Raw genomic sequence first — 144,179 nt, 5'->3', positions numbered from 1 at the left:
GAGGCTTTAACCCACTGAGCCACCCAGGTGCCCCAAGAAATGGGATTTTTTAAAACGGGATTCCAACTCTTAAATATCAGACAGAGGGGAGAGAATTTTGGAGCAGTTGTTTCTAGGACTCCTAAAATCACACCATAGGCCAATCCTGATACTAGGAAAAGGCAATTAGAGGAAATGACATGTCACCCTCCAGGGGATCTGGGGAAGGGGGAAAAGGGAAGTTAGGTTTGCAGGTAATTAGGAAGGAGAAGCCTAGCTTCATAAGGAAGCTGCTCAAATAAGCCAAACCCAGCTCAGTAGCAGCTCATCATTATTTTTTCATTGTGACAACTTCCACATGCCCCAGAGGTCAGGATTCCCAATTCCTGAGACAGTGAACCTACAAAGCAAAGGACCTGTGGCAGGGAGAAATCCGACCCTGGTTTGTAAGTGTTATTTTCTCCAACTGGAAGGTGAGGAACCAGTCACTACTGGAGGTCAGCGTTCAGCCAGTATATGAGCTCAGATCTCCTATTTCCTAGGTAAGTAAGCCAAATCCTGTCACCTAGGAAGATATTCTTATGAGAGAGTTGTACTAAAATGAATCTTGGGGAACTTCTGCTCAAAACTTGACTTTTGTTACTTTTGACACAGTAACTATCTATGAAGTATTGCATTCAAACCAGAAAACACTTCAAACCACAAACCAAGGTTACTACGGCTGCTCCCACACTGATTCTAGGATTTCTCAAATCTCATTCCCAGTCACTGAACATCTCTGAAGTGTCTACGACTACGTCCTTGCCATTTAATGTAGTATTGCTTTGGGCAACAAGTTGAAATTTTTTGCCTGTTAAATGACAGTGCTTAGACTTCATGTAAATTCTAAGACTCAGTCTGTGCAGCAATGTTTCAGGCAGACTGTCTATTTAAAGATGGAGAGAAAGAGCCATTATATCTTTTCCAAGGTTTTATCTTCTCTCAAACACATATGGATGCACAGCAAGCAAGCTACAATGCCACACTTCCCTGGTCATTGACTATCCTGCAGTGTACTTCTTAATTAAAACCAGCATCACAAATATGATTGCTTAAGTGCCAAAAACCTGGCCAAAAACCTGGCCAATCAGAGAACTACATGATCATTAAATCCCTTTGAACTACTATTTTGTGTGTGTGTGAGGTGAATATGGTTAAGCATTAAATATTCTTATTGTTTTCCATCCAGTGTATTTTTTTAAATGCTGCTTCTTTTTCAGCATTGTAACTTCCATTTCAATTCTGTCATCAGATTTAACCCTATATTATAGTAGTTTATTATGTTTTTTTGTCTTTTTTAGCTGGAGTTTGTAACAATGCCAGGGATTAAGGAATAATTTGAGTGAACAACACATAAGTGTTGCCTAGTTACACAGGCTGATCCGTACAAAGCCATAAATTGCAAAATTTCATAGCAGCATAAAAACTTTTACTGGCACTTAAGCATATTTTTTTCCCTGATTGAAGCAGAATTCATGCAACAATTACAACCACATGACAAAAGCTGGTAATGATTAGCCTTCAAGAGCTGCTGTTATTTCCTGACAGTTCCAAAGCTGTTTTTGTTTGTTTCAGGAAAGAAAGCATCAAATTCTTTATGGACTAGCCTCACTGACAAGGCAGAATCCAGCCTGTTAATTAGCCAGTGCCAGCATTTTAACTACAGCTCCCAATGAAGAATGGAAGAGTTATATAATAATTCACAATTCTAATTAATTTGCGTCAACCAAAACCAGCTCTAAATATACCAATACACACTTGAGAGGGCAGCCCTCCTCACAATGGTGCAACCATGCCTGAGACTATCATTGAGAAAAGAACTTCATGAAGATGAAAGCTGGAAGCCAGGAAGGTTATTTTCAATTATCCTGACAAATATCTTCACGAACTATCTTAAGATATCTTCAACATTTAGTTATTGAAGTAAAAATGACAAAACAAACTTATTAGAGAGTTCAGGGAAAATTATTATTTTCATAATGAATTCAAGGCAGCCTGTTGAGTAGTATCTCCTTACCAGCCCAAAGAAAATATGGGATTTTTGGAAATAATGATTTACCATATCCTGATACATACTAACATACACATACGCACATACACAATGAATATTTCACTGACTGGATACTGAGTGACTTCTTTTTCTCTGACAAACACGTGTTTCTATGAATAGATTCACCAATGTTAAGGGATTCATACTATAGCTCAAGGAAATTGAGGAATAAATGCTTTGATCCTTTCATAAATTTTCATTCTTCTAAGACTGGCTTTAACAACAATAACAACAAAAAAATCACTTATAGGGATGCCTGGGTGGCTCAACTGGTTAAGCATCTGCCTTGGGCTCAGGTCATGACCCCAAGGTCCTCGGATCAAGTCCCTCATTGGGCTCCTTGCTCAGTGGGGAGTCTGCTTCTCCCTCTGCCTGCTGCTCCCCCTGCTTGTGCATTCACTCATTCTCTCTCTCTGACAAATAAAATCTTAAAAAAAAAAACAAACCTTATAAAACTTTAATACATAATGCAGGCACCAAAGAATGCATCATGTAACACATGGGAAGAGATGTAGGTTCAGGCTCAGTCTTTTCAGCAGCTTTGTGACTGAGCTTCCTGGTATACATCTTGATAAGTCCTCATTTACTTTCACTCAAGCCTTATAACGTCAAACTTCTGGTTTGATTTCTCAGAATCCCCAAGCCCAACACAGCAACAGTGAGATATCTGCAAAGATCCAGATGCCACCAAAAGAGATGGAACAAGATGGCACCAAAAACAAAGGTAGACAATGAAATAAAATAAATATACAATAAAATAAACAATAAAACCAGATAAGGGAATCCAACTAATCCAGAGATTTTAGGTCTAAGAAAGCCCACTCATACACCGCAAACTTGAAATGCAAGGAAATGGTCCCGAAGTACAATAAGCCCAAACTTAGTGACTGTGGGACCTTGAGAAAGTTTTTTTTTTTTTTTTAATATTTTATTTATTTATTCGACAGAGAGAGAGATCACAAGTAGGCAGAGAGGCAGGCAGAGAGAGAGGAGGGGAAGCAGGCTTCCTGCCGAGCAGAGAGCCCGATGCGGGGCTCGATCCCAGGACCCTGGGATCATGACCTGAGCCAAAGGCAGAGGCTTAACCCACTGAGCCACCCAGGCGCCCCGAGAAAGTTGTTTAACCTCTCCAAGTTTCCTCCTCCAAAAATTGGGGGATTGGACTAAATGAGCTCTAAAGTTTCTAACAGCTCTAAGATCCCATTGGTAAATCCTTTCACTGATCTATAAGAAAGTCTCCAAGGCTTCCCAGTCTCTGGTTTTACTATAAGCAACAACAAAGAAATGAGCAGGAAGAGCTGAGAAACTAAAATTATGCATAAGCCACAATGGTCAAGGTGTGATTCGCTTTCCAAACACAACTGCTCATTACAAAAATGAGACTTGTGTAGTTACCTAGTATGCTCAGTGCAGAACGGACACTTACCAAAAATCACCCCCTCACCGTTGCCCCTCTTCTACACACACAAACCTCCAAACAAGTTTTGCTGTTTGCCCTCCTTTATGGAGTGAGTGCGTTAATTATGAGTGTGAATTATGAAGACTAAAAATAACAAATCTGAAAAACTTACTGAGCAAATGGCAGTACATTGTCTGGATTATGTATAGACTGAGTGACAATTTAGTCACTAATTTCTGATTAAATTTTAACATCGATTCACTTATTTTGAAAATAAAGTGACATTCATCAAATAAATCCTAATGATAAGTGAAACATGTTTCCCACACTGTGTTAGAAAGCAAAAGAAACGCCAGATTCTTGAATGATCAGTGAATGAGTTAGATGGATTATGAATTTTATGTTTCATTGAAACTAATAATGCATTCTGAAAGGAGGCTATAGAACATGGATTCAATACGCTACTGAAGCTAAGAGAAGCATAATTAGAATAACAGAACCTCTGAGCATCTTTCTATAATTAGCCCAAGAGAAAACAAATAGATTTTTCAAATTGCTACTCACTTATTGTCGGTCAGAATAAAATAAAGCACACAGATTCCCTGAAATATGCTCTCTAAAATATATTGCTTAAAATTTCCAAAGATTGCTTAAAGGTAAATGTTGTATTATTTTCAATAACTAAGGTAAACATTCTAATCTACATGAGTAACCAGAGCCATCCATAATTTTGTAGTTTACTAAATTAACCAGCATGACTGAAGTGCCGTAGACACTGCATTACACAAATGAAATGTACTTTTATTAAAAGTCTCAGCACCAAATTAATGGGTGGAAAATTTGTGAATCTGCCAAAAAAGACCTCTATTCCTTAACCTTCTAACTTAGAGGAGTAAGGTTTATGTAAACAAAATTGGGTGAGTTTAGGTTCTCTTAACCAACTAAAGGAAAAGTTCTAAATTAATTTTTTGTCTTATCTATGATGTCATTTCATTTCTCAAGGAATGCAATAGTGATGCTTTTTATTATGTTTGAAACAGTTTTTTTTTAAAAGATTTTATTTATTTGACAGACAGAGATCACAAGTAGGCAGAGATAGGAGGAAGCAGGCTCCCTGCTGAGCAGAGAGCCCGATGCGATGCGGGGCTCGATCCCAGGACCCTGGGATCATGTCCTGAGCCAAAGACAGAGGCTTTAACCCACTGAGCCACCCAGGCACCCCTGAAACAGTTTTATTTTAACTATCCTTAGTGTTCTTTTGGGGCTCTTCCCAGTTATATGAATGATGTTGGACACACGAATTGCCTAATGTAAGAGACCTGAAGCTTAGGGGATGCCTGGGTGGCTCAGTCAGTTAAGTGTCTGCCTTTGGGTCAGGTCGTGATCCCAGGGTCCTGGAATCAAGTCCTGTATCCAGCTCCTTGCTGAGCAGGGAGCTTGCTTCTCCCTCTGCCTCTGCCACTCCCCCTGCTTATGCTCTCTCTCTCTCTCTCTCTCTCTGACAAATAAATAAATAAAATCTTTTAAAAGAGAGAAGAGAGATCTAAATATCTGAAGAGGGCCAGGTTGCTTAAATGTATACTTTATTTTTTATATAATTTTTATTATGTTAGTCACCATATAGTGAGTACATCATTGTTTTTCATGTAGTGTTCCATGATTCATTGTTTGCATACATACATTGTTTGCAACACCCAGTGTTCCATGCAATACGTACCTTCCTTAATACCCATCACCAGGCTCACCCATCCCCCCACCCCTCTCCCCTCTAAAACCCTCAGTTTGATTCCCAGAGTCCATAGTCTGTCATGGTTCGTCTCCCCCTCTAATCCGCCCCCCTTCATTTTTCCCTTCCTTCTCCTAATATCTTCCATTCTATTCCTTATGTTCCACAAATAAATGTACACTTTAGATCAGAAAAGCATTCAAATAATGTAGTTCTCTCCAAGGAGCACATTCAAAGTTCTCTACCTTTTAATTAAGGTGCGACAGAGAGTAACATTATTACCCTTTATTTTAGAATTTGTAATAAGAGTACCATTAAAAGGTAACATAATGAGGGGGAGAGGATAAGGTATGAGTTTTGCTTTGTTCTTTCCTTTTACTTAAAATAGTGGCTTCTTAAAATCTCATGGAAGACTGAAAAGTAGTTTTCAGCTCAAGACACAGAAAGTAAAATAGGTCAAAGTCCGCTGCATCTATTTTCAATTATTGAGACATACAGTCCTCAAGCAGCCAGAGTCAGCCAGAATTGTGTGAGACCTAGGGATCATGATGAAAATATCTTATAGTAAAATGTATTCCCCATAGGTTTAAATGCAAAACGAGAACCTAACTTTTTATTACTCGTTAAATGAAATGTGCAGTCTTTTTCCCCTTTTAAGGTCAAGTATGCAGTATTTTGGAAAACAAACCATAAAAACATGATTAGAGAGAACAGAGGAAGTCATTATTTTCTCCAGTCATAAAGATTGCAGCATCATTCTATCAATCTAATGTATCTTTGTAACAGCAATGGCAGCATGTGGCAGTGCTTAAATTGCAAATACAGTATTTAAGAAAAAGCTTGAATTAAAAGAGCACCAAGACAAGCTGGAAAATATCCACATGGATTAGATGATTTTTATAAATTCCATCTTCTTCCCAAAGACCCATTTAACATTGTATATTGCCATATTTTCTACCTACATGGAAATAATGCATTAATCAGGGCCCAAATTATAAAGTAAATCCAAATGTACATAGTTAACGGCTAATGGAGAGAGAGTCCAAGTTGTGGGATATGGTACAGGAAACCGAAATATCTGTGAAATCAGTGTAGAAAATGTTGAATCTGAACTAAGTATACATAACATTTCTCGGTTTAGTTTGGTCTCTTGGAAAGATTTATAACAAAATCTGAAGATAGAAGGATGCACCTCTTTAGTGTTACCATTAGGACAGACTCCATGCAAAAGCTTAGCACAAAGACAAATATTTCAGAGTGTGTGTCTGCTGCAAAGCACAGCTTCACTGTTGAGGAAGTTTCAATCAGTGTCAGTTTTACAACAACAGCTGCTAGCTATCTGTCATATTTAGGGCAGTTATCCTTTTGAGATACTCTGCTAGAGGCAGCTGGATCAACTTGAAACCAATCTGAAAAACATGTTTAGGAAAGTAAAGGAAAATGACCTGTAACTTTATAAACACACCATATCATATATGAGATTCTCACCAATCTAGCTCTATCAAGTCAGGTTATCTAGGAGGAGATGACTTTTTAAGCCACCATTCAGGCTCAGGATTCATGTTTCAGGGCTTAGTGATGGCTTCCATTTACAATCTATCCTCTTTCAAATGATGTGTGGCATTTTGTGCAGGCCCTAGTTCTCAATAAAATAAAGGAACATGAAAGTAAATCCTACCAGCTGCATCATCACCTACAATGCATAACAAGCAAAATCATTCTGACTGAGGAAGAGCATAAAACAATCCAGAGATTCTGCCAAATTTATAGGAGAGGACTTTTTGTTTTCTTGGTTTATTGGTTGGTTGGTTCAGTGGGGCTTTCTTGTGTTTTTGTTTGTTTGTTTGTTTGTTTTGTTTGTTGTTGTTGTTGTTGTTTAATACAGTGTAGCAATGTTGCAACCTCCTCTCATGTACAAACATGAATTAAGGAAGTTGCTTCTGCCCTAGCCAGTTTGTTTCTCATCCCAGTGGTTTGTTAACTGTAATGAACAAGATAAATAGTCTGACTAAGAAATAAAACTGACCTCATGGATAAGCTAAGGAAATGTCAGGCCCCACTTGTTGCTGAAAACTCAGCAGAAACCTACACAGACCCAGAATAATTGGAAGGAGTCCAAAGATACAGGCACCAAACAAACTGAAGACTCTCCTTCAGGCTTCAGTTTATTTTTTCTACATATTCCTACAAATCTTCACAGAAAGACCCAGGATTTGGCTAGTCACTGCTAAGAATGTTGAGCCCATAAAAAATATTGGCATAAAAACATCAAGACTTATTTCTAAAAATGTTTTTTTCCTTACACTCTTAAGCTAGTTGTTCACCAGACTCAAAGTTGGTGGCCACACTGAAAACTTGAACATTTATGCCTTCAGTTTTTCTAAATAAAATGCTCCTTTCCATTTGGCATTTTAGAATTAGTAAGATTAATCTCACCTTCAAGCAAATTAAGAAGATAATAGTCCCAGCTTTTCCTTTGATTCATTCTTGGCTCACAGATGAGAAATTCATTTTTAAGGGGAGATGCAAAAAGGCAGAGAAAACACCAGCTAAGGTGTCCGGGTCCACAAAAATGCAGGTGTGTCCATGTGGAGAAGGAGTCTACCAGTTCACCCCACAAACTGAGCTATGGCTCAGCATCTGCATTTAGCAAAGTCATCAAGAGCTGCAACAGTCACATAGATAAGTCAGTCTTGGTAACAGTACTATGTGCTGTGTCAATCAGTGCTTTCATTTGTGTGAGATCATGCTCCAACATGCAAAATCTTGGTAGGTTCAGTAGACAATACTAGTGTGTTGTGCATTTTGTTGTCCTAAATATTGTTCTCACATGTTCCAAATGTTGCTGGAATCTGATTCCCTTTGATAATTTGATATTGCAGTTAAATGAAATATATGTTCAGGAGCACGGTTCAATGTGCTGGGCAACTGATAAATGCAAGTAAAGCTGGAGGCTTTACGCTTTCTGAGAGGGTCACCTCTTTCTGTCTCTTTATCATTCTTTTTTTTTAAAGATTTTTATTTATTTATTTGACAGACAGAGATCACAGGTAGGCAGAGAGGCAGGCAGAGAGAGGAAGTTCTCTGAGGCTCCCCGCTGAGCAGAGAGCCTGATGCGGGGCTCGATCCCAGGACCCTGGGATCACGACCCGAGCCGAAGGCAGAGGCTTTAACCCACTGAGCCACCCAGGCGCCCCTCTTTATCATTCTTAATGATAAAGAAAAGTTAAACTGCACAACCAGACATGAATTTAACATTCATTCAACAAATATTTTTGAGTACCTAGCATTCCTAAGTTGTTGGATATATAACACTTAAACATTAAAAAAACAAAACAAAACCAGGAAACAACCTCTGCTATCACAGAAATTGCATTCTAGAAGTAAGAAGATAATGAATGGGATAGATAAGTAAAATAAGTAGAATATAAGAAAATAAAATATATACCACATATAAGTGGTAAATACTATGGAAAAAATTAAGTGGGCAAAAAGATAGTGATAGCCAGGGTTAGGGGTGGGGCAGGGATTCTGTTGCAAATAGGGTATTATGAGGGATGACCTCATTGTGATGGTGACCTTGAACAAAGGTAATGAGAAGTCAACCAGGGTAATATCCAGGAGAAGAACATTCCAGACAGAAAGATTGGCAAATGCAAAGTGGGGAGGATGTGCAAATTTTGCAGTGATTATGTGGGTTATTATAATTTTTATTCTAAGTAACATTATAGTAGAATTTTTCTGTATTCCTTCTGAAACAAGGAGAGATACACTTCTACACAAATATGAAAAGTCCTATAACATAAGTACATAAGTATACTTGTCTGTTATCTTCATAGAATATTAAAGGATAGTGGCAAGTCTGGGATGGGTCACCAGACTCCCCGTTTTTTGTTTTTTTTTTAAGATTTTATTTATTTATTTGACAGAGAGAGATCACAAGTAGACGGAGAGGTAGGCAGAGAGAGAGAGAGAGGTAAGCAGGCTCCCTGTTGAGCAGAGAGCCTGACGTGGGACTTGATCCCAGGACCCTGAGATCATGACCCGAGCCGAAGGCAGCGGCTTAACCCACTGAGACACCCAGGCACCCAGACTCCCTGGTTTTTAATTCAGAGAAAGAGAGGTCCAGAGGGATCAAATGGTTTCTCAAGGTCACACCCTTTTCTGCGTGGTAGTCAAGGTCAGAACTCCAGTGCTCTTCACTCTGGAATTTTTTCTTACTTGAATTGAGCATAGTAACACTCTGAATTCATTCAAAATTATGCTGGGAAATCATCAGAGCATTTTAGGGAGAAGAGTTCATGATCTGCTTTACTTTAGTAAAGGCTCACTCTGGCAACTATGTGAAGAATAAACATTAGAGAGGGTGCAGGTACACACAGACAGACCAGTTATGAAGCTGTGGTGGTGTCCTCTACACCTAGAAAAAAATTTGTCAAATCAATGAATGAACATAGATAAATGCTCCACAGGAGAACAAATATTATTTCTTAAAAATTTGTTTCCTAAATATATTTGTTTCCTAAAAAGTGCATGGCACTTTGCACATGCATTTGGAAGAGTTGGAAGTACCAAATGAATAATAAAAATATAGCCCCTGGGGATCTGCATTTCTGAGAAGATGAAGTAGAAGTGCTTTTCCTCATTCCTCCCACTAAGTACATCTAAAACCGTGGACATTATATATAAGATAAAACCAAGAAGACTCTGAAAGATGGAGAGAAGCCAGCAGACTGGACAGGGACTTCAGGAAAGACATGATGCTGAGTTCCTGAGTTTTCATTCTGAAGTTGAATAATATGACAACGCAGAAACATCAATGGGCACAGACAAAAATGAGCCCCAACAAAAACTTGCTGTCTCTAACCAGAGGGCTAGGAAAAGGGCAGCCTAGAAAGACAGGACACTTAGATAATAACTGCTCTACTCCAGATAAATACCACAAAAAAACCCTGTGGCCTCACTCTCACCCACACTAGGCAAAGGCCAAATACAGTGCCTAGACTTCCACCTGCATGAGGCTATAATAGAGGTGTCCCAACAGCACCGCCAGGGTGCCCTTGGTCAAGTAGGGAACTGGGACTTTCATCTCCTCTGGCCAGAAATAATGTCCTCCTATAATGTCAGTAAAGACCACTGGGAAGCTTGGAATTCTACACTCTCCTCTCAGTAGAGACCACACAGTAAGTGAGAACTCCCAGCCCTCCCTACAGTAAGTGAGAACTCCCAGCCCTCCCTGCAGTAAGGTTAGAGTCCCCACCTCAGGTGTCAGAAGAGGCTAAGTGGGAAACCTGAACTTTTAACTCCCTCTTGAAGCAATGAGGTAGCACTGTGCCTTCCCCAGACATAGTAGCATCAGAAAAGTCAGATGAATCAGAAGGCTTAAACAAGATCTGCAGTCTCACAATATAATGTCCGGCGCTCCAGTAAAAGATCACTCATCACACCAAGAACCAGGAAATTTGAAATTGAATGAAAAAGAAAATCAGTAGTTGCCAACACTGAAATGACAAAGATGTTAGAATTATCTGACAATGATTTTAAAGCAACTTGCACAGAAATGTTTTAATGAGCAATTATGAAGACCCTTAAAACAAATTTTTAGAAAATTAAAAGCCTCAACAAAGGAAGAAACTCTCAACAATGAACAGAAGATATAAAGAAGAACCAAATGGAAATTTTAGAAGTAGAAAATAACCAAAATAAAAATCTCAGTGGATCATTTCAACAGCAAAATAGAGGGGACATAGAAAAGAATCAGAGAAATGAAAGAACAGTAGAACTTACCCAGTATGAAAGAATGAGAAAACAAATGGTAAAAACAAACAAACAAACAAACAAACAAACAAACAAAAAAAAAACAAATAAACAGAGCCTCAGGGTCCTGGAAGACTATTACAAAAAATTTCACATTCATTTCATGAGAGCCCCACAAAGGGAGGATAAAGAGGTTAAGGCTGAAAAAAGTTGACACGGAAAGATGGCTTAACACTTCTATATTTTGGCAAGAGTGATAAACTTACAGACACCAGCAAAACTATTCTAAAAGAATGGCTACGGGAGATTCTCTAAACAGAAAGCAAATGATGAAAGGAACAAACGTGGAACCTCATGAAAGAAGAAAAAAACACAGTAAGAAAAAAATATGGTAAATACAATAGTTTCTCCTTAAGTTTTGTAAATTATGCTTGACTGTTGAAATAAAAAGTGTAACAATATCTGATGTGGCCCTTAGTGTATGTAGGGAAAATAATTAAAACAATTATAAATAGAGAGGGTAAAATGACAATAGCAGTAGATTGCAAGCAGTTAGGTATACACAATGCCTAGAGCAACTACTAAAAAAAAGCTAAACAATATGATACACTCAAAAACACTATACATAAATAAAATACAACTCTTAAAAACTTTTCAAATAACCCACAGAAACAGGGAAAACAGAAAAATGAAAAACAGAGAGAACAAACAGAACACAAAAAATAAAACAAATTCCAACCTAACAATAATTACATTAAAAGCTGTATTGGTTTTCTGCTGATGCTGTAACAAATTACCACAAATTTGATGGCTCTAACAACAAAAGTTTATTATGTTACAGTTCTGTAAGTCAGAAGTCTGACAAAGGTCTCCCTGGGCTAAAATTAAAAGCTAGGTATCAGCAAGTCTGCCTTCTTCTAAAAAGTTTGTATAGGATGTATCTCCTTGCCTTTTCTAGCTTTTAGAGAGTATTTGCTTTCCTTGGTTTGTAGCTCCCTCCTCTATCTTCAAGGCCAGCAAAGACAGGTAGAGTCTTTCTCATACTGCATCACTCTAACCTTCTCTTCTGCATTCCTCTCTCACTTGTAAGGACCTATATGTTTACATTGTGCGGACTCTGATAATCCAGGTATCTCCATGTCAATGTCAGCTTATTAACAATATTAATTCTATCCACTATTTTATTTCTCTTTCCTATATAAGGTAATATATTTGTCATGTAAGGTAACAGGTTCTGGAAACTAGGATGTGAACATCTTTGTGGGAACATTTTCTGCCTAATACAAATGTAAATGATCTAAATATATCAATTAAAAGGGAGTAGCCAAGTGTTTTTCAAAATATGACCTAACTATATGCTGTCTGCAAGAAACTTACTTCAAATATAATGATATAGGCAAGTTGAAAATAAAAGGATAGAAAAGATATATCATCCAAACATTAAATCAAAAGAAGACAAGGGTGGCTACGGTAATATCAAATAAAGCAAACTTCAGAGCACAGAAAATTACCGGAGACTGGGTGGTTCAGTCTGTCAAGGGACCAGCTCTTGATTTCAGTTCAGGTTATGTTCTCAGGGTTGTGAAATCCAGGTGCACGTTGGGCTCCATGCACTGAGCATAGAGCCTGCTTAAGATTCTCTCTCTTCCAGGGCACCGGGGTGGTTCAGTCGGTTAGGCATCTGCCTTTGGCTCTGGTCATGATCCCGGGGTCCTGGAATGGAGCCCTGCATCGGGCTCCCTGCTAGAAGGGGAGCCTGCTTCTCCCTCTCCCTCTGCCTACTGCTCCCCCTGCTTGTGCTCTCTCTCTAATACATAAATTTTAAAAAATCTTAAAAGAAAAAAGATTCTCGGGGTATCTGGGTGGCTCAGTGGGTTAAAGTCTCTGCCTTCAGCTCAGATCATGATCCCAGGGTCCTGGGATCGAGCCCCATATTGGGCTCTCTGCTCAGCAGGGAGCCTGCTTTCCCCTCTCTCTCTGCCTGCCTCTCTGCCTACTTGTGATCTCTGTCTGTCAAATAAATAAATAAAATCTTTAAAAAAAAAAAGATTCTCTGCCTCTCTTCTTCCCTTCTTCTCCCTTGAAAGAAAGAAAGAGAGAGAGAAAGAAACAGAAAATTACCAGAGACAGAGAAGGACATTATATAATAAGAAAAAGATCAATCTACCTGGATGATGTAGCAATCCTAAATGTGTATACACCAAACAACAGAGCTGCAAAATATGTAAAGCAAAAACTGATAGGGGTGAAAAGAGGAATAGACAAGTTCGTAATTATAAGTGGAGACTCCATTACCTTTTTCTCAACAACTGACAGAAAAAAATAGGCAGAAAATCAGTAAGGATATAGAACTCAACAACACCAGTAAGGAAAGAATCTGATATTTATAGAACACTCCTCCCAATGACAGTAGAAAGCACACATTATTTTCAGGTACCCATGGAACATACACCAAGATAGATCATATCCTAGGCCAGAAACCTCAACAAATTTTTTAAAAAATTGAAATCAAACATAGTATGTGTTATGAACTGAATTATGTCTTCCTAACCCCCAATGTGACTTTTTCTGGAGACAGGGCCTTTAAAGATGTAATTAGGGGCACCTGGGTGGCACAGTTGGTTAAGCGTCTACCTTTGGCTCAGGTCATGATCCCGGAATCTGGGGATTGAGCTCCACATTAGGCTCCCTGCTCGCTGGGGAGTCTGCTTCTCCTTCTGCCTCTTCCCCCTGCTTGTGCTCTCTTGCTTGCTCGCTCTCAAATAAATAAAATCTTAAAAAAAAATAAAGGGGCAATTAAAGTTAAATGAGGTCATAAGAGTGGGACCCTAATCCAATATGGGACTGGTGCCCTTATAAGAAGAAGAAGAGATGCCAGGGATGTGGTGCACAGAGGAAAGGTCATGTCCTCACATTCTTCTTCTCACTACAGTGAGAAGGTGACCACCTGCAAGCCAAGGACAGATGCCTTGAAACCTGCCAATACCTTGATGTTGCACCTGGAGCCTGCAGAATACTTTTCTGTTGTTTAAGCCACTCAGCCTGTGGTGTTTTCGTATGGCACTGTCAGCAAACTAATATGGTGTTTTCTCTGATAGTAGTGGAATCATACTAGAAATAAGTAACCAGAAAGGTAACGGGAAAGTAAATCTCCAAAAACTTGAAAAATAAGCAAGATACTTCTAAATAAACCATGGGTCAAAGGGGAAGTCTCAAAGGAAGGCAAAAATTTCACTGAACTGAGTAACAGTGCAAATATATCAACATCTATAAGATACAGGCAGTGTCAAAAGGGAAATTTATAGTACTAAATGCACATATGAGTAAAAAGGGAAACTAGCAAATCAATAATCTAAGCTCCCACTTCAAAAATGTAGAAAAAGAATAGTAAATAAACCCAAAGCAAATATAAGGCAGGAAGTAATAAAGGCCAGAAATAAGTAAAAATATAGATCTAGCTTTCTAGGAACATATAGCTTATATCTAAGAGAGATGGTATTTATAAACAACACAAAACACTGGACAGCCAAAGTCTATAAAAGCCAAAAAGGCTCCAGGACACTCCTATTTTTGAAGCTCTGATATATTAAGAAATAAAAAATGCCAAAACAGAATTTTTGGTGTTGTGGTGTATTTTAAGAACTTTGAATTTTGTAATGAATCTTTATAAAAACAAGGAAATGCAATAATTGCATTACACACAAAATAATGACATAAACTATGAACACATGAATTTAGAGTATACTTCAAGGAATCCAATAATGGGACACAAGTTTAACCATATCATAAATGTGTTCTTCATTAAGCCTGTCTTAGTACATGTAACTATACCTTATAGTCATATTAAAAAATAATATCACAAAATTCCATTCAGTAACCTACAGATCATAAAACAAAAGATAAATCACTAATTTTTCTATTCTAATATTTCTGTCGAAGATGTCTCAACCAATAATAAGACTGAAAGTCACACTTTTTCCTTTGCCACTATTTGCAAAACTCTGCACATGGCCAAAAGGTCTGCCATTTGTGTTATTATCATAAATCCATATTCTAAAATTGCATCAGTCTTCTTGAGTATGACAGTTGTGTCTATTAAAATGTTAGTATGCAAACTGAGAAGCTCAACACTCAGTTATGCAATACGCTTGTGCAAAATGCAAGTTTTGCATGTGAAAACAGTATCAAAAATATACTGTGGTTGAACTTAACAGAATTGTCCTGGAGGGAAACTCTAGGCAACTGACCATATAAACCAGGAATTTACTCTACTTCCACAATCTCATCAGGCATTGGTTAACATGGAGGCATGTGGCCCCCATGGAGGTCAATTTTGTCATTGGCTCTATCTATTCCAGAACCACATGGGAACAAATTTAAGTAGGTCAAGGTAAAAAATGTTATCAGATCAAGGCTCTGCTTCTGCAAACCTGCTATCTTGATTCTAAGCTTAAACGGCAAATTTGTCTACTTCAAGCTAGAGTGGATTTCAAGAGTGCCATTTTTCTATGCTGGCAGGCTCAATTGATGGACATAGTCTTCCTGCAGGTACAGTGGGAGGTTCATGTTTGGTTCACTGGGAGGACTCTGGGTGCAGTGCAATGGGCCATTTAAGTCTTTATTCAATTGCTCATGAGTCATGTACTCTTAAAGCAAGTCACTTCATCTCTCTGAGCTTCAATTTAATCATCCATCAAACAGAAATACTGGCTCAGCCTCAGAGTTATTGGAAAGGTAGAGCAAAATAATGTGTGGTAAAGAACTTGGTAGGTATCAAGCTCTCAGTAAATGTTAGTAAAATCAATGAGAGCTGCCTGTTTCAAGCAAGAGTGCCAGAGGGGAGATATGAAAGAGAGCATCTTCTTGTTTCCTCAACTTGAGAAAATGGTAGACTAAAACACCCCTGGGTGGTCTTAAGGAGCTTAAAGATGAATCCTAGGTTACAAACAGCCTCTGTCACTATGAGTTCCTGGTTGATTTACTATCCCCATTGCACTTTTCCAATACCAGGAAAATGGAATTACCCCCTACTAAGTTTCTCACCACTGTAATAAGAAACCAAGAGGTAACTTAACCCTCACAACTGCCATAAGAGGTTAATAATAGTATTTCCATTTAAAAGACTGAAACAGAAAGGCTGGGAAACAGTAAAAATTTGAACATTACTCAGTCTCATGCCAAAAGCTCATGCCCTCTCCTCTATACCACATTGCTTTGTGATGCATTTCAATACCAGCACTGATATTCTTCTGAAAGTGACCTAAGTATCACTAATACCTAATATTTACTAAGTATTTATTATGTGCCAACTACTTTCATATATTAACTTATATAATTCCTACAACAATCTTATGGGATAGATGAAGTTATTTTTATCCTCATAACACAATGTAAAAATTGAGACCCAACAAGTGAACCAGCAGTTTGCCCAAGACTAAATGATGGGTGAGCACTGAGGCTCAGATTCAAATCCAGACACCCAAGCTTCATCCGAGGTGTTTTTTGTTTGTTTGTTAAGATTTATTTATTTGTGAGAGAGTGTGTGCATGAGCAAGCATACAAGCCAGTAGAGAGGCAGAGGGAGAGGGAAAAACAAGTTCCTGGATTAGGAGAGAGCCAGAGGCCTGGCTCAATCCTAAAACGCTGGGATCATGACTTGAGCCAAAGGCAGATGGTTAACTGACTGAAACACCCAGTCACCCCTGTCAGAGGTGTGTCTTAACCATTACTCAAGATGAATATACCAGACAGAATTTTCTACATTTATAACATTTTCCCCAGGGAGATATGGCTAAGAATTATGAACTTGATTGGAGAAACAAAATGATTTGCCCAAGATCACATATCACCAAGACCAGAACTTAAACCAGGGCTTTGTTGATATTAATAATAACAGCTACTTTTTACATGGAGCCTACCAGATGCCAGGCATGGAACTCAATGCTTGATGTCTCAGAATGACCCAATCTAGTGAGTATTATTTTCCTCTTTTCATAGATAAGAAAAATGGGAGTCAATAGTTATGGAAATTACATGAAGTCAGGTAGCCAGTAAACTGGGAATTTGGGATTTGAATCTATCTCTTTTTATCTCCAAAGTCCGTACCCTTTCCACACATCTCAGATTATTCCCTTGAGCCTCACTCAGTCTACTGTTGTCTCCACTTTTTGGTTTTACCCAAAAAGAAAGACTTTGTCCCCAAGATATTATTTCACAGCCAGAGTTTGCTCAGGTGTTTTTAAGATGGAACAAAAATATTCCAAGGAACAAAGACCTTCTCTGAGATTTTTTCTCTTTATCAAACTGAATCTAGTATTATTTCTAATAAATTGGTATATTTTCCCCTCAGAGGAAAATGCCCTCATAGATCTTGAAATTTATGAAATGCTCATGAAGTGCCAAAACTAAATTAGATGCTCTTGAAGTGAAGTAAAATCACCTCATTGGAGTGGAAATTTCATAGGTATTGTGGTTAAGACTAAGGAACTGGAGTTTCCTCAATTGGAAAGATCAAAGAGAAATTTTTGAATATCTGGTAACTTTTTACACTATCACTAAAAAGTAACAGAATATTCCTAGTCGAAATATACATTCACAATCATCTATTCCAATACTCATTTTATTTGTCCGTGCTTGTTATTAAAAAAAAAAGATTTGAAGGAACATATAAAAAAGATAGGTGCACTATAGCATTTAAAGATAAAAAGATAAATAAGAACCATATAAAAGAAGGGAAGAGATCATTCCATCATGAAACCTAAGAAAGATCATAATTGTACTTGGATATCAGTTCCACTTTGGCAGCAAAGACAAAAATAGAAAGTGTCAGTTGCATATAACAATTATATTATGTAATAATTATATTATGTAATTATATTATGTAATAATGTGAACAGCTTATATTTATAAGAAAGACTAAGGTAGTGCCTAGCATAAAGTGGGTTTCTCAGTAAATGTTTACTTCTTCCTGCCTCCCCTTAAAAGAGTCTTTTCTCTTTATTTCACACAAATTGGCAATTAGAAAGAAGTATCCCCTTCTGAAATAATATGGTTTTGAGACTGTTTTCCTTAAAATAAATAAATAAACTCCTATACTATAAGATAAAACTCAAAAGATGAGTGATAAATTCTTCATTGCCTTAAATTGCTCAAAGGACTAAATTTAAGAAAAGAAAGAGGAAAAGAAGGGAAGAGGAGGGAAGGGAGGAGAGAAAAAGAGAAGGGTACAATGTAATCATATAAAACTAGTATCTAATATGTGTGCATGTTTATAAAACTGTAAGTTAATTTCCTCAAGATCTCAAGATTCAGTTGACAATATTTTTTCCCCTAAACACTCAAAACAACTCACCCACAAGCACCCAGTGACTCCAAGAAAGTCACACCCACTCACTTATAAACATTGATGAGGACCAATGATGTATAGGTGATGACCATACTTAACAGCTTTATGCATTTGAGGACTTCAGTATTTAATAAAAAAAAAAACTTTATACATTTTTTAAGTGTTTGTTCACTCACTCAGAAGTTTTAAAGTTTTAATAAGTGCAAAAATGGCTGAAGCATAAGAGAATTTCAGACCACATAGGTGAAATCCTAATGAAATGGAGACAAGATGGAATCATGCAAGGCTTCCCAACTGGCATGCCACTTCCAAGGGTACAGGTATACCAGCGGGGGTCAAGTGATCTGAGATAGTGGCCCCTCAGCCTCAAGGCTACTGAATCAAGTGGTCTTATTTACCCCAGTGTGTAAAATATTATCATTTTCTATGTTTGAAAAAGGATGGGAAAGTACAAAAAGAGACTATGAAACAACAACAGTGAACATTTCTTATGTTGATGAGAAAAATCATGTGAAACAGAAGGGAAAAAAATCATTGGAAAACCAGTCTCAAATGATTATGGAGATGTAGTCAATTCAAAAGAACACAACAATTGGAAATGTGATTTACACTTCTGAGCACTTCCAAGCAAAATAATAGGGTAAAGAGTTAAGCAAATAAATAAATACTCTAATGATGGTAAGTCTAAAACAACTACTTTAATATTAAATTAAAGTCTGTATCTGGGATACACATAGACCCATATTTTGGTTTGGTTCAGTTTGATTATTTTTCTTAAAGCTGTACAAATCAGGGCACCTGGATGGCTCAGTGGGTTAAGCCTCTTCCTATTGCTCAGGTCATGATCTCAGGGTCCTAGGATCGAGTCCCTCATCGGGCTCTCTGCTCAGCAGGGAGCCTGCTTCCCCCTCTCTCTCTGCCTGCCCCTCTGCCTACTTGTGATCTCTGTCTGTCAAATAAATAAATAAATAAAATCTTAAAAAAAAAAAAAAGCTGTACAACCCAAAACTACATTTACTTCAGGGTACTCTAAGATGAAATCATAAACTGGATATACTCAATTTATAATTATATGTACAACCACATTTTAAAATGCATTGTTTTTATAAGTAACTATAAAAATCTGTTTGAATACAACTATGTATGCTATTGAATGAAATGATAATTAGTAGCATTTCTTATTTTAGAAACTATAAAATACAAATTTTAGTCCTTGGAGTACTAAGGAAAACAAAGATTGGCTAAGTTACAGATTTTATTTAAACATAATTTAGATAATCTTATGAAGGTTATTTCTTACAGTAAAATACCTTTGAGAATGTTTACAATGATTTGAAACCAAAGTACTTTCCTCATTTTAAAAACTCTTTATTCAATCCCAGATGTAGGGAAAATCCTATAATTAAACCTCCTAAATATTATTTTTACTAGCTTATTTTTTCATAATTTTAAAAATTTTTTAATAAACATATAATGTATTATTAGCCCCAGGGGTACAGGTCTGTGAATTGCCAGGTTTACACACTTCGCAGCACTCACCATAGCACATACGCTCCCCAATGTCCATAACTCCACCACCCTCTCCCTCCGCCCCTCACCCTGGCCACCCTCAGTTTGTTTTGTGAGATTAAGAGTCTCTTATGGTTTGTCTCCCTCCTGATCCCACATTATTGCATTTATTCTTTTCCTACCCCCCAAAACCCCCACATTGCATCTCCACTTCCTCATATCAGGGAGATCATATGATAGTTATCTTTCTCCGATTGACTTATTTCGTTAAGCATAATAACCTCTAGTTCCATCCGCGTCGTCGCAAATGGCAAGAGTTCATTTCTTTTGATGGCTGCATAGTATTCCATGGTGTGTGTATGTGTGTGTGTATAAATATATATATATATATATGTATATATATATATATATATACCACATCTTCTTTATCCATTCATTTGTTGATGGACATCTAGGTTCTTTCCATAGTTTGGCTATTGTGGACATTGCTGCTATAAGCATTTGGATGCACGTGCCCCTTTGGATCACTACGTTTGTATCTTTAGGGTAAATATCCAGTAGTGCAATTGCTGGGTCATAGGGTACCTCTATTTTCAACTTTTTGAGGAACCTCCATGCTGTTTTCCAGAGTGGTTGTGCCAGCTTGCATTCCCACCAACAGTGTAGGAGGGTTCCCCTTTCTCTGCATCCTCGCCAGCATCTGTCATTTCCTGACTTGTTAATTGTAGCCATTCTGACTGGTATGAGGTGGTATCTCATTGTGGTTTTGATATGTATTTCCCTGATGCTCAGTGATGTAGAGCACTATTTCATGTGTCTGTTGGCCATCTGGATGTCTTCTTTGAAGAAATATCTGTTCCTGTCCTCTGCCCATTTCTTGATTGGATTATTTGTTCTTTGGGTGTTGAGTTTGATAAGCTCTTTATAGATGTTGGATACTAGCTCTTTATCTGATATGTCGTTTGCAAATATCTTCTCCCATTCTGTCAGCTGTCTTCTGGTTTTGTTAACTGTTTCCTTTGCTGTGCGAAAGCTTTTGATCTTGAAGAAGTCCCAATAGTTCATTTTTGCCCTTGCTTCCCTTGCCTTTGGCAATGTTCCTAGGAAGAAGTTGCTGCGGCTGAGGTCGAAGACGTTGCTGCCTGTGTTCTCCTCAAGGATTTTGATGGATTCCTTTCTCACATTGAGGTCCTTCATCCATTTTGAGTCTGTTTTCATGTGTGGTGTAAGGAAATGGTCCATTTTGATTTGTCTGCATGTGGCTGTCCAATTTTCCCAACACCATTTGTTGAAGAGGCTGTCTTTTTTCCATTGGACATTCTTTCCTGCTTGGTCTAAGATTAGTTGACCATAGAGTTGAGGGTCTATTTCTGGGCTCTCTGTTCTGTTCCATTGATCTATGTGTGTGTGTTTTGTGCCAGTACCATGCTGTCTTGATGATGACAGCTTTGTAATAGAGTTTGAAGTCTGGAATTGTGATGCCGCCAACTTTGGCTTTCTTTTTCAATATTCCTCTGGCTATTCGAGGTCTTTTCTGGTTCCATATGAATTTTAGGGTTATTTGTTCCATTTCTTCAAAAAAAAAAATGGATGGGATTTTGATAGGGATTGCATTAAACGTGTAGATTGCTTTAGGTAGCATAGACATTTTCACAATATTTGTTCTTCCAACCCATGAGCATGGAACATCTTTCCATTTCTTTGTGTCTTCCTCAATTTCTCTCATGAGTACTTTGTAGTTTTCTGAGTATAGATTCTTTGCCTCTTTGGTTAGGTTTATTCCTGGGTATCTTATGGTTTTGGGTGCAATTGTAAATGGGATTGACTCCTTAATTTCTCTTTCTTCTGTCTTGTTGGTGTAAAGAAACGCAACTGATTTCTGTGCATTGACTTTATATCCTGACACTTTACTGAATTCCTGTACAAGTTCTAGCACTTTTGGAGTGGAGTCTTTTGGGTTTTCCACACATAGTATCATATCATCTGCAAAGAGTGCTAGTTTGACTTCTTTGCCGATTTGGATGCCTTTAATTTCCTTTTGTTGTCTGATTGCTGAGGCTAGGACTTCTAGTACTATGTTGAATAGCAGTGGTGATAATGGACATCCCTGCTGTGTTCCTGACCTTAGCGGAAAAGCTCTCAGTTTTTCCCCATTGAGAATGATATTTGCGGTGGGTTTTTCATAGATGGTTTTGATGATATTGAGGTATGTGCCTTCTATCCCTACACTTTGAAGAGTTTTGATCAGGAAGGGATGCTGTACTTTGTCAAATGCTTTTTCAGCATCTATGGAGAGTATCATATGGTTCTTGTTCTTTCTTTTATTAATGTGTTGTATCACATTGTTTGATTTGCGGATGTTGAACCAACCTTGCAGCCCTGGAATAAATCCCACTTGGTCGTGGTGAATAATCCTTTTAATGTACTGTTGGATCCTATTGGCTGGTATTTTGGAGAGAATTTTCGCATCTGCGTTCATCAAGGATATTGGCCTGTAATCCTCTTTTTTGATGGGATCCTTGTCTGGTTTTGGGATCAAGGTGATGCTGGCCTCACAAAATGAGTTTGGAAGTTTTCCTTCCATTTCTACTTTTTGGAACAGTTTCAGGAGAACAGGAATTAATTCTTCTTTAAAATGTTTGGTAGAATTCCCCGGGAAGCCGTCTCGCCCTGGGCTTTTGTTTGTTTGGAGATTTTTGATGACTGTTTCAATCTCCCTAATGTTTATGGATCTGTTCAGGTTTTCTATTTCTTCCTGGTTCAGTTGTGGTAGTTTATATGTCTCTAGGAATGCATCCATTTCTTCCAGAGTGTCAAATTTGCTGGCATAGAGTTGCTCATAATATGTGCTTATAATTGTTTGTATTTCTTTGGTGTTGGTTGTGATCTCTCCTCTTTCATTCATGATTTTATTAATTTGGGTCCTTTCTCTTTTCTTTTTGATAAGTCTGGCCAGGGGTTTATCAATCTTATTAATTCTTTCAATGAACCAGCTCCTAGTTTCGTTGATTTGTTCTATTGGTTTTTTTTTTGTTGTTGTTGTTTCTATTCCATTGATTCCTGCTCTGATCTTTATTATATCTCTTCTCCTGCTGGGTTTAGGCTTTCTTTGTTCTTTCTCCAGCTCCTTTAGGAGCACAGTTAAATTGTGTATTTGAGACCTATATTGTTTCTTGAGAAAGGCTTGCATCACTATATATTTTCCTTTCAGGACTGCCTTTGTTGTGTCCCACAAATTTTGAACTGTTGTGCTTTCATTATCATTTCTTTCCATGAATTTTTTCGATTCCTCTTTAATTTCCTGGTTGACCCATTCATTATTTAGTAGGATGCTCTTTAGTGTCCATGTATTTGGGTTTTTTCCAAATTTCCTCTTGGGATTGAGTTCTAGCTTCATAGCATTGTGGTCTGAAAATATGCAGGGAATGATCCCAATCTTTTGATACTGGATCAGACCTGATTTATCACCCAGGATGTGATCTCTTCTGGAGAATGTTCCATGTGCACTAGAGAAGAATGTCTATTCTTTTGCTTTGGTAGGAAGGTTCTGAATATATCTGTGATGTCCATCTGGTCCAGTGTATCATATAAGGCCTTTATTTCCTTGTTGATCTTTTGCTTGGATGATCTGTCCATTTCAGTGAGGGGAGTGTTAAAGTCCCCTACTATTATTGCATTATTATTGATGTGTTTCTTTGATTTTGTTATTAATTGGTTTATGTATTTGGCCGTTCCCATGTTAGGGGCATAGATATTTAAAATTGTTAGATCTTGTTGGACAGACCCTTTGAGTATGATATAATGTCCTTTCTCATCTCTTACTATAGTCTTTGTCTTAAAATCTAATTGATATGATATAAGGATTGCCACCCCAGTTTTCTTTTGATGTTCATTAGCATGGTAAATGGTTTTCCATCCCCTCACTTTAAATTTGGAGGTGTCTTTGGGTCTAAAATGAGTTTCTTGTAGACAGCATATTGATGGGTTTTGTTTTTTTGTCTGTTCTGATATCCTGTGTCTTTTTTTTTTTTTTTAGATTTTATTTATTCATTTGACAGATAGAGATCACAAGTAGGCAGAGAGTCAGTCAGAGAGAGGAGGAAGCAGGCTCCCGGCCGAGCAGAGAGCTGGACGCAGGGCTCGATCCCAGGACTCTGGGATCATGACCCGAGCTGAAGGCAGACGCTTTAACCCACTGAGCCACCCAGGCACCCCTACCCTGTGTCTTTTGATTGGGACATTTAGCCCATTTTATTCAGGGTAGCTATTGAGAGATATGACTTTAGTGCCATCGTATTGCCTGTAAGGTGACTGTTACTGTGTATTGTCTCTGTGCCTTTCCGATCTACTACTTTTAGGCTCTCCATTGCTTAGAGGACCCCTTTCAATATTTCCTGTAGAGCTGGTTTGGTGTTTACAAATTCTTTTAGTTTTTGTTTGTCTGGAAGCTTTTTATCTCTCCTTCTATTTTCAATGATAGGCTAGCTGGATATAGTATTCTTGGCTGCATGTTTTTCTCATTTTGTGCTCTGAATATATCATGCCAGTTCTTTCTGGCCTGCCAGGTCTCTGTGGGTAAGTCTGCTGCCAATCTAATATTTTTACCATTGAATTTTACAGACTTCTTGTCCGGGGCTGCTTTCAGGGTTTTCTTTTTGTCACTAAGATTTGTAAATTTTACTATTAGATGACGGGGTGTGTACCTATTCTTAATGATTTTGAGGTGGGTTTTCTGCACCTCCTGGATTTTGATGCTTGTTCCCTTTGCCATATTAGGGAAATTCTCTACAATAATTCTCTCCAATATACCTTTGGCTCCCCTCTCTCTTTCTTCTTCTTCTGGAATCCCAATTATTCTAATGTTGTTTCGTCTTATGGTATCACTTATCTCTCGAATTCTCCCCTCATGGTCCAGTAGTTGTTTGTCTCTCTTTTGCTCAGCTTCTTTATTCTCTGCCATTTGGTCTTCTATATCACTAATTCTCTCTTCTGCCTCATTTATCCTAGAAGTAAGAGCCTCCATTTTTGACTGTACCTCATTAATAGCTTTTTTGATTTCAACTTGGTTAGATTTTAATTATTTTATTTTTCCAGACAGGGCTTCTCTAATATCTTCCATTCCTTTTTTGAGCCTGGCTAGCACCTTGAGAATCATCATTCTGAACTCTAGATCTAACATATTACCAATGTCCGTATTAATTAGATCCCTGGCCTTTGGTACTGCCTCTTGTTCTTTTTTTTTTTTTTTGTGGTGACTTTTTCCACCTGGTCATTTTATCCAGATAAGAATATATGAAGGAGCAAATAAAATACTAAAAGGATGGCAAAGACCCAAGGAAAATGTGCTTTAACCAAATCAGAAGAGACCCCAAATCGGGGGGGGGGGGGGAGAAAGGGGGTAAAAAGAAGTTCAGAAAAAAAATTAAAAAAATAAAACAAAGAAAAAATATAAAAAAGAAAAAAATATATATTAGACTGGTGACTAGAACAGGGTCACCCACTGAATTTTGGGAGTATTTTGGTCTCTTAGAAGAAACTACCTCCCAAATTTTAAGGAATGAAAAACATATATAAGGGTAAACACAATGAAGGGATGGAATATGACTATAATGAAGAAAGAAAAATTAATTTCTACAAAAGGAGTTGATGGTAAGTTGGTTGGGAGAACAAAGAAAAAGAAGGTGAAGAGAATTTGCTCATGCTGGAGACTAGAACAAAACCCTGTGTTGGATTTAGAGTGTATTTTAATCTATTAGAAGAAGTTGTACCCCAGATTTTTTTAGAAAAAAAAAACCCTCTGTATATACAAAAAATAAAGTTAGATACAATGAAGGATAAAATACGACTATAATAATGAAGGTTCAAAAAGTTTTTTTTTTTTCATTTTTTTTTTATGTAAGGTATTGTTAAGATAAACTAGTTAACAAACGTTAAAATAGGAAAGGGTAAAAGTTAAAAAAAATTTAGCAGAAGAAAAAAATAAAAAAAAATTAACTTTGCAAGACTAAAGAATCATGGAGAGAAAGCCATGAATTCCTTGCTTTGTTTTCTCCTCCTCTGGAATTCTGCTGTTCTTCTTGGTAAGTGAACTTGGTCTTGGCTGGATTTCTTGTTGATCTTCTGGGGGAGGGGCCTGTTGTAGTGATTCTCAATTGTCTTTGCCTGAGGTCGAATTGCACCACCCTTACCAGGGGCCAGGCTAAGTAATCCGCTTGGGTTCGCTTTCAGGAACTTTTGTTCCTTGAATGCTTTCCATAGAGTTCCAAAGGACGGGAATGAAAATGGCGGCCTCCCAATCTCCAGCTGGCCTGGAGGAACTGAGAGCTCGGGGCCCTCGGAGAAAAGTGCTCAATCACTCCTCAGAGAAAAGTGCTCAATCACTCCTGTCTCCCTGGCCTCCGGCCACGCTCTGAGCTCACCCAGCCTGTGAACAAGTGTTTCTGTCTCTGGCACACAGCCCCGCCTGGAGTCTCCGAACCCCGCAGATCTCTGAGCTCTTCCAGGGGGGGTCTCTCCAGATCCTGTAGGGCCCCCACTCACAGAGCAGTGGCATGTGCCACAGATCATGTTTCAAAGTAACCCCAAGTTGAGCGCTAGCTCCTTGGCTCCATCTCTGTACCCGGCCTCCCCACTCTAATACCTGTGAGCTCTGTGACACTCAGACACCCCCAATCCTTTTGTGACCCCACGGGCCCTGAGGCCAAGCTGTCTCCGTGTGGGCTTCACCCCAGCTTAGCCTCTGGAGCGATGTCCCTCAGTGGAGCAGACTTTTTAATTAAAAGTTCTGATGTTGTGCTCTGTTGCTCCGTGGCTTGCCGGGTGCTGGCCCCTCCCCCTGTGGTCTATCTTCCCATCGCTTTGGATTCACTTTGTGGGTCCTACCTTTCAGAAGTGGTTGATTTTCTGTTTCTAGAATTGCTGCTCTTCTTCTCTTCGATCTCCTGTTGGATTTGTAGGTGTTTGGAATGGTGTGACAAGCTATCTAGCTGATCTCCTGCTACCTGATGTCATCTCAGCCTGCTACTTCTCCGCCATCTTGACTCCTCCCCCAATGGAGGACATTTTGAATCAAAGGTATCCTTTAATGCCTGTGAATGTGTGTGTATGCATGTGTGCATGTGCATGTGTGCATGCAGGTGCATGTGTGTGTGTGTGTTATTGGAGCTGTTTCACATTTGTATCATATGGAATGGGGGCATCTGACAGCCTCTGTGGAATAGTGAAATGACCTCTGAACTGGGGGAAGCAGATGGCTCAAATGAGACCATGGAAATGTAAATTTCTCAGACTTCTGCAGAAAGTTTTGAAGATCTTGAACTTTCTCAGGGAGTCTGAGTCAGTCTTACCTGGGATTTCAGTGGACCCAGAGGTCTCCACCAACATCAGAAATCCATCACTACTCCTGTCAAGCACAACATTGGATGGCTCTCATACCACACTACAGGGTACCCTCACATCACCACCTTCATTGGATTGGTGGTGTCATGCTCTTGGTCGTTATAGAAATATCAAAAATAACCATATAAAAATCAGGCCTAATGAAAAAATGATCCATCATATGACTCTTTATCCATAATTCTATATGAGAAATTCTGTTAAGGTGTCCAGTGTCAAGAATACTCTTCCTTGGGAACCTGGTCTTCTGTTGCTTTGATAAAAAGAGCTGAAGGTGTTGTAATGTTTTTATTTTCATCCCACCTGCAAGGAGTTCAGAACCCAATATTCTTTTCAGTCACAACTACTCTGTTAGCCTGCATCATCAGTCATTTTGCTGTTTCCTTTTTGTGGTTGTTATTTCTGATTTCTACAATATTATGCTGTTTTAATGTGCTCTTTATTAGAATCTGCTATAATCCTCTGTGGAAATATTTAAAGTAAAAATAAAATATACGTTTGATTTTGTTCAATAAAAATTTTCGTTAGAATCACATCAGATGCTAGAAATACTATAGAGTGTCCTGGTGGAGCTGCTGGCTGCACTGTCATGCCCACATATTTCACTTCTGCAGTTAGTATCTTCTCCGAGGATTAGATGCTCAGTGGGACCCACACCTTCATTTTGACTCCCATGGGAGTGGACTTGTAACCACTGGCTTTATATTATGTTACCAACTGCCTTTGTTCCCAACATTCATGAGTGAATTTAAAATACACATTTTGCACAAGCCTAATATATTTGTGTACTTAGCCCAAGAAATGACACTGCATTTTTAAAAAAAGATTTATGTATTTATTTTAGAAAGAGAGTGAGCAGGGGGTGCAGATGGAGAGAGAGAATCTCAAACTGATTCCTCATTGAGCAGGGAGCCTGACACAGGGCTCAATCCCATGACCCTGAGATGAAATCAAGAGTCAGACACTCAACTAACTGAGCCACCAAGGTGCCCTGACACTGCACTTTCTATTAGTTTTTCCATGAAATAGATTGTTTGGATGAAGTTTACATGCAGTACAATTTGATAAGGTGAGTGGAAGCACATAAAAGAGGGGGAAGAGGGGGAAAGCAGGTAAATGAGGGGGGGGTGTCATAAAAATTGGAGACCAGATATTTTGTCATTTACCACCATGCATGGCTGCTAATACATGCTGCTTGAATGGTGCTCTCCTCTTCCTTCTTGATCCCAAGGGTTCTCAACTTTGGCCTTAATGACATTTTTGACTAGATAATTCTTTGTGGAACTGTCCTATGCATTATAGGATAATTAGAAGCATCTCTTCTATATGCAGTCAGTAGCACTTTCCTCACTCAAGTTGTGATAATCAGAAATGTTTCCACACATTGCCAAATATGCCCTGGAGCACAAACTCATTCCCAGTTGAGAATCACTGATCTATCTACCTCTATGCCCACTCTCCCATCATGATAGATTTCATCACTACTTTCTGATTCATCTTGGCTGCTGAAACTTCCATCTTGTCATGGTCATTTTCTCAGATTGTCGCTGAATTGCATTGTTTTTTAATGTTTCATATATAACTACAGCTTTCTATTGCCCTGCAGTAGAAGCAAAAGGTGAGGTGGTGAACATGCTTTACCTGATCAGTTGCAACTCTCTTCTTATTTCTCACTGTTTTGACTACCAACCATTTTGAGGTGATTTTCTATGATGCTCCTAGAACTGTCTTCAGGATTCATGGCTGTGATCTTTCATCTTTATCCTCCCATTTTCTGGGCACGGTTGTAATAAATCACACTTTTGTTTTCATTATTCCAGGTATATTCTTCATCTAAATTTATTGCCAAATCTGAACTGTATATCTTAAAAGAAAATCTATCTCAGAATGTAATATAGTTACTCCACAATGTTTTTTTCAAAAGAACATCATTCCGTTAGGTTGTAAGAAGGTAAAATTTGACATGAAAATTATTTTAGGAATTTCCTTCCCCCTTCTATTTAGGAAATGCTATATAAAATCTTGGGTGCAGAAAAGACCAGAGAGCACTGAACTAATTATTGTGATGGTTAGCAGTCATAGCCCGTTTATTTGCTAGACTCCGTATAAGCTCATCCAAAATCAAATTACAATAAGTGTAAAATCCAATGTTATGTCGTATAAGGTCAATTAGTACTTTCCATTAATGAGCTCAACTTTCAAGGACGAAGACTATTGAAATGCTAGCTTGAAACCCAGTTAAATATGAGTTTAAGACAAAGTAAAATATTACTGACACTGATTTAATAAACAGATGTGGGCAATATTTTGGAAGGTACCTACATGACTCATATTTTGTGATGCCTCCTACCCTCTTTTTTTGGAGGGAGGCAACATAGTTTAATAAATAAGAGCACAGATTCTGAAGTCAAAATGCCTGGGTTAGCAGTTGCCAGTAATGTTATCTTGCATTGATTGTACAAAATCTTTAAGCCTCTTTTTGTCTCATTGGATAATAATGGAACTGATAAAACTGATCATTATGAGGATTAAATAATAAAACACATATAAACAGAGAACTCTGTGACTGTCCTATGTAAGAATTTGATAACTGGCAGCTGTAATTTAGATTTTGCTGAAGATTGGACTTTGGTAGATAATTGTTGACAGGAAACCTATTCTTAACTGGCTTAAGAGAAAAAAGGTCTGGAGAGTAATGCTAGTTCTGGCACAGAATTTTAATATCATAAGGACTTGGTTTCTCCCCATTTCTTAGTGTAGCCTTCCATATGTTGGCTTCATATATTGGCTTCATTCTTAGGCTTCCAGTGAGAACTCCAGAAAGTTCTTGCATCTCCCTTTGGAATGACCAAATATTTGCAACTGCTCCTCACATCCACCTACAGTCTGTGTAAGAAAGAAAAAGAATTTTGTCCTGTAGCCCCTTTCAAAATCAGGAGAGTCACCTTCACTGGTTCCATTTAGTTTATGTGCCCATCCCATTGCAGTCAGGGGAGTATGATGGGCAAATTTGGTTAGGTCTTGTCACATTCCATATTGGATGTGTTGGCAGTGGGTGTAGAGCTCTATCAGACTCTGGACTAAATGTGGGAACTGGTGGACACCAAGTGGAAATAGGTGGCTGTTTCTGGAAGAAGGTGGAACAGACTCAAGGAGCAGCCATAAAGGTGATATCATCAGGGAAAAAGGTGCTTTCCTTCCTTCCTTTCTTCCTTCCTCCCTCCCTCCCTTCCCCACTCCTCTCCTCCCCCCATCCCTCTCTTCCTTCTTTTTTCCTTCTTTTCTTTTTTCTCTTCCTTTTTTCTTTTCTTTTTCTTTCCTACGATCTACTTGTTATGTGAATGAATAAAAATCACATTTACGTATTTGTAAAGGCATCAGATTATATGTTTGGAGACTCTCTTCTCTTTCTTGTTGTTGGCGCATGTCTCCAGTGATTAAAATTGAAGTACAGCTTTATAGTCTCTGCCTAATACACTTTGCTTTGTGTCCATTCAATACTACTCAGAAACTTGGCTGTAACAATATCTGCCAGGAGGATGCCAGATCAAAACAGATGCAGATCTGGGGCTTTTCCATCACACAGTGCTGGCTGATTCATAACACCTCTGCTCAGAGATCTGCATGTATGATGTTTTCCTCTCTGCAATGAACTCCATAAGGGCTTCTTGCTATGGGCTAATCCCAGCCTGTGCTCGGCCATTTAGCAGAATTGAAGCTTATTTTGTGAAAATTATCATTTAACAACTGTGTGTGCTGATACGGCATAGCAGAACTTCATCAGGCTTGGCAAGACTTTCCATGAAATACATCCCAATTCACTGGGAGGGTCAGCCAGGATTATTATTTTTCATCTTGTTCAGTTTTTTAAGGAAAGCTTATTAAGACCTGCAAAGAATGAAGAAATGGACTCAGGGGCATATATGGCTCATCACCATTTTGATATTTGAAGCAGTTATGATAGCAAACTGGCTTTTAATAGTTTCAAAATTAAGGGTACCTGGGTGGCTCAGTCAGTGAAGCATCAGACTCTTGATTTCAGGTCAGGTCACGATCTCAGGCTGGTGAGATTGAGCCCTGCATCAGGCTCCAGGCTCAGAAGGGAGTCTGCTTGAGATTCTCTCTCTCTCCCCCTCTGCCCCTTCCTCTACATGTGCTCTCTCACTCTCTCTCCCTCTCTCCTCTAAAATAAATAAATAAATCTTTAAAAAGTTTCAAAATGAACATTTATTCATCAAGTTTACATCTCTTGTGCACATAGATAACTATTTTCCTGTTATACCACTTGAAGGGCAAATCTCAGGTATTTAAACTCTTAGAGGGTTACTATACAAAGCTTATTTGTATATGTGTGACTTAGAATTAAATACTGTTAAAAGCTAAATTGCTCATTTTAACTTATTGTCTTTTGAAAAAAGGCAGTAACCTAATTCTGGCTCTTTATGACTATGAAAATTTATATTTTAGAACTTATTTACCTCATTTGTCAAGTAAGGTAGGTCAGCTTGATGAATGAAGGTCTTGTTCATTGGATTTGGGCAGGGTAGGATGTGATATTTGCAGGTTGAAGAGATTTAGAGAACATGGAGATCACAGAGAGAGAGGGGAATGTATTGGAGCTCTCAGGTGATATGGAGTACTCATTTCCATGTACCACCATTTCATGGTCTAGATAATACTTATTATAATTGTGTGGGCAACACAGGGTGTTTTATCAGTATGCTACCTCAGGGAGAGAGCTCCATTTACAATAATTTTTAACAGTGGGTACTATCAGTAAGTTCCTTTAGTCCCATCCAATTATAAATTCTTTCATATCTCCACACCTCTTCCCTTCTAATGCATTTACTACATTGGATATCCTGGTCTTCACCCTCTCGTAAGGAGACATTTGAAAGAGGGACAGTCAATATGATCCTTTATTAAGTTAGGGACCAAGATATTTTGGAAGCCAGATTGTTATCATCCCTGCTAGATGGCCAGTGAGTGATGTGCTAGCCATTATTAAAAGGAAGATCTTTATTAAAAATTGAAAAAAAATTTTTAATTTTATTTATTTATTAACTGAAGTATAGTTGACACACAATGTGACATTAGTTTCAAGTGTACAACATAGTGATTCAACAAGTCTACATGTTATGCTATGCCTCACCACAGTGTAGTTACCATCTGTTACCATACATACTAATACAGTACCATTGACTATATTCCCTATGCTATACCTTTCATTCCCATGACTTATTCATTCCATAACTGGAAAACTGTATCTCCCATGCCCCTTGCCCCGTTTTTCCCATCCCCTCACCTACTTCCCCTCTGGCAACCATCAGTTTTTTTCTCTGTATTTATGCGTCTGTTTTTCCTTTTTGTTTGTTTGTTGTTTTTTAGATTCCACATACAAGTGAAATTATATAGTGTTTGTCTTTCTTTCTTTAAGTTATTTCCCATAGCATAATACCCTCTAGGTTCATCCATGTTGTTGCAAATAGCAACATTCATTCTTTTATTTAACGGTTGAGTAATATTCCATTCTATATGTATATGTGTGTGTGTGTGTGTTTGTGTGTATGTGTGTGTGTATGTGTATATATATATATATAACATCTTATTTATCCATTCATTTATCAGTAGACACTTGGGTTGCTGCCATATCTTGGCTGTTGTAAATAATGCCGTCATAAACATAAACATATGGGTGCATATATCTTTTCAAATTAATGTTTTTGTTTTCTTTGTTGAATTACTGGATCATATGATACTTTTATTTTTAATTTTTTGAGGATTCTCCCTACTGTTTTCATCAGTGACTGAACCAATTTACATGCCCACCAGTAGTGCATAAGGGCTCCTTTTTTCCCCACATCCTTGTTAACACTTGTTATTTCTTGTCTTTTTGATTCTAGCCATTCTGATAGCATAAGGTGATCTGTCATTGTGGTTTTGATTTGCACTTCCCTAATGATTACTGACATTGAGTATCTTTTCATGTGTCTATTGGCCATCAGAGAGGAAATTCTTATTGGTCAAGTGGGAAGGAATGCATGTAGTTATCACACTATAGGTCATTATATTCTGTTCCTTGATTAAAGACATGGATTCTGAAGTATGACATGGGCATCAGGCACAGGTAAAATCAAGGACTCAAGCATCTCAGGGCTTTTTGCCTTTTAACTTCATTCTCACCAAGGATATAGTTGCTAATAGAATCCAGGCTTACATTTTACAACTTCCAGCATTGGGGAAGGGCCAGCTGTTCTTCAGTATTTGTTTGAAAGATGCTTAGGGGAAAAAAAATCTTTGATTGGTTCACTTCAAGCCTCGACCAATTAACTGTGGTCTGGGGATAGGATTAGGTAGGAAAATGGCTCATTCTGAGGTGGTCCTGTCCTTGGGTGAGGTGGGGAAATTCCTATGATAAGGGCTGAAGGAAAACTGTGTAGATAGTTCCACAGGTGTTCACTATACAAATATATCAGACAATAGTGGATATAGTTATAGATGTCATATTTTAACTGATTCAATCAAATTTTTAAATTTGAAAAATCTGATGCTTTAACCATTAGCTCTGATGTTCTACCTCTTCCATTTTCTTAACCTGTTACATTTATTTTTCAGTCTCATCAAAGCCTCCAGTGTGGTTCTAGAGATCTTTTCTCTCCCATCATGAAGCCTTAAATATATAAAAATCAAAGTTGATCTTGCCCCATACCATTGTCTACTGTTTTTATAACTTGCTTCCCTCCTTAATACTTAGGTTCTATCTTGCTGTGGTTATTCTGGATCCAGTGGATACACATGATCCTGGGGACCTAAACCCCCGTATGTAGCTCATTTGTGAGGGTTGCACCCTGAGCACTGAGACAGTGTATGGTTGCCTCCATGCTTCTGTTCATTTCTCAGTCTCATCTGTTCCTGATTTACTTTCTTCTCTATCCTTGGGAAATCATCTTTCATACAATAGCCAAAATTCCCTGGGACTCATTTTCTTCACTCATTTTACTTTTGTGATTTGTCTGAATCTGTTTTCACTTCTCTGGTTCCCTAGATTGGCATCTTCTGTTGGGGGAAAAAAAAAAGGCCCAGTATATAGAGTTATAAAACTGAGAATCGGTGGTATCAGATCTCTGTGAGCCTTTCCATGGCTTGCCAATCAGGCTGCTTCTTACTTGGCTCTCTTTCATACTGCCCACAGCAGCTGATTGAAATGTTTACCACTGGAATGCATATTGGGATGATTTGGCACCTATATTCTTATGGCAAATACTCCTTTCACCATAAATTTTAAAAATAATCCAAAAAATACGGAGTTCCCCTAACCTCTGATGATGTCCATGAAGAGTAAATTATGGCATCTCATCTTAACATTTTGGTAAGTAGAGTCTACAATATTAAGTTGGTCTTACTGAAAAAGCAATATTAATCATTGAAGTTACCAATGTCCATTTCACAAAATGGGATTGGGAAAAAAAATCACAATAATATGATTTGATTAAATTAAAATGAAAACAAGGCTTGGAACATGTTATTCATGCCATCTAATAAATACAGATGAGATGGAGAGTATCTAAATACAATTATCTGCCAGAAAGCTTAACAACTGTAACTTACCAAATGGTTTGGCAAGTTCGAAGTACTTGTAATCATTTAGATTAAGATGGCTATTGAATAAAAAAAATGAACAGGTTATACATTTGACTTGGAGGGAATTCAGATAGGATAAGTTTGCACTATAATTTGGGATAAGAATTTTTTTTTAGAGGTGATACTTTGTGAAAATAGTAACAGAACTTTGGAGTTAGTGGCTGGTATTATATTAGTGAAATTCAAAACAATGTAAAAGGAAGATAATATGAGACATATGTAACCACAATTATTATCAAATAAATTCTATATCCTTGGGAATGTGAGTGTAATAGGCTGCTTTGTGGAGATTCTGTCCAGCCCACCAACGGCTCTCTGAATGCCGGCTCCATAGCTTCCATTGACTATTTCATACATCACCTCCATCTTTTACCACTGTTTATTGAGTCAGATGATCACATCAGCCTGCTCTGTGTGGACTTCCAAGCCAGTGAGTCCTCTAGGGAGAAAAATGAGGCAACTGCCTAAGGGGAGCCGAAATACTACAGTACTTTCTTTAGGGCATGTGCATCCCAGTTCTTGCATGCTGTACCTGGATTACAGTAAAATTTCCTTTTTGTTTAAATCTAGTAAATATTCCATGCTGCTGGGACTGTGGTGAGATATGTTCATACATAGTTGGTAGTATTATAAATTGTTATAAGTTTTCTGGAAAATATTTGGTAATATGTATTAAGAGTATTAAAAATATTTATATCTGTATGCTCAGTTGTACCACTTCTAGAACTGCATTGAGAAATTTATCAGATTCAGTAGTTGAACATTTATCACAGTGCAATTTATTTTACTGAAAAATAAAAAACTAAATGTTCCAGTTTCAGGATTAGCTAACTCTATCAGAATGTATTTGTATTTTGCAATGTTATTCAATTATTAAAATGTTTTAGAAAAATATTTAATGGTGTAGCAAGCTAACAAGCTATTACATTAAGTGAAAAATCTGTATACAAAGTACTATACATATTCTGGCTCAAATATCATGATTTGTGTATGTATGTGTGTATAATGAATACAAAAAAAGTAGAAGAAAATGTATCCAAATGTTTAAAATGGCAATTTTTAAGCAGGAGAACTAAATAAAACTTATTTTTGTGCTTTCCTATATCGTCGTGTCCTATAATGATCATGTGTATAATTAGAAAAGTCCTATTATTAAATAATTATGTATAAAATAATGTTTTATTTTAGTGTTACAAGAAATGAGTTTTTTTCTTTGTTGCATGAAAAACTTTGAAAAACTCAAAAGGGTGTATTTATTATATGCTGGACTAAAATGGAATAAAATGTATTATTTACCTTTTCAATGGCAAAATATAGAATCTATAAACAATAGCATTAAACTATCTGTTGTATTAAAGGTTAAATGGAAATGTGTTTGTAGTTATATTTGTCATTTTAAAAATAAATCAGTATCCATTATAAGTAATGAAGATTAAATACATTACAATAAAATTATTTTAATGTAAATATGTTTGCCAGATTTTAATCAAGTAACAACAGTTTAGAGATACACAGATAGAACATATATTTTTTATAACTGTAAGGCATACTTTATGATATATAATCTTTTTACCACAAAATATATATACTTCTCAGATATGAAACAAAACTGATATGACTAGGAAGACACTACTACTTGGGTTATATCTCACTTTTTAGTTCTATATACAAATAAACCTATTAGCTGGCATATTTTGGCAGTGTGAATCAATAAGACATTAGTTGAATTTCACAAAAGTTTCTAAAACTTGACAATTACTGCTTAGCAGGTCTATGTACAAAATGTGCAGTAGCAGGTACAAGTGGGTCAGAGTTGCTAATAGGTAAATAGGAACAAAAGCTTTACTGCCCTTTGGAAATTGGGCAGAGCTGTCTTGAGCTCTGATCCCCTGTTGCCCCTCTCAGGGTTTAACATATTCCAAATACCTTTATGTGGAAATCAAAAATAGCAGAAAAAGAGCAGACTGGGGAGATGGCATTTCTGCCAGTAAAATTTTTCCAATCAACACATTCATCCAGTTTCTGACATCATTCTTTGAGTGGCCCTCATCTAGCTAATGCAAAATCTGGCTTTGCTTTGTTTTGCTGCACAGGGAAAGAAAAGCTTTTGTTCAGAGCTTTGGAATGGTTCTTTGAGACCATAAAACCTTTTTCTTCTTAAATTCTGAGAAGTAACTAATGTTCATTTGGTAGTGAAGTGCTGTAGAGGAATGTTTTTCTTGCTCCTTCTTTCACAAGATTACTTCACTGACAGGTTTCAAGTGTGTCACTCAACTTCAACACATGAGGCAGACTTCTTGGTGGATGCATTTCCATGATCTGAGGGGCGGTAGGAGAGTGTGCTCATTTTTGTTGACAGGCTTGAGTGGGATTTGGCCTTTGGGGGGATGTATTTCAGAAGCTGGAGAAAATATTTTTTAAATTTCTTCCCCAGAAAGCCATAAAAGAGAGGGTTCAGGCAGTTGTTAAAATAAGCTATGCAAATTGTGATAGGCATGGCGGTGTCAACAATATCTGCAATTTTACAGTCATGTATGATGCCCAGCTGGATCAATACATCCAGAAAAGTGAATATTTGGTGGGGAACCCAGGAAAAGAAAAAGAAAAGCACAATTGCCATAATTATCTTGAAAATATCATCATTTCTTGGCTTGTTCTTCTGAATCTCATAAGCCCTCTTTAGCGTCTTCCAAATAAGAGTGTAACTTGTAAGAATGATCAGAAAAGGAAACAAGAAACCCAGTATATTCTTGGTTAGGCCCAGTCCAATGGGGAGGGTTGAATTTTGGGATTCATAATGGAAAGCACAAACTGTGATATTGGTATTCTCGATGAAAAATACGTTTCGGTGGATTATAGTTGGCAAACTGGCCAAGCCAGCCAGCAGCCAGATAATGATGCAGGTGACTTTGGCCATAAGCATTGTGCGCCGAAGGCGGGACTTCATTGGGTGAACAATAGCTAGGTAACGATCAATGCTTAGACATGTAAGTAGAAACACACTGGCATAGAGGTTGAAACTGACACTGGCTGAAGCAATCTTACATAGGTAATTGCCAAAGGGCCAGCGGTATTCCATAGCAGTGTAGACAGCCCACAATGGCAAGGTCAGTAAAAAGCATAAATCAGCCAGTGCTAAATTCAGAAGAAAAACACTGGCCACAGTCTTCAGTTTCATGTAAAAGTAAATGACAATCACTACCAGGCTGTTTCCAAATATTCCAACCACAAAGATGATACTGTATAAAGTAGGGATCATGACAAATATGTAATTGTGCCTTCCAGCTTTGGGACAGTCATCTTGTATTCTTTTAACACCATCTTCAGTGGAAGAGTTGAGAATCATTTTGATCTCTTGGGTTATTAATTAGTCTTAGACACTAGGCCAGATGCACCTAAAGAAAATAAAAATGAAGAGGTAAAAAAAAAAATGAATTTTCAGTTATAAACATATAGTTTTATTTTTCAATCATAATTACTGTGACTCAACTTTAGTCTTAGGAAAAAATAGATCATATTTTTTGGAGAAAAACTGAACCAAGAAAGTCTAATTTATACATTGAATCAGTTTTTAGAATTGCTTTTCTAGAAAGTGATAAATACCCTCCAGATAAATACCCTCCAGACAAAAATGCAGAGGACACTCCTGTGTGAATAAACTTATCTAGGTCCTTTGCATTTTTTTCTAGAAGTAAATCCTAGCTTCCAAATTAATTAAAAACCTAATCTAAATCTCAGAAAATAACACTAAATTAAGTTAGTTATTGAGGAAGATGAGTTTTTCCAGGGGTAGATTAGCCAGAGACTAATTAATTTGTCTTTAACCTTAGAAATGTGACACATTTGTATCTTATTCATCAAACCATTTCTTTCATTTCACAATCTTTACTTAAATATAAACCTTATTAGCATCCTCCCTGAAGTTGTCAGAATAGCTGCCTCTAGGTTATGGAGGAAATTGGTCATTGTGGGAACTGATTTAGGAAGGGATAATGGGGAGGGCTCAAAACTTTGTGGAAAAGTATTCTTGTCATGGTTTCCCAGGCCACTTCGGGCAATACCCACTTTATTCTTTAACTTCAAACTCAGTCTAGCACAAGACACTGAATCTCCTAACTTATGTGCTTGCCAGCCATTTCTGGAGTGAACTCTGAGGTTAACCATCTGTATAACAAGAATATCAAGTGAGCAGAATAGGCCAGGATTATCAATAAAACATGTCTTTCATGGGGGCTTAAGATAGTAGCAGTTCTTTAGGATTTTCAGAAGACTCAGATGCTCAGGAATGAGCTCCATAAAGACATCTGCAAATATTTGCTTCAATAATTTACATAATAAGTAATCAAACTATTCATTTATGTGATTTAGAAAATCAACATATTCTGCCCTAGCAGAGTCCATCAGAAAACTCATGGGAGGAAGGCTGAGGATGCCATGAATGTAGTAACATCACACCATGTGGCACGGGCACACTCTGAGGTAAAAGCTCAGCATCTGGCACAGGTGAGGCTCGCTGGGTGGGGAAAGGGTGCTGAGTAAAGATCCTCTTGCTGCACCAGGAGCAGGTCCCTGGAAGAGCATGGCTGTGCTTTCCTGCTGTAGCAAAGTATCCTGGACAAAATAAGATACTACTAATCTTCCCAGGATAGCTGTGCTTGGCATCCAGGAGAGCTGGACAAATATAAACTCCTAGCTAGTGTTCATCTTGGTGTAAAGTCGTGCTGTGAGAGGCATGAGACTCAAGTAGCCAGATTTTAAGAGAGAACACTAGGAAGAAAGAGTTTCTTAAGTGGCCTCTTTGCCTCTCCCAAGAGGCAGTTATTCTTATCCAAGGTTTTGGCTTCATGTCCTCATTATCTCCTCCTTTTATACTCAGTCTTACATAATTGAAAATTTTTTTCTTCTCTTTTCATTCATGGGAGCATTAGTATCCACAAACAAGCAAATATCCTCTGTGGAGCCCTTCTGACTTGTCTGGGCAATTGGATGTTTCATTTTCTAAGCCACTTTGGCACTTGGGATGCAGGAATTGGCACTATATTATAATTGTCTGTTGACCTGTCTTCTCCACTGGTAAGTCAGCTTCTTGATGGTAGGGCCTGTTTCAAATAATCTTGTTTATTGATGGAGGCCCCAGTCTATTCCAGGGGACAGATGATAAGTGTTCAACAAATAATGCAGCCAGAGGACACAAGAATGAGTAAATAGCATATACCTTAAAAGCTATGAGTATAGCATATTGAGACTGGTCTAATGAAGTAATTTACATTTTGTTCCTGAAATGATCTTATAGAAGATACTTAATGTTAACCTGGGTCTCACTTTGGATAAAAAATCAAAACCAAAAGCAAAACCAAACCGAACAGACCAAAAAAAAAAAAAAAATCCTCAGTACTTTTAGAAATATGTGGTTTCTAAAACAGAAGATGATGAAAAGAAGGGATAAATATAATGGAAACTAGGGCTAGTCTCTCAGGGAGATATGACCTATTTCTTCCTCACCCAGAAGGATTTCCCTACATTTTGCTGATTTTTCAGTTTATCTTATTAAAGTTACTGAAATTATGCCAGTTTAGAAGTATGCATTCCTTTAGGTAAACAACTATTCTCTATTAAAAATTAAATGCTTCATAAAAGATTTATGGGCTAGCAGTCATTTACGCCTTAATGTGTATTAATTTACTTATTTGTTCTTTTAACATCTGGTTAAGATCAGTTGGATTTTGCTTAGGAAAAAAGTGAAAATGTCAAGGTTAAAGAATCTCAAAGATTAAAAAGTAGCCTGGGTGAACTCCATAACTGAAAACTAGGACAGAGGTAAATATTTGTTTCAGCTTGGCCATAAGGGCACTAACAGGTAGGAAGGAATAAACTTAATATTTTAGAATCCCTTGGGTGCCATGAGCTTGGGTGCTTGAAAGTAGGGAGGAAATTTTCCTCTTTCTCTTCTTTCTCTCTTGATCCTAACTCTAAGAGTACATGTCTCAGGCTGGTTCCATTAATACTGTGTCTGGAATGAGTAGAATTTTGTTGATTAGTCTGGAACTATAAACATCATTTATTAAAGAATTTCTATGGGAAAAAGTTTGCATTTTGGAGTTTTGGACTCCAATTCCTTCACAACCTGAGGTTGGTTTCTTTTTCAGTTCCCACTGATCCATATTGATTAATGTTTAATATATAGAAGCCTGCTCTGAACAACTAGGGAAACATACCTGGATATTGTAGTAAGAAATTTATTATTAATTAATTAATTAATTAATTTTTAGAGATTTTATTTATTTGTCAGAGAGAGAGAGAGTGCACAAGCAGAGGGAGGAACAGGCAGAAGGAGAGGCAGGCTCCCCACTGAGCAAGGAGCCCAACGCAGGACGCTATCCCAGAACCCTGGGATCATGACCTGAGCCAAAGGCAGATGTTTAACTGAATCTTCAGGCGTTCCAGACATTTATCATTTAAATGTGCATATCACTTGAGAAACTCCAGACATCACATTGAGTATACTAATTAGAAGAACATTTTACATAAATATTTATGTAAGTAATGACCAAGACTTCCTTTCTGGTAAGGAACCAAATTTTCTCGTATTTGAGGGGATCAGAAAGAGGAGAGGAATTTTAGATGATAGAAACAGTGGGAGCAAGCACAGGGAAGCACAAATGCAAATCGTGTGTTCCGTGGGCAGTCATCCACTTCTCATATATTCACTGAACACCTACTATGTGTTGGAGTGAGGGATGCAAAGAGGAGAAGTTCATATTCTCTTTTTTAGGCATTTGAGTCTACCAGTGGGGGCAGCCAAGAGCTTTAAAGACAGAATTATCCCCAGTTCTGAATACTGTACCATAACAGGGTCATATGGAATAGTCTATATTTATTATTGACCCAGCTTGGTGTGGTGGGAGACTGGGGGAGTGATCAGGGGCACTTCCCAGAGAAGATAGCATTTGGACTTTGGAGGATGTATGGGAAACAGAGGGGTAAGAACTTAAAAGGTGACAGTGCGTCAGCCGAGGTAGAGAAGAGACTGTCATCACTTGAACTTCTCCCTCCTTATGAATGTCTGCAGCATCATCCATGGGAAACTGCTGTTGTAAGTTTACAGATACCACACAACCCCTGAACAGTGGTGTAGGGTCTGAATGTGCGCTGGATGTGAGGGTGACATGGGCCGTAGTGATGTGCAAGGAATATCGTTCTCAGTCAGCATTGTTGCCACTGATAGACTTTCCTAGAGAAACTGGATTCTCAGGAAAGAGGGAAAATGGAACTCTTGTGATTAGTAGGCACCTGTGATTGATGATAAATGAGTGGGAAAGAGTAGGGTCTTTTCTCTTTGAAGCTGAAAGGATGCCTTTTTTTTTTTTATAAAAGTATTTATTTATTTATTTATTTATTTATTTATTTATTTATTTATTTATTTGACAGACAGAGATCACAAGTAGGCAGAGAGGCAAGCAAGAGAGAGAAAGGGAAGCAGGCTCCCTGCTGAGCAGAGAGCCCGATGTGGGGCTCAATCCCAGGACCCTGGGATCATGACCTGAGCCGAAGGCAGAGGTTTTAACCCACTGAGCCACCCAGGCACCCCTAAGGATGCTGTTTTGATGAGGAGCCAAAAGAAAGGGATGTGATCTATTAGGAACAGCAAACTTAAAAGTCCCAAAAAGCAGCTATTTTTCATTGTACTACTTCTCCCAGTAGAGTTTTAGGCAGGTAGGATGTACTGATAAAAAAAAACATAGGAGGATCCATCTCTCCCTATTTCTTGGTTTCACCACATCTTTTACACAGGCTCTGTGCCTTATATGAATTCCATAGCACCATTTCTTCTTAGGGGGGAAAGAGATGGGATTTGGAGTCAAAACACTTATAATGGGGTGTGCCTGCATGGCTCAGTGGGTTAAGCCTATGACTTTGGCTCAGGTCATGATCTTAGGGTCCTGGGATCGAGTCCCACATTGGGCTTTCTGCTCAGCAGGGAACCTTCTTCCCCCTCTCTCTCTGCCTGCCTCTCTGCCTAATTGTGATCTCTCTCTCTGTCAAATCAATAAATAAAATCTTAAAAAAAAACCACTTATAATGGAATCTTCCTCTGCCACTTAGAAATCTGTATGGCTCTGGGTAAATCACCCTATTTCTCTGAACATAAGCCTCAGTTCCCTTATTTATTATTATATTTTATTTTAATATATTTATTATATTATTCCCATTGAAGGAATGGGAACAGTGATTCTTAGTGTACATGATTGTTACAGGAATTAAATGAGATAACCCAAAAGCACTGGGCATATCTTTCAAACAGAATGCATTTAATAAATGTGTTTTTTTTTTTTAATTTTTACTATTATTTTTTGAATGCAAGGCAAACATTGACCTAGCCATGGCTCAAAAAAAAAAAAAAAAAAAAAAGGTCCTTTTTTTAAAAAACGTTTATCATTGGTAAATTTTTTCTGTTGCCATAAAAGGCTAAAGATACCAGGATGTTCTTTCAAAGTATGAGTAAAAAAAAATCATCTTAAACAGCTGAATACACTGGCCATGAGTCAGGTGGGAACTTTCGGTCTGCTGTAAACACAAGGTTGGCTCATAGTGGCCACCCAACATTTATCCACTGCTTGCTTTCATTGTAGATACCTTGTGTTCCTTGACAGCTTCCTTTATTCTTAAAAACAAGCCTAAGAAGGAAGGTTTTCTTTTCTTTCTTTCCTCTTCCCTTCCTACCTACTACCTACCTTCTCTCCCTCCCTTCATCTTTCAGTCTTCCTCTGTTTCTTTCTAAGAATATTTCCCCAAGACTTATGATTAGAATATTAATACCTTCTTAAGCTTTTAGGCAAGCCAAAACCAATCTAATTAAATTGTTCATTACAAGCTCCTTTTTAAATGAGTTTTCAATCTAAGGAAAAAAAAATACTGCATAGTTTCCTATGATAATAGAGAACTAAAAGACAAAGTAATTATATTTTAGAATAATCTTCTATCAAAGTATCTTTCTCAAATATCTAGAAGAGTAGAGTAGTGTTTGTAAGTCATTTGCTTGGAGTGCTGGGCAGCTCAATAAACCATCCTGTTCAAAAGTCATTCTCTTTATTGCTCTTATTTTATAATTCAGACTTTAGAAAACAACTGTTTCTGCTCCTATGTGTTTTTTTCTCTCAGTAATGAATGAGGCATTCTACGGGAACAACTGTTAGTCAGTATCCATTTGTGAATTCATTGAATCATAGAAGTTGGCAGTAAAATTTTTAGGGTTTCTACTTGTTTCTTTTTCAAATCCATTTGTTCTTACTTCTTAACCTTCTGTTCTTATTTTATGGGGTCTATTTGTACGCTTATCTCTATAAACATTTTGAACATCTGTATGTTAAGAGCCCCTATCCAATTGCTTTCCTATTTGTAGTTCATAGCTTTTCTCATGTAGATTCTATTTGATTCATCTACCGACCCTCTGCTTGGCATTTACCTACATCTTAAATTTTGTAATCTTTGTGAGTTAATCTGTAGTAGTATTAACTTCTTTAGGAGGCTTGGTGTCTGGATGATGATAGCCTGTGAAATTTTTGCTTGGGTATACAATAGTCACTTGATCTGGATAAGTTTTTAATACTAGTTCTCAGCCTAGTTCCAATGCCATACTTTTTCTTCAGATAATGCAGATTAGGCTTCCTGCCCATTCTCCAATTTTTAGCTGGTCTGCAGAAGTTATCTCGTCTTTGGTCATAATAGGCAGTAATTTTGCAGTTTCTGGCTTTAACCAGGAAAGCCGGTTTCACTTGCCTTTAGTGCCTGCGTCTAATGGTCTTGACTTCCATCCTGGTAAACTGATTAAAACCTTCTCTTGATTGTGAAACTGGTATTGGTTCTTCTCTGGCCCATGTGGTCTCAATTATTTTTTTCTTTTTTCTTTTTAAAGATTTTATTTTAAAGATTTAAAGATTTTATTTATTTATTTGAAAGCAAGAGCGAGAGTTAGTGAGAGAAAGAGAGAACATGAGCTGGGAGGAGGGGCAGAGAGAGGGAGAAGCAGGCTCTCCACTGAGCAGGAAGCCCTACTATGTGGGGCTTGATCTAAGGACCCTGTGATCATGACCTGAGCTAAATAACGGCAGACGCTTAACCGAATGAGCCACCCAGGTGCCACATGTGGTCTCAATTCTTACTCAGAGCTGTGATCTGATATTTTATGTGTTTCAAGAAAGAAGGGTAATGTCCATGATTGCTTAGTTCATTTTCTTTATCTTGACTGGAAGTTGCCCTCCATTATTTGGAGATAATGGCTAAGTTGCTTGGACCCAATAAACTTTGGATTATAGTCTTGCCCTTATTCATATTCACCCCTGCCACCCTCATGCCTTTTAATGAAGCATCTAAGCCCTTCTGGTGGTACCCTCCTCCATCATGGTAATCCTGACAGCTATGAAGAAGGAAGCATGGCAGAGAGCTTGGCACCATGGGGCAAATGACCAGAAATGCTTTTAAATCAGATGCACGAGAGAATGACTGGCATTCCTAGACTAAACTCTCTATGTTAAATACTTTTCTGGGAGATGATTTTGTTTACCTCTTCAATTCCTAGGTGAATATTTCTCTTAGAACACACAATATATTTTGTTGCAATTATTTATGCATACTAAATAAGTGCTCAAGACTCAGTGTCCTTAAACTTAATGAATGGCTGTATGATACGTCTGGCCCTCTTTCCAAGTCAACATCATTCACTGTGGCTTGCTCTCACAAGAAATGAAAATAGAACTGCCTTCTTATTTCTGCACATAACCAATGGTAACAAACTGTGGTGATGGTGGTTAAATGTTCTGCCATCCTCAACTAGCCCTCCCCTCTGCTTTCCAAAATAACCCAAGAATAGAAAGAACTCAGCTTTATGAAAGGAAATTCAGAAGTTCCTTCCAAGTTAGGGTATATACTTCAAGGAAAGTAAAATGGGAATCCTAAATTTTTGCTTATTAGAATTATTCAGTACTTCAATATCAATAATGTAACACTAAATTACAATTCAATTTCTCTCCACTTCAGATGCTATTTATCATAAATTACAGTTCAAATATTTCACTTGTGATGAATATCTCAAGCCCCCAAACAACTCCCTTTATTCCTATGATATTTCTTCCTACTCTTTTTCTGTACTAAATTCTTGGATATCTTTTGTTGTATTTTTAATTTTTTTAATCTCAAAAAGAAAAGAGAAACAGGTAGGGATGAGATATATGTCATTAAGTCTAATCATATGCTAGACCTGTTGGTGTTAGTAGAAAATATTCTTATGTTAAAAATAGAGGGTCATGGAAGGCTTTAGTGAGCCTAGAAAGAGTTGAAAGAGCACAGACTAAGAGGAAAGGAAAATAAATCCAGCTTGTATATAAATAAACTCCAGTTCTCATATACTCCCAAATTCCTCAACTTAGGGACTCATAGAATTTCCCGAAGGGAATCATAACCACATTTCAAAGGATCAGCATCTCAGCCATTCATCAAAAGGGAGGAAACATCATTTTTAATAATAGGACTCTTGGAGACTGTTCACAAGCTTTTCTTTTTCAATAAATGAAAAAGGCAGTTCCTATGTGGGCATCTTCATCAACAGCTGTTTTACCCAACTTGTGAGCAAAATCCCAAATTTTATATGTTAAATCACTTCGTATTTCCTTCTCTGAGACTTTAAATCAGCAGCAGAAACTGCCTATTTTATTTCACATTCCACTTTAAAGGGTATGAGGAAAGTTAGTGGGAAAGAAAGGAAGCATTAATTAATTTGTACTCTTAAGAAATTATGATATTATTATAGAATTTATATGTATTATGAGTTTTGTGTTAGAATTTACTGGCCAGGGGCACCTGGGTGGCTCAGTTGGTAAAGCCTCTGCCTTTGGCTCAGGTCATGATCTCAGGGTCCTGGGATCGAGCCCCACATCGGGCTCTCTGCTCAGTGGGGGGCCAGCTTCCCCCTCTGTCCCTGCTCCCCTTCTCTCTCTCCAGTAAATAAAATCTTAAAAAAAAAAAAAAGAATTTACTGGCCACATGGCAATTCATTTCAGATTAAAAATTTTAACATTAGAGAAATCACAAAATCATACATAATCATACAAGCTAGAAGGATTAAATATTACCCATATTGTATATGTTTTCCTCAAATTGCCGAATGTTCTGATTGCAGTAGAAATACTTTTTGAATGATATTCTACAAATTGGTCCTACACAATGTATAAGGAGACTAGGATTCAAATTTTGGCTTTCTCATTCACTAAGTGACCTCGAACTAGTCACTTAGCTCCTCTAGACCTCTGCATTCTCAGGGAACTGGTAAATGGTTAAAGAAATTTCCTGAAACACTGAAATTTTATAACCTTTCTTTGGAACAGGTATATATCTTTTGAAGACAAAGGCAATGATGGCTTAACAGGTAGAAATGACCTATTGATAAATCATTAAATCTGCCAACATCTATCTATCAATAAGGATGTTATTAATGCCACAATGATTTAATAAGATTTGATAGTTAAATACAAGAAGCCTTTTTCTTAAAAACAAAATGAATTTTACCTTTTACTGAAGATAAACTCTGTGTAAGAATATTACATTACAGTGACATTGGTTTTTCTCCCCATTTTTTAGATTATCTAATCAAAGAAATATTTTCTCAGCACAGCATTTGGATAGCTGGTTATGACCCTAGGTTATTGAGGTCAAAGGTATAGATTTCAGCCTTAATCTAGACTAGCTTGATTGGTTTCTAGACCATGAACCTCTCAGGCATCACCTGTGTAATTCATTGGCAATTCCAGGTGAAAGGATTGTTTCATGGCTGCAAATCAAAATTACAAGCATGCCCTACAGTTAGGGAGTCAGGATTATAACATCCTATGTAAAAAGTGGCACAGTGTGTTATTGTTAAAATAACTCATACAAAACGAACCTACTTTCAGATTTCTTTGTGGGGAAAAAACAACTTTTTAAAGCTTAGCAAATAGTTAATGGGATTCAGTTGCCCAGATAAAAAAACAGAGGTCAAGGCAGAGTATTATAAAAGAACCTCACAGTAATATATTATTTAGAATAATATTTTGAAGTATTACATTGGTCAGTGTTTTGAAGGATAAATGGACTTTTGTCCTATGAAAGTGAATTCTGTAAAGGTAATGTTTGATTTTTTCAGAGTTACATTTTTTAAAAAAGATTTTATTTATTTATTTGACAGAGCTCACAAGTAGGCAGAGAGGCAAGCAGAGAGTGAGGAGGAAGCAGGCTCCCCACGGAGCAGAGAGCCTTATGTGGGGTTCCATCCCAGGACCCTGGGATCATGACCCAAGCCGAAAGGCAGAGGCTTAATCCACTGAGACACCCACTGAGCCACTTGGTGCCCCGAGTTACATTTTTTTTTAAAGCACAGTTTTGTATGCTACTTTTTTTTTTTTTTTAAACATCCAAATGCTGTAAAAACTGAGAGACAGCAGAATAGTCTCTTAGAGAAAGCACTGGACAAGAGTTCTGTCAGAGTCTGCTCTGTCACTAACCACTGACAAAATCATACACAGGTAATTTAACCTCTTTGTTATCCTTTAGCTATTACAACATATTTAGAATGGAAATACCCTTGTTCTCACTTCTGTTTCATAGATTGTTAAAGGTAAACAGTGAAGTCTCAGGAAGACATAAAAGCACTTTGAAAATATAAATTTTACAATATGATTTCTGTAATGGAAGGATAAGTGAAACTTAATGAAGGAAAGCTCAGAACTTCAAAAACTAATGGAATTTTTTTCATTCAGAAATTCAACAGAAATGCTTTTCATTATTTTAATCTAATGCATTTATTTCAAGAATTATAATGAGGCATTTGATTAATGCTGAAAGAAAGGTCAAATGGTAGATACTGTATGTCTTCTACATTTAATAATTATGGCAGCAAATGTCTTGTGTATAAAGTGGAGCCCTGAGACTAAATCTGACCAACTGATTTATTTTCTTTGGATCCTGAAGCACTTACAGCTTTTGGGATTTGTTATTTTCTGTGGTTTACTAATCCCATTGCTATTTTCCAATTCTTTCAGTCAGTGCTATTCAAAAGAAATTTTATGGGAACCACATATGTAATTAAAAGTTTCCTAGTAGCCACACTAAACAAGTAAAAAGAATCAGGTGAAATTAATTTTGATAATACATTATCTAATCCAATGTTTCCAAAATATTATCCTTTAAACATGTAATCAATATAAAAATGAAAATATTTTACCTTTGTTTTGGTACCAGTTCTTAAAAATTAGGAATATAGTTTTATGTTTCCAGCACATCTCAGTTGAAAGTAGCTGAACACTCCAAGAGTTCAGTCATCACTTGGGGCTGACTCCCAAATTGGACAACACAGCATTAGATGCTTCTCTCACCTACAGAGCCCTTCTAGCAATGGTTCTGAAAATGTGGTCCCAGGAACAGCAGCATCAGTCTCACCTGGGAATTCCTTAGGAGTGCAAATCTCAAGCCGCACTCCAGACCTACTGAATCAGAAACTCTGTGGGTGGGGTCCAGCAGGCTATGTTTTAATGAGCCCTCCAGGTAGTTCTGATGCACAGTAATGTTTTAAAATCATTGCCCTACTCTCGTCTTAATTTGCAACTCTGGCTTGTATGCTGCTAATCATGATTAATAGGCAAAACCAAATCCAACAAATGACAAAAGTGCCCTCAGCTGAAATGCTTTCATTTGGCTCTTCTGAGGCATCAAAACCCAAACTAAGTATGACAGACTCATAAAATAGAGCTTGAGAATTATTCATTAGACTGTGTATTTTTCCAGACATTCAGGACTAGTGTAGTTAAGGAGTGCCCAAAAGGATATTATCTAATAAAATACTCCCTGCACTCATTCATAAATGTCTGGAATTTCTTTAAGTGGAATCGGGTTGGGAATACCCACTTCCATACCTCCAAGATCTATTTGAGGGAGGAGATACACCGACTCAGGTGAAAGCCAGACTAACACAGTGGAAGAGCAAGGTGATGGGAACCGAAAGATCCAAATCATTACATGAATTTACCTCTTATGAGCTATGGAGTCTTTAGCTTTTCTCTTAACCTGTGACTCATTTTCTTCATATAAAAAATGATAATTGATAATGAAGAGGTAAAAAAATACCTGTCCTGTCAGGCTCACAACATTGCTGGGAACCTTGTGAGATTATGTATGTGGTGATGTCATAAGATCTTGTGGATTTGAGACTTTTGTTAGTGTTATTAAATTACGCTATGGTATAAACGACTAATTTCCTCCTTATAAGCAAATCTGGAGAAGGGGAACTGCGAAACTGCACTGGGCACTGCAAGTGGAAGAAGCTAGTGTACCAGAAAGAGGTAAAGAGGCTCAGAGAGGGAGGCTGAGGGCACTGCTGACAAGCTACTTGGACTGGATGGTTCTGCCAGCTCCAGTCATTCTCTTGAATACCTATATAATTTTTAAGTATAAATTACAATTACTTCTGATTGTAATAAGAAGTTTAGACCATTCTATCTGCTGTTACTTACCATTCCATTCGTTTCTATGTGGGACTACTTGTATTTTCTAACCAAACCGCCTATGATAAGTGGCACAAACGCTGGGCCAATGAAAGGTAACAATACTTTGCCAGCTGAAAAATACAATGAGATACTGGTGACGGCTGCTTTCTGCGAAAACTTCATTAGCAATAAATGGGTTACCAGATGTCACACGTCAGATTTGAAATTAAAATAAATTCCTAGTATTTGTGTGCAGTCTGAGTGGTAGGGCAAAAAATGAACTCTTTCCCAGAGAGCATAAGATATTATACCATTTTTGCTTTCGATTGTATGTTTCTCCTCTAACTGTAAACTAAAATGTATCCCTTGGTTTGTAAAGTGGAAATATAACATTTCTGCATAGAAGGGCTATGTAGTGAAGTGGCACATTACTCATGCAGCGGCAACTCTTTAAGGACAAGGAGACTATTTTTGAACATTCTCTGCCACACCAAGATCACCATCTCCTTTTTGTTTTGAACTTAGCCATAGCAACTCTCTCCTTTTCTGGCCTTTGCTTTCAGCAAACAACTTATGCTTTTATGACCAACAACAAAACTGTTCAAATCAAAAACTGCCAACGTCAACTCCACTCTTCCTGAACCTGCTATAACAACAGTGCTTCCCTCTCTTCACAACAGTAAAATTCTTCTCATTCTTCCAGCTAGCTAAGTTGACTCTGTTCTTGTCCTCAGAGTTATTAGCCTCCAATCTGAAATCAGTTGTGGTTAGGGAGGGAACCCCACAGTCAGAAATAGGACAGTGAAACTGGACTTGAGCCAGCAGAAATTTCAAATGCTAAGCCAGTGTGATAGAAATATCTAACATCCTCGAGTTTTTATAAACAAATATTTTTGGCTAAAGAAGGTCCATGTTCCTTTGCAATTTCAAAATTTCCACAGTTACTTGGTTCCCGCTGAAGACCATGGATGTTTGATACTATTTTTTTCTCCGTAGTTTATTTTGGGTCTATCTTCTGTAGATAGATGAAGCTTATAAAACAAATTAGAGGGTGAATATGAATTATCATTCTTAAGCCTCCTCTTGGAGAAATATTTACAGTACTCCTCCCTTATTTGTTGGGATACATTCCAAGACCCCCAGTCATGAAGAGTAGAACTCTATATATAGAGTTTTTTCTCTCTGCATGAGTGCCTGTGATAATATTTAATTTATAAATTAGGCATAGAGATTAAGAACAATAATAATAAATCAGAACAATTATAACAATATAGTGTAATAAAAGTTATGTGAATGTGGTCTCTCTCTCAAAATACCTTGCATTGTACTGACTCTTCTTATAATGATGTGAGATGCTCAAATATTGACGTGACCAGATAAAGTAAGGTGAATGACATAGGTTGTGACCTAGCATTAGGCTACTATTGGCCTTCTGACAGTATGTCAGGAGGAGGATCATCTGCTTCCAGACGGTAGGTAAGTGAAACTGTGGAAAGCAAAACCACACATAAAGGTGGGGGAGGGGGGACTACTGTATTTTCTTTATACAGAGAAATCCCCCAAAGTACTTACAAGTTTATTTATGGAATATTAACTACTCATCAGATGCTGGGGAAGCAAGACCTACTGCCCTTTGAACTTCACATAAAGGAAGATAGAGCATCATTGAAGCGATTAGCTGTATCAGTGGGGAAAATGTCAATTTAAATTTTTCAGTTAATAACTTCAGCACAAAGTGACACTCAGTGTTCAAATAAACTTATTTATTGTACAGTTATTTTATACTCTGTGATTTTACTGGTATGTGATTCACTAAGAGGACTTATACATGTGGCTTAGTATTAACATTAGTAATATTTATGAGTAATGATTAATTGAATGTTTACTATGTACCAAGCATCATGATAATTGCTTTCCTATATATAAGAGCCCTGTTTTGGACTGAATTGTGTCCTTTTAACATACATAGGTTGAAACATTAATATCCAATGTGACTGTGTTGGAGGTAGGACCTTTTAAGAGGTAATTATTGGTAAATGAGGTCATGAGGTTGGGGCCCTAATCCAATGTGATGGGTATTTTCTTAAGAGGAATGTGCTTACATGAAAGAAAAGCAATGTGAGAAGTCTGTGAGAAGTCTATGAGAAAGTGGCCATCTGCAAGTGAAGGACAGAGTCTCACCAGAAACCAACCCTGCTGGCACCTTGATCTTGAACTCCTATCCTGGAGATCCATGAGAAAGTAAATTTCTGTAGTTGAAGCCACCCAGGCTGTGGTGTTTTGTTAAGGTAGTCTTAACAAAACTACAATAAGGCCTGGGAGGATAAGCGGCATTATTCCCATTCTTCAGATGAGGAAACTGAGGCTGAGAGAGCAGGTCCTTACGTTTTTTTTTTTTTTTTTTTAAGATTTTATTTATTTATTTGACAGAGAGAGATCACAAGTAGGCAGAGAGGCAGGCAGAGAGAGAGGAGGAAGCAGGCTCCCTGCTGAGCAGAGAGCCCAATGCGGGGCTTGATCCCAGGACCCTGGGATCATGAACTGAGCCGAAGGCAGAGCCACCCAGGCACCCCATATTTTAGAGATTCTAAAATTTCAAGGTGTTTTTGGGCTAAGGTCATCATTTCATAGTCTAGTTCAGTGCTTCTCAATGAGGGGTAATTTTGCCTTCCAGGGACATTTGGCAATGTCTGGAGACATTTTTGGTTCTTAGAACAGGGGGATGGGGGAGAGGCAGTGTTACTTGCATCTAGTGGGTAGGGACCAGGGATACTACTAATCATCTTACAAGGCACAGGACAGGACCCCACAATAAAGAGTTATCTAGCCCAAGATATCAATTGTGCAGCTCTTGAGAAACCTTATTCTAGTCCCCCCTCCTTTTTTTCAATTCTTGGTATCTATAGTTCCTGGTTTGTTTGTTTTTTTTTAATGGAATAAGTTAGCTGTATACTATAGTTTATTAGTAGCTTTTATTTCAAGTATTATATTCATATTATCCCAGGGAAACTATAGATCAAAAGGTAAAATCCTGCTGACTGACCTTCAAATATCTGACGCCATGTTGAGTACTTAGTAGGAGCTCTGAAATTATGAGTTGACTAAATATTTGTTGTGCCAGATCATTCCAGAAATTACCCTCTCTAAGCATTTTCCAGAACTCCAGGATCCTGCATAAGTACACCAGAAGAGAGATTTGGGCTTAGAATCATTATAAGAGCTTTAAGGGATTTGATGGCTATTGTAGCGGCCCCAAAGTTACCTCTGGAAGGAGGAAGCCACTATGTCTGGAAGTCAAACCCTGCCCTCTGGTGGCATCACTGCCATAGACACCGCTGGGAATTTGACAGGGCCAGAGTCAGTCTGCTGTGTTAGGGTCTGAACTGACTTTGCAGTATTTAAATGTAAATTCAACTTTATATTCACATGAGGGCTTCCCCCTATCCCCCGTGGAATAACACATTAAAGGTAGTCTGTCATCAAGGTTCTCGTTAGAATAAAATCAAGTACACAAAAGTGAGAGAGAGGTTGAACATACCATTAGTTACAAACCATAACTCTCTGCAAGTCTGGCAACCCAGGAGTTTCAGTTACTTAGTTTGAGTCTCTCATACTTGCTTCTTCTACCCAACTTCTTTTCTGATCCATAAAGGCACTGAGTAATTGTTTTTGTTGCCAAGGAAGAACATTTCTAGAAAAAAGGATTTCTAAAGGAGCAACACTAATAGAGAGCCATGACCAGAATATTAATTATTGGTTCATGTGGTCCTGTCGCTACAAATTCCTTATGAACTAGTTCTAGTACCATTGTGTTTGAAATAGCAGCTAAATCTGAGGAAACTATATTACCCCTTTTTCCATTAAGAAAAAAATGGCACTATTTTCTATTCTCTCACTAGGAAAACACCACTCTACTTCTTATCACAGAGTGCAGCCTTTTCTGTATACTGATGCCAAACTGGTAACATTTTAGTGAGGCATTTGAAGTTGTGATATGCAACTCCATGGGAGACAAACAAGGTCATTTAGAAGGTCTTTTCATTGAGAACATCAGAGCTTTCAAAAGATGCAGGCAGCCTTTCCTGGATAATTGGGGTAAAACAGAAATAAGAAAAAAAAAAAACCATAAAGTACAAAAATAAGCAATCAAATGGAAACACTCAGAATTAAGAGTGAAAAGATGTAGTGAATGTTGATGTCAAATCTTAATACTATATAAAACCAAAAGTAGTGAGTAAGAGATCAACATAATTTAAGAAATTGAAGAGTAGAAATCAGTTGATTGAAGTTAGCAGGGGTTTAAAAAAAAAAGATTTAGTATAAACCCTAGTCTAGAACTGGGGGTGGGGGGTTTAGGGGCTTTCTCTTTGTCTCTCTAGAAATTGAAACCTTAGGCAAAGCATTAAACATTCATTGGACTTTGACCTGACAAATGGGACTGAGACTACAAATCCTCTATCTTGCCAGTGGAAGACTGTTGTAAGATTACATGTTTAACATAATTTCCTTAAAAGACAGTATATTATACCCATTCAGTGTGAATAGACTAGGTACAATAAAAACAGGTTTAACCCATGACTGAAGTGGAAAGCTAATGTATATATTAAGAGGTATATGTTCAGCACTTAGAATTTTAAAAGGAAACATTAACTTTAGTAGAGTCTGTTGGCTGTCAGGCATCATAAGAAATAACCCATAAGCTTTGCAGTCACAGAAGTCAGTTAAGATAAAGGCTCCACCTTTGACTTAATCATGTAATTGGTTAAATTATTCACCTTCTTTGATACTTAGTCATAAAGCAATGTAAAGGATCCAGGAAGGATCCATTTTTTTAAAAAGAAGTGAAAGTATGAACATATAAAGGGCAGATGGTTTTAAGATTACTTTAAGTTGGAGGGGGAAAATATCAAACTATAGACCTTTGGTTGGTGAATCATACCTCAACTAATTAAATGGCAACAATTTCCTTCAAAATGCAGAATTCAGAGAAAAGATTTTCTTTGCCAACAACTCCCCTAGTATTCATATAAGTCTCTTCCTTGAATTATCAGACTTAACATGTGGTAATTGTTGTTCTTTAATATGATTTCATGAGATTCACTTTCTAATAATTATATAACACTATTGTTTCTGGTAATAACATTTTTGGTATTATTTTATTACTATATAAAGTAATGGGAAAACAAAATAAGCTAAGTATTTTTGTACTCAGAATACAGGAGGCAGATTTGTGAAGTTCATTAGAATTTTGTGAGACTAACAGTGTACTAATAGTTTTGGATATCTTGATATGAAGAACTTCTAATTCAAAGAAAGTGTTCAGAAATCAGTATTTCAGTAGGCATAGTTGCATACATGTCAATGGCCAGTTTACAACCATTCTCTAGATAAATTGCATGGTTTATGGTATGCCAACAAATTAAGATGTTCTCTTTACATAAAAAGTTGAACGACTTTTGAATGGTCTTTCAATTTAGGTTTGGAGAGCAGTTTTATCTCAGTGTGGATCAGGAAGTCACAGAAATTTCTGCTGTAGAAGGAAATTTATAGATCATATTTACTGCTTTTCTTCAGAGGAATATATATATATATATATATATATATATATATATATAGTATATTTTCACAGGGACAAAGGGCATATATATATTAAAGATGCATCTAGTATCTTAATTTATATTAGAAATATATATACATATATATACACTTAAAACATATATATATACCCTTTGTCCCTGTGAAAATACACAATTATTATATTCTGTATGGTGTTTTGGTTATCAGGTTATCCAAGCAAAGTCTATTTTCACCTGTAATGTAGTTGAACTATTATTATCTACAGTCTTTTGCTTTTATTGAAACAACTTAAGTCAGAAATTCATAACATTTTATTGCTAGATTAGTCTCTAGAAATTACATGCACCAAAGTTCACATATTCAAATACTTACAGGGGCTGGGAATAACAGTTGAGTGAAGTAGTCCTAGTAGTGAATGGAGGACCCTTCCTCTTTCTCAGAGGAGGTGGGGGTTGGGGAGTCTTACTTCTCAGCTATAGCCGGTTGTGCCAATTGTGATGTAGGGAGGCACAGGCTGATTTTTTTTTTTTAAAGATAAGCTGGAAATTTAAAATTTTATTTGAAATTTATTCAATTAATACAAATAATAATAGTAATAATAATAATAATAGTAATAATAATAGCAACACTGTGTAGAAAAGAACTCTTCTGCAGATCAAGTTTGGTCTGAGGGCTGCCAATTTATAACCTAGGATCCAGGTCAATGGCCTAATTTTACAACTAAGAAAGCAGACCCTAAGCCCCAGAAAGATGCTGCAGACCCCTGTATTTCAGTGTTTTTTATATTACACTAAATACTTGAAGTACACCTCTTTTAGAAATTCCCCTTCCATTTCCATATTCAACAACAATCAGACTGAGGAGTTGGAGGTAGTGGATGTGATGGGCTGAGGTTATTGTTCATCCCTGCTCTCATCCAGCCCATCTTCCCCATCTGGGTGTGTAGGAGGGGAGACTAGCTCAGATGATGAGAACTCTCCCAGAAGGGCAGCCTAGATGTCACTCCTTCCTTCACTGTTCCTAATAGCAACTTATTTTTCCCTTTTCATTGTTCCGTATTGCTAAAGATACTATTAGTCTTTTAGAGCTGTTGCTGCACTTAACCAAAGTCTCCAAATGGGTGAATACAGTATAGAATCTGTGACATTTGGGTAATATTTCATGTTATTTTAACATTTATTCAAAAAAGATCATCTAGTACCAAAAGGAAGATCAATAATGAAAGGTACTGATGTTATTTCATAGAGCCACACAGCCCTAATGGCCCTGGTTATATAACTGGTAATGAGGTTAAACTTTAAAATATTTTTAATAAGTGCCCAAAATATTTATTTTTGAAATAAATAATTTATTATTATATTATTTATTCATTGTCGAGTAAAGTGTTCTAAAGTGAACTGTGATGCTCCAAGCAAGAAATTATTTACTCATTTGACTTTTTGATACCAATATATTTTCTAGTTAATTCACTGCAGGTTTAAGAACAAACACAGAAGTACATAGGGAGAATGTATCTGGTATTGATTAGGTGGATACATTGAGGGAACTATACAAGATTAATACTGAATATGGAGTATTTCTGATGAATGGTAACACTTGGCTAGCAGATACATTTCTTTGGCCTCTAGCCCTAATAAAGTTTCCTGGACAAGTTGATTCTTCAGTTTCATTAGACAAAATATTTCTCGTAAGCATATTTTGCATTCTGCAAAGGACAACATGTACATTTTGATTAATTGCCTGGTTAGCTGGAAGAACACAGTTCATGGTTTTACACATAGTACCTTAGATGGAAAGAGTGGGGAGCTGTAAAAGTATTAACTTCTATTTTAATTTTATTTTGTGTAAAAGATCAAATTTCATGCTTTATGCTTTTCCAAGCTCTAGAGTTTTTAAAGTAAGACAGTAAAGAAAGATAGAAAATGTTGGTCTGATAATGTAAACTTCCTTATAACTCAGGAGATGCTATGTTGAGGACCACTAGCAGCTACTCTACTGAGAAGTCTTTATACTAGAATGAAGGAGTGGCAGTCCATGGAGGGTAGTAGAATCTGCTCATTGGGCAGAGATGGGATGGGGAGGGGTCAAAGTGAGATGGGATAGGGATGAGGGCTCCATGACTTCAGGAATGCTGTTGTCTTTAGCTGGTAACCACCTGCTAAAGGCAACATTTGCCTGGGAGTTGTAGTAATAAGCAAGTATTAAGCATTAGGCTGCTGGGATCAAACTCAGAATCCAGAAAAGAATATTGTGGGTTCAGTAGAAGGAACATCTTAGTATCTAAAGTCTTGATGTATGTTTTCATCTGAGATACTGTAGTTTTCATCTCCAGAAATCCAGTTTCAGTCTTTTTTATATCTTACATATCTTGAATGTTCAAACTTTCCTCTAGCTTCTTGAACATATGGAACACACTTACAATAATCACTTAATATCCTTGTAGATTAATTCTCTCATCTGTATCATAACTGAATCTGTTTCCATTGATTGTTTTTTTTCTCTTTATAGATGGTACTTTCCTTCCTCTTTGCATGCCTGATAATTTTTGAATGGATGGTAAATGCTATGAATTTTGCCTTGTTATTTATTGGATGTTTTTGTATTCTTACAAATTATTCTGCAGCTTTGTTCTGGAAAGCAGTTAAGTTACTTGCAAACGGTTTGATCCCTTCACATCTGGCTTTTATGCTTTCTTAGGTGGGACCAGAGGAGCATTTAGTCTAGGGCTGATTTTTTTTTTTTTTTTTCTTACTCTGGAGGCAAAAAAATCCTTCTGAGTATACCACCGGATGCCCCATGAATTACAGGGGTTTTTACCCTGTCTGGTGGGAAGAGAAACCATTTTTTGGCTTTGGATACACTCTAATCCTTTTGGATGATTACTCATACACATGCGCTGAAACACAAGGGGGATACTTTGCAGATTACTGGGCCCTTCCTTTGTAAAACTCCGTGGTACACTGCCCTGTGACTCTAGCTCCTTGCCTCTCTGGATTCCTAGCTCCATCTCAACTAGGAGACCTAGCTACATCTCTTCAACTCAGGGAGACATCTCTTCAACTCAGGGAGCTCCTTCTGGATTCTTCTTCTTTATGCCTTGGCCGGAAACTATCCCCAGGCAGTGAGCTGGGACAACCACAGGGTTCACTTCATTTGTTTTCCATCCCTTAGAAATTACTGCTCTTCATTGCCTGGTATATACTGTCTTGAAAGCCATTGTTCCTCATATATTGTTTCATATATATAAAAAATCATATTTTTACCTGTGTGTGTGTGTGTGTATGTATTATATAGTTACTGTCTTAGGTGAGAAGGTAAGTAAATCCCTGTTAGTCTGTCTTGGCTGGATACAGAAGTCTCTGGGTTTGATTTTGACCCTACGTCTTGCATGTTATTTGATTTTGGAAGAATTACTCAGCCTTTTCCTCTTCTTTTCTATTTATGAAATGGAGATAATAATACAGTGATTAATTGATGGTATCACATAGAGGAGAACATATCATAGTCTATGAGATTAGGCAAAGGAGTATCCATACACTGAAAGTGAATTTTTTTTTTTTAACGATTTATTTATTTGACAGATCACCAGGCAGAGAGAGAGAGAGAAATGGGGAAGCAGGCTCCCTGCTGAGCAGAGAGCCCAATGCGGGGCTCGATCCCAGAACCTTGGGATCATGACCTGAGCCGAAGGCAGAGGCTTAACCCACTGAGCCACCCAGGCGCCCCCTGAAAGTGAACTTTAAACAAAACATGATACCTGAGTGGGATGAACTTTCTCCCTAGCAGAAATCACCTGAACATTTTTCTTTTGCCCAAACAGGGACACTTGCCTTAATTGTTGCCCTCACTCCAAATAATGACCCTGCCCTTTACCTGTGGGTCTGCTAGTAAAGGGTCTATAAGCCAAGAGGCAACTTGTCTCCTCCAAGAACCCATGGGGCAAAAAAACAGGTTTATCCGAAACATTCTGCCAAAGCTATACCACCACACAATTATAGTACCATTAACAGAATCTGTGTAATTTGTGGTTAAAAACTGATTTTTTCCTTATTTCACCTTAATTTAATCACTTTTACCAAACTCCTATGAAGTAAACTGCATTATATATTGAGAACATCTGCACACATTTATAAATATTGGAACTCATTCAGCTTATAATCAGTACATTGACATTTGAAAAGAAAGTGATGTTTTTTAAAGAAAAGATCTTTTTTCTGACATATTAAAATTCCAACTTAGTAATGTGAGAAAATAATAAAATTGTATGGCTTTTTTTATTGCATGTTTATTTAGGCCAAACCAGTATGAGGCAGCTAGATTAATTACTTTTTTACTGTTAAGTACTGTACATAGTTAATTATTTCATCTAAGTTGTGTCTGAGCCAAACCTGTGAATTACTGTTCATGCAGGGCAATGATGATAATTTATGTACTCCCTCCATGCTACAGCTTGTTAATATATTATTTTTGATTTGAAACTAGATGTTAAAAGTTTGCAAGAGGCTTTTAAAGACTACTCAGTGACATAAGTTCTAAAATTATGGATTTCAAAATTAAGGTTGACAATATGCTATAATAGGAAATTATTTAGATGATGGAATTATAATACATTTTGTCTGAAAAATATATTTTTCCATATTCTACTCTGATCTGTTGACTCTTACAGTTTCAGTTTTTGCTTTTTATTCCTCCTGATTTTATGGTGTGGAGGTTACTTTGGGACCTTAGATAGTTTTTCAACACGCACAAAACCTGATCTCGCCCACTGTCCCAGTATGGCTGATCAGATATTTAACTGTGGCTACAAATGCCTGACGGCCGCAAGTGCTTAGAGAGGTGCTCATAATCACCATGAACTCACCAGGCGAAACAGATGACACTGAATCTATTTTTAAAGTTTAAGATCATCTTCACTAAACTTGAGTAACAAGTTCCCAGTGATACATACATATAGTCAAGTGAAAGAGAACTTAAAATGTTTTATAAATTCAAAAATCAAATTTTAAGAGATGCCATTAAAAAATAAAGAAATCAGTAAAAACGAAAGTGTAATTAAAAAAGAAGAGATGTTACAGAGTTTCCTTGCTACTACCAGCCGGCCCTGGATAAGCCACATTAACAACACTGGGAAGCTTACTAGTAAAGCAGTCTCAGGCACCATTCTCACCTACTGAGCCAGAATCTGCATTTCAACAAGATTCTTCAGGTAATCTGTGCATTCATTCAAGTTTAGAAACCTAGTCTAGAGGGACATTTAGTAATCACTTAAGCTTGTGCATGGACCCAACAGTTTGCCCTTTCTGCAGACTGGAGAGGGCCCCAGTCACTAAGCCCACTCTGGTGGCGTGGGGCTGTCGTTGGAGGGACTGGGGAACAGGACAGGTAAGCTTCGGTTGTGTGAGGGTCTGTTGCATTTTCTTGTGGAGCGCTTTCATGAGGAATTTAGAAGAGTCCCAACGAGGCAGAACTGTGTACCAAGGAGAGGAAATCTGTTTCACATAACACAAGTATCTGTCCGGTCCATTCATATAATAGATGAACTGGATGTTAATCTTTTGGCTGAAAATCAATACAGATCCAGATTTCTTGCCGGAACTTTGGTGGGAAGGTCCTTGCTTATTTTAGGAGAATCGAGGAGCACAGTGAAGATGGCAGGTGCTTCACATTTCCTTGAAGCACATGCTTACCTTTTTTGTGTGTGAAATATGTGCATTTTGCAATGTGAGTGATTTTAACTAGTAACTATTCTTTCTTCTTCTTCTCCCCCTCCTCCTCCCCCCTTCTCCCTCCTCCTCCCCCCTTCTCCCTCCTCCTCCCCCGCACCTTCTTCCTTTTAAAAAATTCTCCTCCTTAAAATGCCTGCACTTGCCTCACAATTTCTTTTCCTTGCGGAGGCTTTCAAGCTGTTCAACCACTAGAGGTCTGTATTACCTATTTTAAAAATCATACCCAACTAGCTGAAACTTTCAGCACTCCATTTCAAAATCTATTTCTGTTTTTTAAGATTTAAGATCTTTTTAAGACATAACACCCGGGAATAAAAAATCACCACGCTTTAGGAAATGAAGCAGAAGAACCTGTTTCCCCTGCTATTTCCACTATACAGCTGAGCACAGCTTCATACTCAAGCTCAAAACTCAATGGCCAGTCACAGATCACAGGAACAAAATTTATTTTCTGCAAAATAGTTATTTCCTTGATTTATTTTAAGATATCTGTGTTTTTCAACTTTAGATTTTAAAGCATTTATTTTTCTCTTTTGACTGAAGTTATTCTCAGTTTTAAGATACCGATTTTACAACTTTTGTGAGGGTTTTAAGGTAAGATTTTTCTTTTATTGGTCATCCAAGATTAGATTAAAAATTAATGTTCTTTCACGCTTACTTTATAAGGCTCTGCTGTAATTTTATAAACCAACGAATGAGCCCAGGTTTGCATGATTAAAGCTGTAATTGAGGTGATGATTGTTAGTGGCGCCTACACCTTGGGTCCCTCAAGTTTTCACTGTGTTCCATGTTTGCACAGAGATTTTTTTATTAGGAGTAGCACATTTGGACCTGCCCTCTGCCAGTAGCACTGCAGGCTCTGAACCTTCCAGAAATCTAAAAATGAGGTGTCCTGTTTACAGGATACCCGATGGATAATGGTAAAACCTTTCTACAGCCTTACAGAGCAAGGCCCCCTGAAACACAGCACGCTCATATATTCACATATTTAAAAGGAATGGTGGAAAATATTAGAGACATAAAAGCCATAATTTACTGTGTATTGCACCAGGGGTTTGGGATTCTGATGCTAGATTTTCATAGATTGTAATTATGCCTGCATTTGGAGTAAGTGGCTACATTTGTTGCCAGGCAAGGTGTAACGCTAAGAGGCTCCCTTCTTTTAAAAGGCATCATTGCATAATGTTTCTGGCCTGTACTGCTTCCAGAAGCATAAGCGAGTCTAGTGTGACTTCTCTCTCAGTCTGTCACTTTATTAAAACATAACAATTTGCAAGTGTTATTTAGCAGATCAGCTGGGTTCATTTCAAAGGCTAATATTTAACCGAGAGGGAAATAACCCATCCCTATCCTTTTAAAAAGTGTTTTCTCAGGCAAATTGCCTAGTGTCTTCCGTAGATCTCAAAGCAAGGATTCAATGATAATTTTAGTAATGTCTTACACTGCTTGCCTATATAATCCAAATGATCAGTTCTAGAGAAGAAGGAAACTAATTCACAGTGCACTAATTTGTACAACATACCGCATTATTTAAAGTAGCTACTTTTTTTCTTCATTTCCTATTGCATTTTTGTGTCTGCTTGGTGGCATATGAATTAACAGTTTTCTCACTGAAATGTGACAAAAATATTTGCTTTACCCTATCTTCAACATTCCTTTCAGAGCTCTGGATTCTCCTACTATACAAAATGATGCTAGCTTAAACTTGCACCCTATATCCGTATAAGCAAATATTAACAAGGTGTTCACTTATATACATATAGGGTAAAAAATGCTGATGGTGTAGCAGTTAATTAAAAGCAACAGCAGGAAGTTATCAGGCTCTGGAGAACTTGATGGGTTACATCTGGAAAAGAAATGATCAGAACCAGGGTGTTGGAGTCAGTCCCAAATTCCAGTTCTGGTCCTGACATTGGTTAGCAAAGTGGACCCCTTAGGCACAGTGTCCACGAAAAAAAATGAAACCAATAAGCGAACTTTGCCTATAGGGTTTGTTTGTTTGCTTGTTTTTTGGTGGATTAAGTAAGAAAATGCAGATGAAGCGACAGACTCAGTGCCTGATCCAGTAAGTGTCCAGTTAATGGGCATTATTTTTTCTGCTGCTATGTGTCTACATTTATAAAATAACAATATAATACAATCGTAACATCATAGTACCTCCTAAGTGTTGTGGGAAGTTAAGATTATGTGTATCAAACAGTACCTGGCATGGTTGCTTCCCAACCTGGTCTCCCAAAGTTTTCACCCTTAAAACTAAACTCCAAGTTGGGAGAATTTCAAGGATAATTCATTCCTGGATTTGAGGGGTTTTTTTTGTTTTGTTTTGTTTTGTTTTGTTTTTAGCTTTTTGAGTGAGAAGATTTGCCATTTAGATGCTTTACACCTCACTTATTTTTTCTGATCTGGATGATGACTGAAATTTTTAAGTCTACCAGATTAAGAAGATAAAATAATGCATTGAAATAGTAGGTAAGTAGGGACAAATTATTTTCAGGGAAGTTAAAAAAACTGAAATTAAGAATCTGTTGAACCTCCAAGAATGGAAAGAAAAATGTGATCATGCTTAAAATACTATTTTCATATCTTTCATTACTTCAGCCCTAGCAACTGAGCAAAGTTTGTATTCCCTAAAGTGAGGTATAGTAAGTATCTCCTTTCAGGAGAGAAATCGGTGGGAGAGGGATTGGGAAGGAAGCTGTGACTAACTAGCTTTTTATTAGGGACAGAATACTGATTAAATTGCAGGCATTATTTTAACTCAACTTGTCTTCTCAATACTATTAGGATTTAGAATTAGAACTGCTGTATTTTGCAATGAGCACTGAAGAGAACAAAGACCAGCTACTGACATACAACTAAAAAGGTTTTTCTCAGAGAAGGACTAGACTTGGCAGTTTGGCCTTTATGCAGCAATTTCCAAGGACACGCTGGAGTTACAAAAGAGGTACATGCTTTCTGAAATCAGAGGCACTCACCTGGACAGAAGTCCACATCAGTTCAAACTGACTTTCATGTTTTTATGTGAGAAAAGGAAAACCTCTCATTTAAAGTTATGTGTTGTGTACTCAAAATGTTCTAGTTCCTTGGCAGGCTGATTTTATGGGATGTCATTGATATGTGGGGTACTAGGAAATAAATTCCTATATAATTATCAATAAAAAACCGTTTGTACTATTAACTAGCCTTAGGACCTGGAAGTATACCAGAAAAAGTTCTTTTGGGGTCATATTACAGTTTAGAGAGCCAGCCACACACTGGCAGTTAAGGACTGAACCCCTACGTCTTTCTGTCAACTCAGTACAACCCCATTCCCAGGAATCTCCTTATATCACCACCACTTTGGAAATCAAATCACCATTTCCACTTCTGAGTACATACCCTAAAACTCTCCACATGTGCAAAAGAAATGTACAAAAACATTTACGGTAGAATTGTTAACCAGCCACTGAGTATTGCTTTTCTAGAATAAAGGAAGTTGCTTTTTTTTTTTTTTTTTTTTTTTTTTTTTTTTTTTCATGATCACTTCTCATTTATTACTCTTGGGGAAGTCTTTAATGGAGGCCTGTAGGGCAGCTGGCCCATTTGGGGGAAGCATGACATCACAGATGCTTGTCTCTTCCTTGGCCCATCTGCTAGAAATAGTAACTAAGTCTTTTGCCTGTGCTGGTAGGAGAGGAGCTGTAGAAAATCAAATTAGCAGGAGAGAAACCATTAGTCTTCATTTTCTTGTTTCCAACCTGCAAATACAGATTGTTAAATACACTTGTTCCCTAATCCTCATTAGGAAATCTTGTAGAATAGCAGGACAGGAAAAAAGCATGGGGATTATGAGAAAACACCACCACTAAAATATAATGCAAAGTCAGGGCTATTCCTTCTCATTCAGACTATCCTACATTTGTAGCGTTGGTTGAATTTGAAAATTTTTATTAAGTAATTTTCTTCCTTATTATATGTGGACGAATGCCACATTTACAATCCCAAATGTATCTTTTTATTTAGAATTTTCTTTTGATTGGACTTGGAGATAAAATAATTGAAATAGGATAACTAATATATAAAATCATTTTACATTTGTTAGTATCCCTGGGATTTGTTAAGTTCACCAGTGTTAAGTTCACTGGTATGTTTGTCTAAGATGGCAAAAATTTCACTAAGAATAATTTAAAGGCCAGGTTATATACCCCCAAGTCTTTATTACTTGAGTTTTACTTTCAGGCCTAGAGACCAGGGATTACAGGTCAGTGATAGGCAAAGAGTTTTTGAAGTATACCAAAGGCCCCAAACAAATCAGTTGGTGTCCAGGAGGAACGGACATCAAATGCACATTTTTAAATATTTAGAGTTCAAGTTATAGCCACAGAACCAACTCTTGGGGATTGAACCACAGACCTGACTTCTTTTAAAAATCTAATATTTTGGAAACATTTCAGTACATTTCAAAGCATTTTAGGTCTTTAAATCATTTAGGTTTAAAGTTCCATTTGTTTCTTCTCCTAGCATCCATTCTTAAAGTCTCCAGTTTCTACCTGTTAGTCTTGCTATCCTTCAATAACTTGATTTCTCTTTCGTTATATGTTCTTCTTTTGTGGTTTCTAAGGATATTGGACTATTTGTTGTGTCTTGAATTTGCTGGCATAGTACTGCCTAGGGCCTTTGCTTTTGCTTTATGCTTTGCTTTTGCCTAGAGGAATCTTTCCCCAGATGTCCACAGAGTTCCGTCCTTCTTACAAAGGAGGCTTTCCTTCCTTCCCCTCTCATTTCTATCTCCATTCTCCATGTCATGCAACATATTGCATTTTTTACTTGATTGTTTTTCTGTCTACATGCACTAGAATATAAGTTCTCTGAGGCCAGGGGTTTTTGTCTGCTGCTCACACTTTGTCCTCGGGACTGAGAATAGTGCCTGACATGTAGGTATCTGACAGAAATACTCAGTGAATCACAGCAGAATTCGTTGCAAACCACAACTCTAAATAGGAATAGCTTGTTTTTAACATCATTCTCATTCAGAAGGATTCTTCCTGTCATGCATTTTATTTGATATTTTTGTTTTAGAGTCTGAGGAAGAAATTTTAGGATTAACCAATACCCATTCAGTAACCAACTTCTAGATCACAATAGTTTTAAACTGAAATGTCATCAGGATTTGAGCAGTTAAATAAATGTGTGAAGCACCCTATTTAAGATATTAGGTAACAATGGGGTCTGTGATAAACAGGAGAGTTTATATATACTGCCCTACTTACAGGCATTTGGATTTGAAAAATAAATTTAAAAGATAACACTGTCTGAAGAAAATGTGTCTAACCGTGGTTTCAAAGGTCCACTTCAGCTATCAGTATGTGGCTGAGAGGACCATGAAGACATTTTCCAAGTCACATTGTTTCTTCTACTTCTTTTTAACTATATACACAGGTCTGGGTATGTGCCCGAATCTACATCAGGACAGGAATACTCAACTGATCAAATCTAATTACATTTGCTTCCCAACTAAATTGTATATCACCTTCCCCTCTTGTGAGAGATATAGCCCCTCTTGGGTCCTCAGCATCTGATTATTGCAAACCTAATTGATTTGCGACATTTCATTAATAAAGTTAACTAAAACTAATTATACATATTGAATAAAAGTTTCCTGTGAATTGAATTATTCTATTTAGCTTAAGGGTTCTTAATTGTTAAAATGAATTGCTGAGGAGGATTGCAGAATTACTTTCTCTTGGGATATACACACACACACACACACACACACACTCAACCAATATGAGTTGATGGATAGTGACACCACAGAAACTAAAAACAGAAACAAAAGTGATTAAATGTGAAATTTAAAGATGTCAAACATCTTCCAAAGAAGATAAAAATCATAAAATAGGTTACCTAGATCTCTTCATTTTAAGATGTTGAATTAGGTCTGTTAAATTTGTCATATTATCTTAAGGAAGCTAAAATAAAAGTTTTAATTAATTGACATTTATTGTTTTATTCATAATATGATTTTTCTTTCACTTAATTGGTTTAATTGGTTTATTTCTCACTCTTTAATTCAGGTAGTAAGTTCTGTATAACTCATCCATCTAATTAAGTCTAAATTCTAGCAGAAATCCAAGAGGAGCTTACTACTACTTCAGTTGTCCCATCAAGTTCATGTGTTGTGGGCAACAGTTCTCACAAATAGGGCCATTCCCTATTTGTTCAACTGTGTATAGATATGTTCTATGTAAAATGGAGATAAGCATTCATTAATGGTTTGGAGTTGAACAAAATATAGCCAACCTATTAGTATTATATATATCACATGAGAAGCTGTTGTCCTTAGTGAGTCAAATTTGCATTGCTTTCACACTGCCAAAGCAGTTTGAACTTTCTGCTTTACACTGTTAAGACAATTGTTTTATCCTCCTGCTCTGTACACTGACCATACTAGAGGGACCAGAAGCAGTGAAATGCTCATTTTGTTCTTCCTCTTTAACATGGGAGTATCACTGAGAAGCCAAGGTTCAGGGTCTAGCCTTTACCCACTGCCTCGTTTAATCTACAGCAGCTCTATTTGCTTTGTATGGTGACCTATGCTGTGTATAGATGTATTCGGCCTTGCCTGGGTGAGAGGAGGAGGAGGAAGGCTGTTCCTGACTGGATTTTGGACTTGCAGTATGACATTGTTCCTGTTGTCCCAGGGCTCCCTAGAATTTAAGTTCTGGAAAGGTGCCCAAGACCTAGTCCCAGATAACCACCTTTCATCAGATCTGTGCTGTGTTACTACATTTCTAAAATATCTTACACCTTTCTGGAATTTAAAAAATGATTCCTCAATGTCTAAATCTTCTTAAAAGTCTTAAAAGGAATGACTAGTTGAAGGGGAAGGATGACAGTATTTTTGGTACTAGTCAAAAGTTCTCTCTGCCAGCAAAACAAAGCCTCCACATTTTGGTGCTAATTCTCTGAACTCTTTTAATTATTAAAAATCTTAGGGGCACGTGGGTGGCTCAGTGGGTTAAAGACTCTGCTTTCGGCTCAGGTCATGATATCGGGGTCCTGGGATCAAGCCCTGCATTGGGCTCTCTGCTCCGCGGAGAGCCTGCTTCCTCCTCTTTCTCCCTGCCTGCCTCTCTTGCCTACTTGTGACCTCTGTCAAATAAATAAATAAAATCTTAAAAAAAAAAAAATCTTAACAGTAACCTAAATTTGAGTCTCTTATATGGTCAGTTATGTGCTAAGCATATCTAGCTCTATTTTTCAAGCCTAGGAACAGTGTTTCCATAGATATACTATGGATAATAGGTTCTTTGGAGTAAACCTGTTACTCTATAAAGAAATCTATATTTTTCTTTATTGTAAGAACCACCCCTCAAATGACTAACCTTTACTTTGCCTTTTTTTTCCCCCATTGGTAAGACTCAAGGATTCATACTTGATAATTCCAAACTAGACACTAACTTCTATTATATATGCATTTATTGAAAAATAATACTAATAATGTATAAAGGGAATACAGGCGAGATATTTACATGCTTTCCTTTTAGTTATATAGCTATTTCAAATCCTTGATGCTTTGATGACTCAAAGACAAATTCATTTTTAATTTTTTGCCTTGTGTAACACACAACCATTAGTCTAGGAACCAAATGTAATTGAATTACTAGGTATAAGTGACTGGAAAGTAATTGAGACTGACATTTTAATAATGGGATCAATACTAGTGGAAAAATGGTGACATGGTGACCAAGAACTTTAAGAATATACTATAACAGGTGGTGATTACATTAATTAAAAATTGAAAACAAACTACTGTTCTCTGTGATACGAATAATTTGGAAACAAAAATAGAGACTCCTAATATCTTGTGCATTTCTAGAAAAAGAGAAAAAAATAAGTCATCTAATACTTATTTTGCATGGCTCTCCAATTTCTGAAAAAACGCTAAGTCATCTGTAGTTACCTCAGTATAATTGAGACATATCTATCATTGCAGTAAAAAAAACCTCACAGAATATAAAGAACAAAAAAAAAAATGTGGGTCTTTAGAAATGATCCTACTTCTTTTCTAGTTTTGTTTACTTGGAGATGTCAATGATGGAGGTAAAAAAAAAACCAACAGCTATATATTATTAGTTCAATAAAATTGCGTGTACCTTTTCTCATGATTTTTAAGAAAACAAGAGCCTCTAACCTTAGGAGAGTAAATAAGATACTTAACACCATGTATTTTAATATGCAAGTAAATAGGAAAAAGAGAAAATTACTATGAGAATTATATATTAGATACCCTACAGCTGAGAAAATTAGAATTTAAAAAATACTTTAAAATTTCCCAGTAAGTTTAAAAGACCATAAAAATTTCTTACGAAGTAACAATGGAAATCCACTGCAATTATTAGTAAGTTGTTTATAGCAATAAACAAATTTTCTATGATACAAATGTTGTATCTAGAATTTGTATCTAGAATTTGTATCTAGAATTTTCTATGATACAAATGTTGTAAATCTGTCCTGTCCAACAGTATAGCCACTAATTATATGTGTCTTTTCTTGAAATGTGGCTAACACAACTGAGGAACTGAATTTTTAATTTCATTTAATCATAATTGATTTATATTTACATTTGAATAGCCATACATGACACATGACTACCATACTGGACAGTGCAAGTCTACAGATTTTAAGCCACTGAAGTCTTTATTTATTCTTTTAAATGTCCTGTTTTCCTTATTTTTCCTAAGTAGATTTCAACTTAAATTCTTTTGGTCCTATAAAACAAGCTCTGAAATGCTGTTTACACATTACTGGTTTAAATCAATAAGAGGTCAGAGTTCTTTAGTTGTAAGTTGGTAAAACAGGCACTGCAATGTTCAGAAACTCTAAACACACTTTTTGTATTTCAGTAGAGTGCCTATGGATTGGGTGGGGGCCTTGGAGATTATTTTACAAGAAACCAAAGGCAAAGTTGCTAGTCAGTGGCAGAATTAGTATAACATTAGTACTTTAACAAACAAAAAATAACTTCTTTGAAGTAAGCACATTTTGCCTATTCATCTGTAAATTAATGGTTTAAAAAAGTTGAAGATTTTATAGTTTTTTTTTTTCACTGTTTTGTTGTTTGTAAGGAAAACAACATACTATTTTGAAAGTTTTGCTACAAATATGTGACTGTTAGAAACTGAGGGCTTCCAGAACAAGAGAAGGGAGGCTGTTCATAGGATCATTTCCATCAGGAACTCCCCTGGATTACTGTCTTGCTTTTTCTGTTATAAGGCTGATGGAGTATTATGGACAAACAGTTCTTCTGTTCAGAACTCTTAGGATATAAAATAAAGCTTCCTATTTAGGAGATATATTTCAACATACTTTTTCTAGAGCTGGATTTTTGCTGAAAACATGTATAGCCCAGCTTTCTAAGCTTAACTATACCTCAAAACAATACAAAACAAAACAAACAAACAAACAAAAAACAACCAAACAACCCCCCAACCTAAAGATTTCCAGTGACAGAACTCTGTAGAATGTTTCTATTTTTGTCTCCAAGATTAAAGCAATCCTAAATAGTTTCCTAATACCACCATGGAGTGCCTTCTAGCAACTGTTTCCCATTTGCCAATGAAGCAAATAAAAGAGAAATAAAAAGAAAAAGAAAATCACCTCTAACATTTGTCTGCCCACCCAGCACCTGTCCTATCTGTCTTCTGCTTTGATAAAATGTAATCACAATATATTGAGAAGAGGACAAGCTACTCTCTTTATTCTCTCTGGGGGGACTATGGAGTGTCTCCCCTGTTAATTTAGGAGGTTGAGGGCTTGTTCCTTGAGCTGTTTTTGTGAGGAGAAAAAAATCTTTTGATCTGGAAAATACAGGAGTCTTTTTATGAAAAATAATCAGGTAGAGCAATATGACAGGAAGTGGATGGATGGGGCAGTCTCTGATTATCCACGCTGCCCTCTCAAGGTTCTGAGTGTAATGCCCAGCTGCATGTCTCCATGGGATTCATGCCTACTAGGGGGCTAGACTATATGGGTATTAAAGGGTACTTTGCCTCCAATTCCACATTGCCCTTTTTGCCTATATCTTACTGGAGTAGGGGAAACCTTTATAAGAATGAGACTCAGAGACATCTGGATTTTCTGAAGGTGAGCAGGTCAAGTTTTAAGGTTTATGGTCCTTGGACATATGGTCTTTGGACATGTGCTTCTGGAAGTGAGTGCTTCATAGAGCCCAAACCCCCAATTAGGGGAGGCTGAGGAGAGAACACCATCAATTCCTTCCTCATTCTCTGAAAGCCCTGCAGAGTATGAAGAACAATCCACCAATGGCCACAAGGAGATCCTTGCCAAGGGGTTGCAAATCTCTCACATGGTTTACATTAACAGATGAATATCATCGTAATTCTAACATTGTTTACATTTAAAATTATATAAATATATATGTTCTAAAGCTACATATAAGGGATGAAATAAGACTGGAATTTCATTCTTTTCTGCTTCCTCTGTTTCTGTCATTAGACAATGGTGTGTGTGGCTTCTTGTGCTACCTCCACCATTGACACATTAGAGAAAAACCACTGACAGATGCAGCGCTATAGGTATAAGATATTTTACCTGGATGCAGAACTTCTGGGATGGCTTCTACGTCTTAGTCAGATGAAAGCTCAGCCATTTTAGACCAATTTATCTATCATATATTCAACCTGAAAAGAGAAAAGAGTAATGAGATTCACTGAATATGGTCAGATTTTCATTTTTTAGTTGATAGAGTAAATATTAACACTACATCTTAAATGTGTTTTTGAAGGGAATGAAACTGGTCCATATCAAGGATATGTTTGTCCTTATGTAGAGTTAGGCTGCACAAAGTGGCAGTCTGTCATGTGGAATTTCATCTTCTTCCTGGTTACAGTCAACATGTTCCCCCATACCCTTGTAGATACACATTAGAGGAGAAAAACAATGTTTTTGGGTAAAATAAAATCTTATTCTAAGACACTTCTGGAGACATAACTAGTAATATAAGAAATATCATAATAGATTAGATACTTATGAATCTACAGTTAAACTTTGATAAATGATTCTTTTTAATATAAACCTATATAAGTGTGATTGCACCAGAACTGAAAATAAATCTTTTTAAGAGATCTGGGTTTTTTTATATATCTGTTTTTATTTTTCATTGTAGTGACACATCTTGTGGTATAAATATCAAGTTATAAAAGTATAAAAATAAAAGTTCGTGTCTCCTAGCTCTTGTCTCATGTCTCAGATACACTTCCTAGAGGTACTTATTACTAACAGATTCAAATGTATCTTTTTTTTTTTTTAAAGATTTTATTTATTTATTTGACAGACAGAGATTACAAGTAGGCGGAGAAGCAGGCAGAGAATGAGGAGGAAGCAGGCTCCCTGCCAAGCAGCGGGGCTCGATCCCAGGACCCTGGGATCATGACCTGAGCCGAAAGCAGAGGCTTTATTAACCCACTGGGCCATCCAGGCTCCCCATCTTTTTAGGACTTTTAAAAAAGCATACATATGCATACAAATGTGTATATCCACATTTTTTTGTCATTTTACACATCATACTATTCTGCTCTTTGGCTTTTTGTTAAATTTAATATGGCTAGAACTATCTATACTGTATATATACATCTGCCTCATTTATTTTGATGACTATACAATATTTCATTCATTGCACTGACACATGATGATTTATTCAACCAGCCCCCTGTTAATGGGCCTTACGGTCTTCTTTTTTTCAGTTTCCCTTTTTGGCTGCTTAAGAACATGCCTGAATGATCCTGTTTATACATATGCATTTTTTAAACTATGTATCATTAGAAAAGTTTAAAATGATTGTTGAAGCAAATGATATAATTCATGTTTTTGAGAGATAGTTAAAAATTCCTCTATAAAGGTTATATGATGCTAAAAATCTGGCTTTTATCAAATCTCAAATTTTTTTCTCAGGGTGATAAATGTAAAGTATATATTTGTCTTTATTTGCATTTCTTTAGTTATGAATGAGGTTGAGCTTTTTGTTTTCTTATTTTTTGTAGTTATTCTTCTACTAGTTTGCCCAGTAATGCCTTTGCTCATTTTTCAATTGGGTTGTTCACTGTTTCTCATTTTAAAGAGCTTATGCTGGGGTGCCTGGGTTGCTCAGTGGGTTAAAGCCTTCAGGTCATGATCCCAGGGTCCTGGGATAGAGCACTGCATCGGGGCTCTCTGCTCAGCAGGGAGTCTGCTTCCCTTCCTCTGTCTCTGCCTGCCTCTCTGCCTACTTGTGATCTCTGTCAAATAAATAAATAAAATCTCTAAAAAAAAAATAAAGAGCTTATGCTGTGTTGGGAAAACTAGCATTTAACATGTAATGTGTGGCAAATAGCTTTCCCAAGTTCCTGTTTATCTTTTGACTTTGTTTATTGTCCTTTTTACCCATGATGATTTAAATTTTTTTATGTAGCTAATTTAACCAATATTTTCCGTTATGGATTTGGGGGATTTTTTTTTTTAAGATTTTATTTATTTATTTGACAGACAGAGACCATAAGTAGGCAGAGAGGCAGGCAGAGAGAGAGGAGGAAGCAGGCTCCCTGCTGAGCAGAGCCCCCGATGCGGGGCTTGATCATGACCCGAGCCGAAGGCAGTGGCTTTAACCCACTGAGCCACCCAGGAGCCCTGGGGGCATTTTTAAGTAAGAAATTTTTTTAAAGCTGAAGAGTTATTCAAGAAGACAATAGGTATATTACAGATTACTTTTTAAACCACAATATATACCAACTTTACTATAACATTCTTATTTGGAATGATTTTGGCATTACAAGAATCTCTTTTTATCCCTGAATTTCAGTGGTTTTTGTTGTTATAGCAATAAGATATTTCTCATAAGATTATTTCTCTTAAAAAAATACCACCTTGTTATGAACCTTGTGAACTTCTGTAAGGCCTAGTGTATCTTAGGGGAAAAAAATCAGAAAGGGTCGGATTTGCCAGTATCATTTTCTACAGAGTTAGTAGCAGTTGTCTAAAGATCTGAAATCTATACCAAAAAAAAAAAAAAAAAAAAAAAAAGGAAAGAAAAAAGTCACTTTTGATCTTAGCCTTGATCTTAATAACTCTCCAAAGCTTTTAAGATCTGTTATATATTTTTCCTAGTCTTATCTGGTCTACAAAGATGCAGACATTTAAAAAGTATATCAGTGAATTTAACCACACATCAGTGCTAATATAACTATTTTCATTAGAACACTAAAGACCCAAGTAAGGCCATAATGTCAACTTGACAAGAATCTATCAAACACACACACGCACAAGCTGAATCACACTCATGATTTATGTTTTGCTTTATTCACTTATGATTATCTTTCCTTGCCATTAAATATTATTAAATATGTAAAAATTACTATATAATGTCTCATCATATAGCTTAACCTAATAGGAACTTAAAAAAGAATAGATTTGTGTTTCTTTTAAAAATTTATTCTATTAACCTAGTTGATTAGATGCCAGAACACATTCAAGAAATCATTACGTAGGAATCACATCAGATACTTTTCCATTCCTGATAAAGTGGCAGCATTTAACTGTGTGAAGGTTAAGGGCTGGGATCCATCAGGGTACAATGTGTTTTATGTGAAGTGACATCATTTGCACAGAAAATTACTAAAGCTGGGCTCATGGAACATTCTTGTTCTAGTGGTGTATTACACAGATTTAGAAGCATGTAAAATGCATTTGAATTGGATTAGTGAGAAGAGTTTGGGTCAAAAGGTGAAGAAAAATGTATGTGATAATGAAAGTATAAATATATGAATTTTGTAGAAGAGATCCCATGTTTTTCAATTTATTTAGAAGAAAACCTGGTATAGATTCTGTGCAATGGCAGTCACAAATATTTGGGCTTGTTGAGACCAGCAGGGTCATAAGAGAATCACTGGTACTTTATCATTTATTAGCTCTAAGACATTCTGCTGCTGTGTGCAGTATGTCTCCTAGGCGCTACCACCCTGCTAGGCCCCTACAACTTGGCGTTATGGCAGCCCTGAGTTGACTGCATCCTAAGCCATATGTTACAAATTAGATACTGTAGTGTTAGTGCTGCCTAAACTTCCAGATCTAAGCAGCTGGTGAAGTTCCATCTCCCAATGATGTCCCTTTGTCACTGGGAAAATTGTAGATACTCAGTCCTGTTGACACACCTCTCCTCTCAAACATGAACACAGGGAACCCAGACTCCCTTATGTCTTTTGACCAATGCCAGTGAGCCCCCATCAGAACAACAGGCTTTTGGCCAGATCCAGCTGACATCTCTCAGAGAATGCACTAGGAGAAATTGTTCAGAGACTCAATCATTTAGAGAGTCACTGGCTTAAAAGAAGTCACCATTTGCTTGCAGACTGACTGGTTAGTAACTACATTCAACTAGTTTTATGAGCCATGCTTGTAGATAATTGTTTATATTAAAGCTAAAAGAGTGATATAAAATTTCAGTTGGAAGGCTGAATAGTTTGTGTAGGTAGGGAATCACTTGTTCAAGAGAAAAGTTTTTTTTATAGCATCAGAACACCAAAAGGTAAAAAGAATAAATTTTAGGTAAGTTATGAAAAAACATAGAGATAGCAAACCCTAACTTTTAAATAATGAGCTGTCATAGCTTTAGTATTTATTTTCCAACTAAAGAAGGAATTTCTAGAATTCTTCATTATTGCACTTAAAGGTAAGATGACAGACAAATATTACAAATAAAATCTTGTTTTTTTTCTATGAAACAGAACTTGATTTCAAATTATAATGTTAAATAAATTCTCAAATAATTAGTTGGCCTTAAAAAGGAGACAGCCAAATGTAGAGTAGACAATGTGGGGTGGCAGCTGAAAGCACAGGAATCAAAATTCTTGTGTTTCAGTCTTTACCAGTTACCACATTTGGGTGAGTTACTTATCTTGTTATTACTCAGTATCCCAATCTATAAAATGAGAATAAAGCAGTGCCTATTTCATAGGGATGTTGTGAGAATTAAATAAAAACAGTATTAAAGGCTGAACGTATTTGGTATATTATCTGTGCTCAATAAATGTGAGCTTTATGTAAAAATGTTAGTTTATCAAAAAACCAATGAAATAACCTCTAGGTGATCATTCTGTTTTTTTTAAAGATTTTATTTATTTATGAGGGAGAGACCATGAGAGCGTGCACAAGCATGAGAGGGGTGGGGCAGAGGGAGGAGGAGACACCCCCTTAAGCAGGAAGCCTGATGGCGCTGGATCCTAGAACCCTGGGAAATGACCTGAGCCCAAGGCAGACCCTTTACTGACTGAACCATCCTAGGTGATCATTCTAAACAAGGCCGAGGTGCTGTACACTTGGACTCCTCTAGCTTCATTGTGTGTTTGAACCACCTGGGAATTTTGTTAAAATGCAGATTCTTATTCAGTAGGTCTAGGTAGAGTCTGAAAGTCTGCATTTCTAACAAGCTCCCAAGTGATGTTCATGATGCTGATCTTTGCCTTGACACTTGAGGTAATTGTGGATTATTGCTCCTAATATATAGTACAGTGGTTCTCAGTAGGGGCAATGGGATTAAGGAAACTTTGGACAATATATACAGATTTAAAAAGTGATTATAATATGCTTGCCCTACCCTTTCTCTAAAGCCTGAAGAGCCACTGATTTGCCATTTCAACATTTCAACTTTTATTCTGTTTCTCCTTTTCTTACTCTTTCCTCTACTTTCCCCTTGCCTTTACAGCTTTAGACTAAAAAAATAGTATTAATAGTTAGTTCCCCAATTAGTAAGAGTAAAGCATCTATTTCAAAGTCATTTTATTGTGTGTAATAGGGTACTATACTCAAATGAGCTTTGAAGAGTGGTTTCTAGCATATCTCTTCTAAAATATAGGGACCTGGGCACCTGGATGGCTCAGTGAAGCCTCTGCCTTCAGCTTGGGTCATGATCCTAGGGTCCTGGGATCAAGTCCCTCATCGGGCTCTCTGCTCAGTAGGGAGCCTGCTTCCCTCTCTCTGCCTGCTGCTCTGCCTACTTGTGATCTGTCTCTCTGTCAAATAAATAAATAAAATCTTTGAAAAAAAATATAGGGACCTGAAAAATGTATTTAACATTTTCCATGGCTTTAGCTAAAAACAAATAACAAGCAAGAAGAAAGTGAATTGTGAAGCATTTAGTAAAAGAATACAAAGAAGCATTGGATGTGGTGCATATATTATCAAAGGAGGTATACTCCCCTAAGGAAGGGAAAGTTGTGGAAGTGGCTGGAATCAAACAATGTGACCACATTAGATGTTCCACCTGGTCTGAAAAGGAGGACAGAAGGAGGCTTGTTTTAAAAATGGCTTCCCACCCCAGTGTCGCTGAGATGCCTGGAGAGTCTCATATCCAAATATGTACTTAGCTTGACCAACATCTCTCTAGGGCAAAGACCATTTTTATACTTCAGTGTTCTTAAGGAGCTAATATTACTCAGATCTATAGTATTTCCTCTGTAAGTATTTTCTACTATTATTGATACATTTAATACATATAATTATTCATTTTCCAAGGCGGATAGAAGAACTTTGATTAATATTAATAGGTAAATATCTAAAGACATCATAGAGAACAAATTAGCAATCATAAACTCTTTTTAATAGTACACAATCATATATGTGTTCTCCAGTATTCTCACTCTGAAGTTAACCATTCAAAGTTAATCTAAATCTAAATAAGTTTTAACGTCATTTGGTGAAGAATAAAACAGCTTATTTGTGTATAAAGTGAACAAGAAATCATATAAAACTTGACCCAATCTGAATGATTATTAATTCTATGATTTTAAATTCTAAGGACATTTAGACTTAAGACTTGGAATATGAAGGCATAGTGCGGTTAAGAAAAACAAAGCATACCCATTTCTTCACCCATTTTCTAAACTATTAAATGTTAGAAAAGTAATTAAATGTGAGACTAGTAACACAATTTAAAATATTCTTAGATATAGGGAGGAAACTGTAGTAATCACTGGCAAATTCTAGACATTTATTTCTACTTCAGACATTTGGATGATGCACCTATTTAGGAACCAGATAAATAAAACAAAAACTTCTAAATTGAGCTGTAAGAATAATGTAAAATACAGCAGTCATACAATATTTATAGCATATAGTGAATCTTATGTTAGTAAAATACTTGAAAGATGGTTTTAACACTCAAGGGAATTGTTTTCCCTTATGACCGTTTGCTACAGAGGATCAAAAATCAGCAGAACTTTCAATGTTAATATGACGAATAATAACAAGAGTCATTGTCATTTCTATGATCTATATATATATATACTTTATGTTCTATTTCCAGTTATCAAATTTGTCATTAAAATGAACACTGACTAATAAAACATTTGGCAAATATATATATAGCTCATGTATAGCTCCTTAGTTGTTGTTGGTTTGTTTGTGTGTTTTTGGCTGTGATTTATTTTGGATGTGTTTTAGAGCTTTAATAGGGTAATGGTAATCATTTGTCAAATCAGTTGAAAATGATCTTAAACCCCTATGGACACTCCTCGATTTAAGATAGCTTATATATTAAGCCATCAAAAAATTGAATTCTGGTAGCTAAAGTTCATATAATGAATAAAATAGAAAAATGTAAAATGATAGCTAAATTTAGGCTGGAAATGGAACAAAACTTCTTTTGCTTATGTAAACTTTGATATACTATTTTAATAAGTAATTACATGACAGGGAACACAAACCATGTAATCCAGTGACCATGTAATCCAGTTTTGAAAGGGAAGGCTTAGAACTATTTTGAAGAAAAATAATAGCACTTTTCAGTGGTGATGAGTTTAAAATGGGAGAAGAGCTTTCCTAACCTGGCCTTGACTGCTTTGTCATAGTTTGCTGGTCTGGCTCTGTATTTGTTATTTGCCACAGTGTGTCTTTAACACAGCTTAATTAATCTTTACAACACTTGGATTTACTTCAAACATCTAAATAAAATTCTAATTTGCTCGCTTACTTGGGAGACTCTCTGGCATAGGCCAGTCATGACTGAGCAGACAAAGCATTAGGTAAACTAATGAGTGTGGGGCTAAAGGCCGGAAGCCTGCATCAGGCAGCCAAACCATGCAAGTATTATGGGACTAGGTCTCTATAACAAATCTGAAAACAAAATACAGTATATCTGTTATTTGCTTGAAAAGGATGTGGTGGCACAGATAAAACTGTAGAAAATACACATAATACATTTAAGCTGTTAGTTTTAGACTTCTCTCAGCTAAGTATTTTACCAGGGCTTCGGTTAAGTAGCAGATTAAATTTTCTTTCACTCTTTTCCCTCCTGCATAGGGCAAATAATTAGTGATAGTAACAACAACAGTAATAAGCAGCAGCAACAAACAAAAAAATGTATGCACACACACACACACACACACACACACACAATTCTTACCTGGAACTAGGGGGAAAAAAAACACAATGTAAGAAACCTGAATAATCCTCAGATTGTTTGGTTTTTGAACACTGAACCAGGATTAGAGAGTGACAGGAAAGATTTAGGCTTGAAACTCTTGGGATACGGAGCACTGCCGAAGCAACATTATATATGAGAGACATTTTATACATCTTAAGATAAGTCTTCCTTTGGTATCAGCGGAAACAGTGGAAGAAAACAAGCTTTCTTCTGACTTGGATGATGGAGAATTTGATTCAGTTTAAGGTCACAGAAGGAGGCTTCATGATGGGCACAAAGAACAATGAAATCAAGGGAAAAAAGGGGGGGAGAGACAGAGGAGATGACAAACTTGACAGTAATAACTGTGAAACTTTAACAAATGCTGAGACCTGGCAACTGGGGGTACACCCCCTGAGCCATAAACCAGGTTATGGGAACTGGCAGCCATCATCTGGGGGGGAGTAAGGATGGACTTTTGGAGCCAGCACTGGAAACTTAATGATTTTCCAGAATAGATAATTTACCAGGACAGTTATTTAGAGGGTTTTGAGGGTCCCAAAATATGGATTAAATGGGTAGTTATTTTAGACTATTATTTTTTAAACAAATAACTAGGAAACAAAAGGAATTTTATTACTGTTGGGAAACTTAAGGGCAGGGACCTGAGGTTCAGAGTTGTGAAATAACTCTCCTGATAGTACACAGCCACTTAAGTGGGTCTCCCCATTCCCAGCTCCTGGCACTTCCCTGCCCCTGCACTGTCTGCTTGTGAAGGTGGTAGAATCCACCACAGCCTAAATAGAGATTATCTGTGTGGAGCCTTTAGAGCTAGGGAAGCACTACAGAGATAGGGAAGCAGGCAGTTTCTTAGAGAGGACTTAGCAAAAGCTTACAACTTATGCTAAAGGAAATAAATGCCTCGGGATCCTGGGCACTCAGATGCTGTCTACCAAGAGAGTCATGTTGGGGACTAAATACCTTTAGGAGAAACAAGTCGCTCAACAAAGTTTTAAAAGAACAGTAGCATCCCAGATTTCTTGCGTCCCTCACTGTTAACTTTCTTTTCTCTCAATGACACTAGAAATAAATGTAGTTAAGTCCCAAATTTGATCCCAGGAGAAAATGAACACCCAAACGTTTACTGAGAGGAGAGGGCTTTGAAGGCCAGTAGTGGAATTCTGATACACCACCAAAAAATAAAGAAAAGGTAAAGAAGCCCCAGTGGGGTTCAATAGCGGGGTCTCTACTAGCTGCCCAAAGACAATGGGACAGGAGACACTTTGAGAAAGACTTGCTGAGGTCTTGGGGAGAAGTAGCAGCCTGGCGGTATAGAAAGACTGGGCTGGACAGTTAAGAGGATTGAAGAATGGAGTGCGAGGTAGGTGATGTGGAGGAAGGGAGCCAAAAAGATTTTCTCTTAAAATCCTGCCTCAGTTACAAACGTGTACTGGCCAGGGCTGTGAGATTGGGGTGTGAGGCTTCCCCTGCTTCTCCCCCTTGCCAGTCTAATGAATCAAAGGACACCTGGGAACATCTGAAGGTGGGAGACTTTGCTCCAGATGGGGGCGATGCCCAGTACCAAGGACCCACCAGTACAGTTTGCAGGGAGGGGTGAGGGGGAAATGAGCTGTGCTGGGGTGTTGCCTGGGAAGCAGAAAGGGAGGCTGGGGACACTCCAAACTTCACCTTAGTAATAGCACAACTTTTAAATGGACGCCCCGCGGAGTCATACCGACTTCTCTCTCAAGCTACGGTGAAAAGACAAGAGTTGGCTAAAAGCCAGTAAGCCAGAAGAAAGTTTACTTGGTTGCATCCCAGTTCTGCAGATTTCTTGCTTGGACTCAAAAGAGTCTGGTCAAATCAGAATGAAATTTTGGGGGCACGCAGCGAACAGTCTCAAATTGTCCCCTGTAACCCTGGCGCCCCTCACCTGATTTGGGGGAGGGCTGCCCGTTCCTGGTGGGCGCCTGCCGGAACTAAGCTCGCTCTCTCCTTCGTCCCCGGGAGCCTAACAACACAGCACCCGCAGTTAGGACACCTTGACATAAAACTGAGCAGGCCCGCCCCGCAGCCCCCACACCCGGCGTGGGACTTGGTGTCGACTCACCCGCGCCTAGGGCACTGAGCCCACGTCGGACCGCAAGCTGGCAGCGCTGTTGCGGGGCTTCCGCCCGCCGCTTCCGCGTCCCGGCGGTGCGCCCTCACTCCTGGGGTTCGCTTGGACTGCTCCCCATCAATCACCGCCCTAGCATGGCAGAGCTGCTAGCCCTTGCCTGTCACCACTGCCTGAGGCTCTGGTTGACAGGCGCTGGAATCATCCTCGATGAGGCAGTTCTGAATTTATAGCGAGGGGCGTTGCTGCTCTGGAGGTTCCTGGGACGAGGCACTGTTTTGCATTCTCTCCTCCTCCGCCCCGCCTCTGGAGACCCTCTTGGCCCAACCTCCTCCCCCTCCAGATGCTGACGGAAGCGGGAGGATGCCAGGATCTCACCCCAGGGTCACCTCTCAGATCTGTGCGCACGTGGCTGGAACTCTGCATTGGGGAGGGTCGCGAAATGGGAGAGAGCTGGGGGTACAGGAGAAACAGTTCAGGTCCGAGATAAATGTTTCCCAACTTTTTTTTTTTTTTTTTTTTTTTTTTAAAGCTTGGAAAACTTTTTAAGGAGGAATTAGCGAACTTCTCTTTCCTATAACTCAAATTTTGACAATACTCTGGTGGATCATAGATACCATATATTAATTTCAGGTTTACAGAGTGGAAGGGTGTACATTTATGTCCTCCTATTGGACATGCTGTCAGAGTGCATGTTTAAAAGTATAAAAACAGAAAAAGTAAGAGAATAAAATATGACCAAATATTTAAGGAAGAATTACTATAATTTCCTCACAAGCTATAACAAAAAACAAAAGAAGATCGCTTCCCAATTCATGCAGTGAGGCCAGTATTGCCTTGATACTAAAACCAGATAAGACATGACAAGAAAAGACAACTCAGATAAATATTTCTTATGAATGTAGGTAAAATATTAACAAATTGAATCCAGTAACATATAAATACGATGATACACCATGATCAAGGGAGATTTATCCCAGGAATGCAAGATTAGTTTACTGAAAATCAATTGATGTAAAACGTCATATCAATAGAATAAAGGACAAAAACCACAGGATCACCTTAACAAATCAGAAAAGCTTTGACAAAACTCAACACCCTTTCATGATAAAAATACTCAACAAACTAGGACCAGAAAGGAACTTAATATGTAAAGTCCATCTGTGAAAAACTACATCACACTTAATGGCGAAAGACTGAATGTTTTTGTATCTAAAATCAAGAATAAGACAATAATGTTGACTCTCCTCACCTCTATTCAACATTGTACTATAAGTTCTAGAAAAAGATAAAAAAAAAGTCATCTAGATTAGAAAGGAAGTAAAAGTATTTTTTAAGTTTTTTTTTTAAAGATTTTATTTATTTGTTTGACAGAGACAGAGAGAGAAAGACCACAAGTAGGCAGAGAGGCAGGCAGAGAGAGAGTGGGGGAAGCAGGCTCCCTGCCGAACAGAGAGCCTGATGTGGGGCTCGATCCCAGGACTCTGAGATCATGACCTGAGCTGAAGGCAGAAGCTTAACCCACTGAGCCACCCAGGCGCCCCAAGTAAAAGTATTTTTATGTGCAAATGACATGATCTTGAATTTAGGAAATCCTAAGGAATCAATTAAAATACTATTGGAGCTAATAAGTTCAGCAAGGAACAGTCCAAAAATGAAATGAGCAAAAAAATTACATTTACTGTAGATCAAAAAAAATAAAATACTTAGGAATAAATTTAACTAAAAAGGTGTAAAACTTGTATTCTGAAAACCATAAAACATTGAAAGAAATTGAATTAGACCTAAACAAATGGCATTCTATGTTCATGGATTGGAAGACTTAATATTGTTAAAATGGCAATAATCTCCACAGAACATACAGATTAAACACAATCTTAATCAAAATCCCAACAAGTTGTTTTTAAGGAAATTAATAAGATGATCCTGAATTCATATGGAAGTGCAAGAGACCCAGGATATCCAGAACAATCCTGAAGAAGAAGAACAAAGTTGGAGGACTCATATTCCTGATTTCAAAATTTACTATGAAGCTGTCATAACTGAAACAGGATTTTACTGGCATAAAGATTGATATACAGATCAATGGAATGGAATTGAGTCCAGAAATTCTAGTATATTATGGTCAGTTGATTTTTGATAAAGGGACTAATACAATTCAGTGGGGAATAAGTAGTCTTTTCGATTAATGTGACAACCAAATGCCAGAGTCTGAGTGAAATTGGAAATGTTCCTGTAATTATTATGTGAGGTTCAGGAGAGTCTTATATTTTTAAATTGATTTAGTGCTATACGTCATTAACCATAATCCTGCATGTACTGAATTCCACCTTAGTTTTAGAAATGGTGATAGTTTTGAGGACTGGAAGTTCTTTAGAGAGCCAGCTGTTTTGAGTGAAACTGATTTGAAAGGGCGGGCTTTGCTCTTAGGGATATTTTATCACCAGAAACAAGCAGATGAGAAGGGAAAGTTCCCAAGAAATTAATGGCATCATTATTATTGTGATGAATCAGCTGAGTAATAGTATAGTTTATACACTTGGCTTTTCTGGATATAGTAACACATAAAGGTGAGCCTTAGAGTTATGACTAGAGACATGGATTGGAAACCCAGTTTCAAATATATATACACATGCATATGCATTTCACTGAAATGTATAAAGTGGTTGTTTGAAGGTCATAAGTATGTACTCTAGAGCATTCCTATGATTTAGAATATACAACTCGTTCTCATATTTATAGCAGTTTAGTATTTGGCATTTATCTGAGGAAAAAGTGTTATAAACCTTCATATATATTCACAATGTATATGGAGGTCTGATGTAGTGACTGCAGAAATTCTAAGAGAATAGAGCCATGCTTTTCAGATGAATACTATAACAGACATTAACCTAATCTGCTACTGCATGTAGTTTGGTTATATTGTTTCAGAGAGAACATTGGATAAAATACCACATCATATGCTTTAATCCTATGTATAGTACTTCCAAATGAATTCATTATATAGCTACTGGCAATCGTAAATTGGAACTTATGCAAATGAATACTTACATTACTCAGAATGGAAAAAATCAACATTTTCTGTATTTCTCTTCTAAAAATTTTCCCAAAGAATATATTAAGCCTCATCAAGTTTAAAGTTACAGAAAGAACTTCATTTTGATTCCAATTTCTCTTTCTCCAGCTTTTAAAATTTTTACCTCTATTCCTAGATTCTCTCAGATGTGCCTTTCGCCTCTCTTCAGGTTTTTAAATTTCTATCTTTTGCCCATATTGATCTATGTCTAGATTACCTTCCAGTGTTTGCCATTTGAAAATTTGGTTATCTTCAAAGACTCAGATCACGTGCCAGTTTTTAATTTTCCCACTCATATCTGCCAGAAGTTACCACTTTTTCCTTTGAACTTTATGTGACTGTTTTTGAATATATAAAGTAGCATGAGTTTATTGAAAAGATTTTTAGTGACCTGGAGTCCATTTTCCATTTTCTCATGAGCCATCAGTGAAGGTTGGCCAAACAAGTGGATATCTAGATCTTTTCCTAAAATAAAGTTTTCCAGTATTCTCTTTATAAGTTATGTGAACTTGAGCAAGTTATTTAGCTTTTTATCATTGAGTTTAGTCATTAGTAAGATGTGAGTACTAATAATAGCTAATTCATTGTGAATGAGAATTAAATGAAGTAATACATGTAAAGCAAATAGAACCATGACTGTTCTATAGTTAGTACTTAAACAAATGTTGGCTTTTTAAAAAAAAAGTTAACCCCATTAATTCTAAGCATGTATGTTGTCTAATTATTCAAATATAGTCACTGTTCTAAGAAATCCTTTTGATAAGGTAGGAGTCTGTCTTACTCAATGTACTTTACCAAAATTGATATTCCTGCTTTAAATAGTTTTACAGGAATATAGAGAAAGAGATGACTATGACAACAAAAAAGCATTGGTGAATATTCTTGACTGGGGCATGTAGATTGATAGCCTTGTTGAGTATAATTGAGTTTACAGTGCTATGTATTATAATGAGGATCAGTGTCTCAGGAAAATTTATTTAAATTGTCCAGGTAGTATATTTTCAGAAACTGATACGTAGTGTGAGTAAACAACTGTCTTACCCCTTCTATTTTCTACCTTTTACAAATGTAACCTCTTAAACAGAGTTATAAACTTGATATATCATTAACTAGACAGTCTTTCTACTATTTCTTACTACCTTCGTTTATAAAGATAGAGAATGAACATTTGCAAGGTTCTGTAACTCACCAGAGCATAAGCATGGTCCAATAAATGTTATCCAGTAAGCTGGCAAATGTGAAATATAATTTGTAGAGGCTTGGACACATCTAAAAGAGTAAAACATGTTATTCTAAGTTATATTTGGCTTTAACTATGATTAAACATTTAAAATTATTTAAATGTTGATGAGGAATGAGGAAAAACTAATAGGAATAAAGCTACTCTTAACTTTAGAGATGAAGTCAGATATAATAAATGAGATGGATCAATTTAGTATTGAACAAATTTTACTTTCTAAAAAAAGCAAGGTTAGTATACTCACCAATAAAAATGTTGATAGATGATAAGAATGAAAAAATACTATACAAATAAAATTCCCAACCAGACAGTTGTAATATGTGAGTGTTTTTAAATGTATGAACATCATTATTTTTTTAAAGATTTATTTATTTGAGAAAGGGGAAGAGAGAGAGAGAATGAGTTGGGGAAAGGACAGAGGGAGAGAGAGAATCTCAGGCAGATTTCTTGATGAGGGCAGAGCCCAACACATGGCTGGATCTCAGAACCCTGAGAATATGATCTGGGCTGAAACTAAGAGTCAGATGCTTAACTGACTGAGCTACTTTGGTGCCCCATGAACATTTTTATTAATAATCATTGAATAGATATATCATACTCTGGATAGAGGAAGTGACATACGTAAGAGTTGTTTAAATTTATTAAATATTTAATTTAAAAGAGGGAAGTTTTATATCATTGCTAAAAAGTTGGAGGTGCTAAAAAATGAAGTATTCGGGAAGAACAAGGTAGGTATTTAGGGTGGCAAGCAGGATATATTTTAACCCATATAAAGAATTCGGCAGACTTTCAGATTAAAATTTCTTGCAAAATGAGTTATGTTTGTAAAATTGCATTTGAATTTAACTGGTTGCAGAACGATAAGGAGATTAGGCTATCCCAATTTTAGTTGAATTCCCATTGTCATTGGAATAGTACAATCCGAATATTTTCCACCACATTTCTTGTTTTGGTTCGGCTTTAGTTGGTCCCTTATTGACTATCAGATTGTTCATTCACACAATCATGCTGGCTGTCCTTTTCTCACTACAGAGGTCATGATACCAGGCTACCCACTTGGCTGATGCTTCTTTGGCATCCGGCCATCTTGAGAACACCCATGCTGGCCCAGGATAGAGTCCTGCCCTGCTGATTGAGCTGCAGGATTCCTGGTCCAAGCAGCAGGCTCCTCCCTAATCAGTGAAAAGCATGTCTTTGACAGGGGAGATGTTTATAGCTGATCTGAGCTCCACTGGGTTAGAGACCATTCCTAATGAATGAAGCTTCTTCTGGCCCATTTAGAATCTTTCACTTCACCATGCAGCCCCAAAGTACTTCCCTACACGTAAGCAAATTATCTTAAAACAAAGAAAAACTTGATGCACTCACCTGCTGCCATTGCTAACAGCTGTCATCTAGTAAGGATTTCATCTACACTAGTTTCAGGCATTCACAAAGACAGCCTATATCAACAGTCCTCATTTGGATGACTTGAAAACCACTTATTTTTTTAAATTATTTTTATTAACATATAATATATTATTTGCACCAGGGGTACAGGTCTGTGAATCATAAGGCTTACACATATCACAGCACTCACCATAGCACATATCCTCCCCAATGTCCATAAACCAACCACCCTATCCCTACTCTCCCCAAGCCCCAGCAACCCCAGTTTGTTTTGTGAGATTAAGAGTCTCTTATGGTTTGTCTCCCTCCCGATCCCATCTTGTTTCATTTTTCCCTTCCCTACTTATTAGCAAAGTTTGAGCAATTGTTGGTTGGGAGATGGAGTAAGAATATTGAAGTAATAACATCAGCATTCATATATGCCACTTTGAATCCAGTGGTGGAAGTGTGGTTGGGTTGAAGGTTTCTTTTGACTAGTAAGTTTTTAAATGAAGTCCTGTCTTTTCTAGTATATCAGCCAAACATTAATTTCATATTTATCCTTATAGGATTATTTTAAGACTTTTTCAATGGCTGTTGTATAATTTTAAATAGACGTTCAGGTTCCTTTGGCTGACTCTGCTTATACCCACACTTTCTGTCTGGTTAATATTCCACGATCTTTCTACATGAACTCATGCTGCTAGTTGTTCATTAAATTGTTCTTGTCTAAGTACTTCTTGATCAATTCTATTATTATTTATTCTTATTCTTTCCTAGTATTGATGTTAACTGCTTGGTAATTTCCTGGATCTCCCCTTTGGCACATCTTAAAGATTAGAATAGTTATTATTATAATTATTTTCTTGAATCTTTCTGCAGCCCATCCATCATTCTCTATTTTCTGCATTGTTTATGACTTGAAGATCTACAGGATGTAAATATATTATTCATATAAAACAAATATCTTACTGTGAGGATAATATCCTCAAATATTTCTTAGCAAAGAGATTTATATTTTACTAAAATATACTTTGAACATACTAACATAAGAAATAAAATTACTGGATAAAAATTAAGCATTAGCAGCTGAAATATACTTTTATTGGCAAATCATTTGGCCTTTCCTGAATGAACAAAATGTAAAAGTAAACATTTTTAAATTAATTACTTAAAAATGCAAATAAAATGCTATTTTATTTATCCATGAACAATATATGTTGTCTCTTTAAATATTTTCTTACTTTTGATTTTTTTCAAATAGTGCTTATTCTTATAGTATAGACATAAACCAATTTTGGGCCTTTAATCACAGAAGAGATACTACTAATTAATCAAAGCACCTATAATAACTACCAGATTAGGCATGAGGGCATCAATAAGACACAGCCTCTGAATATAAGATGCTCACAGTTCAGGGAGGTAAAATGAGCAGGGCTGTATAACACTATGTTTAAACCTTAGAGACATGTTCAGAGAATGCAAAGAAGGCCAGAATTAACTCTGATAGCCAAGCTGGAGAAAGTTACCATAGGGTAATCTAGACAGAGTCACTACATGTGCAGATGACACTATTACAGTGTATCTTTTCCAATATGGGTAGAAGGGAAATGGTTCTTTGTTTAATCTTGATCTCTTCTGCTGGATTGGAATCCAGCAAGCAAAGATCATGGTGACCTTATTCACTCTGTACCCATAGTCTGTCATAGCAGTTGTTGCGTAATACATGCTTAATAAGTAGTTGTTGAAGGGATGAATGAATGAGGTGAGGGTAAGATTTTGAAAGGCCAGGTTCAAGTATTTGACTTATCCTTTGGGTAATGAGAGTCATGGGGATCATGGAGCAGGGAGTCCTATGATCTCATTTGTTATGTAAGAAGGTAAAAAGTAATTCTGGTGGAAATGTAAAGGATATATCCAAATGGGACCAGATTGTGGGCCCATTGAGTGAGGAATTCCAGGAGATGAATTAAAAATATCAGAAGAAAATGAAGAGGACTTAAACTAAAGTGCTGGCTCTATGGATGGTGGGACAAGCTTCTGAATTGCAGTGGAAAGGATTCATTGACTAGATATGAAGGGTGAGAGAGAAATACAAAGGAAAAGATGAGATTTCTGGGTTGGGAGGGTGGGTGAATAGCAGTGCTATTAACTGAATTCAGGAAGACCAAAAGGGAACATATTTTAGAGAAAGGATGATTTTAATATTGGATGTGCTCAGCTTGATTTCTTGAAGAGCATCTAAGTAAAGCAGGGTCTGGACTGGGATATGTAGTTTTGGGACTCATGAGTGTAGAAATGATGCTTGAGGTTATGGGAGAAAGTGAGGTTTACAAAAGAGAGTGAAAAGAAAAAAGGAAAAAAAATGAAGATGAAATCTTGGGAAACACACATCTAAGTGATAGAGGGAGAAGAGTCAGCAGACAAGAGAGCTAACATTGTTTTGAACACAAACTGTGAGACAGATGCTATCTTAGTTACTTTGCATATGTTGTCTAGTTTAATCTTCACAACAGCTCTGGGAGATCTTATCAAAGAAGTAGGAGCTTTTCCAGGCATCCTGAAAACTTGGCTGGAGTGAATTTTAAGTAGGCATTGGCAACCTTTCTCTGCAAAGGGCCAGATAGTAAATATTTCAGGCTTTTGAGACAGCCTTACAACTTCACCTATGAGGTGAGAAAATAGCCATAGGTAAGCAAATAGTTGTGTCTGTGTTCCAATAAAACTTTATTTATGGACACTGACATTCAAATTTCATATATTTTTCATACGTCAAAATATCATTTTTTTTTAAACCATTTTAAAATGTGAAAACTATTCTAGGTTCATGGGCTCTATAAAAGCAGGGAGTAGGCTGCAGTTTGCTAAACCTTGGTTAAAAGAGGGTGTTAAGTGTCAGATGCAAGCATGTGAGCCCAAAAAATCATTGAATATTGCAAACACAGTGTAGTTGATGACCCAGCAAAAGTGGTCTCAGTGGAATGGAGGGGCAAAACCCCATTGTAACAGGTTGGGAATAACTAGGTCGACAGAATAAGCATAGACTTTCTTAACAAGTTTGTCAGGGAAGGAAAAGACAGAATTAAGGTGATAACCTTAAGGGAAAGCTGATGTCTGGAGAGTATTTTTATGGTGTTTTTTCATTTTAGGATTTGGTTTCCAGGGAAACTCATTTAAAAGAAAAAATAAAAAGAAAAGAAAAAAATGAGGAAGCATAAAAACATAATTAATGCAGAGAAATGTCAGGTCATGAGAAAAATATGTTGGGAAAAGAAGTTTCGTATTAGTAAAAATACAATAGAAGTTGGGACTGCATCAAAATTAAAAGCTTCTGCACAGCAAAAGAAAGAATCAACAAAATTAAAAGGCAACCTACTGAATGGGAGAAGATATTTGCAAATGACTATACAATGAAGGGTTAGTATCCAAAATATATAAAAAAGGGATAAAACTCAATACCCCAAAAAGCAAATATTCCAATTAAAAATGGGCAGAAGACATGAACAGATATTTCTCCTAAGAAGACATCCAGATGGCCAACAGACACATGAAAAGATACTTATCATCGTTTATCATCAGGGAAATACAAATCAAAAATACAATGGCATATTACCTGGCAGAATGGCTAAAATAAAAAACACAAGAAATAGTATTGATTAGGATGTGGAGAAAAAAGAACCTTCTTGCCCTGTTGGTAGAAATGCAAACTGGTACAGTCACTGTGGAAAATTGTTTGGAGTTTCTTCAAAAAGTTCAAAATAGAACGACCCTATGATCCAGTAATCACACTACTGGGTATTTACCCCCAAAATACAAAAACACTAATTCAGAGGGATACATGCACCATGTTTATTACAACATTATTTATAGTAGCCAAATTATGAAAGAAGCCCAAAAGTCCACTGATAGATGAATGGATAAGAAAGATGTGGTGTATATATATAATGGAATATAATCTAGCCATAAAAAGGAGTGAAATCTTGCCATTTACAATGGCAAGGATGGAGCTAGAGACCATAATGCTAAGCCATATAAGTCAGAGAAAGACATATGTCATTTGGTTTTGCTCATATGCAGAATTTAAGAAATAAAATGAGCAAAGGAAAAAAGAGAGAGAGAGAGAGGGAGGGAGAGAGAAACCCAGAAATAGATTCTTATCTATAGAGAACAAACTGGTGGTTACCAGAGGGGAGGTGGGGGGAATGGGAGAAACAAGTGATGGGGATTAAGGAAGTGTGTATGGAAGTGCTGAGTCACTATACTGTATACCTGAAGCTAATAGTATACTGTATGTTAGCTATACTGGAATTAAAATAAGAAACTTAATAAAAAATATGGGGTGCCTGGGTGGCTCAGTAGGTTAGGCCTCTCCCTACAGCTCAGGTCATGATCTCAAGGTCCTGGGATGGAGCCCTGTATTGGGCTCTCTGCTCAGCAGGGAGCCTGCTTCCCTCCTCACTCTGCCTGCCTCTCTGCCTACTTGTGATCTCTCTCTCTGTCAAATAAATAAATAAGATCTTAAAAAAAACTTAATAAAAAATATGAAAAAGTTAAAGAAAATTGGCAGAAAATGTTTATACTCAAGGCCCCTAAATTGTTACTTCAGTATTTCTTATTATATCTGATAAATGCTTGCATATGAAAGGAAAATAATGTCAAGGTGAAATGGAACTTGGAATTTCAAGGAATAGAAATCAAATATGTCATATTAAGGCTAGATTATTCTTTGAACAAATTATTTCACAGCTCTAATTAGGACTCTATTTTCGTTGCATTTAATTTCAGAAGGCCTTTTTCCTCCTGCCCTAGAGTTGCTTTCTCTCTATTTCTCTTCCCTGAGGACATCACTACTCTCATCAGTAAACTTGACCCTTACTGTGATTAATCCCAGTCCAAACTCACCAGAATAAAATTTTATGTATTTTTTTACACACTGGCATTATTTTAATTATTATTTATGATTTCTCCATACTATAATTTTTCCCTTCTGAGATCAAACAATGCAGTTATATTTTTCTATGCTATATCTCTTTCTAAATACAGATGCTTGGCCCATGTGTTCTGGGACAAATAGTCTTCATCAATAGAGATAAACCTATGATGTCTTTCCCAAAGACATTGCAGAAACAAAATGTTTTGGATTTTTCCTTCTAATTTATTATATCTGGTGAGTACTATAATTAAGGATTAGGAACCAGAGGAAATTATTTCAAAGCATAAAATTTCCTGGAAAGGAATTATGTGTCTAATTATCAAGAAACCTCTTCATTGTAAAACTCAAAATGTTCAAGTAAAAGGAACTCAGGTAATAATTTAAAAAACATTTTTTGTTGTGAAATGTGACACACATATGGAAGAATACATAAAATAAACATATATCTAGTGAATAATTATAAAGCCAAAATCCATGTAAGGACCATCTGTTATGACATTGAGTTTTGTTCTCTCAAAATTCATATGTTGAACCCCTAATCCCAGTATGCAGTATTTGGTCATAGAGCCAATGATAAAAGTTAAGTGAGGTCATAAGGGTGGGGGACTATTGTCCTTACAAGAAGGCAGGAAGATGGGGCGCCTGGGTGGCTCGGTGGGTTGAGCCGCTGCCTTCGGCTCAGGTCATGATCTCGGGGTCCTGGGATCGAGTCCCGCATCGGGCTCTCTGCTCAGCGGGGAGCCTGCTTCCCTCTCTCTCTCTCTCTCTGCCTGCCTCTCCATCTACTTGTGATCTCTCTCTGTCAAATAAATAAATAAAATCTTTAAAAAAAAAAAAAAAAAGAAGGCAGGAAGACAACAAGAGAGCTCTGTCCCCCTCCATTAGTATACAGAGGAAAGGCCATATGAAGAGAGTGAGAAGGCAGCCCTGCAAAAGCCAGGGAGAGAGGACTTAATCCTGACAGCACCTTGATCTTGGACTTCCAGCCTCCAGAATTATGAGAAAATAAATGCTTATTATTTAACCCACCCAATCTGTGATATTTTGTTAAGGCATCTCTAGATAACTAATATACTGTGTGAATAAAAAATAAAACATTGCCACAATGTCAGAAGCCCCCAGTGTGTCTCTTTCCTATCACATTTCCCGTAGAGGTCACCAGAATGCTGATCTGTATGGTAATCATTTCCTTATTTTTCTTTATACTTTTTCTAGATATGAATGTATCTTTAAATAATATAGATGTTAAATTTCATATAGATAGAACTATATTGTTAATGTATTTGTCTCCATCTTTCTACTTTTGCTCTACATCAGGTTGGTCCCAATTTTCCATGTTGCTATGTATAGTGTTAGTATGTTCATTTTTATTATGATAGAGTATTTAGATGTATGAATATACCTACCACATGAATTCTTTTGTGGATAGCTATTTGGGTTGACATTTTGGTGAATATGAGTATTGTTGGAATGAACATCCCTGTAGATGGTTCCACTTATATATATATTTCTCAAGGGTACGTACCTGAAATGGAGTAACTGGCTCACAGGGTCCGTTAAGATAATATTTTCAGGGACAAATTATTTTAGAAATGTTACTTTATACTTCCATTCTTCACTCCAGAAGACAGGATCATATCTTTTTTCAGAGAAACAGCCCAGGTGGTAGGAACATTGGTTTTAGATTTGCCATTTTGTGATAGCTTTGTAATGATCACTCTCTTAGGGAATACATTTGAATGCTTTTTCTCTTCACACTGTTGTCACTTGGTGAACTCCAAAAAGGACCATGTTAATGTTTTCAATTCATACTTTAAATCTAAACAGCACTTTGTTGGGTTTCCTGGGAGGCTCAATAGGTTGAACTTCTGACTCTTGGTTTTGGCTCAGGTTACAATCTCCGGGTCATGAGATAGAGCCCCCAGTCGGGCTCTGCACACAGCACAGAGCCTGCTTGTCCCTTTCCCTTCCCCTTTGCACCCCATCCCCTACCATACTTGAACCATCTCTCTCTCTCAAATAAAATCTTACAACAACAACAACAACAACAACAAAACACCACACAAAAGAGACTTAGCTATTCTGGTGTGATGATTAATTAATTTGTACCCCTATGCCACACAAATCCATTGTGTATCTTCTATCCTGCTCTTTTCCTGGGGAGATTGACTACTACTGAAGACATCATCTGGTTTTCTTGCTGGCTGACCTTGGTTAAATTGTTCAATGGGAGATTGGGTTTGGCTTCTGGTTCTGGCCTCTTGTTGGATTTGGTTAAGAGGAGCACAGGCAAGAGGTCTGGGGGGTGGGAGGTTGGAATATTTCTTCTGAGCTCCCTTCTTGCTTTGGTATGGAGTCTCTGACAGTAGTGTCACTCCTCCAAGTGTCTAGTTCATTCTGGAAAGCTCATTCTCTATGGCTACAGTTTTCACTTGGTTCCAGGAGCACCATTTCCTCTCTTCATCCCTTTAGTCCTAGGGGTTGTAATGGTTTCCCACTATTGCTTGTCTCTACTTTATTTATTTCCTCATCCCTATCCACACTTCTATAAGGATTTTGGAAGTCTTCAATGATCCTTCTAGGGTAAATTCTGTTTCTTACTGGGACTCTACCTGATAGCTGGACTTAAAATTTCTGTTAAATAGAAATTGTGTTTCTTCAAATACAATGTCTATTCAAATTTCCTGAATAGTTGTCACATTTTATTTTAGGTTTAAGTAGAAAGTGTTGCTAAAAGTGAAAACTTGCATCCCAATACAAAAAGAGGTATCAACGACTGATTAGTGTAGTTAAGTACTAGGTGATATGCATAAAAGTAAATTTAAATATGACATAAATGAATTAATCTAGAGTCATAAATCGGAGCCCCTATGCTTTGTCTGCAAGTTGGTGACTAGTCAAATTTTTCATGGTTTTCCAAATCTCTTAATACTGCAGGGTTTATTATTTGCCCCGCTTTTATAAGTGTGCTTAAGAGACCCTTCTTTAAGATCAACTAAATCACTCCCCTGCATTTTATCTAGCTTCCTTTTTTCCTGGTCTTTGCAGAGAGTACATCAATCATACTCATAGAAAGAACCAGAATTTTCAGCATTTCACTGGTCTTAGATTCTACCTCAGTTTTCCAGTATTTAAATTTGGAAGAGAAAAATATGCACAGCCTTTCCAGAATTCCTTCTGTATTGAGCTCAGAATATCATAGCTTAGCTTTCACGGACATTGTTGGTGTTGATAACTCTAAACTTGATACGAATTCAGAAATCTACATTGAGGAAACACATATGTTTGCTAATCTATTTTATTGTAGGTATTTTGATTTTATCAAATTTTAAGTAAATGATTAAGGAAGTTAATTTTTAAACACCAGTTATAGTTTAATTTGAATATAATATGAAAAATTATCTTTCTCTAGTACTATTTGTATTACATAGAATATACAAACATGAAATACTTAAACACAAACACCCAAAGGCTTTAGCCCTATAGTGGAAGAAAAACCAAAAATAAGGGTCAACATACTCAGTTGACCCCAGGCATGCTGTTTTACTTTTGGATAGATATAGGTAGTGAAGGTTTTATTTGTTGAAATATTTTAGCTGACTCCCTTTGAATACTTGAGCTGAAATAATGGAAGAAATCTTGTTCTTGGTATGTTATTGCCAAGGAAAAGGATGGTATAATACTGCCCATGATATTCCTGTTGCTCAGAGTAGTGACTGGCACATATTAGATGCTCAGTAAAGACAATATGTTGCTGTTGAGAAGGCCAAATGTCATCCATTCATTGCAAAGATCCATTCTGATCCTTCCTACCTGCCAAATACTTATTAAGATACAAGCCTCATTTGCTATTTTAACAGTTCTGTTGCATATAGCTTTAGTGTTTTGCATACAGTATGAAACAGATTGTAAAGATGAACTCATATGGAATATGCTGTGATTGAGGCTGGTTCCCAACCACTAAGATGTTGTTTGTATTGTTAATAGCCTCTGAAATCAGTATGAGACTAATGTACAGTTAATAATTTTACAACTATCCTCTCCTAACACAAAACATAAGACTTTTAAATAAAGAGAACAAGTTTAAATATAATTTGCATCAACACATTTGTACCTAGGGAAATGAAACAAAAATGTAATGGGTTTTAACACATACTGTAGTACAAGTAGATGCTCAGCATTACTTTGACATTGCGGTATCTTTACAGTTTTCAAAATTAATTATTTTTCCTTTTATATTAACTTTTAATTGCTTAAAGTTCATAAACAAGTGAAATTTCTGAGGATTTAGAATGAATCTATTGTTTTATATGTGTGTGTGTACACACACACACACACACACATATAATTTTTTAACGCTACATTAATTACTGACTCTGGCTTCTGATCCTTGACCATATTTTAATTAAATGTGTTCAGTACTCTAAAATATACAAGATGAAGCCAGTTATTGTCATAGAAAAAATCAGTGCTAAGGTAAGATGCCAAATCGAAAGTAGAGCACAATTAACATTGGCAATAGAAGGAACAGGTTTAGTAGCACCCAATCAACATTTCCAGCTGAATTGATTAAAGTTCTTGGGGTGATCTTGAACTGTGTAACAAAGAATATGCATATGAAAACATTTAGTATAGTAGTTAAAAAATAGAAAGAGCTCAGTGCATTCTTTAAAACTTCCCTGTTGAATACATTTGTACAGATTTTGCTGTTTACTTGCCACAGACTTAGTAAAGCACAGGGAAAGTGTCTTGTAAAGACCTACTGATTTTTCATAGTTCTTAGAGCTGTAGAGAGCTGTAAAGAACTTGGAGGGTCCTTTCGTTGTGTGGGTGAGGAAACTGAAGCCTACAGCAGTTAAGTGACCATCCGGTTTCACTTGTTACTGATGAAACCACGACTGGAAGTCGACTCTTCTAACTTCCCCTTTCCAGTGTTCTATTATTTAGCACATGTCAAATGATGATGTAAATTGGTAAAAAGTTATAATTGATCAGAAAAAATACTGTTCTTATAAGTTTTAATTCCCAGACTGATCCTTTTATTCATCATTAGAGCATGAATGTTTTTCATACATGCAAAAAATGTAACAAATAAATTCTGGATATTTAAAAGGAAACAATGTGATTTGACAAGAAAACAAGAATTTTTACTATCACCATGTATTTTATAGGTTGATAATTTTAAACTCTTTTATAGGAAGCAGAGTATAGAAAAAGGAATACAGATTGGAAGAAAACTGGATTTCTTGTCCTGGATTTATCACATCTCAGCTGTTAGACTTTGGAAAGATTATTTAACTTTTCTGAGCCTCAGCAACTTCAGTTTGAAAATGGATATATTTACCTCTTGGTTTTGGAAAGAAGATTATGTGATAGCATTTTGTAAACTGCAAAACATCACATAGTGCAAGGTGTTACTACATGGTAGGACCTGGTAATTGAGAATGACTCTTGAGCTACACCATCTGTTTTGTAGTAATGTTTTTGCCCCTTATTGGCCAGTAACTTCCCTAGGCCCAGCTTCATCTGTAAAATGGATACAATAATTACACTTATCTCAGATTTGTGATTAAATTAGTTAATTTACATGAAACTAACACAGTAAGACAATATTTTATTTTTAACATAATTTTATGTTTCAGCTTTATGTGTAGTAGCCAAAACAACTTGAAACAACCCAAATGTCTTTCACCAGGTACATAAATAAATTGTGGTATATCCATATGGTAGAATACTGCTCTGCTCTGCAAAAAAGGGGAAGAAACTACTGATGGTAGTAGTGACTTGATTGGTGATTGAAGATGATTGAAAATGGTAATGATTAATATGGATATTTAGATAAATCTTTTGGAGCACCTGGGTGGCTCTGGGTGTGGAACCTGCTTAAGATTCTCTCTTTTTCTCCCCTTCTCTAAAAAACAAACAAACAGGGGTGCCTGGGTGGCTCAGTGGGTTAAGCCTCTGCCTTCTGCTTAGGTCATGGTCTTAAGGTCCTGGGATCAAGGCCTGCATTAGGCTCTCTGCTCAGCAGGGAGCCTGCTTTCCTCACTCTCTGCCTGCCTCTCTGCCTGCTTGTGATCTCTCTCTGTCTCTGTCAAATAAATAAAATTTTTTAAAAAACAAACAAACAAATAAAAAACAAACAAAAACCTCTTTTTTCCCAGTTTATTGAGAAATAATTGACATGTAACTCTATAAACTTAAGTTGTATAGCATGAAGTTTGATTTATACATATTTTACTAATGACAATAGGTTTAATTAACTTCTTAACATCTCATATATAGTAAAAACAAAAAATTAATTCTCCTTGTGATGAGAGCTCTTCAGATCCCCTCTTCTAACAATTTTCCTATTTTCCATATAGCAGTGTTAACTATAGTCATCATGTACTTTATCTTATAACTGGAAGTTTGTATGTTTAACCACCTTTCTCCAATTCTCCCTCCTCCCACCCAATGCCACTATATTTTCAAGACTATTGGTAATGACCTCAAAATGTTTTTATATTATAAAATTAATATTTTTAATTGACTAATAATCTATCATAAGTGTAGTTATTAATAAAGGAAAATATTAAATATTCTAAAATGGCTTATCTATTAAAATATATTGGTAGAAATTAAGTAAAGAGGAATTTCCTTGAATAAATTCATATGGAGTCACTTGAGGATGAACATGGATATTTAAAAATAAGACAAATAGCTATCCTTACTTAGAATTCTTCTCATTTCTTGGCTTAAGTGACTGTTATAGCCATATTTGTCTTAATGATAATTTCTCATTTTATTCTTGGCTCTTCACTATGTCCAAGAATTATAGAGCAAAAAATATTTGACAGATTTTGGCCCGAGTCCAATTTGAGAGAGCAATTAAACGTGTGAAGATTAGTGAAGTAGTTTGTACTTTGCATCTGAAAAAGAAGGAACTGAGAATCAATAAGCAACAGGTAAATAAGATTTAGACCAGTAAGATTTTTGCAGGGTAGATCCCTTTCCTAGAACCTTCAGAGAGAGATAGTACAACTCTGACACCTTGATTTTAAACTTCTAGTCTTCAGAAGAGTGAGAGAATATATTTCTATTTTTTTAAGCCACCTAATTGGTCTTTTTTTAAAGATTTTTTTTTTATTTTATTGATTTGACAGAGAGAGATCACAAGTAGACAGAGAGGCAGGCAGAGAGAGAGAGAGGGAAGCAGGCTCCCTGCTGAGCAGAGAGCCCGATGCGGTACTCGATCCCAGGACCCTGAGATCATGACCTGAGCCGAAGGCAGCGGCTTAACCCACTGAGCCACCCAGGCGCCCCACACCTAATTGGTCTTAATTTGCTATGGCAGCCCTAGGAAATTAATACAGGGACTTCAGCTTATTCTTCTTTCTTAAAAAAATTCTTTTCCCTTTTAAAACTTTTTAAAATGTTGGAACCGGTATGCAACAATTTCTTCATAATGCCTAGGAGTTAGCTAAGCAGAGTGGTCATTCTCCTCCAACTGGAATACAGGACCCATGGATATTTGTGTGCATGTGTGTGAGTGTGTGTGTAGTGATAGGAAGGGAGAGACTAATTAAAGGAGACAACAAGATGTAGCAGTAATTATTTCATAGTTAACACACATTTTTGCTAAGTCATGCTATTATCTTGCTTTTGCTATATTTAAATTCAGGAACAATCATATATACTTGGTAAACATCTAAAGTTCAATGAGTAAATGATTGTAGAAGTTCTTCACAGAAACAAGTATGAATCATGGAGAATAGCTCTCATTTTTTAATTACTTAATTCATTCACTTTTTATAAGTTCTGCTTGAAATTAATTAATATTTTACTCACGCCATGTGCTGTGTATCTGTAAATTAGAGAAGTAGCATTTTCTTAGAGATAAGATGTCACTGTAAACAAGTTATCAGTAAAACTAAGCACCTACAATGCTAGTAATTCACTTAATTTGTTCATAAAATACGTAAGGTCTTTAATTTTAGGTGTGAAGTGTCAGAGACTTGAGAGGTGGGCAATTCTCCACGATATGTATCATTTCTTGTCCTGTAGTAATAAAACTCTGCCTTGGTCAGATAAAATAAATGGCAGAAATTGTAGGCATAAAGTCGTTTATCAAATTTTTCCCTTGTTGCTTCCTTAGGATTCTCTCCTCCACTATCATTACTCTAGTCATGTAGATCGTATGTCACTTCTTTAAAGGCAGAGTTACTAGAAACAGCCCCAAATTATATTTTGCTTTATCCATCCATCCATCCATCCATCCATCCATCCATCCATCCATCCATCCACTCATCCATCCAGCCTGCTTTCTTATTAGTTAACTGCCAATATCTATTATGTATATGCTATATGCAGGTACTATACTAGGGGCTTCACTACTTTTATCTCATTTACTCTTTATAAAAACTTAGTACCCACCCATTTTACAGGTGAGGACAGCTGAGGCTCAGAGTGGTCAAGTAATTTGTCTAAGGTCCTAGTCTATAAGCACTTGAGCTGGGATCAAATTCGGGTATGTCAGACTGTAGACACCATACATAAAGAAGGATATCAGTAGTAGTTTTATTGGATCAACTTGTCTCAAATGTTTTTCAGCATTGAGGGGGATGGGGAAAAGGTCATTTACATTATGCCTTTATATTAATTAGAAAAATGTACTTCTTCCTTCAAGCCAGAGCATACAGGTCAGAGACTAGAGCATGTACATTCATTTCTAGTCCTATTTACTTCCTTACTAGGTGCTTTTTTTCAGGGGGTAACCTGTGCAACCATTTGTGATGGCCCTGATTGGAAGCACTTACCATGGAGGATTGACAGGGTTGCATATAGGGAGACACAGCAGAAGACTTCCCTTGCAATGGACTCCTACCTAATCCTTGTACTCTCACCTGCAACTCCTCTGCTTCTCTTACAGACAGAGATAAAAAGTATAATATTATAAATGTTTAGTTAAAAATTGGCCAATTTTCCCCATGAAGCAAACAAGGGACCTGGTTATTCAGAATTCTTGGCTAGGCTCGCAGTCAGGCTGCAAACCATCTTACTTATCTATATTTTCAGCATGTATTCTGCTCTGCATGGCATTTTCAAGTACATAATACTTTATTCCAAACAGTTAAGAAAATTTTAAGAAATGCTAAATAGGAAAAATCACCTAAAAGTTAAAATATAGTAAGACATAGGAAATTAAAAAAAAATAACATGTAAGATAAGTATACAGTGTATCCCAAGTTAAACATTGGAATAAAACAGTAAAAATAAAGTTGATTTTTTTTTTCCACATGGGGGCTAGAGGGAGATCATGTTCAAGGGAGTTAGAATATTGGCACGTGATTGTTGAGGAACTGAAATATTGAGGCTCACCTTGAGAGGAAAATAATGAAGTGAGGAGGGGTTTGTTGCTTGGAATGAAGTGGAAACATGGTGGGACCAGAGGGATCAGAAAGTTAAAGGAATAGGAGGAGTAACTATAGCGGGTAGCTGGCAGGAGTGAAGATTGTGGTGCCAAAGCAGGATGCTTTAATTTAGTCGTCAGAAGTACCTGTTTAGAGTCCAGGGAGGCTGTGAGTGAACTGGATATGCAGGCCCTTAGCAATGAAAAGACCAAGGAGAGAGGTTAAGGTGTTGGGTAATTCATGTGGTTGTTAATTTTCCCCAGAATGACATCAGATCTTGAGGTGGAAAAATTAATGAGATAGGTGCTAATGTCTTCAAAGAGTGATGGTGAGGTGGAGGGTATTGCCAGAGAGGGAAAGCATCAAAGAGGCAGATATTTGCTACACACATTGGAAAGAAAAAGGGAGGTATGGGGGTGGCACTGGGAAGTAAGGTGACACTGTCCCTTCTCGTGAAGCCACAGGAAATGTGGTGTCTGATGAGAAAAGCCAGTTTTCAGGAGAGGTGGGAGATGAAATGTTCAGTCAAGAAACTGGGGATGTGGGATACTCTGTTTATGATTCTATGGATGTTCCAGAGAACACAGCGGGGAGATCTGAGGGGAAGAATCTGTGGGTGTGGGATCCCAGAATATGGTAGGGATTAGTGAGGGAAAGATGTGAGACATGAAGGTTTTTACTGTTCCTAATTTTCCCACCAAGTGTTCCCAGCTGTCTCTAGTGTCTGAAGAGAGGAGAGAAGGATCATGTCTCTCCGAAGGGGTCAGCTCCTGCTGAAGTGAACCGATTCTCCTGGGAACTCTTGATACCAATAATCAAGCTGGTCCTGGGACCTTTGCTGCTCTTATATCCAGTAATTAAAGTGGTTCGAGTTTTGCACTAAGGATTTGTTCTTCTTACTGGAAGGTGTTCTGGGGGATAAAGAAAGTGCATGCGAACAAAGTAGGTAATTCCAGTCTCCTTGACTTGTAAGAATGAATTTCAACTATGTGTAGTATTTCAAAAGGAGAGTTAACTTTTCAGGTTAATCCTGGACTAGAGATAAACCCCATGAATGGAAAATGGCACATGGACATTAAAGAGCCAGTAATTCCTTTACATGGGCACTTCTATCCTCAAGGGTAGAGGAACATGTGCAAGTGAAAGATGATGTGAGAGAGAGGAGGGGGTTGGAGTGGAAAGCTGGATGAAATTTAGAGGAGGAGAGGGTGAGTACTTCTGTCTGTGAGAGGAATAAGTCTAAGTGGAAAAGTGAAAGTGTTTGCCTTGGAGTTTCTTCCTGAGTTGCCTGAATTGAGGATGACTTGGGGAAGGGTTGTGCAGCCAGTCCTTTCGATCAGATATAGACCAGGTAGGAATAAAAGCTGTTCTGAAACACCAATATCTTACCCACAAATAACTTTTGTTAGCACTGAGACCATAGGAGATGAGAGATGTGGGCATTCAGTCATGAATTCACCAAATGAGCCCTGGTTCACCAGGTAGAGTAAGGGGGCACAGGCACTGCATCTGTATGTATATATACTATACGTATAGTACCACTCAGGAGTGAAATTTCATGGGATGCTTGGGAATATTGAGAAAGAAAAACAGAAGTCACACTGGGAATGTAAATCAAGTAAAATAGTTGACTGCCAGATTGTGAGGCTAGTTTAGCAGTCTGAACTTTGTGCTTCTGCTTTATAAAGAAGATACCAAGTGACATAACAGGATAGTTGCTTATATATGAATGGAGTTGTCAGGACTCTGAGGCTCTGGAAACAGAAGAAGCAGGGCACAGAACAGCTTCCCAATATTCTCAATGACTTAGTCAGTTGTACCTGAGAAAAACCCAGAGAGCTTCTTATAGAAATTACCTATTCTGATGAAATCCTTTCACAGCCCTACGGTCTCAAGCCACTTCTGCTATCAAGAGAAAGAGCAGTGTTGTTACGGACATTTGAGAATCTGTGAAGAATTTTCTGGGTAGTTTGGCATTCCAAAAGGGCGGGATAAATAAAACGTTGCCATCTCAGGGCAAGGAAGAGGTTATGGATAATATAAAACTTTTACAAAGCAGATTTGAAAAGAAAGATTATATCAGAAAATTATTTGAACTCTTTATTAGGCAAAGACTAGAGATAATTTTAAAAGAATAGAAATGAGAACACTTTTAGAAGTTAGGAATGTGAACGTTTCCCCTCCAAAATTTGAAGGAAGACCCAGTATATTCAAATATTCTCCTTAACACTGATGATAAACTTTTTAAATAGATGGACTGCGTCTTAATGATTTCTGCAGCAACCAAGAGCAGTGATCATTAATCAATATCTACAAGCTGAACCTAACTGAACTAGAAAAGAAGCATAGTGGCAAATTCAGTTGGATAAAGCAGACCACATATTGTGCCTAGTGTTATGGAGACACCAAAACACATAAGACACAGTCTGAAGGAAATCCGCTATTCAGTTCCTATGCTAAATCCATTATTCAGTTCCTTTTTCTCCGTTCTTTCATTTTTGTGGCGTTACTACATACTTGTAGGGCTTGCCAAAAGAAAATAATTCAGACTGAAATGCTTTTGGTAGATTTGATATTGATTTTAAGTTTTCACATTGTTCGTGTAAAGCGTGGGGATGGGGAATGGTGAGGGAGAGCTGGGAGCCAAGCAGACAGAAGAAAAGGTAGGGATTAGTTAAAGTAAGAAATTCAGCATCATTTACAAATTTTCTATTTAGCATATGAGATAGAAGGATGGTCCAGACCCATAAAAACCAACTGGGATTTAACATTTCTGAATCTTTTCAAGTTGACCTCTTGGGAGGTAAAAGAACATTCAAATAACAAATGTTAAGGAAAGCACATTTTGATCCCTGAATATATTTACATAGTATAAGGCAAGAGTTTGTAGGGTACCTGGGTAGCTGAGTTGGTTGAGCATCAAACTCTTGGTTTCAGCTCAGGTCATGATCTCACAGTGGTGAGACTGAGCCCAGCATGGGGCTCTGTGCTTAGTGGGGAGTCTGCTTGGGATTCTCTTGTTCCCTCTCCCTCTGCCCCTTACCCGCTTGTGTTCTATCTCTCTCAAATAAATAAATAAATCTTAAAAAAAGAATTTGCTTAAAAGAGTTATCTAACTACCTGTTTGTTTATTTTTAGATTTCAGGTGTACAGTGCATAGTTAATCACATTCCTCAATTCCTGTCCTAGTACCTACATTGGTCAGTGTAGATTGGTCTTTTATTTTGTTTATTGATTTGTTCTCTTTTATGCAGATTCCCCACTGAGGCAATGTTTATAATGTGTTTGATGTACTTCCTTTTATTTATGTGTATTCTTGCAAATTTGCATTGTTGTTGATGTGTGTGTATATTTAATTTATATAAATAGTGTCTTATATTGGGCTCTCTGGAAGCAGAGCCTGAGACAGGAATTCTTGTTCAAGTGATTTACTGAGGGAACAATCTCAGAAGAAGGGGAGCAGGGGAAGTGGGATGGGTCAGAGGAAAAAGCTAAGCAAGATGTGGCCTCATAGACTAGCTTTAGTCTGATTCCACAAGGAAGCTCTGAAGCACAAATGGCGGTACTGAAGTGATCTACCGTGAAGCTAGGGGGTGGCGTTTGGTGTGCACTTCAGGTCAGTCACTGGCTGAGGTCCTCCCATTCGTGGTTATGAAGGGAAGTACTAGTTTCCAGGACCAGGAGGCTCCCAGAAGGGGGCAGCTGTGAGCCATTAGCAGTCAACACTTAACCTCTAGGAGAGGGATGTATGGGCCAGAAGGGTAGTCTAGGCTAGGCATCCGTAGTGTTCATTACAGATTTACCCTTGCAATGCAGAAACACTTGCTTTTCACCTTAATTTTGCTCCATCCAGACACAGCTTCTGCAGGATTCTTGCTTGGTTATAATTTCTGAAAACTAACAGGAGGAATGTTATTGGGACATCAGTCCTGATGCTATAGTGGAGCCCAGGCTATAAGTGGTCCTCCTCATTCTCCCCCTCCATCACTAGTTCTAGATTCTCTCCACTTTGGTTAGCACTTCTACTGGGCTAGCTTTAAGTTTAAGCTTCCCTGACTAGGAATCAAGGTCTCCAATCCTGTATTGCCAAAAACTGCAGGGACAGGAAGCACAAATTGCCCAAATGGGTCATTGGGAGTGATGGTGGCCAGTGATACTCCTACTTCTACCATGTGGTTTCCAAACCCGTGTATTTTTTCCCAGTTGATGACACAGTACCATCTAATCGCTTTGGTTTAAAGTGTATATTCTTACAGGATGTCGCATCCAAGCTGGATAGCTGTGCTGTGCCTTAGCTGTGACTTTAAGAGGCCATTTTCTTCCTTGGTGATTCTGGCACCCTCTGAACTGTGTGCTGTGTGAAGGATTATTATATCACACACTCACCTCCTCATCACAGAACTTCCCTTGCTTTAAAGTAGATCTCTTGCTGTAAGACATTGTTATGTGAGATTCCATGAGGGTAGAGCAGATACTTTATAATACCTTAGATAGTCATGCTGGTCAAGGCACTTCAGGCAGAAAAGTCAACCCCATACCTAAAATACATGTTCTCTTGGTCAATAGAAAACCAGGGTGCAAGGGGCTCAATGTAATCAACTAGCCACCAAATGGCTGGATGTTGCTGGTGAGGGATGGTACTCAGATAGGGAGCTCAGCATTTAGTCTCTGTTGCTGGCAAGTCCATAGTGGCAGTAGCTAAATCAGCTTTGGTGAGAGTGAGCCTAAGCTGTTGGGACCAGGCAGCACCTCCAGATCTGCCACTATGGCTACTCTGTTCATGATAATTGTGCAAACACCGTTTAGTGCCTCTTTTGCAGTATTCAAAATACTATCAGGGCCTAGTAGCAGGCTAGGACTGGTGATATATTCTTCAATGATATATTTTCTCTGCTACAGATGATTTGACCTTGCTCTAATACCCTAGAGGTCTTTTCTGAAGCTCTTCTAGCATGCCAAAGACTTCCTGTGACTTCTTGGGGCACCATTCAAGTCAACCTGTCTTCCATATGACCCAATATAAGAGTCATTGTGTTTTTTTTTTTTTTTTACCTTAATGGTAGAATGTAATTTTTACTTAAAAAGGATTTTCCAGTATACCTCAGACCACAAGATGCCTATATTGAAGGTTTTTAATCATTACATGATTTTTCTTCCACCTACTAAATCTTATGTGTCTTATGAAGGCATCCAGAGTGCTTGCTATTTCTTGCCTATCAGGTTTATGAACATGATTCATCAACATAATGAACCAAAGTTATATTCTGTATGATGATCAGATCATACAGGTTCCTTTGGACTGTATTATAACAGAGAACAGGAGAATTAACATAGATCTAGGGCAACACCGTGAGTATGCACCGCTGTGCATTCCAAATGCACTCAAACTGTTTCTGATCCCTTTTCCTAATAGGTATGGGAAAAGGCATTTGTCATATCAGCAGCTGAATATAATATACATGAGACTGTGTTAATCTCTTCCAATAAAGATACCATATTCATCACAGCAGTTGTAACTGGAGCTGTGATTTGATAGTTTTGGTAGTCCACTGTCATTGCCATGATAGATCTTGTTTCTGTAAAGACCAGATTGGTGAATTAAATAGACAGTCTCTCCAACCCCTACATCTTTTAGATCCTGGAAGGTGGCATTAATCTCCTATTCCCTTGGGTTGCAGCATTGTTTTTGATTTACTGTCTTCGTGGTGTGGAAGGGTAGTCTCAGGGGCTTCTATTTGGTGCTTCTTACTATAATAACTCTTGATGCTATAGGTCAGAGGATCAATCTGAGGATTCTACTAGTGCTTACTATATCCACTCCATATATTTATTTGAGAAATGACCACAAGATGGAACCTTGGACACTCTGGGAGATGGATCTGGGCCAGGACTCTAGTTATTACCTGAATGATACCCATATGTCCCTGCTTGAACCATTATGGTGCTTTAGATGCTGAATCCGCATAATTTGGACCCTGTATCCAACAAGTATTCCCTTCCCTCAGTATATCGATGCCTGAGTAAATGGCTGTCAGTCCTTTTGGGAGAGAACTTAAGGGATCACTGCTATAATCATTTTCCCAGTGTTGCAGGGTCATTTATTATGGGTTGTCACTTCTCCTTTAGTTGATAGGTTTTGTGTTTGAGAATTACTCTAGTTCATACTAATGCTCCAAAGGTTATTTTTCAAGTTAAAAAGGTAACTGGAAACTCTTCAGAAAACCAACAATCAGAATAGAAAATAGGCCAAAGACTTTAATAGATGCCTCACTAAAGAAGAACTATAGATGACAAATAACATGAGAGAATGTTCCACAGTATATGTCATCAGGAAAATGTAAATGAAAACAACATTGAGATCCTACTATGTAGTTTTTAGAATGGCTGAAATCCATGAACTGACAACACCAAATGCTGGTGAACATGTGGAGCAACAGGAACTCTGATTCACTGCTGGTGGAAATGCAAAATGGTACAGTCACTTTAGAAGACACTTTGATGTTTTCTTGTATACTCTTACCATAGGAGCTAGCAGTGATGTTAATTGGTATTTACCCAGAGGTTCTGAAAACTTGTATCTACACAAAAACCTGCACATGGCTGTTTATTTCAGTTTTATTCATAATTGCTCAAGAGTTGCAAGCAGCTGAGCTGTCCCTCAGTAGGTGAATGGATAAATAAACTGTTGTACATTCAGACAATGGGATATTATGCAGTGGTAAAGAGAAATGTGCTGTCAAGCCATGAAAAGACATGGAGGAACCTTAAATGTGTATTGGAAAGTGAAAGAAGCCAATCTTTAAAGACCATATACTGTATGATTCCATCTATATAACATTCTGTGAAAGGCTTAAAACTATGGAGACAGTAAAAAGATCAATGGTTGCCAGTGTTTGGGAATGGGGAAAAGAGAGATGATGAAGAGGTAGAACACAGGATTTCTAGGGCAGTGAAAATACTCTGTGTGATGCTGCCATGGTGGATACATGTCACTGTACATTTGTCTAAACCTTTCAAATGTATTAATACTAAGAGTGAGCCCTACTGTAAAGTATGAACTTTGAGTGATTATGTTGTGTTAAGATAGATTCATCAATTGTAATAAATGTGCTATTTCTAGTGGGGGATATCAGTAATGAGGGAGGCTGTGCATGTGTGGGGGCAGGGAATATGGGAAAACTTTTTACCTTCTCAATTTCACTGTGAACCTTAAACTTCTCTAAAAAGACAAAGCCTTAATAGAAAAGTTAGACAGTAATCAGCATTTGTTGATTAATATGAAAATTGGAAATAATAGATTTTTCCAGAGGAAAAATCAGTTTTCAAGATAGTACACAGCACAGTAATTCCTACCTTTAAGGAGTTCCCAATCCAATTATGGAATCAATATCTATACATATGGAAATGTTACTGAAGGCTGTTAACTAGATTGCCTATTACAGTTTATCATAAAGGACTTTTCTGAATAGTTTTGAGCCCACCCGACATTGCTGTGGTCAGAGAAATGAGATTTTCAAAATCTGCTTTTGCGAGATTAATGCTGGTCCTAGCACTATGTTACACCTATAAAACAAGAATCCTCTGCAGACTCAACTCCTCTGACAAAATGTAAATTATTTTCTCCTTCAATTTAGGAAGCTTTAATTAGAAAAGCCACGTATAATTGCTTGCTAGGAATTAGGATAAATTCAGATGCATAGAACTCCTAAAAGTGAGTGGATTAAAAATGAGGAACTAAGAAATGAACCTCTTCTTTTAACAAATAAATATTATACTATCAGCATGGAAAACCCCATGGAAATACAAACCAAGAAAAATACATTTCCCTTGTAGTAAGGGTATACTTCCCCAATAGTAGTCATATCTCTATTGGTTCCCAGGAGATGCTGTTTCCAGAGAAATATCTAAAGGAATCTATAGGAGGTAATTTTCATTTGGCTCAAATGATGCACCAGGGATTTCTTAAATCTAAGCTTAAATAGATTAAATTTACTTTTATTTACAGTTTCTTCAAATAACTTTCTTTAAAGTTATTCTTTTAAATAAAGATTCTTAACTCACCCCAAGCTCTCCCTTAATTACCAAAAGCCATATAAAATGCTTCTAAGTAAAAAAATAAAAAAAAGTTTTCTTAGTTTTGATGGTCACTTTTTTTTAAAAAGGAAACCTTAGTATTTTCAAGGTGCTCCTTTTTCTTCCCATAGCTTTCACAATTGATCAGATGCCTCGGAGTTCTTTGTATGCACATGTAGTAAATATAAAGATAACAGGTATTAGATTTCCTTTTTTTTAATTGCTTTTTTAGAATTTATTCATCAGAGAGAGAGAGAGAAAGAGAGAGCACAAGCAGGGGGAGCAGCAGGAAGAAAGAGAAGCCGGTTCCCCACTGAACAAAGGATCTAATACAGTACTTGATCCCATGACCTGAGCTGAAGGCAGATGCTTAACCGACTGAACCACCCAGGTGCCCCTAGGTTTCCTTTTGTACAACGGACATTAGAGAGAGTTTTCCATGTTTCCGTCTTCAACATTATGTGTGCTTAAAAACATGGTTTAACTACATAAACTTTCAGCAGAAGAACTAGTAGTGAAAAAGATAAAATTCCTAGAAGCAATGTCCTTAAATGCCATCGAGAAAAGAAAGTGAAAACATGTTCTAGATGTAGAAATAGTCTTAATCTCCCTTGCACATGTTGCTGTGTCACACCTGGCAAACTCAGTTCATATTTTACTCTCTGACTGAATTCCTTTTCTCCACTTCCCTTTTTGCCTGCTGCTTCCTACATATCCTCACATTCTTTAAATCCAGTTCCATTGCCACATCATCCAAGAAAGGCCCCCTGAAACCCACACTGGACCGATTGCTCCTTTTTGTATCCTGGACACATGCACGTGGCCTTTTCCATCACACCATGAGTACTGGACCTTCAGGACTGTACGTCTAGTGAGGTGTGTTTCGCAGAGTTCTGCCGACAAGAGGGCAGTTTTTCTGTTCGTTGCGTGTTGTCTAATGAAATTGATTGTTCTTAGTAGTTCCTAAGGATTTTCTCAAAGGTCAGCAAATATTGCTTATCTTTTGGTAGAAGTCATCTGGAATATAAATTTGATTTAAAAATATACAAGGCACCAACCATAAAGGATATGGAAGCTGAAGAAAACACCACTAGCTTCGCCATGATTTGTTTTTTTTCCCCCTTGAGAATTATTCTTTGTGAAATGTAGCAAACAGGGAAAACTATTTGTTTTTCCCTAAGCTGTGTTTATGAAATGCTGTGTTTAACACAGATATTTTTCTGAGTTAGATAAATTCCATACAGTTTCATCCATTTAAGCACAAAACACTTGACCCTCATTTCATTTCAGTCTCCTTCTAATCAATTTAAATGTACCACTGGCCTCACTCTCAAATATTTCAAAATTCATTCCGCTCTTTCAGCCACCCCTTCCCCTCAAATAACCCTCAGAGGAAGAGCAATTATTTGAGAAAATGAAATCAAGTAAATAGGCTCTATTAAAAGGGAAACCAAGTAGCCAGCCATATTAAAAATATGTCAGGTTTGTGTGTCTGGGTGAAACAACAATAAATATTTATTGTGATGCTTTTTTTTATGAGCATTTCAGGGCCCATCTGTGGTATTAATGGCATCTCGAGCAAACGTCTGCATTAAGAGAAACTGTTTTCATTTAGATAAATGAAAGCAGAGGCAAAGGAAAATGATGCAAGGTTCACCTTGTAAAAGTCACAAATTAGATACGAAGCACTGCCACAGGCAAATTTGAATTCAATAGAGTAAATCTGGCAGCCATGAACATAAGGTAATAGGCTTATCAGATGAGGTTTTTTATTTTTTATAATGTACATTTTATTGGGACCAGTGTAAAACTAGTGACTAGAATAAAATATAATTTAAAAAGAAAAATTCAATGAGAGGTTCTCTTTCTAAATTGAAAAACAACCTGTTTCATATTTGTACCAAATGAGGGGCACAGAAGAGTTTCTAAATATGCTTCCTCACCTCCTAATGCCTTATGACTATCCACAGTGTCTCATATTCTCCTTCTTGTATCATCTTCTCACCCTGCTTGAGAAAGGATTAGGAGAATGAAAAATCTAGGTCAGCATTTACGTGTAAAACCACATGGATTTGGCTGAAAAATAGTTATTGTTTTGGTCCTTTACATTTTATTTTTTTAAGATATTATTTATTTGTCAGAGGGAGAGCACAAGTAGTGGGAGTGGCAAGCAGAGGGATAAGGAGAAGCAGGCTCCCTGCTGAGCAAGGAGCCTGATGCTGACTCTGGGATCCTGACCTGAGCTGAAGGCAGACACAGAGCTGTCTGAGCCACCCAGGCGTCCCTCATTGACATTATTCTACAGTACATTTATCCAACATTTGTTGAATATTCATTTTGTTCTAGGCCCTATTCTGGGTGGATTTACATGTATTATCTAATTTAATCCTCACAAAAATGGCAGCAAAAATGGGATTATGTCTTTTAAAATAAAATCCATTTGTGTGAAAATCTGCATGCCATAAACATCTTATGCTGAACCACTCGGCTTTAATCTAAAAAAAATCAGGCCTTGCCCTATATCAGGATTTGTGTTTCCCTTGAACTTCTGCCAAATTTAGAAATCTGTAGAAGTGCACGTGTTCTCTTGTTTTTTTTTACTTGCAAGTTTGTATTGCTATTACTCATTCGGTGACTAATTATCAGCATACAACAGGATTCCTTTCCTTCATTGCTTCCTCATATTCTAGTATTCTAGATTCTGTTTCTTATTCTCCACAGATCAGATTAATTTAATATAAACAAAGTCCTAATTAGATAGGAAGACCTAATAGAGTCATAAATCTCTTCTGTATCACCCCTCTGCTAGGAGCCTTAGAGTATGGAAACATGACAAATGTGTATGTTATATGGTTGACATATTTATAGATGGAGAATTCTAAAATATTGTGACATGTGCAAAAGTGGAATTATGTACAAACTAGGGAAGTACATGGCGGGAATGGAGCACACTGGCAGAATAAATCTTCACAGAAGCTTAAAGCTAGATTTTTAAGGATTAATACAAATTGGTCAAAGACAAAGGACCGGACAGGAGAGAGTATAGGTAAAGAAAATTATGGATTATAAGCAGAAGCATCAGCATGTATAAACATGGAAGCATGAACCTGCATATTTGATCTGGGAAGTTGTACATAGATTGTTATTGCTGAAGCATAAATTACAAAAGGTGGAGGAGTGCGTTTATTATTATAATTCCTGCTGCTTTAATAAACGAATCTCCAAATTTCAGTGGCTAAACAGAATACAGATTTACTTCTTATTCGTGTAAGGGGCAGTGAGGGCATTCCCGATTGGAGGTGCTTTTCTTCTATGCCCATAAGTGATTCAAGGGTCTAGGCTCCTCCCATCTTGTGGTTTTGCCATCCCTCAAGACTTTGTCTCTATGTCTGACTGGCAAAAGTGGAAAGAGGCAATGAGGAGAAGGTCCATCTACTTCTTCAAATGCTTTAGCCCACAAGTGACACATCTCACTTCTGTGGACATCCCGTTGGCAAGAACTAGTCACATTGGCCCCACCAAATGAAAGGAGAGCTGGGAAATGTAGTCCTTGACTGGGCAGCCACTTTCAACAGTAGCTTATATTATGGAAGAGAGGAGCCCCACATATGGTGGACAGCTAGCTATCTCAGCCATGAGGAACTATTTATGCCTTTAGCCATGTTGACTTCTGGCCGCTCAGTTTGATTGAGTCTAAATTGGAACTGAAGAGGTATGGTAGCTTGTTGAGGGAGCATAGATGGTAGAAAGGTAGTTGTCTTTTCTACCCTTCCATAAGCCCCTTGCTTTTTTCTAGAGCAAGTGTAGATCCACTGGATGGAAGATCGATTTAGTTATTGAGGGAAGAAGATTATAACCTTTGATTACATTGAATCCTTACTGGAGATATCACAGAATTAGTATACTCACTTTACTAATTCACTGATAGAGATCTCAGAATGCTTTGTTTAGAAGCTGTGTTTACTGTGAAATCACCTGTCCCACAATGATAATCAAGAATTTTAGACTGTAAATCCAAATGTTAAAATTTTCAGTTTATATGAAAAGCTTGCATTTTATTTATAAATTGATCAACTCATTTATTTAACATTTTCTGTGCACTTAATATATACAAGGCCTGGTGCTTGAAGAAGAGAGGTGTTAAGTGTATTTCTGAGTGGGTAATACTTAGAAGAGTAGTCTTCAATTTTTTCTACACCAACTCAGCTAAGGGATACCACATATTCACAGTTGACAACAGTAGTTCATTGTGCCACTTGTTCGCAGCCTGTAGAATGTCCTATACTCTCCCATTCACACCTTCCAGGGGAAGCAATGCCAAATCTCCAGTGACAGAGGTCTACAGTGTGCACCTTGATAAAGTACTATAGATGATCCTGGTATGATGTTCTTTGGCAGGTCATGACTCTTTCCTGTGTCCCACCAATAATTACTGACTCTGAAATTAATTTACCACCTTGATAAAAATAAATGGATTCCACATGAGTAAGCCAGAGATCTCCATAGTTAGAATACAGGGGCTCTAGAGAGGAGAAAAGGCAATAAGGAGCACAGTGTTTAATAGAGATAACTATATCCCAAGAAAGAACTGTTTTAAAAGTATTACATACTGTCTCTAGTTAAACCATCTAACTGTGCAATAGCTGCCTAATTACTGAAGACAACTTTTTGACAGATGCTATCTAGGTGGGTATTTTTGCACCGGAAATAAAAAGAAAAAAAAAACCCCTAATATACAAATTTAAGACAAAAAATATAAGGAGAAAGTTTCAGAACTTGATGTTCTTATACAGTTTGACGATGCTAATGCACTTGAGCACTGTTGAATAAAAAGGCCCACTTACAATGGGTGTTGAAAATATTCAATGAAATAAGTCCCTGGTGAGTCTTAGATCCTTTGAAAAACATGCATTATGCAATCACTAAGAGCTGTTTGCACAAAATCAAGCAGCTGGTCTGCTTATACTTTGGTACATAAAACTTTCTTATATTATTTAGATGAACTAATCACCACAGTATCTAGCTTCATAAAAAGCAGAGACTCTGTCTTAAATTTTTATAGGAGGAAACAATTTGCTACTGTTGTGGATAGATATCAATTGTCAACTCAGGTTCTACAGGCCTGGAATAGTTTTTTACCTTCTGTCACTTTGGGGTCAGTTTCTTATTATGAATGAGAAGCTGCCTTTGCCCTTCAAGAAAATGAAATAAAACTAGAATAACCTTCCTGCTTCTACTGCCTGCCTTCCCAGCCTAGTGTTTCAGCATCTGAAGAGTTTATTTTTGGATGTCATTAAATACAGCTAGTGATCCTTTAAATGAAATGGATTGAATGGCAAATGGCTTACTATCTTCTACCCTTCAGTTTAGTCACCTGAAAAAATTCACAATTCAAAATATGATTTATAAAATAACCCTAGCTCATCTCTATTCTTCTTATTTCTTGGGAAAAAAATTTCACTGGTGATAATGCTTCAGTGTATGCTGATGTGAATAACTTTCATCAATATCTTATGGTAGAAAAGAGACTACCCCCAGTGGTCTCACTTGAGGTTTGGAAATTGCCACGGCTTCCAAGACTTTACTGGAGAAGAAATCATGTAATTTCTCCCAAGATATATTTTGCCAGTGGAAAGTTTCCTGTCTTTAGGAATTTTCATAAATGTGTGATATTTTGAACTATTTTTGTTAATTCTGACAATTTCTTTATAGCTCTGTCTGCAAAACCTAAGAATATGCTGTAGCTGTGACTATGATTTAAGTGATAATATGTATGTATATGTACACCTATACACACACACACACATATAGTAAGTGTATGTAAAAAATATGTGTGTGTATATATATATGTATACATATATATATATGGTGAAATTATGTGAATATACTTTGAACTGTAAAGCCCTTTTATTTGTAAACTCCTGTTGAATAAATTTGACATATAACATTGTGTAAATTTAAGGTGTACATATTACTTTTATACATTTATATATTGTAATATGTTTCCTATTGTAGTGATATTCATTGCATAACATTGTTATAGTACAATATTATCTGTTTATTATACTGTACTTTAGATCTCTATGGTTTATTTAGTACTCACTGCAAATTCATACTGTTTTTAAAAAAATTTTTTAAATTTATTTATTTATTTAAGTAATCTCTATACCCAATGTAGGGGTCAAACTCACAACCCCTGGATTAAGAGTCACATGTTCTTCCTACTGGGCCAATCAGGCGGCAACCCAGCAGGTTCCTACTCTTAAACAACTAAAGGCTTTTTAAAATTAAAGAACATTATCTCACACAATTTTTCTTTTGTTATTTCAAAACTGAAGTTTTTTCTTTAATAATGATACTTAGAATTGATTGGATACATGAGCAAATATGGACCTAAAAGTCTTTAACTTGGGTAAAATACCAGGAAAAGTTTTTCTTTTAAGAAAACTAATTAGTTTAATTGTAAAATTCACTGGATTTAATGAATATATATTGAGTATAATCTTTGAGTATAGAAGGTGAGTAAGGAAGCAGTGTGTGTGGAGTGAAACACAAAAGAAACCTCCAAGTTCTTAGTCTCTCAAAGAGTGACAATCTAGGATGGAAATTAACTGTGGGCCTTCCCATAATTTGTACAAAAATAAATCAGAATCTAATGGTTGCAGTCATTTTCCCTTATTGTTTTCTCCCCCATTGTCAGAATTATTTTAATGGCCTAGAATGTGAAAAAATTGACATGACTCATATAATTAGTAACTCTTCCCTCAAAAGGCAATAACATGTAAACTGGATTTCTCACATAAAGTAAACCCACCATCTGGTTTAAATTAAAGGATTAAAAGGCAAATATTCTTAGCTTATCCTTCCTAAGTTTCCTAAGGTTAATAGAATAGAAGTGCAGCCAGGGAATCTGTGGCAAAGTGTAGTTTTTTTTTTTTGTTGTTGTTGTTATTAAAAAAAAACGAATAGACTAAAAATTCCAAGTCTAACAATGTTTTAGAAACTATCTTCTTCTTCTTCTTCTTCTTCTTTTTTTTTTTTTTTTTGGTTTGTTTATTTCAAGTTTTCATTTAAGTTCCATTTAGTTAACATATGCTGTAATATTAGTTTCAGGTTTAGAATTTAGTGATTCATCACTTACGTACAATACCCAGTGCTCATAACAGGTGCCCTCCTTAGTACCTATCACCCATTTAGTCCATCCCCTGCCCACTTCCCCTCTAGCAACCTCAATTCATTCTCTATGGTTAAGAGTCTGTTTTATGGTTTGCTTCTCCCCCCCTCATGCTGATCTGTTTTGTTTCTTAAATTCCACATGTGAGTGAAATCTTATGGTATTTATCTTTCTTTAACTGACTTGGCATTATCCTCTCTAACTCTATCCATGTTGTTGCAAATGGCAAGATATCATTCTTTTTTTAATGGCTGAGTAATATTCCATTTGTGTGTGTGTGTGTATGTGTGTGTACACCACATCTTCTTTATCCATTCATTGGTCAATGGACATTTGGGCTCTTTCCATAATTTGGCTATTATTGATAATGCTGCTATAAACATCAGGGTGCATGTGTTCCTCTGAATCAGTATTTTTGTATCCTTTGGGTAAATACCTAGTAGTGTAATTGCTGGATCATAAGGTAGTTCCATTTTTAATGCTTTCAGGAACCTTCATACTATTTTCCAGAGGAACTGCACCAGTTTGCATTCTCACCAAGAGTGTGAGAGGGTTCCCCTTTCTCCACATCCTCTCCAACATCTGTTGTTTCCTGTGTTGTTAATTTTAGCCATTCTGACAGGTGTGAGGTGATATCTTACTATAGTTTTGATTGCATTTCCCTGATGATGAGTGATGTTGAGCATTTTTTCATGGGTCTGTTGGCCATCTGGATGTCTTCTTTGGAAAAATATCTATTCATGTCTTCTGACCATTTCTTGATTGGATTATTAGTTTTTTGGGGTGTGGAGTTTGATAACTTCTTTATACAGATTTTGGATACTAACCCTTTATCAGATATGTCATTTGTAAATATCTTCTCCCATTCTGTAGGCAATTGCCTTTTAGTTTTGTTGATTGTTTCCTTTGCTGTGCAGAAGCTTTTTACTTTGATGAAGTCCCAATAGTTTATTTTTGCTTTTGTTTCCCTTGCTTCCAGAGATATATCTAGTAAGAAGTTGCTATGGCCAATGTCAAAGATGTTTCTGCCTGTGTTCTTCTCTAGGATTTTGGTGGATTCATCTCTCACATTTAGGTCTTTCATCCATTTTGAATTTATTCTTTTGTGTATGGTGTCAGAAAGTGGTCCAGTTTCATTCTCCTGCATGTGGCTGTCCAGTGTTCCCAACACCTTGTTTAAGAGACTGTCTTTTTCCCCAACATATTCTTTCTGCTTTGTTGAAGATTAGTTGACCATATAGTTGTGGGTCTGTTTCTAGGTTTTCTATTCTCTTCCATTGACCCATGTGTCTGTTTTTGTGCCAGTACCATACTGTCTTTATGATTACAGCTTTGTCATATAACTTGAAGTCTGAAATTGTGATGCCTCCAGCTTAGCTTTTCTTTTTCAAGATTGCTTTGTCTATTCAGTGTCTTTGATGATTCCATAAAAATTTTAGGATTGTTTGTTCTGGCTCTGTGAAAAATGCTGGTGATACTAGAAACTCTCATCTAATAGGAGATAGAGGCAAACTGCGAGAGAAATACTGATTTATGCAAGTATGGGATAGCTCATTTCCATCTCACCCTTGATCTAATAATCATTTTGCTTATCCTTTTCAGATCAGTAAAGCATAAGTAGACCATCGTGGCCCACATGGACAGAAGAGAGGGGGGCTAGTGGGTAGAAACAGATGCTCACAGGATCTGATGGTAGGCGTGTACAAGTGTAAAACCTTCTGAGGAGTAATTTAGTGATAGGAATCAAGACTTGAAGATACTCTTTGGCCCAGAAATTCCATGACTAGGAAGTTATCTTATGGAAAAAAATCAGAAGACTGTACAAAGGTAAGTGTATAAAAATAGTTACTCATCATATGGCTGTGGACTAATGAAAAGTCCTTATAAACAGACACTTATTAAATAAGAGGTACTAAGCCAAGTGAAAGGTAAGTGAAATTAGTAAAGTAGATTGGGTATGGGACAATAGGGAGTAGTGGCAAATCAGGAGCGCTGCAGACCACACAGGCAGCTCTAGCAGATGGTTGCCATGGATGGGTGTCGGATTCGATCTTTTGATTTATCCAAATAACCTGGAAATCTTTTTTTTTTTTTTTGTAAGACATTTTCTAAGTTTTTGTGCAGGAAAAACCAAATGTAGTTGTGGGCCCTAAGTCATGGGCTGCCAGTATCCAGCATTTTAATGAATACGTTAATTGAAAACAAAACAAAAACCCCACAAAGTAAATTATATGAAAATCTATAGTAGAACAGAATGCTATGTTACTAAAAATGATGCTATAGTTGTATCTTTGTTGACATATAAAGATAGTCCAGATGTTACAAAATAGCATATATAATATGGTCCCAAGTTTTGCAAATACATGTAACATATTTGTTGCATTTGTACTTGGAGGGAAAAAGATTTGCATTATGTTCACTAAAATCAGCATGGCTCTCTCCGGGTGAGGAATTCAGGGACAGTTTGATTTTTTTTATTTTCTATTTTTTCTGCTTTGAGTATATATTGTAAGCAAAATGTGTTTGATTCTACAATGGAAAAGGAGATACAAAATGCAGCAGGAAAACAGAATGAGAAGAACTTGAAGATGGTAGAGAATTTAATAGGAAATGAAGAATGTACTCAAACTGTTGGGAGTCAAAAATTAATGCATTCAAAAGCCAATTTGACAAATATGTTTTATATTAGTAACAGAGTTGTTTTCCAAAAGGGTACCAGAGTTACAAAGATAAATAAGATAGAGTCTCTTCCCTCTAGGAGTCCACAGTCTAATGAGGATCTCCCAGTGTTACCTTTTAATTGTGTAACTTAGAAATGTAATCACAGAATAAAATAAGGGCATAAGAACAAAGGAATTTAGAAAATGGAAAAACAAATTTTATTTTTTGTGACCTGATTTAGAATGTCAGGATGATAAAAGTCACGGCCAATATCATTATGGAATTGTAGTTGATTTTAACTGGGAAAACGTCATGACATAATTTAGAGGTACTTTAAAATGCAGGGGAGTAATTGAATAGTAATAATTTCATAAGAAACTTCTACACAGAAAAGTTATAGCTGATTTATGTAATTTGTTTTCAAATACAGCTAGATAAATGCCATGTTCCAAATATAATGGTTGCTCCCTTTTTCTAGTGTCAAAATCTATGTTAGGTATATCTAGGACAAAAATACAAGGAAATTTAGTTGCTAGAAAGGTTCCTCATCATGAAAAATTATTAAAAAAAGTCACATACCCAAAGATGATCCTTTTGGGACACTTTGATGTGTTTTTTATTATGGTGAAAAAAATAGAAGAATTAAAACAATAAAAATTTCAGCTAGTTAAAATTTTAATTTGTGCTTTGTAAAAGCATCTTGCAGAATTTCACAAGAAGCATTAAAGACAATTAAAATATATACATAGAGCAATCACTTGCAAAATGAAACATGAATTGACATGAAATGTGCAAATGACATAAAATGGTGGTGGGGGAGGCTAAGCATAAAGGACACAATGAAACCGAGGGAACTGGCTGACTAGAAAGAGCATATGTAAATATATGGAATCTGTAATTCAGTAGATAGAGATGTAAGGTAATGATCCTAGATACTAAATTCAAAAGGAATGTGCTGTCAGTAGCCATATGCTCCAAAACATTTAAGAGGAAAAGAATCTCTGGGTATTGGAGGAAAAGCGTAATAAATGCTCCTGCATTGGTTTTCAGAGCAATAACCCCCTGCACAGTTCCAAGAGGCACTAATAAGTACATCAGGTTTAAGTAGAGGGAATTATGAAAGGATTTTAAAAAGTGTTGCTGGGATCACATATAGAAAGTCACATGTACTTCCTTTTATTTTAAAAGTAGGGAAATGATAAAGCTTAGAAAAACAACAGCATATTACCCAAAGAATAAAAATCTAAGGTTTACTGAAAACAGAAAAAGAGATAACATGAAAGAGCACCAGTCATAATCAAGACTCAAAGAAAAAGTGTAGGTCACAATTCTGTACTTTTCTGAAGGTATCTCTTTTTACAAATAAACTTGTGTTACTTCTATAAAAACCCTCTTTCTTTAGTGTTAGACTGAGTTGAACTTTGCATACCTTTCACACAAAACTGGGTTGGTCCTAAATAAATTCTTACACATTTATCCTTAAAGACTATACCTGGTGGCACTGAGCTTATGTATTTACCATTCTGATGCACACTTTTCCCTTTAACTTCCTCATCAAACTCAGGCTTCCAGCTACACTGGACTCACAGGAGCGAGATTGTGGCCGCAGCTCCAGCTTACTCTGGGCAGAGGCCAGGGTGAGAGCACTTGCTGAACCAGATCAGGTTTCAGGGCCCAAACATTTTTCTTCTATTTAACCTTTGCTATCACTTTCTCTACCTTTTCCTTTAGAACCAGCTCTTTCCCCAATGTGAAGTCTGAGGTGTAACCCTCATTTCACGGCCATTCTGTGGGGAAGAAGATCAGGGGACTTGCTCTGGGAGGACTCCTGGAATTGATCACATTTTATACAAATTTGAGTTACGATCATCTGAAATTTATGACTTAAAATATATATTTTAAAGATTTTATTTATTTATTTGTCAGAGAGAGAGGGAGAGAGAGCAAGCGAGCATAGGCAGACAGAGTGGCAGGCAGAGGCAGAGAGAAAAGCAGTCTCCCCGCCGAGCAAGGAGCCCGATGTGGGACTCGATCCCAGGACACTGGGATCATGACCTGAGCGGAAGGCAGAGGCTTAACCAACTGAGCCACCCAGGCATCCCAATGACTTAAAATATTAGTGAGATTTTACTGCCACATCACACTGGAAATTAAGTGACATTGCTGTGGTAACTTTTCTTACAAGTATTTTTTAAAACCTGAAAGAAAGTTCAGGAGAAACTTCAGGCTCCGTTTGCATGTTCAGCGTTTGTGCTGAAAATCAAGATCAAGAGAGTTTGTCCCATATTCCAAATTAAAAACAAAACCAGAAGCAACAAAATCAAGACTCACATGCTTTCAATGAGTGACAGGCCCAGTAATTTGCAAACTTGTCTATTTCTGTAGCTGGTAAACAGAAATGACAGCCAACCATGTCACAGTCTTACTCCCCCCTTCTTGGGGGAAGGGGTTCGGTCAATATATTACTCCTCTGTTGACCTCCATGGTTATTATACTTTGAAATCTTAAAAACTCTCCTCTGACAATATCATGAACACTCACTAAGTGGTGAAGATGAAGCTAGTGCTATGTAACTCACTGGAAAGTTAGCAGTTTTGGAACCAAAGCTAGATGTCAAAACACATCACAAAGAAGGCCAGATATTGCCATGCTAATTTAAGAGGGAGCTGCTACAAAATATCAATGAAAATATTGAGATAATTAAAAAAAAAAGACAGCCTTAAGCAAAACTACATTCTAAAGATTATAGGTATATGTAGGCAGGATATATCCCTAATAATTTCCAGTTATTCCATTGGGAAAAATAATCTTGATTAATGCCAGTTTTGAATTATGGGAGGACCTTGAGGAGTGCATGCCTCCACTGCATAAAACTCAACTACCCTGTAATGCAGAGATTGCCTTGAGTGGTAACCATAACTGCAGCCCTCCCCCCACCCCCTACTGTACCCTGACTCTTCTGAAGCCTGGGGCGTCAGCTTGCTTGAATATTTTGAGCTCTGATAACCAAGACAACACAAACTCCAGACGACCAGCACTACTTGAAAATCTGCCTACAGCTTCACTTGTCTCACTGCTGCTCATGTCAGCAAACTTAGTTCCATTTCTTTAGTAATGGAAGATAAACCAATATACTTGATTGTGTACTTTTGAAGACTTATTTTGTTTTAGGTTGAATAATCTGTATAGTTTTTTTGGGGGGTGGGGGTGTTCATATAGAACACTATTGAAAAGCCTGGATATATGTCCCTGGTATAAATTCTGAAATTTTCTATTATATTAGCATCCACAGTTTCTTAGATTGTACCTGATTGGTACTTGATAAACACATAACGAAATGATGGAAAGTATGAAATAAATTTTGTGGTCTTGCTTAGCTGCCTAAACAATATTCCTAATATTTCATCCACTGTAAAATACATTCTGAACTCCCAATAACTGAGGTGCCGTTGGAACTTATTCTGCTGATTTAAATTAAGGCTGGTTTATAAACAATAAGTTGAGAACCATTGCTGCAAATGGATTATTTGTGTCCACAGTTACGCTGCAGAAAGCAAATTATGCCATATCTCTTAGGCAGCAAATTCCTTTTCTAGTCAACCTGTGACGACTGTGTTTTAACTTCCTATCTCCAAGAAGTGAATCCATTCTTTTCAGCTGTAATTATCTTGGCTCAGAAGACCTAGGCATTTTTTTTTTTTTCTTTTCTGCAGAGTCTCAGTGATTCATCATCAGAAACAGAAACTGGCCAAAATAAATTGTGCAAAGATTTTTCAGGGAATAGAGCTACATAACTGATTTTGGATTCAGTTTTGCAGTCAGTATTCTTTCTGTAAGTTAATCGTGTCCATTTAAGATCATCAAAACAAAACAAAACACAACAAACAAATGAAATTTCACTTAGGACATTTTGTTCATGATAGTTTTGTATCTTTAATAAAGATGTGCATGGATTCCCATCAATACTGGGCTAATAATACCGAGGGAGTCTATGAAATTGCAGCCTCTGAAGATATATGCATCACTGTCATGCTAATTCTTGGCCTCACATTGGTTCAGAAAGATAAACACATCTAATGATTATTGTACCACTTAATGGCCTACTAGATCCATATGAGATTTCATAGATCCACTTCAAAGAATTGTGAAAAGCAAAATTATGATTTGAACATGAAATCAAAATCCTCCAGTTTTAGTGAAAGAAGACTAAAGATGGAGGGCAGCTTACAAACTGGTTAATGTTTGTGGCTTATGGCATGTCCCCCCCCCCTTTTTTTTCTGCATAGAAAATCTAGATAGAGTTTAAAAAATTTACAAAAGGAACTCATATATACCAAGAATATACGCTAACATGGAAGATGTTAATAGTGCTATTAGCCAGTGTGATTTCTATCATTATCAGCCATTATTCTAAGAATGGTAAGTGGCAGATAAAGAGCTCAGCTGAAATTTCCATCTTTTTTGTAGTCAGCATGTAAAATGCATATACTATCTCTAAATTGTCACCCTTTTGTCACAAATTGCTCATTATATTTGCTTAGACTTGTGAAATGGAAAATATTTAAAGGAAATAAAGGCAGGAAACTTGAGTAAAAGACCTATGACTGTTTGCTTTCTAGAATGTGTATTTTAAAATCTTTAGTAGTGGTCCTAGACTATGAATGAGTCAATAGAAGCTAGGAAATCTAGCAATTAAAAAAGGAAAAAAAAAAAAAAGGAAGGAAGGAAAAGAAAAGAAATGGGAAAAAAGAAAAAACAAAACAAAACAGGCTGAACTGTCACTAATGTGATCTGGAGAGAAGCTCCAGATTTTTTTTTTTTTTTAATTAAAAGTAATTTTGAAAACCTCATTTGAAAAGGGCCTCAAAGAAGCAATTCAGGACACTCTTGAAATAATCTATAAGTAATTTATTTCGATCAGGAGTTATGCTGGTTAATATTTAGTGGTTAAATGTTCATATATAAGTGAATATAATGCTACACATGAAAAGTTGTTAATATTTACTGTCACATTCAAAGATTAAAATGCAGATAGGATATACAAGAATTTTGGTCTGATCTAAAGACCAGAAGATAGAAAAGGAAGTAAGGAAAAGAAGGATAGTTTATATTGTTCTCTTTAGGAGAGAATGTGGCAATATTAATTTTTCCCAGGATAACATAATCTTTGACATTTAGTTGCTATTCTACTTTTGGGGCTGTTTCTTAGATGCTTAATGTTGAAACAATTAGTTGACATCATAAGGCCAGGAGATACCATGTTGCAGAATTTTAATTTATGTTAAACTTTTCTTATGCAGAATTCAAACAGTTTATACTTTGTAAATGCCCAGTAGATAGAATTACAAATTCTTGTAGTGTGCAGTGAGGATGGCTGTACTTAGCAATAACCCATAGATTACCAGGCCTTCAAGTGATATTTGAACCATCATCATAGAAAAACTAAATTTTGTTTCTGAGTAGCTTCAGTGCAAAAACATATTTTGACTTTGAATTCTGTAAGAATTTTGAATATGTATATTACATGTATGAACGCTCTCAGCTTATCAAAAAAATTGTTAACTGTCTCCTGCCATTCTGAATACATTAGAATTGGCTATATCATATTATGTTCTCTAAAAACATCCATTTAAAAGGAAACTGTTCCATGAACAGAACCTTTATAATATAGAGGGCATTATTATAAACATAAAAATATATTTATTAAAAATAAGCACTTCTTTTTAGGGTATTTGGATAACTGTTTGACATCTACCATTTTAAGGCAGTGCACTAAAACATTGCATCAGCAGTGTATGCAGTTTCTAATATATGCTTTTTAATCATTCTTCTTGTTTCTTCAAGCAAAAACAACAACTTACACTCATTGGCATTAAATGACAGAAATCACAGTTAGTAATTCTGGTTGAAGTCTTTTGTTAATACCTCATATTTATCAAAAAATTCCCTGTTCTAGGTTATAATGTATACTGCAATTGAAAAAAACACAAATGATACCAGAGAGCATACGGTTTTTTAATTTCCTTAAAAATAAAAGCTAGGGAATTAAATGCCTGCTAATGAAGTGTTACATTTCTTAGTTTTCTGCAACTCATTTTAATTGAAAAAAATCCCTTAAAGTGTCTCCCATTTTCCAATTCTCAGAAGAGAAATAAGAATGATCTATAAAAGAACATGCAGTTCAATGACTAAAAAACTGAAGTGCAAGGAAGCTTTCTTTTAAAAATTTGCATTCTTTATATATATATGTGAGAAGAGGTATAGAATTCAGATGTTCAGATTCATTTTTAACAGATTTTTCAAACATTTGGAGAGATATTTCTGTAGAATAATCTTGGTAGTTTATGGCAATGACAAATGAACATTTTAGGCTCACCTGACCCCTGGCAACACCGAACTAAATTACCTGTTTTCCAAACAAAGCCCTCTATACATCTCTTTCTTCCTTGAAATGCTGATTAAAACAGCAAGAGGCTGATGAAAAATATGTTGTGTTGACACAGGCATAAAGCAATAATGGAAATGTGTGAAATCATAGTGTGACTCTGGGACCAGATACAATTTGGAATGTAAGATATGAGTAGACTTCCTGAGGTTCGTTGCCATCCTCAGAGAAGGGCAATAGTCTGAGGGCTGGGGAAAGGTTGAGGTGCTTAGCAAGGAAGGCAGGGAGAGCTGGTGTCTCTGTAAGGGAGCTTGGATGACCTGAGACACCTAATTTCTCCTCTATGCTCTGCCTTTTAACCAAGGAAATAATTGTGCTCTTCATGAAGGACTGTGTTCCAACATCATCCTTGGTTTTGAGAAATGTTGTTATTAGCCGTGAAATTATTTTCGGAAGCCCAGAGAAGTGTTCATACATATTCAGGATGTTGTCTCTACAGCTTCTTCAGAAGCTAAAGAGGGAAAAGGTGATGGGGAATATGGAAGAAAGGGGAGGAAGAGGTATGCCTGAAGAGAAAGCAGGGAGAGATGAAGAAAAGGGAGAAAGTGAAAGTGGAAGAGAAGGTGGAGAAAGAAAAGAAGAAATAGAGAGAAGGCTAATGTCTGTTTTTTCAAGGGAAGCATGCTCACCTAGAATCATATGTGTGAAAGTGCCTTTTAATTTTTATTTTTTTATTAATTATTTTTATTAACATATATTGTATTATTAGCCCTAGGGGTACAGATCTGTGAATCGTCAGGCTTACACATTTCACAACACTCACCATATCACATACCCTCCCCAATGTCCATGACCTGACCACCCTCTCCATCCCCCCTCCCCCAGCAACCCTCAGTTTGTTTTGTGAGATTAAGAGTCTCTTATGGTTTATCTCCCTCCTGATCCCATCTTGTTTCATTTTTTTTCCTTTCTTACCTCCCAACCCCCCTGCTCTGCCTCTCAAATTCCTCCTATCAGAGAGATCATATAATTGTCTTTCTCTGATTGACTTATTTCACTCAGCATAATACCCTAGGGTTCCATCCACGTCATTGCAAATGGCAAGATTTCATTTCTTTTGATGGCTGCATAGTATTGCATTGTATATGCATACCACCTCTTCTTTATGCATTCACCTGTTGATGGACATCTAGATTCTTTCCATAGTTTGGCTGTTGTGGACATTGCTGCTATAAACATTTGGGTGCACATGCCCCTTCAGATCACTACGTTTGTATCTTTAGGGTAAATATCCAGTAGTGCAATTGCTGGGTTTTAGGGTATCTCTCTTTTGAACTTTCTGAGGGACCTCCATACTTTTTTCCAGAGTGGCTGCACCAGCTTGCATTCCCACCAACAGTGTAGGAGGGTTCCCCTTTCTCTGCAGCCTCACCAACACCTGTCATTTCCTGTCTTGTTAATTTTAGCCATTCTGACTGGTGTGAGGTGGTATCTCATTGTGGTTTTGATTTGTATTTCCCTGATGCTAAGTGATGTGGAGCACTTTTTTATGTGTCTGTTGGCCATCTGGATGTCTTCTTTGCAGAAATGTCTGTTCCTGTCCTCTGCCCATTTCTTGATTGGATTGTTTGTTCTTTGGGTGTTGAGTTTGATAAGCTCTTTATAGATGTTGGATACTAGCCCTTTATCTGATATGTCGTTTGCAAATATCTTCTCCCATTCTGTCAGTTGTCTTTTGGGTTTGTTGACTGTTTCCTTTGCTGTGCAAAAGCTTTTGATCCTGATGAAGTCCCAGTAGTTTGTTTTTGCCCTTGCTTCCCTTGCCTTTGGCGATGTTTCTAGGAGGAAGTTGCTGTGGCTGAAGAGGTTGCTGCCTGTGTTCTCCTCAAGGATTTTGATGGATTCCTTTCTCACATTGAGGTCCTTCATCCATTTTGAGTCTATTTTTGTGTGTGGTATAAGGAAATGGTTCAGTTTCATTCTTCTGCGTGTGGCTGTCCTATTTTCCCAGCACCCATTTGTTGAAGAGACAGTCTTTTTTCCATTGGATATTCTTTGCTGCTTTGTGGAAGATTAGTTGACCATAGAGTTGAAGGTCTGTTTCTGGGCTCTCTATTCTGTTCCGTTGATCTACGTGTGTGTGTTTTGTGCCAGTACCATGCTGTATTGATGATGACAGCTTAGTAACAGAGCTTGAAGTCTGGAATTGTGATGCCGCCAACTTTGGCTTTCTTTTTCAACATTCCTCTGGCTATTTGGAATCTTTTCTGGTTCCATATAAGTTTTAGGATTATTTGTTCCATTTCTTTGAAAAAAATGGATGGGATTTTGATAAGGATTGCATTAAATGTGTAGGTTGCTTTAGGTAGCATAGACATTTTCACAATATTTGTTCTTCCAATCCATGAGCATGGAACGTTTTTCCATTTCTTTGTGTCTTCCTCAGTTTCTTTCATGAGTACTTCATAGTTTTCTGAGTATAGATTCTTTGCCTCTTTGGTTAGGTTTATTCCTAGGTATCTTATGGTTTGGGGTGCAGTTGTAAATGGGATTGACTTCTTAATTTTTCTTTCTTCTTTCTTGCTGTTGGTGTATAGAAATGCAACTGGTTTCTCTGCATTGATTTTATATCCTGACACTTTACTGAATTCTTGTATGAGTTCTAGCAGTTTTGGGTTTTCCCACATAAAGTATCATGTCATCTGCAAAGAGTGAAAGTTTGACTTCTTCTTTGCTTATTCGGATGCCTCTTATTTCTTTTTGTAGTCTGATTGCTGAGGCTAGGACTTCTAGTACTATGTTGAATAGCATTGGTGATAGTGCACAGCCCTGCCGTGTTCCTGATCTTAGGGGACAGCTCTCAGTTTTTCCCCATTGTGAATGATATTCACTCTGGGTTTTTCATAGATGGGTTTGATTATATTGAGGTATGGACCCCCTATCCCTACACTGTGAAGAGTTTTGATCAAGAAAGGATGCTGTACTTTGTCGACTGCTTTTTCAGCATCTATTGAGAGTACCATATAATCTTTGTTCTTTCTTTTATTAATGTATCACATTGATTGATTTGTGGATGTTGAACCAGTCTTGCAGCCCAGGAATAAATCCCACTTGGCTGTGGTGAATAATCCTTCTAATGTACTGTTGGATCCTATTGGCTAGTATTTTGGTGAGAATTTTTGCATCCATGTTCATCAAGGGTATTGGTCTATAATTCTCCTTTTTGATTGGGTCTTTGTCTGGTTCTGGAATGAAAGGTAATGCTGGCCTCATAAAATGAGTTTGGAAGTTTTCCTTCCATTTCTATTTTTTGGAACGGTTTCAGGAGAATAGGTATTAATTCTTCTTTAAATGTTTGGTAGCATTTCCCTGGGAAGCCATCTGGCCTTGGGCTCTTGTTTGTTAGGAGATTTTTGATGACTGCCTCAGTCTCCTTAGTGGTTATGAGTCTGTTCATGTTTTCTATTCTTCCTGGTTCAGTTTTTGTAGTTTATACGTCTCTAGGAATGCATCAATTTTCTTCCAGATAGTCAGATTTGCTGGTTGTGTAGTTGCTCATAATATGTTCTTATAATTGTTTGCATTTCTTTGGTGTTGGTTGTGATCTCTCCTCTTTCATTCATGATGTTATTTATTTGGGTCCTTTCTCTTTTCTTTTTGTAAGTCTGGCCAGGAGTTTATCAATCTTATTAATTCTTTCGAAGAACAAGCTCCTAGTTTGTTGATTTGTTCTACTGTTCTTTTGGTTTCTATTTCATTGATTTCTGCTCTGATCTTTATGATTTCTCTTTTCCTGCTGCATTTAGGCTTTCTTCGCTGTTCTTTCTCCAGCTCCTTTAGGAGTACAGTTAGGTTGTGTATTTGAGACCTTTCTTGTTTCTTGAGAAAGGCTTGTATCACTGTATACTTTCCTCTCAGGACTGCCTTTGCTGTGTCCTACAGATTTTGAACCATTGTGTTTCCATTTTTATTTGTTTCCATTAATTTTTTCAATTCTTTAATTTCCCAATTGACCCATTCATTATTTAGTAGGATGCTCTTTAGCCTCCATGTGTTTGAGTTCTTTCCAACTTTCTTCTTGTAATTGAGTTCTAGCTTTAGAGCATTGTGGTCTGGAAATATGCAGGAAATGATCCCAATCTTTTGGTACTGGTTGAGACCTGATTTGTGATCCAGGATGTGATCTATTCTGGAGACTGTTCCATGTGCACTAGAGAAGAATCTGTATTCTGTTGCTTTGGGATGGAATGTTCTGAATATATCTTTGATGTCCATCTGGTCCAGTGTGTCATTTAAAGCCTTTATTTCCTTGTTGATTTTCTGCTTAGATGATCTGTCCATTTCATTGAGGGGGTTTGTTAAAGTCCCTTACTATTACTGTATTATTGTTGATGTATTTCTTTAAGTTTGTTATTAATTGGCTTTTATAATTTGCTGCTCCCATGTTAGGGGCATAGATATTTAAAGTTGTTAGATCTTCTTGTTGGATAGACCCTTTAAATATGATGTAGTGTCCTTCCTCATTTCTTATTATAGTCTTTGGCTTAAAATCTAATTTGTCTGTTATAAGGATTGCCACCCCAGCTTTCTTTTGATATCCTTTAGCATGGTAAATAGTTTTCTACCCCTCACCTTAAATCTGGATGTGTCTTTGGGTCTAAAATGAGTTTCTTGTAGATAGCATATCGATGAGTCTTTTTTTTTTTTTTAAATTTATCCATTCTGATACCCTGTGTCTTTTGATTAGGGCATTTTAGTCCATTTACATTCAAGGTAACTATTGAAAGATATGAATTTAGTGCCATTGTAATTGCCTGTAAGGTGACTTTTACTGTATATTGTCTCTGTTCCTTTCTGGACTGTTACTTTTAGGCTCTCTCTTTGCTTAGAGGACCCCTGAAAGTGCTTTTTAAATGGTCAAATACTATGCGTGTGTGCACTTGTGTGTGCACAAGAGGACACCTGAGCCCCCATGCAAGTGAATGTGCAGTGCTTACTCATCATCCTCCAAGAATGCCAAGTGGGCACTTGGCCTCAGGGTGGCAGGGACCTCAATGATACAATGTACAGAGCTCTGTAGTCTCTGAGAAGACTGAGGACTGGGCTGCCAGGCCTGTGGGGCTTTGCCACATCATCACACTGAGATAATTTTTTTTAATATTTTTTAATTCATTTATTTGACACAGAGAGAGAGAGAGATCACAAGTAGGCAGAGAGGCAGGCAGAGAGAGAGTGGAAAGCAGGCTCCCGCTGAGCAGAGAGCCCAAGGTGGGGCTCAATCTCAGGACCCTGAGATCATGACCTGAGCCGAAGGCAGAGGCTTAACCCACTGAGCCACCCAGGTGCCCCTAGGGAATTTTTTTTTCCACTTCCTTAATCTCCTCTGCTATTTGGCTGTCCATTCTCCAAAATTCTGAGATGCCTGTGACTTTGTTATAAAGGAATTTCAATACCCGAGGTGTCTTGGTGTTCAGCCGTGCAACAGAGCTGTTTTATTTATCTAGACCCTGTCTTTTTCTGGAAGGTTGTTGTATCTCATAACCAGAATAGGGAAAATGATAGTATCTGTTTCAAAAGCATGAAAAGCAATGGGAACTATATCTGAATGTACTTTTCAACATGAATGTACTCTTCTAGAAAATATGAAACACACTGTGCAGCTTTTATACATTTCCCCAGAGTAACATATTTCTTTTACTCATTTATATACCTGTTTTTGCCCCTTAGGATTCTGATCAGCAGTGGAGACCATATATACGAAGCTGTCATTTTTAAAAAAATGGATCATGAGAATAGTTGAGTAGGGAGCAAAGTAGGAGTGAAAAATCCTATAATAAAGTAATTATTCCCTTTTTAAATCAGTTCATCAAGGAATTCTTTAAACTCAAGCAATTGCATGTAATAATCATTGATTTACTTGACACAAATGAAGGAAAGGATGACATTTAAAACTAAAATTTAGGTACCACTAGTGGATTAAGTTCAATTGCAATAAGGGTAAAGGAGGGGAAAAGATTATCATTTGCCAGAATTTTAATTCACATACATTCTCCCCTTCCAACTTGCAGAGCTAAATTCTGAGACATTTTTAGGAACATATTACAAATTGATTAGACAAGTTACCAAAGGCCTTTTGCATGGGGGGCTGAGGATTGTCCTTGGAAAGCACTTACCCTGAAGAAAAAGGCACCTGGACCAAGGCACGGAATAAATGAGAAAGTCTTTTCAAGTAGAACACAGTAACTGCCCCTAAGCTTTATCTTCTGGCTTAAGGGTCCTTACCCTGATTCATGGTTGAGGCCAATGCATGTTAAAGCATCTACAAGAGAAAACTCTTGACCTGAAAGTGTTGCAAGTCAGTGGAACACAAATAGCATAGCTTTAGAAATAGATGCCTCTAGACATTATGAAGCAGGAAGGGGAATTGACACGTTGTGAGTCTTTGGGGGACAATGTGTTCTTGAACAGTGGGAACATCACTTCGCAAGTTTGGTTCCTGGGGAAAGATGGAAGAACAATATCACAACTTCTGTGGAAATCACGTTGGGAGTCACCGCAAATATTTAATAGGGATTTTGTAAGGTGCTGAAGGTTTTGAATTTTCTGTTAAAAGTCTAGAGCCAGTGAAATGTGAATTACAATTTTTGCTGTGATCCTATTATATCATAAAATCTAGGAATATTGAGTTCAAACAGAAATTTACATTTTTGGGTGAGATAAGCTGGAATTTTGGCCTGTTTTGAAATTTCAGTGGGCTTAAAACAATATTATGGCTTGCACACATTTTGAATGACTCTTGTGGTGAGGAAGAGACTTCTATTTTTAACCTCAGAAACTATCAGAGTGATTTAGCGCTTTAGGGAAATATGGATGGAGGGTTATGTTCTCGCCAGTAGAAATTGGGTTATAAAACAACTCTAGAGGGGTGCCTGGGTGGATCAGTCAGTTAAGTGTCTGCTTAGGCTCAGGTCATGATCCCAGGGTCCTGGGATTGAGTCCCACATCCTATCAGATTCCTTTCTCAGTGAGGAGCCAGCTTCTTCCTCTGCCTGCCACTACCCCTGCTTGTGCTTTCTCTCTCTCTCTCTCTCCCCTCCTGATAAATAAATAAATAAATAAGTAAATAAATAAAATCTTAAAAAAACAAAAAAACAAAAAAACCTCTAGGCTTATAGTTAAATAAGCTCAAACCATGGCCAATATTCTAGGAGATTTCCTGGAATGTATCTGGAAGGTATTTCTGCCAGAGCTGGTCACAACAACAGCTCCACTCACCTGGCAGCACAGCAATGTGGCATTGTTGGTGAAACCCCTTGTTAGCAGATCTTTACAGAGTTTATATGCAGTAATGTCCTACTTGGCTAGAGGTCAGACTCCCAGCACCCTCTGTTCCCTGTAATGCAAACTTAGAAATAAGCAAAAAATGTCCTTGTGTACCCAAAATAGACTATGTCCCCAGACTAAAGCCATGGACTTTCCTTCTTAAAGGCTTATGTGTTGTCACTTAGAGATTGTTTATTCTTACTTCACTGAGGTCATAATAATTGTGGGTTTTCTGGTTTCCCAGCTCAAAGTAGATTAGAAGTAACAAATTAGAAAAGGGCAAAAGAATGTTAGAAACAAACAAACTGGAAGTAATGGAGTGACATTTATTAGGTAAGGAAGGGGGAAACAAAAAATTAAGAATACAAACACAAAACTGTGTGTGTTTTGCAGAATTACACAGTGATAATGATTCATAATGATGGCACAGTTTTTTAAAAAGGCCAATTTATGTTCAGCAGTTGCTATTTTAAAAAGGCAGAGAAGAAATTAATATTGGTTTCAAAAATTTACATAAAATGATATAAAAAATAGGTTTGAGCATCCAAAGGGGTAAGTTTGACCTATCTAGATGAAATGCATGGTCTGCCTCCTTCCCAAAGATGATTACTATATTTGAATTCTCAGAGCACTCTATTTGTACCTTTCCAATGGCACTTGCTGTTTTCATCATTGTATTACAGTCATTTGGGTTCATGCTAAATGCCATTTAACTCACTTGGAGGCATGGAGGAAGCTGGATTTAGTCTCTATCATGCCATGATGTATGTGACTTTGATGAGTCAGTCTTTCTGTGCTTTAGCTTTTTTATTTATAAGACATGGGATTTGGAACAAATGAACTTGAAGTCCTTTCAGTTTGTAAATTGTATTCCTTTATTTAGTAAATTATAAAGAATTTTATAGTGATTTGCAGAAGTATAGATGGGTCCCAATTTTACACATTAAGGACATCTGTAGTCACAACCAAACCAAGTACATGAGCCTGTTGCCTGACAAATACTCATCCCTTGCAACATAAATAAAGGCAATATTTTTTTTACCAGTTATATTTGCCTTCTGTTGTTCTTACTGCTTGGCAACCATTTTCTCTTCTGATATTACTTTGGAAAAAATGCCTTTGTTATTATCTCAGTCTCTGTGGTCCTAGTGAAGTGACCACATCCATTGGCTCTAGAATGGTCAAATAACCCAGGCCTGACCAATCAGCATTATCTATCCTTTAGGACAGAGTGATTGGTTCAGTGATGGACATGTGACCCAACCTGATCCAGTAGAAGTCGCTTTTAGGACATTTTTTGGAGATATTCTCACATTCAGGAAGTGTGTAGAAATTGTATCTTGTTAATGTTTTTTATGTGTGTGTGTGTTTGTGTACATATAAACATTATATATATATATATATATATATATATATATATATATATATATTTGTTATTTATTTATTTTAGAGACAGAGAGAGAGAAAACAAGGCGAGGAGCCAGAGGGAGAAGCAGACTCCCCACTGAGCGGAGAGCTGGTCATGGGGCTCCATCCCAGAACCATGGGATCATGACCTGAGCTGAAGGCAGAGGCTTAAATGAGTGAGCCACTCTAAAAGAGTACATTCCTATAAAAATACAAGTACATTGAGATACAGGTATATAGATATAGATATATAGATATAGTTCCTATATATTAGCACATATATTTCTTTCATTTTCTATGTAAATTAAATTACTTATTGTAATTTGTAACACACATTGGCTAGTAACACAGATTGGTCATAAATCATCCTAATGAGTTCCAAAATTTTGTTGATTTTAGATATTTTTTGATATGATTTTTTTGCATGCATCTATCCCTTGCTAAATAATGTTCCACGCAGGTGCTGATTTGAAGTAGGAAAGGACAATTATTCCCTTTCAATGACTTCCCCATCCTCACAATCCAATTTTAGAACATTTTCATCACCCCAAAAGAAACCGCATGTCTATTAGTTGTCCTGCCTCATTCTTCCACCACCTATCACCACCCACTTTCATCCCCCCACTCTGTACCCAGCTGGCTGTAAGCGACCACTAAATTATTTTCTGTGTCTATCAGTTTGACATTTTATATAGATGGAACCATACAACATGAGGTCTTTTTGAGTGACTTCTTTTACATAACATAATATTTTTAAAGTTCATCAATGTTGTAGTATGCATAAGTACTTCTTTCCTTTTTTTTTTTCTCAATAATATTCTGTTGGGTGGATATGCTACATTTTGTTTAACCATTCATCAGTGAATGGAAATTTGGTTGTTTCCATCATCAGAATACTCTGAATAATAATACTATTAATAATAATATAGTTTTGGTGTGTACAAATGTTTTCATTTCTTTTGGCTGTATACCTAGGAGTGGGACTGTTGGGTCACGTGGACTTAGAGATCTTAAACCCCATTTGGTTTAACTATGAGAACTGTTCTGTTCTCTTCCAGTTACTGAAGACTGCTTTCTCATCTTCTATATAATTTATTAAAAGGATGTACTAATGAGATTTTAACTTCAACTTTGTTCTTCGTTCTATGAGAAGTTAAATTAATAGTAGTAATTTTCTTCTCTCTGTCCCTAACATTACCCAACATGCCACCTTCAGAAAATAGTCTTGCCAGTTTGTTCTGGGATCTCTTGTCCCAAGGGAAATTAAAGCTATTTTGTGTTTCAAAGGCAGTAAATAAGCCCCACATAGACCATTTGGGGAAAGGATGGGAGAGTAGAGGGTTTGGGTTTTGTGAATTTCTAAGAGATATTTAGGATGTGTTTTCTAAACAGAGGGAATAGTTGTGTGTATTTATTGGGAGAAATCTGAGGAGCAGTATGTGAGGTGCCCCTATGGCTATCAATAGCTATCAAAGTTACCTCTCTGACCTGTCTAGAGATATGGTGAAGGACCAGAAGATAACAATAACACATGAAATTGTAGTAAAGGTGGTGACCACCAAAGTTCAGGCACATTCCCTCGTCTCCTGGAGCCACATACATTCCCAGGGTCCATGTATAATCTTGAAGGTGCCAGACTCAATAGTGACCAGAACTGGACTGATTCTGTCAAATCTGGTGGATGTAGCCATATTGATTTAGGAAAAAAAGAATATTATTTAGGTGCTAAAAAGGGACTCGCTACATCTTTTTTAAGCTTATAAATGATGCCAAGTTATATACCAGTTTTTTTTTTTTTTTTTGAAGATTTTATTTATTTATTTATTTGACAGAGAGAGAGAGACAGAGAGCACAAGCAGGCAGAGAGGCAGGCAGAGGCAGAGAGAGAAGCAGGCTCCCCACTGAGCAAGGAGCCCGACATGGGGCTTGATCCCAGGACCCCGAGATCATGACCCGAGCTGAAGGCAGTGGCTTAACCCACTGAGCCACCCAGGTGCCCCTATACCAGTGTTTTAACATATATAAACCATCACGTTTTAAAATTGCATAAGTAACACTATTATGACCACACAATTTCCTTTATTTCAAATAAACAATAACTGAATAGGGTAATTTCACTGAACCATAAAGAAAGCAATTACAATATAAGGATCATCTAACATTCCATGATGTCCAGATGTGAAAATTGACAGCCATAATCATTACTTTTTTTTCATGCCATTGGAAAGCCATTTTTAAAACAGGAAATTGTTATGAAACCTGTTTAGCAGGAGGTTTTTAACAAGTTACATTAAAATGAGCACAACTTTCAATGACTTTTTTCCACTTTGAAAGTGTATTTTGGCTTAAGTGTTTTCTCTGAGAAAACAATAATAGTTGATCATTTATGGACTGCCTACTAGTTCTTGATATTTACTGAATGCTTGACTTAAATTGTCTCTTCTGACTTTTACAATAAAAGGTTTTGGTAGATGTGATTTTCATCCTTTTATTAATGAAAAACAGGGGCTTAGAAGATCAAGGAAGCTTCCCAAAGTCATACATAAAGTAAGTTGTCGAGTTAGCTTTGGATCTTGGTCTTTCCACCATGTTTTGTTCTGAGAATTATTAATTATGGTAATAATTCACATTATATTATTGTATGCCTACTATGTGCCAGGTGCTTGCATTAGAGTATCAGGGATGGAGCAATTGTAGCTGTTTTCCAATATTGTCACTTAAATTTTAACTGTCGTCAATTCCCTCTCCTCTCCTTAACTACGTGATTCCTCCTTATCATCTCTCTCACTCTTATAACCTGTCAGCACCACTACCTTTTTAATGGTGTCCTGATAGTACATTTCCTGCTCGAGATGTTCTAGTAAAACAAGTTATATATGACATAAAGCAAGGAAAGAAAATCATCAATGAGGCATTGCATTCAACAGGCTTCCTGGGAACAGGAAGTGTGAACATTGACCACAGGTTTAGTTTTAAGGAGGTTTAAAGAGAAAAATAATTTACAATGTCAAGTACTATATAGACACATGTACATTTTATGCCAGAATCAACCCAAACATATCAATATCAATAACAACTTTGAAGCAAAGTCTTAATGTAATAACATGTAGCTTCAGAAATGCAGAGTAACACTGAAGATAGATTTAGCAATTTCAAAGTACCAGAACCATTTAAGGAATTAGCCCCAAGCTCTGTTTACTCTAAATCAATGGATTCATCCTCTTTCTTCTAAATATGGGAACCGGGAAGTAACTTATTATTTGATTAGATTTTGACCAAACACGTAAACAACCAGGAGAAATCAACCAAAAATATGAAAATGGGATATCAGTACTCAGCAGGCTGAACTTTCTTTCTAAATCTTATACATGCATATATACATACATACATACAGATGTAAATACAGGGCAAAACAAAAATCTCAAATGCTGAAAATAAACCAAGTGAAATACCATGTAATGTATTTTTTCCTTCTATCCTAAGTGTTTCTGTGGGTAAATCAGCTCGAAGGAATTCAAGTTCTGTTTTGATTCTTTCCCCACTTATATTGCCTGCCCCAGGGATTTATGCCTTGCCTGAAGGAGCCCCCAAATCCTGAAAATAGAGTGAGCGTTTGGCCTATATACCCTCACTTGAAGAGTATTGAAAATAGTAAACTCTGGACTGAGATCAAATGCTCTGACTGGGTCTGCAGATAAAGAATGAATGTCTGAACTTGTTTATTTTTACAGGGGATAATTAAATTTAATTTCATGTGTTATTGTATACCAAGAATGAATTAGTATTATTTAAAAGCAAATACCTAAAATGTGCATTTTTGAATTGTTTTATTTTCAGTAATCCCCATAGTCTTGTCTTTTTTTTTTTTTTAATGTTCTTTTTTCATTAGTGGGGACATTTTATATAATAATAGAACTGGAAAAGCACTGCATTTTCATTTTGCATTGGTTTAATCTCTTATTTAATTTTTCCCACTGTTCTTCATTGTTTTGTTACATACACACATTTTCCTTCATGACTGCCTCTTTAAGTGAAAGAGGAATGCATTGAAAGAATCCAAGTCAATCTCTGGACTTCATAATAAATGAATTTCTCTGCCTGTGTAGAGAGCGTCACATTCATTTCAGCAGATTAACATTAGGACCTTAGTCCCTCATAGTTCACTCTTTTTTTTTTCTTTAAAGATATACTTTATTTACTTGACAGAGAGAGAGATCACAAGTAGGCATAGCGACAGGCAGTGGGAGAGAGAGAAACAAGCTCCCCACTGAGCAGAGGGCCCGATGCCGGGCTCAATCCCAGGACCCTGGGATCATGACCTGAACTGAAGGCAGATGCTTACCTGACTGAGCCACCCAGATGCCTCTCATAGTTGGCTCTTGGGGGACTTTTTTTTTTTTTTCCCCTCTACTCTTTATTCCTAGAACTTGTACAGGGTTTTTTGTCAAGGAGGAACTTCTTTATGTGTATTAGTATAATGAATCCCAGAGGTTTAGCACAATAATTTTTTTTTTTTCACTCATGCAAAGACCAGTGGGGATTAAGGGGGAGAGGAAAGGAGATCTGTATGTGTCTCTCTAAGAGTGAAGTCAGGTGATGAGCTCTCTAACTCTCATGTGCCTCTGCAACCTTGACATTTTTCACATCTAACAATATGGAGAGTAAAGAGAGTGTGTGAAAGATTTTAGGGGCATTTAATGGGTATGTAATGGTGAGTACTAGAATTGGTATTCTTTACTGACTCCATCTTAGATACATGGGACCACTTAGATATAAGTGTGTGGGAGCTAGGAATGGGAGTTTTCTTGTATGCATATGGTTTGACAACCATTATTTCCATTGTATCATGGGCTTCTTCCCAGGTGCTGGGGTAATTGCTTTCTCTTTTCCTGGACCAGTAATAGTAATACCACAATGGTTATGGGGAAAGAGACCATCTAATTAAGAAGGCAAAATACACCAAAAGATATTTCAAAAATATTACCCCCGTTAACCTTTAAAGCCCATATTGTTGTTCTCTATTGTTCTTGATCCTGAGATATTTCAGGTCTGAATTTTGATTAATAAAGGATGGCTTATTTTTGTTCTCAGTCTCCTAATTTGTGGAATGGGACCCTTAGAATAACTGACCTGCTGGCATGCAATTGGGGGTAGTAAAATGATTGCTAAGCCTTGAGAAAAGTAGTTCAAAGACATTACTTTCTTAATATATTTTGAATTTCCAAATATAATACCTTTTTTGGCCAAGCCTGAAGAAATGTCGAACAAATGTGAATGTTAACGCACATAACGTTTTCAAAAGCAAGATGTGTATAGCTGGAAATATTTACATTATTTTATATATATGTTAAGAATCATACTTGTAGGGGTGCCTGGGTGGCTCAGCTGGTTAAGCAGTTGGTTCTTGATTTTGGCCGAGGTCATAATCTTGGGGTCCTGGGATTAAGCCCTGCATTGGACTCCATGCTCAGCGGGGAATCTGGTTCAGGATTCTCTCTCTCCCTCTGCCCTTTCCCTGCTTGCCTTCTCTCTGTCTCTCACTAAAATAAATAAAACTTTAAAAAAAGAGTATAAGAATTATACTTGTAAGTGGATATTTCCCTTGCCTGAATCCTGCTGTAGGTTTGAAACTTCAACATGTAATAACTACTAAATAATCATCAATATGCAATAAGTTGAAATATCAGCATATAAGAACTATGAAATTCAAAAGCCATTGGGAAAATGGCTTCAAAATAGCATAAACATGTCTAGGATTTTCTTAGAATATAAAAATGATTTGAAATTATAATTATGTAATTATATTATGTAGTATAATTATAATTATATAATTGTAATACCACCTACTTTATCTTGAAACATTTAAAATTTATAGTTGATATTTCTTCTTTTCTCTTCCAAAAAATATAGATTAGCTTGAACCATTAAACGACCTTTAATTTTTTATTATTAGAATTTTATCAGAGGATTAATGTATACTTTTAAATGCTTTTACATCTCACCATCACAGAAATATTAAGCAGAAGATGAATAATGGGAAAATCAATGTTAATTTCTTCTGGCTGAGGATATAAGTTATTATTTGACAGGTATGTCCAAAGTAATGGAAACTGGTGCTCTCTTGCATGGTGACTTGATTTTTATGCCTGATTTCATGTCACATAAAATATTTCCTGTAAATATTTCCTAATTCAAGGTTGTGCATTAAAAAATTCACTGGCTGGGAACCATAACAATAAATGTAATTGAATATAAGTTTTAATGGCTTAAAAGCAATAGTGTTCTTGGTCCTTTCTTCTTTGGAAATGGCTAATTTTACTCATCTCACATGTTTGTTTCTGGAATATTTTAATGATTATTTCTTAGAATCCTGTTAATGCTTCATGAAAGGTTGAAACACATTAGCAATTATCATTGGTGACAGAGGTATTTCAGTTCTAGAAAGCAACATATGGTTCCGTTATGTCAGAAATAGAAAAAATATTAAGACAAGGATGAATTTTTTTCTATACAATAAATTTTTTATTTTAGACATGGAAGTAATTTCTGCACTTTTGCTATTTTGTGACTGGGCAAAACATATACATTTAAAATCTGAGCCTCTTTGACATAATTTCATGACTTATATTTAATGTACATTAGTTTTAGTGGCTCTTACAATACAGAAAATTTTAGAGTGGTCTTGAAAATAGGAAAACTATATACATAATCTCAAAATGCAATGTTTGTAAAGTGAAATGCTTTAAGGAAGCCAGTTTAAGATGGCAAGATATGAAGACTCAACTCACCTCCTCCATGAAACAAACCAAACTATATCTATTAATAGAACAATTCTTCCTGAAGAAGAATTGAGGGCTGACTGAACAGCTACTGAACAACCAAAGACAGAGGGAATAGCAAGAAAACAGCAAGAGAGATGGAGACATGATAACAAAGAGAACAGCCCCGATACCCCAACGCTGTGAATGGCAGTGGAGAGGGATAGCACTGGGGGAATAGGAAGAGATCCCTCTGTCCTTGGGCACAGAAAACAAAACAAAACAAAACAAAACAGGACTTAACTAGCATATAAAAGAGACAACACTAGACCTCTGCCAAGCAGTGGAGGAATTGTGGGAAAGCTCTCCAGGTCAAAGGGACTGGAGAACAACACAGTTTACAATCCCATCCCGCCTTGGCTGGAACACCTTAAATGGTCCAGACACCATTAACAGGTGGGTCCAGTTGTCTCAGTGAGCCTGTGACTTCTGTGAACCTAGAGGTCCTCAGCCCTAGCTGCACTGGGGTAGGAAAAAAAAAAGCCACAGTTCAAAATGGCAGAGGAACTGTGGGAAGAGTCTTTCCCCCTCCATCTTAGAAGCCCAGACTGGAGCAGGACCTGGTTGGCCTAAGGGATAGATTCAGACAGCATAATTGGAGGGTTCCCACACTATATTGGGCAGTCTCAGTGCCATAAAGTCAGGTCTGGTCCTCAGAGCTTTCAACCTCAGTGTGCCTAGGGTCCCCAAGCTGACACCAGATGCTCTGTGGTCCTGGGGCACAGAAATAGCTGCAGATGGGCGTGTGTGTGTGTGTGTGTGTGTGTGTGTGTGTGTGTGTGTGTGTTTACTGACTTATTTTTCCTTAAAAAAATTATCTTACTTTTTTAAAGTTTTTTTTTAAATTTTTTTCTTATTCTTTTTTCTTTTACTCTTTCACATTTTTCTTTTTGTCCCTTTCTTTTCTTTTTTCTTTTTTATTATTTTCTTATTTTCATTTTGTTATTATTATTACTTTTCTCCTTTATTCTTTCTATAAAAAACCATGGTTTAAAAGGGTGACTAGCAAATACAACTATAGTGCCAGCCAGCCAGCAAAAGTTACCAAGCACACAGAATCTGTATAGGGTTCACCACACAGAAGACTACTCTTTCAGCTTTAGGACAAGTAGTCATTTTGCCTAACCCATAGAAACAAACACAGAAAGTTAAGCAAAGTAGGGAGACAGAGGAATATGTTCCAAAAGAAAGAAAAAGAAAAAAAAAAACTTAGTTAAAGAATTAAGTGAAACAGAGATAAGCAATATGAATGATAAAGAATTCAAAGTAATGATTGTGAAGATACTCACTGGGCTGGAGAAGAAAAAAGGGAACTCAGGAATCAATAAAAAAAATAGAAAATATTAAAAGGAACCAATCAGAGCTGAAGAATATAATAACTGAATGGAAAAAAAAACTAGAAGGAATCAACAGTAGATTAGAGGATGCAGAAGAATGTGTCAGTGGTCTGGAAAAGAGGGTAATGGAAAACACATAAGCTGAATAGCAGAAAGAGAAGAAATGAGGGTAGATTGAGATCTTTTGGACAATAGCAAGTAAATAAACATTTGCAGTATAAGGGTCCCAGAAAAGGAGAGAGAGAGAAAGGTGCAGAAAACTTATTTAAAGAAATAATAACTGAAAAATTCCCTAACCTAAGGAAGGAAATTGATATCCAAGTCTAAGGAGCACCAAGAGTTCCAAATAAGAAGAACCCAAGGAAGTCCATACCATGGTACTTAATAATTGCAGTGTCAAAAGATAAAGATAAATAATCCTAAATGCAGCAAGAGAGAAACAAAAAGTTACATATATGGGAAAATCTGTAAGAATACCAGCTGATTTTTCAGCAGAAATTTTACAAGCCAGAAAAGGAGTAATGTGTCATACTCAAAGTGCTGAAGTGGAAAAACCTACAACCAAGAATACTCTACCCAGCAGGGTCATCATTCAGATTTGAAGGAGAAATAAAGAGTTTCCCAGAAAAATAAAAGATAAAGGATTTATCACCCCTAAACAAGAAATAGTAAAGGGACTTCTTTAAATGGAAAAGAAATGGCTATAATTAGATATAAGAATAGTATGAATAAAATAATGTAAAATATGACAACATGTATATAAAATGTGGGGAAGGGAGTAAAAAGAGAAGAGGAGA

At 36.9% G+C, this 144,179-nt stretch overlaps 1 protein-coding gene across 1 annotated transcript; it reads right to left on the bottom strand.

Annotated features, from left to right (window-relative positions):
- Positions 1-36,838: 36,838 nt before the first annotated feature.
- AGTR1 (angiotensin II receptor type 1) lies at positions 36,839-82,418 on the bottom strand. Its single transcript, XM_032852434.1, has 3 exons — positions 82,190-82,418; positions 72,243-72,331; positions 36,839-38,235 (listed from the first exon to the last, which is right to left on the bottom strand). The coding sequence occupies exon 3, from the start codon at positions 38,184-38,186 to the stop codon at positions 37,107-37,109; it is 1,080 nt and encodes a 359-aa protein (XP_032708325.1). The 5' UTR covers positions 38,187-38,235; positions 72,243-72,331; positions 82,190-82,418; the 3' UTR covers positions 36,839-37,106.
- Between the last annotated feature and the right edge of the window lie 61,761 nt (positions 82,419-144,179).

Source organism: Lontra canadensis, unplaced genomic scaffold (assembly GCF_010015895.1).
Source record: "Lontra canadensis isolate GAN:19392208 unplaced genomic scaffold, GSC_riverotter_1.0 scaffold6, whole genome shotgun sequence".
NCBI classification, from domain to species: Eukaryota; Metazoa; Chordata; class Mammalia; order Carnivora; family Mustelidae; genus Lontra; species Lontra canadensis.
Note: the sequence above shows the minus strand (reverse complement) of the source record. Positions and strands in the feature narration are given on the sequence as shown.

Bases quoted from the DNA above. Each gene is read 5' to 3' on its own strand.
- AGTR1 (XM_032852434.1), bottom strand. From the start codon at position 38,186: ATGATTCTCAACTCTTCCACTGAAGATGGTGTTAAAAGAATACAAGAT.